At 40.0% G+C, this 143,079-nt stretch overlaps 10 protein-coding genes and 1 long non-coding RNA gene across 17 annotated transcripts; 5 read left to right on the forward strand and 6 right to left on the reverse strand.

The window, feature by feature from the left end:
• Positions 1–18,348: 18,348 nt before the first annotated feature.
• On the reverse strand, positions 18,349–27,587 carry LOC130410171 (uncharacterized). The gene is made up of 3 exons (XR_008904985.1): positions 27,542–27,587; positions 26,243–26,356; positions 18,349–19,323 (listed from the first exon to the last, which is right to left on the reverse strand). It is a non-coding gene; the product is annotated as an uncharacterized LOC130410171 (long non-coding RNA).
• A 38-nt stretch (positions 27,588–27,625) lies between these two features.
• On the forward strand, positions 27,626–29,378 carry tomm20b (translocase of outer mitochondrial membrane 20b). Its single transcript, XM_056734691.1, has 5 exons — positions 27,626–27,864; positions 28,173–28,219; positions 28,410–28,491; positions 28,565–28,707; positions 28,786–29,378. Exons 1-5 carry the CDS (start codon positions 27,741–27,743, stop codon positions 28,828–28,830), a joined length of 441 nt encoding a protein of 146 aa, XP_056590669.1. The 5' UTR covers positions 27,626–27,740; the 3' UTR covers positions 28,831–29,378.
• Positions 29,379–29,574: 196 nt separating this feature from the next.
• On the reverse strand, positions 29,575–33,415 carry rbm34 (RNA binding motif protein 34). The gene is made up of 11 exons (XM_056734690.1): positions 33,240–33,415; positions 32,688–32,850; positions 32,310–32,428; positions 31,848–32,037; positions 31,699–31,758; positions 31,577–31,620; positions 31,419–31,502; positions 31,274–31,337; positions 30,317–30,359; positions 30,097–30,215; positions 29,575–30,003 (listed from the first exon to the last, which is right to left on the reverse strand). The coding sequence occupies exons 1-11, from the start codon at positions 33,248–33,250 to the stop codon at positions 29,650–29,652; spliced, it is 1,251 nt and encodes a 416-aa protein (XP_056590668.1). The 5' UTR covers positions 33,251–33,415; the 3' UTR covers positions 29,575–29,649.
• Positions 33,416–33,612: 197 nt separating this feature from the next.
• tbce (tubulin folding cofactor E) lies at positions 33,613–37,841 on the forward strand. 2 transcript variants are annotated; one of them, XM_056734688.1, is made up of 17 exons: positions 33,613–33,674; positions 34,193–34,317; positions 34,430–34,514; positions 34,610–34,786; positions 34,859–34,944; positions 35,060–35,159; positions 35,422–35,524; positions 35,618–35,694; positions 35,778–35,870; positions 35,953–36,017; positions 36,096–36,160; positions 36,273–36,425; positions 36,844–36,997; positions 37,074–37,142; positions 37,232–37,291; positions 37,369–37,460; positions 37,553–37,841. In XM_056734688.1, the coding sequence occupies exons 2-17, from the start codon at positions 34,218–34,220 to the stop codon at positions 37,646–37,648; spliced, it is 1,575 nt and encodes a 524-aa protein (XP_056590666.1). In that variant the 5' UTR covers positions 33,613–33,674; positions 34,193–34,217; the 3' UTR covers positions 37,649–37,841. The 2 variants fall into 2 exon arrangements, with proteins under 2 accessions (XP_056590666.1, XP_056590667.1); XM_056734689.1 differs by lacking the exon at positions 33,613–33,674 and adding an exon at positions 33,750–33,865.
• A 378-nt stretch (positions 37,842–38,219) lies between these two features.
• LOC130409926 (nidogen-1-like) lies at positions 38,220–57,407 on the reverse strand. 5 transcript variants are annotated; one of them, XM_056734144.1, is made up of 20 exons: positions 57,167–57,407; positions 56,908–56,997; positions 46,987–47,289; positions 46,669–46,901; positions 46,209–46,552; positions 45,895–46,035; positions 45,567–45,818; positions 44,335–44,535; positions 44,027–44,260; positions 43,758–43,895; positions 43,303–43,431; positions 42,234–42,377; positions 41,337–41,462; positions 40,868–41,107; positions 40,616–40,788; positions 40,210–40,508; positions 39,978–40,135; positions 39,776–39,899; positions 39,586–39,698; positions 38,220–39,510 (listed from the first exon to the last, which is right to left on the reverse strand). In XM_056734144.1, the coding sequence occupies exons 3-20, from the start codon at positions 47,224–47,226 to the stop codon at positions 39,383–39,385; spliced, it is 3,417 nt and encodes a 1,138-aa protein (XP_056590122.1). In that variant the 5' UTR covers positions 47,227–47,289; positions 56,908–56,997; positions 57,167–57,407; the 3' UTR covers positions 38,220–39,382. The 5 variants fall into 5 exon arrangements, with proteins under 5 accessions (XP_056590122.1, XP_056590120.1, XP_056590121.1 ...); XM_056734142.1 differs by lacking the exon at positions 57,167–57,407 and adding an exon at positions 51,549–51,853 and having other exon boundaries at positions 56,908–56,953; XM_056734143.1 differs by lacking the exons at positions 56,908–56,997; positions 57,167–57,407 and adding exons at positions 51,549–51,853; positions 53,394–53,475.
• A 272-nt stretch (positions 57,408–57,679) lies between these two features.
• gpr137bb (G protein-coupled receptor 137Bb) lies at positions 57,680–63,597 on the forward strand. Its single transcript, XM_056735617.1, has 7 exons — positions 57,680–58,390; positions 59,344–59,393; positions 59,467–59,689; positions 61,533–61,682; positions 61,916–62,044; positions 62,125–62,246; positions 62,381–63,597. Exons 1-7 carry the CDS (start codon positions 58,016–58,018, stop codon positions 62,487–62,489), a joined length of 1,158 nt encoding a protein of 385 aa, XP_056591595.1. The 5' UTR covers positions 57,680–58,015; the 3' UTR covers positions 62,490–63,597.
• Positions 63,598–63,743: 146 nt separating this feature from the next.
• ero1b (endoplasmic reticulum oxidoreductase 1 beta) lies at positions 63,744–74,498 on the reverse strand. Of its 2 annotated transcripts, none has more exons than XM_056735615.1 (15): positions 74,079–74,498; positions 72,664–72,783; positions 71,982–72,065; positions 71,737–71,778; positions 70,552–70,634; positions 70,393–70,466; positions 70,183–70,303; positions 69,499–69,560; positions 69,376–69,402; positions 69,076–69,168; positions 68,728–68,974; positions 68,190–68,259; positions 67,462–67,548; positions 65,963–66,096; positions 63,744–65,436 (listed from the first exon to the last, which is right to left on the reverse strand). In XM_056735615.1, the coding sequence occupies exons 1-15, from the start codon at positions 74,244–74,246 to the stop codon at positions 65,376–65,378; spliced, it is 1,473 nt and encodes a 490-aa protein (XP_056591593.1). In that variant the 5' UTR covers positions 74,247–74,498; the 3' UTR covers positions 63,744–65,375. The 2 variants fall into 2 exon arrangements, with proteins under 2 accessions (XP_056591593.1, XP_056591594.1); XM_056735616.1 differs by lacking the exon at positions 74,079–74,498 and adding an exon at positions 73,032–73,244.
• Positions 74,499–78,659: 4,161 nt separating this feature from the next.
• mfn1b (mitofusin 1b) lies at positions 78,660–86,005 on the forward strand. Its single transcript, XM_056735614.1, has 19 exons — positions 78,660–78,861; positions 79,793–79,829; positions 79,910–80,026; positions 80,101–80,236; positions 80,315–80,477; positions 80,641–80,765; positions 80,883–80,991; positions 81,088–81,195; positions 81,277–81,430; positions 81,538–81,605; positions 83,260–83,381; positions 83,540–83,666; positions 83,820–83,924; positions 84,003–84,105; positions 84,239–84,465; positions 84,540–84,707; positions 84,791–84,987; positions 85,133–85,267; positions 85,394–86,005. The coding sequence occupies exons 3-19, from the start codon at positions 79,912–79,914 to the stop codon at positions 85,461–85,463; spliced, it is 2,232 nt and encodes a 743-aa protein (XP_056591592.1). The 5' UTR covers positions 78,660–78,861; positions 79,793–79,829; positions 79,910–79,911; the 3' UTR covers positions 85,464–86,005.
• Positions 86,006–87,990: 1,985 nt separating this feature from the next.
• Positions 87,991–97,565, reverse strand: gnb4b (guanine nucleotide binding protein (G protein), beta polypeptide 4b). The gene is made up of 10 exons (XM_056734697.1): positions 97,391–97,565; positions 96,417–96,515; positions 95,274–95,312; positions 94,966–95,072; positions 93,360–93,423; positions 93,123–93,285; positions 92,943–93,009; positions 92,447–92,648; positions 91,886–92,102; positions 87,991–90,054 (listed from the first exon to the last, which is right to left on the reverse strand). The coding sequence occupies exons 2-10, from the start codon at positions 96,471–96,473 to the stop codon at positions 89,948–89,950; spliced, it is 1,023 nt and encodes a 340-aa protein (XP_056590675.1). The 5' UTR covers positions 96,474–96,515; positions 97,391–97,565; the 3' UTR covers positions 87,991–89,947.
• Positions 97,566–111,255: 13,690 nt separating this feature from the next.
• On the reverse strand, positions 111,256–114,440 carry ralbb (v-ral simian leukemia viral oncogene homolog Bb (ras related)). Its single transcript, XM_056735394.1, has 5 exons — positions 114,304–114,440; positions 113,232–113,374; positions 112,892–113,100; positions 112,396–112,573; positions 111,256–112,130 (listed from the first exon to the last, which is right to left on the reverse strand). The coding sequence occupies exons 2-5, from the start codon at positions 113,343–113,345 to the stop codon at positions 112,011–112,013; spliced, it is 621 nt and encodes a 206-aa protein (XP_056591372.1). The 5' UTR covers positions 113,346–113,374; positions 114,304–114,440; the 3' UTR covers positions 111,256–112,010.
• Positions 114,441–118,650: 4,210 nt separating this feature from the next.
• On the forward strand, positions 118,651–127,988 carry LOC130410266 (inhibin beta B chain). The gene is made up of 2 exons (XM_056734853.1): positions 118,651–119,769; positions 126,014–127,988. The coding sequence occupies exons 1-2, from the start codon at positions 119,385–119,387 to the stop codon at positions 126,787–126,789; spliced, it is 1,161 nt and encodes a 386-aa protein (XP_056590831.1). The 5' UTR covers positions 118,651–119,384; the 3' UTR covers positions 126,790–127,988.
• The last annotated feature ends 15,091 nt before the right edge of the window (positions 127,989–143,079 follow it).

The following is a 143,079-nucleotide window of genomic DNA, read 5'->3' on the forward strand; positions in this document are numbered from 1 at the left end:
TGATTTCATGTGATTGAAAACCATGCGCTGGAGCTCAGCACGCATGCTGAGAGCGCAGGCCGTAAATCACAGCGTCACCTTGATGAAACGCCGGCTAAAGGGCAGGAGAGAAGGCAGATTTCTCTTATAGTGATTGGCACCTTAACAGTGTAGAAAAGATATAGAACCACCATCACATCAAAGAGACTGACGATGACATCAATGCAAGAGATGAAGGCGGAGAAACCTTCTCTCAAAGTTATCAAGCAAAAGTTCTCGGAGTAACGTTATAAGATCATTTTATCCTAGACAATCAAAAACACTGCTATTAAAACATGAACCTGACATTGTTGGTGGAACACTTAAAACTAGGGCTGTCATACGATTAATCGCGATTAATCGCATTCAGAATAAAAGTTTTTGTTTATGTAATATAGTTCTGTTTAGTGTGGATATTCATTTCGTATTTATAAACACATACACACAGATGTATAAATGTTTTTGTATCAAATTATGCATTTAAATATATTTACCAATAATTTTAATTATTTATAAATGTTCATTTTAACATTTTTCTTTTTCAATATGCATGTATTTGAATGTGCTCATAAACACAAAATTATTATGAACAGTACAAATATTATGTAAACACAAACTTTTATTTTCGATGCGATTAATGGTGATTAATCGTTTGACAGGCCTACTTAAAACATTCAAAAAATATTGTTTCCTTGCGTTGCTAGAAGATTTTAGTTAGCTGATGTTTTAGTAAAAACCCATAAAGGAACGTGCTAAAGTCATCGAGTTAATAAAGAAAATGGAAAAAGTACAGGAGCATTCTGGGGCTCGGCCAGCGTACTGAGGTGCATTTTGGGGAAGGGGTTTTGGATGACTGAGCCATGTTTTTTCTCACTCTGTTTTTCTCTCGAACCATAATCCTCTTTGCAGGACTGGAAACTAGAATGGCGTGCTTCCAAGGCAAAGGTTGATGGGAAAGCGTTGACGCTGCCAAGCGCGCCCTGGTTGCCTGCGTTAGAAGCGCACACATCTTTGTTCTCGGAGACCTGGTGTCCTGCCAAGAGTCGCATTTCTGTCTCTGCATTATGGCTGGCCTGGATGAGCGCCAAACTACTGCGAGCGCTCGGCCTCTCCCTCTTCGTGGCTGCGCACACACGCGCTGTTTTTCCATTCGGGGTTTGGCCGGCTGCTCTCTGAGGCCGCATTCATTGCGTCTCTCTGCGGCCCGCTGCCAAACATTCTGCAGTCGCCATGGCAGCGGGAGGAGGAACCTTGGAAGCGTGCAGCCAATGAGTCACGCGAGGCTCCAGCTGTGGAGCATCTGCTGGAAAACAACAACAGCCATGGATAAAACATGTCAAAAATAACTTTCATTTAAAATCACCCAAAGCACTTTCTGTAAACACACTCCTCCTCTCACTGTGCATGATTCATCTCATCACGCATGAGATCTCCTCACGATTATTTCTCCTAGATATGATCAATGAACGTGTTTACGTGCACAAAATAAATCTTATAAAAGAAACCTGTTTTCACGTGTTTACATGCATAGTAATGAACCGGCTACGCAGTAAACCGCATTTACAAGGGAGTTTAAGACTTGTTAGATTTCTAACGTGCAGTGACGTCACCGTCGATAGTCTGTTTAGTCATTAACAACGCAGCGGGGAAACGGTCAGAAGTTGTATTTTTATATCCATCTTCTTGTCAGCTGAACCATAATATGCAACAATAGTTTTTCGTTTTGACGTTTCTACAACAGCATGATTGGAGAGTGGACTTTTATGAGTTACTTTACTATTACTTCCTTTTTGGACTTTTACTACTGCGCCGTCAGACATGCGCACATAAACAAAACTGAGATAAACCTGGTTAAGGTGTTTACAGGCATCGCGAAATAAGAGTAATGGGCAAAAAACTACCTCTGCCGATCGGTTTTTGTTTAAACCGTTTATGAGCCTTCAAGGATAAAAAAAACATTTTATGCGTTTACTTGACCTTACAATATATCAGCTTATTGAACATTACCGGATTGAGACTGTGTAAACGCACTCAATGAGTTTGAATATACTTTACAATATAGAAAAAATATAATCTTCTTCAAAAAAAATTGTTAATATTTCCTAATCTTCTTATTTTCGAACCCCTGAACCACTCAGATCACTTTCTGACATGCGTCGTCCATTTTAATCAATCAATCAGTTCCTTATGAATAAAATCAAGTGGGTCAAAAACTTTCAGGAGACATCATACTGAGAACTGCTTCATGTGGGTTTGGTTTTCTTGATTGTCTTTCCTTTTGGCATAACTATGAAGAGCAGTTAATGATGTCTGGATTTGCTTTCCTAATTCAGGTCCGGATCCAAAAGTAAAACAGGTCGAGCTTATGAGCATGAGAGCTGATGTCATCCATTATCAAAGCCATCTCTCTCTCTCTCTCTCTCTCTCTCTCTCTCTCTCTCTCTCTCTCTCTCTCAGTTTTTCCTGGAGTAAAACTGTAAACTCATCAGCTTCAATGCTCACTTGAACCGTGTTCATATCCCCCAGAGCATATCCCTGCTCTCGAGACTGAAGCAGCCGTTCGTCGTTCAGGTGACTCCCATTAGCACATTTCAAACGGCTTCTAAAAATAACATTAGCAAAGTTCACTGTGATGTAACCGAGTCCCAAAGCGAGAGCCGGCGCTTAACGGCAGCTTATGTAACGTCCAGACAGAACATTGTTACCCTCATGACTGGCACAACTACAACATTTACACAACATTTCTCTAAGGATGAACATCTGAGACACAGATGAGTTTCCATTTTCTCTCTATTTAATCTTCTTGATCTCTGGGAGAAATGACTCATTTGATATTCTTTGAATTAAAACAGGAAGTGTTAAAAGTGTTCGATACAGACTGATAGTTGGTCAAATTTAAGATGTATTATCAAAATGAATAATGTTATTGAGCTCTCTCTCTCTCTCTCTCTCTCTGTATTTCCTGTAGTGTGAAATATTTTGAATGGGCTGCTATCTTTATACCCTCTGGGTTTGTGTTTGTCTTTGCTATGTTCTTATCAGTTCATGAAGCGTATTATGAAACTTAGTGTGCTGAAGTTTATTCATCAACGTGATATTTCACAAAGGCCAGAGTGACATTGTTTATGATGACAAATGAATAATTCCTCTTGTTATCTTTGAAGAGAGATCAGGGTCAGCTCTTCACCAACTAGACACATTTTATTTGTAGATTTTGAAGTTTTCAATTGGCTTCTATTTTTTATTATATTTTTAAGTTAGTTAAGTTTGCAATGGATTTATGTATTTATAAATTGTTTTTTTAGGATTAATTTATTAACTTTTTACGTTTTAGTTGAGTTTTTCCTCCCAATTTTGTTTTATCATGTTACAATGAAAATCTACAGTCACAAAGCAATTCACATTTTGTTACTATTATTCCCAATTGTATTGCTTCAACTTCAATTGGTGTCCCAGGTGTTATGGGTCAAATGAAATTGAGATTTATACGTCATCTGAAAGCTGAATAAAACGCTTTTACATTGCTCTATGGTTTGTTCGGATACAACTATTTAATCCTCTGTAATCTAAGGGTGTAAAAAATCGAAATATTGAGAAAAAAAGTTGTTTATCAGAGGATCTGTTCAGGCCGTTGTTTAAACACTTTCTATGGCTAACCGCTGTAATTATACCAAACTCTGTAATTCCCAAAGATCAGCAGCGAGTGATGTTTGTAGACGTGTTTCCGGCCATTTTTGTTAGTGATTTTGCTGCATCCAGTCACTAAAATACAGTTTTGATATATTTACAGCAGGAAATATCCTCATGGAACATGATCTTTACTTTATATCCTAATGATTTTGGCATAAAATAAAGTAAAAATGTGTTGAGTACTTCTACAAATATTCTTAAATTTACTTAAAAATTCAAATGGTTTTGTGGTCCAGGGTCAAATTTATCAAAGTTTTGCATGGTTTCATTTATGATTTTAGATCATAACAGGCCTACCTACCATGTTTAAATACAGTTCCCTTTCTGTCGGTCTCTCGACGTTGTGTCGAGAACGACAGATGGGGTTCGCCCTTGAGAACCAATCAACTCTGACTACTATAGAAAAGGCCAATGAAATTTGGCGAATGCAATTTGCATGCCGGGCTCCGCCCCCGGAAATCCGGTATAAAAGGAGGCCGGCGTGCAGCATTCACTTACCTTTTGTTCTTCAGAGCCATCGCTCATGAGTACAACTCAGGATTCAATCCTCTACAACTACACGCTGGTGCTACGACGTGTTACAGCGGATCGTCCCTTCCTGCAGCGACCTTCCCCTGGGCGTCTCGGCGGTTCCGGAGGTGTTAGAGATTTTTTCTAAAAGTCCTTTTCAGGACTGACTGAGCATTCTCCAGCGCGGCATGTCCCGCTGTTCTCTTGGGTGCGGCACCCTCATCGAGGAGGGGGATGGACACGATCGCTGCATTAGGTGTCTGGGCGTCCAGCACACTGAAGCAGCGTTCGTTGACACATCTGCCTGCACTGCGGGCAGATTGTCATTCAGAAGTTGCGGTCACGGGTGGCTGTCTTCCTACGGGAACCAGCCACCATTTCGTCTGCTACCCGGGCTGTGACATCTGTGGCTACGGCCCCGATGACCACCCACGTTAGCAGCGTTAGTGATACGGGGAACTCTGCGAACGTAAACCCGCCAGCCAAGTGCTCACGGGCCGATCGCACCCCGATTCGCTCTTCTGAACGTTCCCCAACCGGCGGTGGCATACCGTCCGGATCCTCACGCACACACTCGGAAACGATGTGTGACGTAGATGAGATGTCGCTCGCAGCATCGGAGGGAGACTGGCATCCGACTCTGCCGAATCCAAACTCCACCCCCAGCGGTCGAGTTCAGGAGGAAGCAGAAGTGATGTCATCCGTGCTAACCCGGGGATACGTGGTTCCCGAGGTCGGTGCGCGGTGCAAACCGCGCCCACCCCGGGTGCCATGTTTTTCCCGGAGGTGCATGAGGAGCTGTGTAAAACTTGGAACGCTCCACTCACGGACCGTTCCAGTGAAACCAGCTCCGGCTCCCTTACTTCCCTCGATGGTGAGGCAGCCAAGGACTGCGTCGAGATCCCCCGGGTGGAACGTCCGCCTGCGGTGCACCTGTGCCGCGGACGGCTACCACCTGGGGGGGGATCGACCACTCCTACCGTCCAAAGCACGTAAGACTTCGGCATCACTGGTGTCGAAAGCTTGCGATGTTGCGGGCCAGGCTGCCTCCTCTCTCTATGCCTTGGCCATCCTGCAGGTCCGCCAGGCCAGGGCGTTGAGAGGGCTCCACGAGGGTAAGGCCGACCCGGGTATAATGCAGGATCTCCGTGCCACCGCTGACAGCGCTCTACGGGCGACTAAGGCGGCGGCACGGGCCCTGGGTCGGACGATGTCCACGGTAGTGGTCCAGGAGAGACACCCCCGGCTATACCTTGTGCAGAAGAGTGACAGCAAGGAAGTCCGCTTTCTTGATGCACTCATCTCGCAGGGTGGGTTGTTGGTAACACCGTCGAGGACTGCGCTCAGCAGTTTTTTGACGGCGAAGCAGACAGTGGCAATTAACCACATTTTTTTCACGCCGCGACTCGGCCGCCTACAGGCCTCCGAGATCTCACGTGACGTCTGCTTCCCTGCAACCCAGGACCCTTTCGGCATCGGCTCCGGTTCCTGTGCCCCCACAGGCGGCACCCCGGAAGCAGAGGTCGAGGGGGAAACCTCCACCCCGTCAGCAACCTCCTCGCGAGAAGGGACACTGACGGGAAGACCCCAGGGAGAACAACATCGGGCCCGAACCTTCACAGCCACGGCTCTGATCGGTCGGTACGGGACGACTCCTGCCTCGTCACCAAAGCCGGGCCCTTGTTAGGGCTTGGCGCCCACTTACTCACTGAGTTTTCTGTTCTCCCCGGGTTTACTTGCAGCCGATCGCACACTCCACTGGACTGTGCTCGGCGAACCGACCTCACACCCTGGCGAGGCGTGAGGTCGTACACATACGACAGCCGTCACCACTCTCAAACCGACAGTGCGTGCCGTTGTCCCGCCAGGCAGGTAAGCAGGCGGAGCAAAAACCTTCCCTCCGGGGACTCCCCGCGACATGGTTAGCTCCGCCAGCCGACGAACCACCCCCCGTGGGAATGATGAAGCAGACCGTCCCCTTGGTCACCCTGTCACAGTCCCTGGGAGCTCGAGAGCTGCCCACACTGTCTCGCTGGCTAATGAGGGCGGTCCGTCTTGGTTACTCGATCCAGTTCGCCAGAGACTCACCCAAGTTTCGGGGCATCATCTCTCCCTCTGTCAGAGGCAGGGACGCCTCCGTACTTCGGGTAGAGGTCACCACCCTTCTGGCAAAACAGGCATCGAGTTCGTCCCTCAAAACCAAGATGTTCAGTGGGTCACCACCCGCACTTCATCGTTCCCAAGAAAGACGGCGGGTTGCCCCCAAAGGCTGCGTACCCTGAACAGAGCACCTTCACAAGCTGCCATTCAGGGTGCTCACACAGAGGCGCGTCCTGACATCTATGAGGTGTCAGGATTGGTTCGTGGCAATCGACCTGAAGGACGCTTACTTTCATGTCTCGATCCTCCTCGACACCGGCCGTTCCCACGGTTCGCGTGCGAGAGGCGGGCATATCAGTACAGAGTCCTCCCTTTCGGTCTGTCCCTGACCGCCCTTTCTCCCTGAGAGGAGGAAGGCGAGCGGGTACTAAACTATCTCAGCGACTGGCCTATCTTGGCACACTCGCGAGATCTGTTATGTACACAAAGGGACCTGGTGCTCCGGCACCTAGGTCGATTGGGACTCCAGGTCAACCAAGAGAGGGGCAAGCTCTCCCCAGTGCAGAGCATCCTCTTTCTCGGTATGGAACTCAACTCTGTCACCATGTCGGCACACCTGTCCGCAGTTGTGCCCAACCAGTGTTGAACTGTCTGAAATGAACATTTTAGGCAGACAGCGGTCCCCCTGAAACAATTCAGAGGCTCCTGGGACACATGGCGTCCTCGCGGGCTAATACCCCTCGAGTTGATGCACATGACACCGCTCCAACACTGGTTTCAGAGTCGAGTTCCGAGGAGAGCGTGGCACACCGGCAGCAGGCGCATGGTGATGCCGCCCTGCTGCCGACGCACCATAACCCCTAGTCTTTATGACTTTTTCGACGGACTCAGGTCCCTCTGAGCAGGTTATGAGGCAGGTCGTGGTGACGACTGAAGTCTCCCTGCAGGGGTGCGGTGTAGTGTGCAACGGGCACGCAGGTGGGGTGTTGGACGAACCCCCGCCTGCGCTGGCATATCAATTGCCAAGAGTTGTGGGCTATGCTACTTGCACTGAGCAGGCTACGGCCTCTCGTGCGAGACATACACGTGCTGTTCCGAGGACAGCACTATAGCTGTAGCGAATACAGATCGTCAGGGTGGCGTTCGCACACAGCAGCTAAACACAACTTGCTCGACGCCTCCTCCGGTGGAGTCAACAGGTGACTCGTTCCCTGCAGGCCACACACCCCGGGCAAACTGAACTAGACAGCCGACGTGCTTTCTCGCCAGTTTATGCCTCGTGGAGAGTGGCGACTCCACCCCCGTGCAGTCCAGCTCATTTGGAGGCTGTTCGGGTAGGCCCAGGTAAAACCTGTTCACCTCCCGTAACACCACCATTTGCCCGCTTGATAGTCCCTGCCCTCGGCACGGATATCCTTGCGCACAGCTGGCCGCGGGATGGGCAGAAGCACACCTTCCCCCCCCAGGAGCCTTCTTGTACAGACTCTGTGCAAGGTCAGGGAGCAGGAGCACCAAGTGTTATTGGTTACACCACACCGGTCTAACCGCACTTGGCCTCAGAGCCGATGCTCTGGATAGCGACTCCCCCTGAACCATTCCCCTGACAGAGGACCTGCTCTCTCAGGGGAAGGACACGTTCTGGCATCCCAGATCAGACCTCTGGAACACCCATGTCTGGTCTCTAGACGGGACGAGAAGATCCTAAGATGGCTACTCCCCCTATACGGCTGAGACCATCACCCAGGCTAGGGCCCCATCTACTAGGCGGTTACACGCCTCTAGACGGTGCCTCTTCTCGTCCTGGTGTCTTTCTCAACGAGAAAGACCCACTGAGGTGCTTGATCAGGATTGTGTTCCCCTCCTCACGAGACTGGAGACTAACATCTCCCTTCCACACTGAAAGTGTATGTAGTCGCTATTGCCACTCATCACGACTCAGTCGGTGGAAAGTTTCTAGGGCAACACGACCTGGTCACCAGGTTCCTAAGCAGCGAGAGGGCGGAATCCGCCTCATCTCCGCTCCATACCCTCTTGGGACCCTAAGTGGTCCTGGGGAGCCTCAGGGCCCCCCAAAGAGCCCCTCGGAGGTTCCGATCTTCCTCATAGAGTAAGACGGCCCTCCTGACGGCGCTCACTTCCTTCAAGAGGGTAGGGGACCACCGAGCATCCTCCGTGTCCCTGGATTGCCTTAAACTCGGCCCTGGAAACTCTCACGTTATCTTGAGACCCAGGCCCGGATGCGTGCCCAAGAAGTTCCCACTACTCCCTCCGGGGCCAAGTGGTGAACTTGCAGGCGCTCCCCATAGGGGAGGAAGACCCAACCCGATTAGTGTTGTGTCCAGTACGTACTGGACCGCACGCAGAGCTCTGAAGCTCTGACCAGCTCCGTGTCTGTTGGAGGACAGCAGAAGGGGAAGGCTGTCTCCAAACAGAGGCTGGCGCACTGGGTCGTGGACGCCGTTACGACGGCATTCCGATCTCAGAATCTCCCATGCCCATTGGCAGTGAGGGCTCACTCCACACGGAGTTTAGCCACCTCCTGGACACTGGCAGAAGCGCCTCTCTAGCAGACATCTGTAGAGCTGCGGGTTGGGCTATGCCCAAACACCTTCGCAAGGGTTAACAACCTTCGCGTAAACCCGGTGTCAGCCCACGTCCTGCGTGGCGACATGTAGGACTGGCATCCGGGGGGGCGTATGCCTGCGAAAGCACCTTTCCACCCTCTAACAGGTTGGGTCAGTGTGCTATTTACCTTTTCTTCTTACCCGAACACATCGCTAAGAAACTGGTACCTCACCAGCCTCCCTTCTTACCCAGACACTGGTTAAGAATAGGCATTCCATCCATCACCAAACAAGCACCCCCTGGGGGCTGGCTGGGCAGAGCAGCCTTCCCCCTTAGGCCGGGATACCATGTGAGCTATCACAGATAGCTCTAACCGGACCTAGTGCTACCGGACGTCTGTAACACCCCCTCCGTGGGCTGTTCCGTCTGATGTATCCTCATGAGAATGGTTCCCACTCCTGGTAACCCATGAGCTTCCCCAGGTGGGCCTCCACCTCGCGGTTAACTACTCAGTCCGCACGTTCCATGCGTTCTCCTCCAAGGACGAGACCATACCTATATCCACCATATTCCTCCCCACGGGTAGGAGGTGGCCTCTGTAGCGCTTCTCTGATTAAGAGTCGCGCTTACCCGGTGTAAACTGATCTGGACGGCCTCTCGCCTATAGAGAGCTAAGGCCCCGTCCGTGAAAGTTACCGGTCAGGGCTGTACCCATCTTTCTCCAAGAAAGCTCTGGAACCCCCCGACCACCACACTGGAAGGTTACAGTCTCACGAAAGCTTCGAGATGACACGCCCAGGCTTGTTACCGTCGCTTCGCTAGAGATTGTGACGCGATACAGCGTTGTGGCGTTTTCCATAGGCAACCCCATCTGTCGTTCTCGACACAACGTCGAGAGACCGACAGAAAGGGAACGTCTTGGTTACGTATGTAACCTCAGTTCCCTGATGGAGGGAACGAGACGTTGTGTCCCTTATGCCACGAACACGTATCGTATTCTGCTGCAGTTTGAGAGGTCTCAGGCTCTTCAGAACAAAGGTAAGTGAATGCTGCACGCCGGCCTCCTTTTATACCGGATTTCCGGGGGCGGAGCCCGGCATGCAAATTGCATTCGCCAAATTTCATTGGCCTTTTCTATAGTAGTCAGAGTTGATTGGTTCTCAAGGGCGAACCCCATCTGTCGTTCTCGACACAACGTCTCGTTCCCTCCATCAGGGAACTGAGGTTACATACGTAACCAAGACGTTTTATTTAACAAGAATAAGCCTGGCTAAAACTGAACCCATCCAGAACAGATTTACTGTGGTTGGATGTGTTGAGTTTGGTGTCGGTCCCGTCAGTAATCTTTGTGTTTATCAGTCGGACACACAGAGCACATGTCCTGAAGGTGAGATCAGAGTACAGCAGGTGCCCTCGCTCACACAGTTAAGGTGAATAATGTCATTACACATTCACTATTGTGCAACCCATGACTCAACCTGAACAGGTCAGTGTGTTTGTGTGTGTGTGTTCTGGCGTGTGTGTTTTACTGTGAACTGCGCTTAATTCACTGGAAACCTCATACACACAAACAGAGAGAGTTTCACAACCATACAAAGCATTTACAGTAAACACAAATGAGGAAATAAAAGCACTCTCTCATGCTGCGTAAGCACGTGGAGAATATTTACAAACATCAGCGTTTACTAAACAGACGAATTATTGATGGCAAACAGATGCAGCTTTTGTCTTTATTACATGAAGGCTGTGAAGACGAAGTGTGTCGTCGAAGTGTTTGTATGTCACAACACCAGAGTTTATGATCCCAAAATGGTCATTTCTCTTTGAGTTCATATTGAGATTTCCGACTTACAATTATTTTGCTGTCAAGATTTTCTTTTTGTGCATCACATGGAGAACACATTTTTTACTTAAGATTCAGATCTACACATATATCTTTAAAACATTAGAAGACATCTCAAAAATGTCTCAAACGAGGCTTCTCAAGTCAACATGACTGAATGTGTGCTCCAACATTTCTCATCAAATGAATTGAAAACCAGACGATTGTTTTTATTTAACAGCTCCGTAATCAAAATGTCTCTAAACAATTGTCTCTCCAAAGCAATTTAGAAACAATGATCTTCAAACTTCTAAAGAGCCGTTTTGAGTCATTCACCGCACTGACCTCTGATCATACCATAGTAAAACATTAAACTCTGCAGGACTCTTATCTGTTTGTGTGTAACTCGGACCGACTTCTGCGTCAAACATTTATCAACATGACACTTTTAATGAATTCCAGGGAACTCATTGATTTTACTTCATACAGGCTGGGCATTTTCCAACCAACACAGAGAGCGAGAGAGAAACACAGACGGGGGTCAAGGACATCAGCTCAGCCGATGGGACGGACGGGGTCACATGACGATAACGTGTCAACAATGAGGAGGACCGCTCATCCAAAATGTCTGTGGTAATTTATTCATCCACTGCTTTTAGCTGTACACCTGTATGCGAGTCTTTCTTCAGTGGAACCCAAAAGAAGATATTTTGAGAAATGTGGAGTTTAGTCAATGGTGTTAATCTTGTTTGATTATGAACATTCTTCTAATTATCTTCTTGTGTGTTCTGAAGAAGCCAGAGAGGGATATAAAGTTTGGAATGACGAGAGAATCAAATAACATTTTTATTTGGTGTGAACCGTCCCTTTAAAAAACCTCTACAATCAAAAAGAGTTTTATGTGTTCAGCGGAGGTTTTGGCTTCAGGATTTGTTGATTTATTATTGCAGCTGCAAAACACAGAAAACATTTATTGAAAACCTTTTTGGGGGTCGTGCTGACTGAGCAGGTTTCATACTGTGAAGAAGAATCAGAGCAAAGCCAGACAGACTGAGACTGAACAAACTCAAATCCTCCATCATAAAGACCTCCGCAAAACATACACACACACACACTGCACTCGCATGCATGCACACATTCATCCACATTCTTCTCACTAAACAAAAAACACTTTCTGCAAACTCAGTTAATCATATTTATTTATTTATGAGTTTTCACCTGGTTAAATACCCACATGGAAAGAACCTATATGAGGATATATGCACATATATGAAACCTATATGCAGTATATATGCACATATATGCTCATATATATGCTGCATATATGAGTATATATGCGTATATTTGCTGCATATATGTGCATATATGTACATATAATATAGGAAAACGGCCAATTTTATATATGTCACATATATTAAATACCTATATCAAAACCTATATTAAAACATATAGATTTATATAGGTTTTTTCCGTGTGGGTAAAAATAATTTATTTTAATTTAACAAATAAAAGTGAATTTAGTTCAAACTTATTTTTGAGTCTGAGCACAGATTTTTCATTAAAAATGGAAAAGGTTTCTCTGGAAACATGTGAAGCCTGGACACACATACACACGTCTGGTTTATAATCTCCGTGAGGACAGTCCATAGGTGTAATGTGTTTTATACTGTATAAACTGTATATTTTATCCCCTAAACCTCAAGATCATAGAAAACTTTTGCATTTTTAGATTTTCAAAAAATATAGCGTGGGGACCTCAGTTATCCCCCACCGGGATTTAAACACAAGGACACACACAGTAAAGGCAGAGGGGGGCAGGGCCAGTAAATGGTGACACACAATTAAACAAATGAGCAGAGTGGTCAGATCACAGAGGGGGCGGAGTCACACACAGACATGACCCACGTCAGCACCCAGTGTTCTGACTGACTCAGCGTTTCAGACGGCCTTTATTTCAACACACACACACACACACACACAGACTCCCGAAGGTGTGTCACCGCACTGCAAAAAGGCCTGACATGCTAAAAAGTCGGAACAAGAACAGCCTCATAGAGATTCATGTGAGACTCAGTATAATGTCAGAGCACACTTCTGAATGGAAAAGACACGTGAACTGCCCAGTGCTCCATAGAACTTAACAACACAGATGTGACTAAATGACAGACTTTGACTTTTTGTGAATTGTTCCTTTGACACGACTGTAAAACATGTGGAAGCAGAACTTCTTTACTCTCCAGATTGATGTTCTCTCTTTTGAAGTTTTCACAGCAGGAGTGACCCACATTCACAGAGGAGAGATGTGACCCTTCTGTTCCTGCGGGATCACTTCTGTTCTCTACGCTCATCTGTATTTTACTTTACTTTTACAGTGTTTACACCACAATGTGAACATCAGCTGTGATGATATGACTGATGTATTCAGTGTTTGCGTTTTATTTATAGTCTGATTCCTCCAGCAGACACAATATTCACAGACGGAGCGTCACAGAGTCTGCAGATATTCCCACAGTATCACTTCACCTAGAACAAACATCCGGTGGAGCTTCATTACTGATTTTCTATAAAACTCGGCTATCTGGATTCAGGTCAGGGGTGTATATCCAAAGCATTCTCTGTTACCAACGTATCCCACAATGCAATGCTCTTAACTTCAACACTTCCAATGAAGCAGAAATGTCAACTCTGTCTTTGTGAGTTTATTGGTCTGTTAAGACTTTAATGATTTGGAAATAGACGATGGAATTGGAAAAATAAAACCTCAAGAGTTTCAGTTAATTTATGAGCAGGTTTTTAAACACCAAACGAAAGCATAAAATCACTGTTTCACTTGAATTATTCGATGACCTCAAGAGTTCATGAACATAATTGTGACCACTTAAATCAACTCGTATTTATAAACACTGGATTCATGCCGCTGCAGGAATAATACAAATTACATGTGTCATCTCTTTTGTTTAGTGAAATTGCTTGTTTCTCTTTTAGTGTCTGATTGTTATTGATTTTACTGTATGTTGATTTTTTGTCCCTCTATTTTTACTGATATAAAGCACTTTGTGATGCTACTTTTAAAGGCGCTATATAAAATAAAGTTATTATTATTCTTTCAATGTAAACTATATGAATATATATCTCTATATATCTCTTTGGGAACGAGTGTTTTCAGGAAGGTCATGAGTCGGTCAGTTGTCTGTGACAGAGAATTTCACACCTGTCAGTCAGACTGTGAATCAACAGCTAAACGCTGGAAATGCATCTACACACACACACACACACACACACAAACACACAAATAATGTGGAGTGTGTGTACACAGGCCGTGGTGTGTATCATTGGTTTGGACTCATGTTCAGTAAAGAGTCCGAGTGTAAGACTTCAGTAAAGTGTTTAAATGAGCCGTCTGTACATTACGGGTAAATAACTGAACACTCAGTGTCTTATTAAAGAGCAGACACACACACCACACACACACACACACGCAGGCACACACAACACACACCACACACACACACACACACACACACACGCAGGACTCCACCAGGTCATAATGTTGAATTCATGCTGACAATCCAATCTGCTGATATCCCGTCGAGCCTGCGGCATTTTCCATTTAACCTGCTGAGCTGAGCACAACCCCAACAAAAACACATCCAGCCGTCAAAACGATCATTTTTATACATTTTACAATAATAAAACATTCATCAAAACTATAAATGACACAAACGTAACTTTGAGAATTGTATGTTCCAAAGAATGCTTCTCTATTTAATCTCATCGCTGTCTAAAGAAACGCTGTGTCTTTAAGAGACGTCACAGCGAATTGGAATACAAACACACTTTCTGAATAACATAAACATCTGCTAAATCACACACACACAAACACACATCTTGATCATAGTCTCATTATCACACGTGTGTTCTCAGACATCCTGACACAGACACTAAACTCATGGAAAACTCCTGTCTGTGTCTGACCGACCGATGATGCAATCACACACACACACATACAGATACACACACACAGGCACACAGACACACACACACACACACACACAGACAGATACACACACACACACACCTACACACACGCGCACAGACAGACACACACACGCACACACAGGCACACAGACACACACACACAGATACACACACACACAGATACACACACACAGGCACACAGACACACACACACAAAGACAGATACACATACACACACACACACACACACGCACACAGACACACAGACAGATACACACACACACATTCTGCTCACTACAGAACAAAAGAATAAGAGTACTGATGTTTATCTGATGACGTCACACATCTGTCTGTGAAAGATTATTTTCTCAGTACCAGCAATACAGAAACCTGGAGTTTGATCATAAGATTCTTTTGGGAACAAATGGTTCTCCTGAATCACTCCTGAAAAGAATAAGTAGCTTTTTCTCTTAATGTGATTTACTAAGATCCATTTCAGACATCCCAACCTCATTCAGGTCTCAGCCAACCACTGAAATGAAGCCCCGTCGGGACGCCCTGAGGGTTCAGGCTGTGATTCACTCCCGTTCACTCCCATCGCCAGTGTATTTTTAGAAATGGATAGCCAGACACACCCATCAGCCCAACCGGATCTGCGGTCAGGTGGTGAAGCACGCCCATACGACTGCGGGACTGGAAATGAGACGGAGGTCGTTCTCGGTGCGTTCCCACCGGAGTTCCGCCTCAGTGTGATTCATTGCAGAAATCTTCAGAGACAAAGCGAAGCGTCTATTCTCAGTGTGTATCAACTGCACACGGACACACTATGACTGACGCATAAGAAGGGGTTTTAAAATGTGTTTACATGAGCACGAGGGTGAAGATGCACCAACCTCACAACCGTCTGGACTGCGTCTGTACAACTGTGTTCAGACGTCTGGACTGTTAATGTGACTCAACTTGTGTTTATAATTACACACTTTAATAAAGTTAGACATTCTTTAGGACGACTTTATCAAAAAGTATCCGGGTTATACCCAGAGGAGAATGTTATTGCTCAGAGGTTTCTCTTTCAGAGCTCAGGACTTCTTCATATCAGTTTCAACTAACCCACAATCATCTGGATTTGAGTAAATGTGATGAGAGTTTATATTGAGATCTTCACTAATATTGACTTTTGATTGCAGACGAGACAAATCTGAGCTCACTGTTGACATCTCTTCTCAAACTCTCATGACACATACATTTGTCACATTTCTGACTCTTTTTTCTCAGGAGAAATACACACATGAGATGGTATCATTTGCCCTCCATTAAATTGTATTGATGTCTAAGAGAAATGAAAGCTATCAAAAAGATCATGTGAGTGATTTTTAAGAACACAGACACAGTCCAGCGGTCGAGCGCTGTGGATGTTTTTAGTAAAAATATTAAGGATATGTGCAGGATTTGACAGAAGACTCTGAGGTTACAGGAACATCTGCTACTTCAGAGATTCTGTGAACTGTGAGCCGGATACAAACACATCCAGAATGAACAGTCGTGAGACAAACACACTCCTTTTAATGGCCTCGTCTTCACCCCTCGACACACACAGACTCTCTCTCTCTCTCTCTGAACTGTAATGGAAAGACATGCAATGCAAGACGAGAGGAGAGAATCAGTTCATCCGGTGGGAACACATGTGAGCTATCATCTCAGCAGGACGGCCCCTTCCCCTCTCGCCTGGAATAAATCCTTTAATGGATCCAGCACTCCACATGTGTGTGTGTGTGTCCGTGTGTGTGTGTAATGGTGGGTGGGTCGGCTACTGGGTTACTGGAATTGTGCAGGCGTTCCCCAGGGGCCGTGTGTTAGACGGAGGCAAAATGAGCTTCATGTAGAGAGCAGCATACCAACACAAGTGTCTCAGCTGCAAGGACACCACTTCTTCAGCGAGGCGTCACATTGAGGAGTGCCAGATGAGAAAATGAGAAGGAATCGAAGTTCCATCTGTACGGAAGGAAAAGCAGCTAATGGAAACTCCATGTGGCGCTCAAACAAGCCGTTTGCTTTAGCAACCGACCAGCTCGAGCTGACGACATGAAGTATTGACCACACACTCATTACAAATGAAACAAAAGAGGATACTACAGTTGAACCACAAATGAACCAACACACTTTATAATCTGTATAGTATCTGTAGTAAAAGTACTCATCCCCATGAGTTCAATAAAATAAAAATATATTTTAAAGAAAGCGATCATCAAACAACACTGAACTTCACTAGCTTCTATTGTGTGAAAATAAAACCGATGAGACGTTTCTCAAAATACCTTCTCTTGTGTTCCACTGAAGACTCACAAACATGAGAGTAAATAAATGATGACAGAATTGGGATATTTAAATTGTTCCTCACATGTATGATGTCTTAAAATGCAGTCAGTGTTGTCTAGGTTTTAGAGTAGAGCTTCTGTCCTGCACGCTTGGACTGGAAAGTGTTTTAAGAATGTTTTTATGCTGTGAACGGATGTATCTGGAAAAGCTTTGTGTCCCGCTCAGAAGGAAACGGTTTGATTGATCTGTTCTATGTTGTCAATTATTTCTTTGAACGTGCACGAGCTGTATTATTGTATATGCATGCGGAGAGAAGGCCAAACAAACAAACAAACAACTGCTAGATTGGAAACAACTGGCTTCACGTAAGAATGAGAGAAATGCTCACAAAAGTATTTTATTGTTTGGAAAAGGAATGTTTTTTCTTCGTGTCCTCTGAGTGCTTGTTTTAACAGCGAGGAGGGAGACATGTCAGGGTATTCCAGCCAGAACATGGACACATTCAAGACAAGCGAATGTCCTTTATGTGGCCGACATCAATCTTCACGTCCTCCACAGACAGACGGCACACGCTGTAGGTGTATTCAAGGTCACGTCTCACGTCATTCTCTCAAAAGAACACAATGATCATACGGTTAACCCTCTGTTTACATGTTCTGCATCTCTTTATGTGTGTCATGGTTTATGCTCGTGTGTGTCTGACTTTCAATCTTTAAGTCCCAGTGAAATTTAAAATTGTTGCTGCGTTTATTGTAAATAGTTTCTCAATGTGGGTCATTCTCTTTTTAATCTTTTGTTAAAATCTGAAAATGGACTTCCTATCATCTTAAGTGATGTATGTTAGACGACTTGGGCGGCGCATCCGTTAACTCCTCCCCTTCAGCTGTCTGTCTACTGCCAGATCTGTTTCAAAATGCAACGGCTGTTTTATACATCCATTCAAATCACAGAGAAAGATGAAATCCACGCCCACTATTTTTCTCATTAAAAATTCTATTTCACTCGGATGTGCATAAAAATACAGAAGTGAAAACGATAGCAAATTCTGGTTCACAGGGACTTTAAAGCTGCATTCTGTACCTGAAACAGAATCTGTGTTTGAAGAGTGATGTCACGAGACAGTTTGACATCATTTGACATTTGACCAAATAAAGATAAATATGTGAAATAACATGCTATTTTATGTTTTAAACAGAGATGGTAATAGAAAGACAAAAGTTATGAAATTGATGAGCCTTTATTCAAAATAAAACCAAGCATTATAAAATATAATTAAAATATCATCATTAAATTTGTAAAACTATGACAATTGAAACAAATACACATGGCATTTAAATATTCAATTATGAGACAAAATCCTACACAATTCGCCTTCAAAATGGAAAGAGTCCTGACCATTCATTCCAAAAGTGTTGGGAATGTCATTTCAAACCCAGCGCCAGGGTCAGAGGTTTGGATTACCAGGAAACCGTTGAAGGTTAAAGAGCGAACGCGCTGTCAGTGCAGTACAGCGAGAGGAGAGACGGATCTGGTTCTGACAGGTTTGTGACCTGAGAGCTGTTATGTAGCTATGTGGAAAACCGCCTGGAACTCAAATCTGAGACTTGAAGGACTTTTGCTGAGGACTGACTCTGAAGGTTAAGGGTCACGCTGATAAATTTGGAAAGAGATACTCTGGTTTCCCAAAAGTGCCTGTCGGTGTTGGAGCGGAGATGAGATGAGTCGGCCTCACAGATTTATGGATGGAGAACAAGTTTCTCTCGTTTTAAATCAACCGGCTACTTCAAGGCCGAAGACTGGATTCAGTCCACATGACACATGTGTGAACAAAACAACCATTAGATCTCAAAACAACACGTTCTTCAGGTCACATTTCATCTTCTCTGAGAGTTACAATAGACTTCCTAGATATGAGTCATTAAAATATTAACCTTGTCCAAGACAGTTATTTTAGAATAGACACAGATTAGTTGATCACTAGTTGATATCATTAGTTGTTTAGGAAAGGAAGCAGAAAACCGATTTGATGTAAAATCATTGCTATCTGACACACAAGAGAGAAGAGGTTTGTGGTTCCTCTGGTGTCACGACAGATGTGATCTATCAGTCTCTTTGGTGAATGATACGACAGGAAAGTTTCCTCTTTGCATGTAATCTCTGATCCACATCACATTGTCTCGTTCTGGATCTGCTCTCTTCCAAACGCTGGAAGCCGGAAGTTGTAAAATATCCATAAAGGAAGCATTAGACGGACGATTGAGTGATTATTACCGTGACCTGATCTGAGTCACAAATGTGCTTCCCGTGAGCCACGGACACACAACCTGAGAAACACACACAATAAAAATGATGAAATGTTTGTATAGGAACAGGTTTCAGTAGTTCCCTAAGCAGTTATGTCACTTAGAAAGTGTCACATGTTAGAAAAGAGTTTCGGCGGAGGCCAGCGGTTAACCTTTGTGACATGATGTTATCTCGATGAGTGACAGCGCATTGAAGATAACATTGTGTCATCTGTTAAGAGTTACAAGTCAAAAGGTTTTTGTCATCCATCTGGAGAATCTCAAGACAACACTCAATTCATGACATCTCTGATCGGACATTAAAGGTGAAGTGTGCCATTCTTCATCATTTCACAGTTTATTGTGCAATACATTTATTGGAAACACGTGCCCTGAATTCATTTATATCAACATTTGATTCTATATTCACTGTATTAAATTATAATAAAACTACTCATTGGATACGAGTAGTGTTGGGTGTAACAAGGTTATAAGTAACTAGTTACTGTAATTTAATTACTTTTCCTTAGAAAAAGTGAAGTAAGGGATTACTCTTATTTTTTCTACTATAGTAAACATAGTTTAACTGTGATATTAGTAGTAAAATCCAAGTTATATGTGTTAATCAATCTGCTTAAAAACATAATTACAAAACTTTGACTTCAATAAAACTATGTTACATTTGTGTCAAAGGGTTTAAAATGATAAGGGTCACTCACAACTCACAACAAATGTAAACCGATTTAAATGTCAGCTTCTGCATCTCAGATTAAAGGCAGAAAGTGAAACCGACATCACAAACACACAAGAGTCTCACTGCTACACAAACACGAAGTGAAAATAGAGTCAGGAAAAAACCTTGAGAGTGTTTTTAACACACTGACTTTCCTCACAGACACAGATATCCACTGACCTTCACACACATGCGCTCAACGTGCCGTTACCTGGCAACCCTGCAGCGAGGCGTTGCCATGTCTACACAATGCACACATGTGGATGCAAATCTTTTTTCTATGATAATTGTTTGATTAAACTGATGGTAAATTTCATTTGACACATGCGATGAAGCATCTTTCCTCATTCTCTTCTCTTCAGAAAACTTGTTTTAAATCAGACATAATGTTGTAGATTCATAATATTACTCAAATGCTTCAAAGCGCTGTGTACTTCAGATTATAACATCAAAGACTCTTTCATGCAAATGGCTGTAATCGTGGCTCAGTATAAATAAATAAAAAACAAAAGGGCAGAAGCAAAAAACATCACGATTATTCCTGACCACAACGGAGTTTGGGTTCGACGTGAAGGGATGACCTGTGTGTGAATCTCGCTTCAGTGGAAGACAACAGAAGATATTTTGAGGAATGTCTCAGTGGTTTTATGGAATGGAAGTCAATGGAGTTCAGTGTGCTTGATATTAAACATTCTTCAAAATATCTTCTTTTGTGTTCTGCAGAAGAATGAAACTCACACATGACGCGAGGATGAATAAATGATGATGAATGAAGATTTGAACTGTCTCTTTAAGAAGGTTCGACTGAGCGAGTGGGTTTAGGGGGCAGTTGTATGTTCAGATGTAGACTGACGGCCGTGACATCTGTCCGTGTCAAATGACAGGGTGCTGGACACATGGACAGCCCGTCCTGCTGGATCTCGTGTCTCATTTCATCCGTCCTCTCCCCCGTCCTGAACGCTCAGGGAGCTGTTAGGTGATATTTTAAGACGAATGTATAGTGTTTTAAGGACCGCTGTACAGCACAGTGTTCATCACATTTACATTAGGTACGCTAAAACCAGACCAAACCAAACAAAACGCCAGCTTGCTGTAAGAGGACAGCTTGTGCGGACAAACAGAGAAAGACACAAACTCCACCCCTGACCCTCGCTTGGCCGTCTTCTCTCAGATTAGAGTTTATTTTTAGAGTCAGCGTGGTCAAGCACAGCTCTCATGTCAGTTTATGTCAGGACTGAAGTGTAATGATATCACCGCACCATCTGTGTGTGTGATAAACAAAACAGACGTCAGGTTATTTTCATCAAAGATGTGAAGATCCTGATTTACTGCCATCACTTATAACCCAACAAATCCTCAAAGACGTGTCGCTCTGAACACTGATCAAATCTTCCGTCTTATGAAAAACAACACCTATTTCAGGACCAGCAAGGTTGTGTCATTATTTACATGACAGATACTATAAGCTTTAAATACAAAAATACACACATGTAGTGCGAACATTGATTAAACAAATGAAACCTAATACTTAAAGACCCTCATGAACCTCATGTTAAAGACTAATGTAAAAAAATAATATTATTTTCATTACTGTTACACAGTATATTATAAAAATCCAAGTATTTGATGTTAAAATCGTTTTGATGTATTTATTTGTGTATATACACTTTATATAAAAAATACTTTTTTGCTGTTATTAATGTATTCTATGCTCTTTTATGCGCATAAAAGTATTTTATAAATATCTAAAAACTATACAGTAATGACAATTTACATGAGAACTGCACATGCAAAACATCTCAAAGTAGGTTTGATTTTCTCCAGGCTAAAAATAACCAGCAATCTCATCAGAGCATCAGTGAAGATTTACATGTCTTTAGCTGAAGAAAAAACACAACATCTATTCTACTGGTTTCCATCTCAGAATGGACTTGTGTGTCAAAGGTCACTCAACAACAGCCAATCAAAACACTCGAAAATAAGTGATGCATTGTATTTCCTGTCAAATTCACAGTAGCTTGTGCAACTTTAAGCCGAGAAGAGAGAGAGGGAGAGAGAGAGAGAGAGATTGCATCATCAGAGGCTCGTCTCTTTCTCCGGGAGTCATTCTGCCCTCAGGCATGTAAACAGGAAGCGTGAAGAGGCTCATGATGAATGTGGAGAGAGAGAGAGAGAGAGAGAGCGCAGGGGTCTTTCATCATTTCAGTATTTCCTGAGGCGAGCTGGGGGGAAGAGTCTAGAGAAGAGTTAAGAGAGAGAGAGAGAGTTGGGCAAAACGCAGTTAAACTGGCAATGTTTTCCAAGCCTTTCATTCCAAAGCTCCTCAGAAAACACAGCCTCCGGCACTACCCGAAATATTCATGTGCCTGAAACAAAGACTTCAAAGTTACGCTCAGACCCAAAGCCGTCAGCAAAAATCACGTCCAGCAGACTTCAGCGTCTCACACAGAGAAACACAGTTATTTTGCTCTGAATAATTCAAAGTGCTCGCCGGCTTATTCTCGTGCATTTTCAACCAGGTTTCTGCTAAGTGTAAACAGAATCATTTGGATTACCAGCCAGCAGAATGATGAATTTAGCAGAAGATATCACTTCCCAAACATGCCAGACGACACGCTTCAGTTCTCTCGGTCTTATAAAGGAGGAAAAATGAGCTGTGATGTGTACCTTTGGTCTCTCTATCACCTTCTCTATTTAAAAATTAAACTTGCAGAGTATTTTCTGCACTTATAATAATGTGCACTTTCTTTAGAATTTTACTCTTATTTTGTTTATAAGAGAATTTGATAAAACGTGACATATTTTTGAAAAACGGTAAAACTTTAAAGTGACAGATTTACAAGAAAACAGTAAAACATGATTCTTTTATGGGAAAAACCTTTCTTTTATGCCCCAGCTGTCATATATTATATGTTAAATACATTTCAAATATATTTTTAACATCAATAATAAACTATGAAAATGAAATAATGAATGTAATGAATGTAATATTTATTTTTTTACTGGATTTTTAACAGTCATATGACAAAAAAATGATACAACTTAACTTAGAAATCATTATTGTATGGTTACAGTCGGGAATTGCGGTACTGTTCTCAACGTTGTTTTTTTTGTGTACTTGCTCGATAGATTTTTGTTTTGTTATTTTTAACCTAAGAAAGTTAGAGATTGCAGTTTTATGTCTCGTAACTGAGCATTAAACCTGTGGCGTGTGGAGAAGAGGAATCTTTATTGTTCTCGGGGGTAAAGCCTCAAAATGGAGGCCGGCGAAGGAGTTGTTTACATGTTTGTAAAAACCGAGAGGGATCTTCCCATGTGCATCAACACCCCCAGACCTTTGTCCTCAGCTCTGTCATGACTTTAGAGTATCTGTACCATCCCATAATCCCCCCGCACACACACACAGGCGTGTCACAGCGGGGACGTGATGAAGTGTAAAACTAATATCTCTGACACGCTCTCACAGCCCTTCGTTTCCGGCTCTCCGGATGCTCCACCGCAGGGGCCACGATACACCAAAACATACTTATTATGCGGCTCCGGACCCCCACGACAACACAAAACAATGTTTTTTCCCCAGTGAGGTCTATTCATGGATGTGTAATTATTGGATGGTGATATAATTTGTGGGGAGATGAAAGGGTTTAATTGGTATGCTCGCATGCGGCTCAACGTGATCAATGTCTGTCTCTTCTCCAAAGCTTTAATCACATCCATCGCAGGAGGAGACGGCGTGCCGAGCATCAATCCCGAGCCATCTGCAGCCTGAGAGCGCTCTGCCAAGCGTCTCTGGTGGATGTGCCCGGCTGGCCGAGGCCGATGGCACACACAGGAACTGAAGAGAGTCTGTGAACAGGTGCAGATTAACAAGCCACACACACCCAGACGCTTCACTTCAAAGCCGTTCTCCTGACAACCTTACACTGATGTCCTGTCTTGTGCTAGTATAATGTTCATTTCTGTTAACTTTGGTCAACTAAGGTTGTTCTAAATGTGCTTTACAAATCTAATAGACTTGAACTTGAGAAAATGAATGTCCATGTTTGAAAATACAGAACTAGAGAGAGAGAGATAACAGTTTAAACTGTCGAGTGTATGTTATAATGCATGTGTAAACTGTTCTTTCACACAGCTGATAAGAATGGTGTCATTTCTATCAATGTAAGTGTTAAATGAATGTGTGTGTGTGTGTGTGTGTGTGTGTTCGTGCGTGCGTGTGCGCGTCTGGTGTGATGCAGCAGCTACCCCTACTGAACACACATCGTCTCACACTTTCATTTTCATTCCTGCACTACAATGTGTTAAGAAAACACACACTCAAAACACACAAAACACACAAAACACAACCCTTTCACATTCAGTTTTTTCAGTTTCTCAATCCTCAATGATTAGGGTTTAGGGCTAACCCATCTCTCTCTCTCTCTCTCTCTCTCTCTCTATCTATCAATCTGTCTCTCTCTCTCTTTCACTCTCTCTCTCTCTCTATCTCTCTATCTCTATAAAATAGAATAAAAATAAAGTCTATAAGTAAATATATATATAAATATACACATCTCAATATAAACAGAAAGAGTTCTCAATGAGGGTGATAGTGTCAGTTTGTGTGTGTTGTCCTGTCAGTGTTGTTTTGTGTTGTGCTGGTCTCTCTCTCTCTCTCTCTGGTCTCACTCTGTCTGTGGTCTCACTCTGTCTGTCTCTCTCTCTCTCTCTCTCTCTCTCTCTGGTCTCACTCTGTCTCTGGTCTCACTCTGTCTGTCTGTCTCTCTCTCTCTCTGGTCTCACTCTGTCTCTGGTCTCACTCTGTCTCTGGTCTCACTCTGTCTGTCTCTCTCTCTCTCTCTCTCTCTCTGGTCTCACTCTGTCTGTGGTCTCACTCTGTCTGTCTCTCTCTCTCTCTCTCTCTCTCTGGTCTCACTCTGTCTGTGGTCTCACTCTGTCTGTCTCTCTCTCTCTCTCTGGTCTCACTCTGTCTGTGGTCTCACTCTGTCTGTCTCTCTCTCTCTCTCTCTCTCTCTCTCTGGTCTCACTCTGTCTCTGGTCTCACTCTGTCTGTCTGTCTCTCTCTCTCTCTGGTCTCACTCTGTCTCTGGTCTCACTCTGTCTCTGGTCTCACTCTGTCTGTCTCTCTCTCTCTCTCTCTCTCTCTGGTCTCACTCTGTCTGTGGTCTCACTCTGTCTGTCTCTCTCTCTCTCTCTGGTCTCACTCTGTCTCTGGTCTCACTCTGTCTGTCTGTCTCTCTCTCTCTCTGGCACTCTTTGTCTCTGGCTTCTACATTAGACCCCACCCTACAGAGATGAAAACCCTCCGTGGGTTTGGACACGGCCTACATCTCATCATTCCAGGTTCCACTACGTGTTTTTTCTTGAAAACTCATTGCATGACATCAGACGGATCTGGGTTCATGGAAAATACACGAAGGCTTTTGGTGGAAGTTCCTGGGCAACGGCTCAAACCTCTAGTATGTTTTTCCAGCGGTAATAAGGGATTTTTTGAGTTACTGTCTGGTGGCCGGACTCCACGCTTCTCTGCTCTAGCCAAAGTTTTCAAAAAAACAGCTGGAGTTTTGAGTAAAAATAATTACACTTCTGTCTGTAAAGAATGAGAGCGGGTGGGACGTCTGGAGACCTCGGCACCCGCAGCAACCACAACACCAAACATCAGCCAAAGTGCCACATTCACTGTCAACTCCTCCTGAATGTCACCCAGTTCTCTAAGAGTATATTCAGCTTTAATATGGACTAACTATTATTTTAATCACATGTTTCCTTTGAATCTAAATTCAATATGTTCATGGTTTACTTTTATTTTTACTGTTTTAAAAATGAACTGAGACTATATCATAAACTGGTCTTAATGGAATTCTAAACAGGGAGAGTAAATTAAGACGTAATGTTTATTTTGGGTTGAACTGTTTGTTTAAATATAATACTGAAAGCGAATATTAAACCTCTCGAACGCAGCAGAGATGAGGAAGCTAAAAATAATAGTTTCTGTTTAGGTCACAGATTCAGCTAAACACACACACTCAGCATTTAGTCATAATAAACCTCTCGTTCTGCTCCTCCTGCAGTCAGCAAAAACAAACCCCCACAATGCAATGTCATGATCACACGAGTTGAGGATCATCTCTAAAAATGACTGCATAACAGTGGGTTAAGCTGCAGGGCACTCTGGGTAATGACTGAACTGTCACTTGGGATAAAAACATCCTTTAAATCAACACTTACTTGATTCATTTGAAATGCATCACTTTTGATCATGTGGATCATCAGGTCTTGGTGTTCTCTGCAGGACGTCAGGTGGTCTGGACTGAATTGTGAATGGTAAAAACAGGAACAGTCCTGAAACATAAATACACTTCACTTCATTTGCACTGCGACATTTCTATGACATTAGTACTTTTGAACTATGACATCATTTTCAATTAAAGGGACAGTTCACCCAAAAATGAAAATTCTGTCATCATTTACACACCCTCGTTGTATTTCATACCTGATTGAACACAAAGAAAGACATTTGGAAGATTGTTTGTCATTTTCAATTCCGGGACATCATTGACTGCCATAGTAGGAAGAATTAAATAGTAGTCAAAGGTGCTCCCGAACTGTTTGCTTTTCTTCCAAATATCTTATTTTGTGTTCAACAGGACAAAGAAATGTATACAGGTTTGAAACAACCTGAGAGAAAATGATGAAAGAATTTTTATTTTTGTGTGTACTGTCCCTTTAAGCACATTCCTAACAAACAGATTTTGATTATATATTATTGATATTATATTTATATACTAATATTTGACCATAAATGTGCTAAGTTGCCATTAAAAACTATGTTAAATTGTTGCAATTGGTTTATTAAAAAAATACCTGTGTCATTTTTGGGATTTCTTGGTTTCTACATAAACTCATAGGCTTACAAGAACATTTAGTGAAAGTAAAACCTCGATATCTTTAAAAATTACTATGTAAGGCCATGTAAAAAATGAAATCATAATGACATTAAAGGTTCAAATCAACTTTGATGCTCATTCTTTCAAAATTACATTTTAAAACGTTAGCATGGTTTTCACAGATTGGTCAACAGCCTATATTTATAAGTTAATTTCTTATGATGCTAAATTTTCGCATTTGACAGACGCTTTTATCCAAAGTGACTTATATTGCATCATACAAAACATAAGAGTTTGTGTGTGTACACCTGGCATCGAACCCATGACCTTAGCGGTGATAGCGTCACGCTCTAACACTGAGACACAGGAAACATTACGGCACCTAGTCATGGCACTTTTTGATAAACACAATAGACATGTTAAGAAAACATATCTAAATTAGGTTTGAATATACCGTGTGTTGCCATACGAGGTTTCAAACCTTCTTGAGAACTGAATGTGTTTCTGTTGTTGAGCGTTACCGCCATCTGCTGTTTTTTATTAAAATGCATTACGGTGTCTGCTAAATAAAATGCTTACTTGAAATATATTTTTTTTATAACCATATTGTTACAATAGTATTACTTTGTCTGTATCATACCTTTGATTAATTCATGTGCAGCTCTTGAGGCAGAGGTTTTACTTTTGATCAGGCGGAATTGACGGTTGTCACAGGCCATGACGTCACGGGGGTCCTTGCTAGTGTGTAATGAGGGTCATGCAGTTAAGCTGATCTGTGTCGTTATTAATACCGTGACATTTCTTTCGTGTGATCTCGTGTCGTGTTGTTTTATATCGTCATGATGGGCGGCAGGAGCAGCGCGATCGCGGCGGGCGTCGGCGCGGCGCTGTTCGTCGGTTACTGTATTTATTTCGACAAGAAACGACGGAGCGACCCGAACTACAAGAACCAACTGAGAGAACGTGAGAACATACCTGTGTGTCTGTCTGCCTGCCTGCCTGCCTGCCTGTCTGTGTGTCTGTGTTTAATGTTCGGATGGAAATGTGCAGGATTTGCGTGTGTTGTGGTGCAGTAGTAAAGGACCAACGTTGCTAACTGAAGGTTGTAGGTTTAAACTCCATGTAGGGCTCGATCACCCTTGTGTTCTTCATCAAGACTGTTGAGCTAAACCTGACATGTTCGATCTGACAGATATAATAGTGATTATGTTTATTTATTGATTACGATTGTCTGTGATGATTTTAAATGTGATTATTTGTTTTTCTTATAGGAAGGAAAAAGCAGAAAGTTGCACAAGAGAAAGCTGGCCTGTCGAGGGTAATCTCACAAACAAATGTTTGTTTTATGTATGCTTCATGAAATGAATAATAGTTACAGGCAAGAGATGTGAAACAGAATATTTTAAATAAATTATTTATATTACCATAATTATTTGATGAAAATGTTGTGATAGTAATGTTGGAATTCTGTAGATGTATTTTGTCAGAGAATGATTTTGTGTTTGTAGTTGCCAGATCTGAAAGATGCTGAAGCAGTTCAGAAGTTTTTCCTTGAAGAGATTCAGCTCGGAGAAGAGCTCCTGGCACAGGGTGAGATCTCGTTTCGCTCTCACACACACACACATTCAGCAGTGATAACACTCATGTTGTGTGTCTCTCTCAGGAGACTATGAGAAAGGTGTGGATCACCTGACGAATGCCATCGCTGTCTGTGGTCAGCCGCAGCAACTCCTGCAGGTCCTGCAGCAAACTCTTCCTCCTCCCGTCTTCCAGATGCTCCTCACCAAACTGCCCACCATCAGCCAGGTGATGACCTCACTTCCTGTTTTTCCCATTCACGTCACTGAACAGCAGAGCTGATGATTTCTCTTTTCTCTCACGCAGCGTATCGTCAGTGCTCAGAGCATCAGTGACGACGACGTCGAGTAGAAGAACCTACAATGCTGCCATGACATCACTTCCTGTCTGCTTTAAATCCGCAGTCAATCATTCTGCCACACCCCTTTTTTAAACACTGAAAACAGTGATACCGTTTTATTGAAAATGTTATTGAAATCTAAAATGATCATCTAACGGTAGCTGATGGATTGGTCCTGTAGATGGTTACGAGTGTCTCCGTGAATATGGATGATAGAAAACAAGCATGACCTGCAAATGTCTATATTTTGTTGTTCTTCGTTTTACTAACAAACTATTTCATTTGAGTTTGAATAAAAGAGGAAATATGCAACAAGTAAATGAAATGTTGTAAACATGCGCTTTGTATAAATCAGCCGGATCAGCAGAACATCTCACGAGAGAGAGAGCAGCTGTTTTCATTTATCTGTGTTCGTGTATTTAAGTTATTTTTACTGACTGTATAACATCTGTGATATTGTGGGATATGTGTCACGTTTAAAGGTGCTCTGGCTGTTTCATGTAGAGGAGAGACTCTTCTTTTATAACTTAAAATAAAAACAGATCAATCTGTCAAGTCAGTAAGTGTCAAAATCCTTTTTGTCCTTAACCTACATAATGCCATTCTTTCATTTTTATGACATGACTTAGTAAAATAGTCGAGACATTTTTGGGACTTGCTCATGCTATTTTATATTTAAATATGTGATGTATAACATGGATAATAAAAAAGGGAACAGCGTCATCTTGGACGTTGAAGACCGAAACATCAACATGTTCGTTTATTCACAAACTTGTTTATTGGTAGTTTTGTGACATAAGAATGTAAAACCTGTAAGCAAACAAAGCACATTAAATGTATGAGGTATTTTTCTTCTTATTTGATTTAAATTTCTTTTTCTGTCCTTTGTTCTTTTTGGCAGTAGGATCTGTCATCTCTCCTTTGAATGAAGCTTTTGTTTGTACGTTTCTCCCTCCTGGATGATCTTGTCCCTTCTGCTTGAAGCCTTTAAATCCACCTGCGCTGGGTCTATTTCCTCTTCCTGTCGCTTTTTTGTCACTTCCTGTCGCAGGCTTTCTTCCTGAAGGTCGTCCTGGAGCAACTTTCTGCACTTTTTCCTTCTTTACAGACCGCTTGACCCGTATCTTTCGATCCAGTAATGTGGAGCCGTCGAGTTTGAGCGCTAACATCACAGAATCTGGACTCTGGGAAAGAAGACGCATTTCACTCAGAATGAAACCTGACACAAAGCATTAAGAACACAATGAAACAGGATCATGATGTAAGATCACTTGTACCTCAAACAGAATGTAGCCGAAGCCCTTCCCGATGCCAGAGTCTTTGTCCCGCACCAAACGCACGGCCTGCACTTCACCACACTCCTCAAAGTACTCTCGTAACGGAAGCTCCATTACATCTGTAATCACATCCACATCAAGCTTTAGAGAAACTACAGACTGTTCATCAGTAATATTTCATTCTTCAAAAAGCAGGAGTGGCAAGAGATGGTGTGCTCACCGTATGGTAAATTGCCCACAAATATGGACCGTTTGTGATCATGCTGTAAAGAAAATGAGGAAATGTTGAACACATGCAGCTGACAGCAAACCAAATGTGATAGAAAATTGCCACTTCACCCCCTCCAAAAAAATATACAGGTATGGCATCAGTATCGGCCAGTACCAAAAAAAAGTATTGGTACTTGTAATCTTTGTTTTAAAAAATGGAATCTGTGTATTCCTACTTTGGACTATATTGAAATATAAAATTGAAAATGTTATAAGTAACATACATGTTTAAGTATTATTTCTGATGGCGAATCATCTTCCACACATGTCTCTCTCAACCACCTTAAACTTTCTCTAAACATCAATCAATGAACTCTTTCTTTTAAAGCACAAAACTTTAATGGTCCATGGTTTTATGGTTATTTTAAACATTAAATATTTCAAAAGAATGTGGGTAAATTAAATAAATTCTTACAAAAAGCTTAGAGAATTGCATTATTAGCCGTCGAAAAAATTAAGAGACCATTTGTAATTTTCATTTCAAATCATCAGTTCTTGATGTGTTGCTTGTTTTAGTTTAAATCTAAACTTGTTTTCTTTGCAGTATTTGAGGTTTGAAAAAATAAACATCATCTTTTCTGTTCTTTTCACCCGTTTCTCCAGTCTTCATTTTCTTAAATGCGTATAGGAAACAAGATTTGTATTTGAAATTTGGTAGAAATATTGTCAGTAGTTGACAGAATGAAACAAGAATGATCATTTTATCTAAACATAGCAAATTCAGGAAAAACTGAAATAGTGCTTTGAAATGGTCCCTTCATTTTTTCCATGGCTGTTTCAGAACAATAATTGTCCTAGAAGAAATGGTCATGAGTACAAGTTGTGAATTCTTCTACTCTTCATATAAATAAATGTTGAATCAAACTGATCAAAAGGTTATTTTGTGATTATCATTCATCATACTCACAGCTTGACGTTGAGAGACACGATCGACTCGAATATGAAAACCCTTCTGAATTTGCCATCCGTTCCTGTCAAATTTCAAAGGCGTGTCAGTAAAACGTATATAACCCACAGATGTAATCTGATATGATACTGATGTTTATTTTCACCATTTGAGAGCGCGGGCCACTGCCTCTTCCTCTCTGAACACCACATAAGCATTGATGTTCTGTTTCTTAGGATGAACTTTCCTCCTGCAAGCACACAGAATGAGGATTTTATTAGCATTCAATTACTGTACGTCAAATGCTAAAACACAAATACTCACTGGATGGCCGCCAATTTGCGAGACATTGTGGGGTCCTCCCGAAACTGTAAAAGAAACCCAATTAAAGCTCAAAGGCTAGTTCTGACAAGAGGAGTTTAAAAGTGAAACAGCAGAAAACAGACCACTGAACGGAAGCGGACGGTTTCCACTGCTCCCGCATCAATGAACACACACATAAGATCCTGAAAATCAAAGCGGAATGTTTGTGTAAGTGCTGGATTTCAGGATAAGGGTATGAGAGGATATACTGTGGTGAAGATAACCGTCTGACCTTCTTCGAGCAGCAGGGAGGCAGATTCCCCACAAACACAGTCCTTTTCAGTTTAATTCTCTCTTCTGCCATATTCTTCTTTTTGCGTTTAATCGGTCGTTCTGTCTCCTCTTCATCTGCCTCCACACGCTTGCGCTTCACCTTCTTAATCTTCTGACCATCATCATCTGCGTTCTGTAGAGCACATTCTCTGTGGATTCACACACACACGTGTTGGAAACATTTACATTTAGTCATTTGGCAGACGCTTTTATCCAAAGCGACTTACAGTGCACTTATTACAGGGACAATCCCCCTGGAGCAACATGGAGTAAAGTGTCTTGCTCAAGGACACACTGGTGGTGGATGCTGGGATCGAACCAGCAACCTTTTGATTTACCAGTTCAGTGGTTTAACCCACTAGACCACCATCTCTACACAGAGCCGATAAATGTTTCAGAAGTCTAGAATTGTGTCACTAACCTGTGCTGTAGCTTCTTTTCTCCTGCCGATATCAGCTTTGAAAGCTTTTTCTTTTGGGATATCTGATGCTCAGATTTGACTGGGGTTCCAGATGTTGCCGGTGCGGCTTGAGTGTCCGTCTTTGGAAAGAAAACACAGGTGACGATCCATCAGAATCAAAACAATTTTAGACAATCTGTAGCTGAATAAATAACTTAATGACTATAAGAGCTGTAGTGAAAATGAGAGCTCGATTTTCTTTTCTTTTTTAATTATGGCAAACACTTTTTTTGTCTGAATTACTTTTTGTGGTAGTCAACAGCTTGTGTCCTGTACCTATAGAGTTTCATTAGTACTGTTCATTACTGCCATGTATGATGAGAGACACTTATTACATACTTTGGGTGCAGGAACGAAGATTAAAGTACTGGCGGCTGATGATGATGATGATGTGGCGAATAAAGACGATAAAGCTCCAGTTTGGGGTTTCTCTGAGGAGAGAGTGCCAGACACCTGACCGACTGTATAATCTCCAGCCTGCCCAGCACCTCTGCTCTTATTACTGCAACATAAACAGTATAACACAATAAATATTTATAACGGTAACACCACGGTATTCCTCAAGGTACACTGAGGACTTTCTATCATGAGCTAAATTAAAGTATTATTCCTTTCATCTTCTGACAGCATCACTGGATCATCATACAGTCTTTAAAATCGTGATTTAATTATTTGATTATGTTAAATACAACAAATTAATCATCAAGTCTTATTTGATTTGGCACTTCATAATACACACTTGTTAGGTTTCAACGCAACTTTACAGAATATCTTCCATAAAAATGTATTCAAAGTGACACGCATGAAAAGGAACCTTTAATAATGTATGTTTTTAATGTCTTTATCGAAATTGCAGCAATGCAAGTTTGTTTTATTCAGTAAGACACTGACCTCTTCTGCATGACGTCACGCTGTCGTTAACTCACTTCCTGTCTGTGTTTCACTCAGCGAGCATGTCTGTGTGAAATATTAATATATAACGTTACATGTGCTTAATCTTCATAAATGATCATGAAATGTTTCTCAAACACGTTGATCACGCACATACGCACTCAAGTGCACCATGAATTGTCTTCCTCATGGAAACAACGAACAGTTATTATGCGTTCCCAGTTTCACGACAAATTACCTCTCACCTGTGTATTATCACAATAAATCAACTTTATTAATAAAAACACGAAACATTAGATACACATACATGTTTCTGTTCGCAATTTCATCTGTTTTATTAAATCACATGAACACGTACGCACGCTGACTCTGTCGGAGCTCATTCAGTGCTGCACCTGATGACGCAGACTGACTTCCGCTTTGATGTTTCTGTAGGTAAGAGGGATGCTGACACACTTTCATTCTATCATTCTTTATAATAATTGATTTAAGTTGTGACTTATTATCATTTTTTGTGCGGTTTAGTTTTTATGTATATGTAGTTTAAACGCACACGTGTCGCTGTGATTTTAAACGTCACTCTCTATCACTGTCTAAATAATCATCTACATGATATCATTATAAAGGTACTTAATGTTAAAGTTGTTTTATTTTAATACTTTACAGTTTTACGTTCAATGACAATGTCAATTGAAACAGTATTGTAACAAATAAGACTGCATGTAGCTTTTAACAACAGACAGAAGTTTAGATCAAAGTGTTTCATATCTAAAGATGATGTAATGTGTCTATACAAACACAGTATCACTGCACAGATAAAACCCTATTCACAATCTTTCAGTATGTGATGTACTAAAATGTATTTTGATGTATGTTGCATAAAGTGAGCATAATCGTTTTTAGAAGTTTTATTTCTCTGATTTGACACAATTGTGTTTTGTGTGTGACTTCAGTCCAGTGATTGACAGCTGATGCGTCATGACTCAAGAGGTGTCAGAGGATGCTGTGGGCAGACGGGTGTGTTGTGATGGAGAGAGAGGAACCGTGCGTTATGTGGGAACAGTGCCTCCCACCGCAGGTACGTCTCATTCGTGTCTTATTTTAGTAATTATTACTGTAACTCTATCTGTGTACAATAAACTACAGTTTGAGATCTCCTCACAAAGGTTTCTGTGTCTTTATAAGTGCAGGTTTGTGGTTAGGAGTGGAGTGGGATAATGCAGACAGAGGCAAACATGATGGAAGCCATGATGGAGCGAGATACTTTACCTGCAGGTGCTCATGGTCGTCACATCACTCCACACAGTCATCACTTCAGCTTTGCTCTCTTATGATGCTGTACGGTCGGATCTTTTACTCTTTCTCATCAGACACCCGACGGGAGGCTCGTTCGTGCGTCCCAAAAAGGCCAGTTTCGGGGTGGATTATCTGACGGCTCTGAAACAGCGTTATGAGGTGGAACTACAGGAGGTCATCGGAGAGGAGGTGAAGATCTCCACCAGAACTGTGATGATGGTTGGATTTGAGGGCGTGAAACAGAAGCAGAGGTAGAGAACGGTTCACTGGGTGTTTTGACAGGCAGCAGATTTTGGGTTGATTCCGTGTTTGCTTTGTGACAGGTTGGAAAATCTGACAGAAATCGGCCTCAGGAGGTGTGAGGTGTCCGGTCCAGGCCCAGAGAATGAGATCAGAAACACCACACCGCGTATCCTTCACTCAGAGCATCAGTGACGCATCACGTCGTCATGTTCTCACACGGGTTCTAGACTCGAGATCAATCGTGTTCTCTCCGTCTGACTCCTTGACAGTCTCTCTCTCAGTGGCTCAGTCTCTGGATCTTTCTGGAAATCTGCTGAGCTCGTGGGAGGTGGTGGCAGCTATCGCAGAACAGCTGAGCTCTCTGGAGATTCTCCAGCTCAGGTCAGGACTCGTATGTTCATAAAGCACATCACAAACACATCCTTCACGTCTCATCTCTTTCGTGCTAATCGCTGGGTTTGACATATTTTATGGGTCTTACTTTAGGGCAGAATGTTAAACTATCATCGTTTTTTCTTTCAGTCTGGGTCAAAGGGTTATTGATGTCTGGATTATTTTGAGTCTAGTTGTGGCTGTGCCAAATAAGGTTATGTGAAATCAAAGGTACCCGTCATCAATAATCTCTTATAAATTCTCTTTGTAGTCATAACAGATTGAGTATCTCCAGTAAACCCAGTAGTTTAAGTCCCGTCTTCTCGTGTCTGAGGGTGCTGTCACTCAACAGCTGTGCGCTCACCTGGTCTCAGGTATTGTACACTCACATATATTTGTACATATTTAGATGCTTTGAGTTGCACGCTTTAATGCCAATATATTTATTTATTTCAAATCATTTGTAGGTTCTTCATTGCGCCCCCATGTGGCAAAAGTTAGAGGAGCTTTATCTCGCTGACAATGACATCACAGAATTACTCCAGTATGTTGGATCTGTTGCATTATTGTAGTTTGTTGAAAAAATTCAATATAAAAGGATTTAAAGGTTTATTCTTCTTTCTCCAGACCTGTTCATGTTCTACAGACTTTGAAAGTTTTGGATCTGAGCAAGAATCAGATCTTTCAAGAGACACTGTTAGAGATCTCACATTTACCGCGGTAAATACAGTCTCTGTATATTCTCTACGATGGAGGCAAGAAATCCTGCAGATATCTAAAGGTGTTGTGTTTTAAACTTCAGACTGGAGAAGCTCAATCTGTCGTGTACGGGTCTGTCTGTCATTCACTTCTCTGATGTCTCAGCAGGTAATGACAAACTAATAATAATCATTCATGCTTTGTGTATAATAATATTATATAAATGACAATGTTCATGCTGTGAAGGCAACAAGACATCCTCGTTTCCTGCACTGAAGGCTCTTTTTCTAGATGACAACAACATTTCAGAGGTAAAAATAATCGCTGATACATTCACACTATAGCACAAGCGGGATTCTCTGAAAGTTCTAGAACTTCTATAAAAATTATTTTGGAATATAATTTGATCTTTGATGTGTGCAGTGGATTGTAGTGAATGAACTGGAGAAACTTCAGTGTCTGGTTCAGCTGTCGTGCAGGAGGAATCCAATAATACAGAAAGAGAAGAATCCAGAAACATCTCGACAGATCTTCATCGCTCGTCTGGGTCAGCTCGACCTGCTCGACATGAGACAGGTGTGTGTGCTCGTAGACATGCTTTATGAGGAAACAAATCTGTGTTATTAAACATGTACAACAGCGTAAACATGGTTTACAGGGACACTTCCTGTGTCCTCATAAACTAAATCGCTTGAAAAACAAACTAAACCAAGATTCTTTTTTAAAGAAACAAATGCCAAAAGTTGTCTGTGATGTTTGGTTTAGAGGGATGGGTTACGAAATAGAATATACAGTTTTTACATCGTAAACCATATACACAAGTATGTGTGTGTGCGTTTTTTAAAACAACATAAAGCAACATTCACAACATCATTAAAACAAGACAGAACAGATGTCCAATTTGATTGTATTGTGATCACACTTTTGATCTAAAATGAAGGCAAAGGTTAGTTTAAGCATGATGTTGACACAAGAAAGTGTTTGGTGTGATCAGATTCATGCAGACGAGCGGAGAGGCGCAGAGATCGATTACTGTAAGATGTTTGCATCTGCGTGGCTTCAGGCCGGAGGTCACGGTGAACCCGAGAAAAACCAGCTGAGCTCTGAGTTCATCACACAACACCCTCGATACCTTCAGCTCATCCACAGTGAGTCACTGCACTTTCGTTCACAACAAGACACCCACCTGTTACACGTGATAATGGTTTGTTTGGTTTTGTTTAGAGTACGGCGTTCCAAACAAGGACGATGTGAGGGAAGAGAAGCCCTTCGCCTTAAAGAATGAGTTATTAAGTACGAGTCTTCTGTCATCTCACACAACAGCGACTCAAAACAAACACATCAGTCAGAAATACCTCTGAATGTTTCTCGTTTCTCTTCAGCCGTGACGTTTGTTTGTCCAGAGGATGCCGACAGAAAGCCCATCGAGAAGAAGCTTCCAGGTGAAGTGAACAGCACGCGTGACTCACTGCGCTTGTGTCGTGATGGACGTTCATCAGATGTTCTTCTTCTGTTTCAGCTTCAATGATTGTTCAGAAGGTGAAGGGTCTGTTACACCGTCTGCTGAAGTTACCCAGAGCCCAGTTCAGACTCGCATACACCTGCTCCAAGGTAACTCTTCATGAGTACTGTGAGCTTACATCACGCCGGACTCTACTTTCATTTACCTTCACTTCATGAGGAAAATATTGTTCTTTTTATAGATGGCTGGCAGAGAGATCGAGATTGACAACGATCTAAAGCCACTGGACTTTTATTCTGTAGAAGACGGAGACAACATTCTGGTGCGCTGGTCCTGATGAGACTCCTGTAACACCTGAACATCATACTGATCTTACTGACCACACGGCCGTCTGTGTTTAGAATTCAGCTCAATAACTTATCTTCAGAAAACAATGTTACTGCTCTCATCACTGTACAGAATTCCACACGATTACATGTGACACGTCAACTGATTACGATCAGTTATAATAAAACAACACTGAATAAATATTTCTTGTAAATTTGTTCTTCTTATAAATTAATGTTCCTCATTTAGATGAGCATTGCACTCACAACGCCTAAGGTCAATCTTTTCCCAGGAATTTCAAGGATTTATAAAACCGTAGACCTTTTAAAACTACATAGCATTGTTAGAGATATTTTTAAAGATGATATATAATAAACATGAATGAACTGTAGGCCGTCTGTTAAAATCTGGGATTAAAAAATCCTCAAGTTATAGTACTACTTGTTATTTATAAGTGACATCATATCCAGTCCTGTTTGATCAAACACAGATCTGACTGGATCAACACAAGTGCGTTTTTCAAAATCACACGTGAGGTGCTTGTAAAGTATTCGAAATCAAAAACAAATGACACCATGATGTCAAAAAGTCATGTTTTAATGAAAACATCTGTACAGAAGACAGTCTCTCTCACGTCCCGTCTCTCTTATAAAAAATGTAAACAATGAGTGTAAATTCACACGTGTGGCGGTGAAGTCACAGCGGTCAGTGTCATGTGCAGATGAACCATTGACTTCCCACACAACATGAAGAGAGCGCCATAGAGAAAATACTCCAGAGGTTTCACTGGCTAGAGGTTATTTGACTGTAGAGTTTATTTACAAGAAACAGCGAGAGAATCAAATGAAACGGTCAGTAATACTTGTATAAAAGTATATTCACACACACTACCAAAAATTACTTCCTTACTATTTTTGTCTTGTCCAGTAGAAATGTCAAAAAATTGTTGATTTAAGATGCGATTTTTATGAGCAACATGACTTAAATCCGTCTTGATTTTAGACCAAAACTATGAAATTTGGAATTTGTACTTAATACAGCAAAAGTATCAGTCAATAGGGTAAGAAAAATAAGGTTGAATTAAGTGACAATCTTACCCCATTGTCAAATTTGTTTTGCTTGATTTAAGCACAAATAACAGAAATTTCATAGTTTTGCTCATAAAAAATGCATCTTGATTCAACAATTTTTATACATTTGTACTGGAAAACAAGACAAAAATTGTAAGGAAGTCATTTTTTGAGGTGAATAAATGATTTTCAAGTGACGGTTTTGCTTGAAATTCACCAGAACAGACTCTTTGTCTGCGGATCACTTGCTTTCACATTTGTTTTTAAGAGTAAATACTGTGTAAATTAGAGAGGTCACTCGTTTTGTGTGTACAGTGTTTGATAAGCACGTATCAATATATCAGCATTATAATTGAGCAAGACAACGTTTCCCTCCGGGTGTCAAATCTACAATTTTACAAGATTAATATAAAACCAGGCATCAGCACTTATCCTGTACAGCAGGGAAGATGAATGACCTTAATACTTCGTATAATAATAACAAAAGTCCTGATACAACCACCTGTAATATTGTCTTAATCAGAACGGTACTGACACTGAGTAAAATATTAAATGATGAATGTGATCACAGATATCTGATGTACATCACACGGATTGCATTCATCACCATTGACTCTCTCTCCTCGGGTGAGGGACACATGTCATAAGAATACAAATCATCTTCTCTTTGAGTCTCAGAAGTTCTCATCCTGTTCCACACAAGGAGAGTCTCGGGCGTCGGGACACCTGCAGGTGAATCCACCCGGGCGAGGCAGACACAGATGTGAACAACCTCCGTTATCACGAGAGCAGAAGTTCTGACCTGCCGGACAACACTCAACGTTACAATCTGCTCAAACGTGAGACAAATATGAAGCTGTCGCCATGTGATTCTGACCTTGAGGGCATTGTGGGTAAGTGACAGCAATGCCGTATGTACGGGAGCGTCTCTGAGGAAGAAACTCTTCCACCTCCGTGCCGTCCTGACGGCCCACGGCAATCACCGCTTCCCTAGCAACAACAGAAAGAGCGCGGGAGTTAACAGAGAGAAGAGAGACTCGTACAGTTGAACTCGAGCGCTTCTGTACCTCCTCCAGTCCGTGTAGAAGAAGTTTCCACCGTAAGTCACCATGGCGAACGGGTATTGAATCCCTTCGGTCACTTTCCTCCGGAGAAGAGAGAACGGGTCCATACACTCCAGCTTACGACTTCCTGAAACAACAACGGTTGCTCTTTTGTTCCAAACGCAGAGAGAAAGGGTCTTACAAAGGATCAGTCACAAAGTCTGACCTGCGTCCGCCCAGCAGAGCTCACGGGTCATGGGATTATAGGTCAAGGCGTTGGGCAGCGTCAGGTCGTCGTTCACCAGAACTGTCCTGTCGGTGCCGTCCATGTTGGAGCGCTCGATCTTCGGCCCGTCTCTGTTCCAGTCGGCCCAGTACAGATGTCTGTGAAAAAGCGGTTAATCTTGTTTTTTGATTTAAAGAATGATTTTTGTTTAATACGCTCAGCTGGGTTGTACCCGTATGTGGGGTCGGCAATGATTGGTCGTGGATTGATGAGGTCATTGTCGAACAGCACGCGTCTGTGACTTCCGTCTAAGCGTGACACCTCGATACGGTCCAGTATGGAGTCGGTCCAGTACATGTTTCTGGAGAGATGATCGATGGCGATTCCCTCCGGACTGCCCAGATCGGTGCTGATGAGAGCGCTGACTGTGCCACCCTGCATGTCGGCTCTGCTGATGGACGGCTGTGTGATGTCAGACCAGTAGATCATCTTTTCCACACAGTCATATGCCACAGCGATCACCACCTTATCCTGGGAGAGAACAGAAACACGTGATCTCATCCAATACCTTTACAAGCTATCCTCACCGGTGAACCGCTCTACCGTATATGATTTCTCAGGGTCAAAGGTCAACTCACTGGTACGTGCAGCACTGTCGTGGCTCCGTCTTTGTTCATCCGGTCGCCCTCCAGCGGAATGCTGTCGAGCTTGCCGCTCTGAGCGAATAAGAGATGCGCTCCTGGTGCCAAAGGGCTGACGTCGGGCCTCGGGGTGGGGCCGATGAGGGGCGGAGCCACGTTATGATCGATACCTATAAAGGGAGGAGTTTGTAGTCATGACAGGCGGTGATGCTGAATGAAGGTCAGGTTGGGTTCGGTCTGTGCACTTACACATGGGTCTGCCGCCCGGTGCTGTCCTCGAGCCTGGAATCTCCGCACCGGAATCGTCCACGCACCAACACTGACCCACGCCGGCGTGACACTGAGTGGGTTCATAAGCACCGTAGCTGTCACAGGTGGGCACATACTGACCAACGGCCGGACGCGGCCTGAAGAAATTAAATACACCTGATGAAGAAGAGACGGCCAGGGCGGATTCTCTGTGTCGCTCACATGCCGTCTTCTCTCCATCTGAAACAAAATCACACAGCAGATTAACACAACACATCACAAACACTCTCTGAGTGCACAAACACACACAGTCATGAGAAACCAGACGTATGAAAGATGATTTTTGTGTGCTCATCAGAGTTTATTTTTAATCACCTGTTTAAAAACTCCTGAAAACTCTTTTCTTTCTGATTAATTTCTCTTTAAAAGATGATTCATGTCAGTCTCATAGAAACACTCACACGCGTACCTGAGCCGGGTGAGCAGCTGAAGCCGTCGCCATAGAAACCCGGCCGACACTGACAGGTGAAGGAGCCCTGGGTGTTGTAGCAGACGGCATCACTGTGACAGTGACCAGACCGACATTCATCAATATCTGAAGAAATAAAGACATAACATCATCACACGGAATTAAAGAGCAACATCCTGTCATCAGTTACTCTCCTCATGTGGTTGTAAATCTGTATGTGAGTCTAGCTTCAGTGGAACACGAAAGAAGATATTTTGAGAAATGTCTCAGGGTGATTTGTGTTCATGGAAGTCATGAATGCGGTTCAATGTTTTTCTTCAAACCCTTGTGTTTTGTGTTCTGCAGAAGAAAGAAACTCCCACAGGTGTGAAATGACACAAGAGTGAATGAATGATGAGGAGAACTATCCCTTTAAGACAGTTTGGTTTTTCTCCAAGCAGGAATGCACATCTGCTGAGGTTTGATAATGCAGCATGGCCTGCGCCGCTCTCCCGTGGCCTCACAAACATGCATGTGAAGACCAGCTGGATCATCTCAGCATGAATGTCTACACACATGAGGAACCTCAGGGCGTGAGCTGAGATCTGTCCACAATCACTCATTATAAACTGCCAGAGAGGAAGGAAGTCATAAAGAATGACTAGCACAGCTGTGATACACCAGCTCCGGCGTTTCCCGTCTGGATTACAGCACTTCCTCTCGTTTGGGGCCCTGCTGTCTGGAGAGAACATAGCAAAGACCTTCAAGAAGACTCTTTATTACTCAAAACCAGAGAGAATCCGTTGATGGAGTTCCAAATTGGTTTTTGTGTAGATTGTGAAGGTCAAATAATCTGGATTTGAGTAAATCTGATGAGAAATGTTTGAGTTTATAATGAGATCCCGTGAAGAACGTTACCCTGACAGGTACGTCCATCTCCAGAATATCCCGACAGACATGAGCAGATGTAGGTGGATCCCCCCGTGTAGCTGCATCTGGCTCGGTCTGGACTGTCACAGTCATGTGTTCCTCTCTGACAGTGATCCACCGGCCGGTTTATTTCTGCAGAGATGAGAACAGGAGAGAAGAATTGAAGAGAAGAAGTGTTGAAGAGAAGATGTGAAGAGAAGAGCGTCACTACACAACTGATGTAGAAATTACTGTATTGCTTATGACGTCATTCCACTGATGCTACACTGCAAAATATGACTTTCTTACTTAGCATTTCTGCCTTGTTTTTAAGTTCAAATGGCAAAACATTCTTGAATCTAGATGTATTTTCTTGATGAGCAAAAAGCTAATTTCTGTGAATTTGTGATTAAAACAATCAAAATAATCTTGAATTATATATTTTTCTTACCCCTTTGGCAGATTGTTTTGCCTGTTCTTGAATCAAGAAAATTCATCTTGATTCAAGAATTTTTGCCATTTGTACTGGAAAACAAGACAAAATACTAAATAAGAAAGAAATGTTTTGCATGTTGGTTTTAAATGAATAGTGAGTAATCACATATGAATGATAAATCAGTACCTTGCCCGACCACGTTTTGATATCTAAAGTCTCACAGTACATTCTTACAGCGCAAATGAAGCAGCATGTAAATGATTTATAAATACTGTATATGTGCATCAAGTCATGAAGCTTTATTTCTAAACATTTACACAGTGTGCAACTCAACAAGATATATTGATTTCCATGCGTCACAATTCTGCCCAAAATAATCATCAACATTGAAAAAACACCAGACGTAACATTTCATTTAAACACACATGTGAACTAAAAACGTATTGTGTGCCTAATAAGCTGAAAAAGGGTTGTTTCAGAAGGTCATTTTGAATGTAAATCAATGGCAATCTCTGTCAGTTGGGCAAACCAAGATGGCGGCACGATCGCTTCCGGTGGGATCACCTCCTGCCGTTGGTTGAGCGTTCTAGTCATTTATATACTGTAGATCAGTGCTACACATTAACACACCAGTGCTCTTACCAACACATGTCCGTCCATCAGCTGCAAACTGAAAACCATCCAGACATTCACACCGAAAGCTTCCAGGCTGGTTGATGCACATCGCATAAGGTCCACAAATCTGAGGGGTTTCTGAACACTCATCAACATCTGAGAACAAGAGAGAGAGAATATCAAAGTTCATGACGGGAGTGGTTCTGATGAAAGCCCGGGAGGCTTGAATTCTTCACAGAGGCCCAATGTCATGAATTGAAACCCTGTGTACACAAGAGCGCTGTGTGTTTGGACTGAAACCAGCAGATTCTTTGATGTCCTCACAGCGTCATTTCAACAAGCAGACTGCGATCAATCTCAACATAAGCTTCCAGATAATTCGATACAGATGTCTGAAGTCAATGTGCTGAGAATGTTTTTATGTTCACCATGAAAATACACACTGAACATTAGAGACGAAGGCCGGGAACCCATCACCATACCGTAACAAACACGTCCATCCCCGCTGAAACCAGCGGCACACAGGCAGGTGAAATCTTTCCCTTGCCCTGGACGACAGACGGCGTTGGTGTCACATCCATGTCTGCCTGTGAAACACGGATTCTGCTCTGGAGTTCCACCTGAAATGAGAACATTTAGACTGTGACATTCCTGTTAGACACAAGTGTCTCAGACGTGTTCAAAACAAAACTTCATTCCTTGTTTATTCGCTTAAAAACCTTTGCGATGTCTGAAACTGGCATTTGCTCACTGTGAATGGGGCCGATTTTGTTGCTCATGGCGAATCGGATTAGTTGGTTTCCAGCGTCATACATGACGAAGATTTGATCGACACTGAGCTGTTGGCTGGGCGGTGCGGAGCTCATGACCTCCTGGTGTGGACAGCTCTGAAATCGGATGGTCTGCGTCCACAGGTAGCTCCGCGTGTTCCCGCTCCCGTCAGGCATGTTAACAGTGTAGTCCCGTCGCGAGGACGAGGTTATCACTGAGAAACAGACTTTACATTAGAACGTGATCTTTCTACACTAGAACTGCTCTGGTGTACATTGAGACACGTACAGTTGCTGGAATACTGATAGATCTCGTTGTAGGGCTCGACCTGAACCGTGGCTCCTCGAGGGATCTCCGGGATCCTGCCGTCCAGCTCTGTGCTGATCAACAGGTGATCGTGTTCATCGATGCCTTTAAACTGCTGTATAATGATCAGCTTCTCATTACCGGGATGGAAGGTCACCTCGGCCTGTCGGGTGAACACCCCACCTGTGGATAAAAGAACAACGGTGAGCTCCAGAGAAATCCAGACATCACAGAACTCCAGGCCGAGCATGTGTTTCCACTCGCCAACAACTCGGCTTGAAGATGAAGGAATGATCTGATGAATTTCATATGTGTGGCACGAGAGGAATGAGAAACATCAACTCTTGGACTTTTTAGCATAGCGTGGAGCGTTGATATCTCTCGTGGAGCGGAGAGCGCCTTTCGGAAAAGTACGCTCTATCCGCTCAGAGTTGCTGTAATTTCACAGAACATTGGATTGAAACAATCAGAGACATTCATTCAAGAAGTTTATTATAAACTGAAAACAATTAAGCTTACTAGACACATTTTATGTCGGAGCGGAATCTGAGCGGGATTTGGTTACCCGTGAGCGTAACGTGAGGGGAGCGTTTGCTTGCTCACATGCTCTGCTAAGTAATTAGTTACTGTAATATAATTACTTTTCCCTCGAAAAGTAAAGTAAGGGATTACTCTTATTTTTTCTGTAATTTAATTATAGTTACTTCTGATGTAATTAAACCTATTAATATAGTTAAATAAAGTGAAAATAACATCAAAATTATATGTCTAACTTTAAAATGTATGCTTTAATATCCTTCTCACATTTGTATACTTTGGTCAGTTAATAAGAATAATTTATGTAGTTATTTATTATTTACTAGAAAGAATAAAAGAAGTCGTTTCATGTCTGTCCTTGAATCAGTTCTAATCAAGGTTGACGTAAGATATAGAAAGTAATTAGTAATAAGTCATTAAATACTTTTTGGAGACAGTAATTTGTACAGTAATCTAATTGCACTATTGAATATGTTATTAGTAACTAGTAATGAATTACTTTTTCGAAGTAGGCTACACTACATAACTTTAGTGTCACATGATTCTTAAAGAGTTACCTTTTGGTGAAGAATCAATCTTTGGTGTACAGGCGTGTGACTTGTTCAGATGCGAGTTAAGATTTAGGCGGGTTTTTTTTGCCTAACATAACGTAAAATGATAAGAAAACAGTGTGTTACCGATGATGCTGAAGCCGTTCTGATAGTTGGGTTGCTCTAGGGCAAACGCCCAGCCGATGCTTCCTCCCAGAGCGAGAAGGGGTTGAAGAGACGGACCGATGCTGGACGGGATGCTGCTAACAGCGATGTACGCTCGACCGTCATTGGTCACCACATACGAGTGAAGGTCATTGTTGGAGAACTCAACAGGAGATGGAGAATTCCCAACATACACTCTGCCGTTCACCTTCCCGTTCATTCTCTGAGGTTTACCTGGACATTTAGAAAAGAAGCATTCATGCAGAAACATCCTATCGCAAAGTTATCATCGTTTCATCAGCGTTCATACCTTCAGCGACGCACTCTTTGCCGTTGCCATAGTAACCAGGTTTACAATGACAGCAGTATCCGCTGGAATAATCTTTGCAGTCTGCAAATACTGAACACGTGTGTGTGCCACTGGAGCACGTCTCGTGCTTGTATGCAAACACTGCGTCAAACAAAAACATGTGATAGGACCGATCATTAAAGTAGAATATGTTTATTAATATAAAAGTTAATCCCTAAACATTTTCATTTGTTTTTAATATTACTGTGTACATTTATAACTACTGTCAACATAAAAGTAGTTAAAAAACACAGAATGAACAAATTCCCTCTCACCATTGACTTTCAGATCCTCTTCATCTACGTCCACAATCTCAGGGTTCTGTGGTTGTCGTGGTCGTAGATAATGAGACTCAGACTGATCTTCGGTGGATGAAACCGGCTCTTCTGTGACTGAGCTTGTAAACGGGATCTGCTCGGGAGTCTGAGATTCATCATAAAAAACTAACGGGGTGAAGGTTTGAGGTGCAGACGTCTCGGTGACAGGGGCGGCCGTCTCTGTGTCCGTCATCTCTTCTGATGTCACCTCTGATGTCATCACCCCGGGTGTGATGGAGCTGAATAATGGAGACGTGCCAATCTCATAGACCCAAACACCACGTGTGCCCGAGTTGGTTTTTCTGAAGGGTTGAAAACGAGAGAGAACATGTTCACATTTCAAAAGGAGACTGAGATTCTGATGTGGTCATTCTTAAAAAGAAAAGAAAATTGAATGCAGATGTTTTTGAGCACTTACTGTGTGAGCGCTCTGACAGACTCCTCGCTCTCGCCTGTGATCTGATAGTATGAACCCTGAGTATTAGACCACCCTAACCAGCTTGAGATCAACCCTTCATTGAACCCAACTTGAGCGAGACGATGTTCATCATCTACGGGTGTAGAGACAAACTGCAAACCCTCTTCAGGGTACAGAAGGATGGCATAAGATGCCGACTCCATATTCGCCACGACAAGCTGGAACGTATTTCTCTGCAAAAGTTGGATTTATGGAGAAGTTGATTTACTGTGTTTTAGTCTTGAAAGCAGTAAATCTAAGATTCTGAAGACCTCATACCATGTTTTGAATCTCGTCTCCTCTGCCTGTTGCACCTTGAGGCATCACGTGTTCCCAGGTGACGATGAGGAGGTGAAGGGGTTCGATCTCATCATCAGAGGGAAACGCACGGGAAATTTGACCAGCAGCTCGCCGCAGGACTTCTGGACTTCTGTCCTGCCGGAAATAGACTTTACCCAATCCATCGCTGGTGTCCAGATGGCACATGAACGCTGCGATCATACCGAACTCCGCTGGCATTTTCCTCAGATACTCAGATTCAGCCGTGGGTTCAGCCAGTGATATGAAGCCATTGGTACTGACCTGAGAAAAACACAACAACATCATCATCGATTCAATGAAGGTGTGACACAAAATAATGATGCATGTGAACAGACAAACATCATTCACCTGACGCCTCATAAACACAAACAGTGTGCCGTCTCTCTGTGATCTTACTGTCATAATGATGATGTGTGGTGTGTGTGTGTGTGTGTGTGTAAAAGTGTTTACAGTAAAACTGCAGGGAGCTTTTAAAGCATCACTTTAACTGGAATGCAACCTCATGACAAGCAGTAAAAGTTTATAATGACACGAGTTGACAACACAGGCTCAAAACTAACAAAAGAATCCAAATCTACATTGATTTCACACGTCCATACTCTTTAAACTCTTGTTTGATTCTCTTTTATTTCTCCTATAATCAGTTTCAGGAGAAAGATGAGACTGAGTTTATCAAATAAATCATTACTGAGAACCTGATTTAATATTTCCTCTCTGAGACAAACCTGGTGACATGTATTGATAGTGTTTCATTAATATAATCTGGACAGAACAGTATCAATAAAGACAATTCAATCCATCTGTACAACAGATTTCACAACACACTATAAAGATAATACCGTCACCATACAGCAAAACACAACCATGAGTGATGTCACCTCCAGCAAACCTCCATAATTATATGTTTAACATGACATGTATGAACCTGAACACACACCTGAGAACTATGTGGAAACATATTCTATAAGTGCAGGTGCATCTCATGTCTGTTAAAATATACAGCCGGGGAAATAATTAAGAAAGCACTTATAAAGCACCATTACAGTTTTTCCTCAATTTGCTTTTCTAGGTATGCGTTTAGGTAAAATGATCATTTTTGTTTTAGTCTGTGGACAACTAACAAGATTTCTACCAAATTTCTAATCACAATCTTGCTTTATGCCACTGGACACTGGACTGGAATGGAATGTCCACACATCTGGAAATGCTGATTTGAAATGGATATTTGGTGTGGTCTAGTTTTCTTTTCACAGCTGTATATTTGTTCTATATTATCGTTATTATAAAGAATCTGTACTGAATTTGCAAACAAAAAACAATCTTTTCTCAATCACACCACTACATGTGAAAAAAGACCTCTGACCTGTTCAAAAGAAGTCCTCATTTCATGACCTTTAAACTAAACTAACTAAAGTGCACAGAGGAAATCTCTCTCATCTGGCGTGTCTTTTTAAGACGGGAAGTCCTGAAGAGACGCATGAGGGATCAAAGCTCTGATGGATTGATCCTCAAACAGCAGGAAGACACCTCAGATACTCCGACGGAACCTGACAGAACTCTTCTCATTCTCATGGGTCATCTGCAGTCGTGTCAACACCGGCTCACATTACACAACATCTATTCTTCAATGTTAAGACAAACCCATACCAAAAGTTTTCAACAAGCACTAAAGCTCAGAGTCTAACTCATTTTGCTCTGTTGTGATGCAGACATGAAACAGCCGAGGTGGAGGAATTTGATTTTGGACACTGAAGTTTAAATTGACAGTGCCGTCATATTGGAAAGGGCAAGACTGTCCATCAACACATGGAACCACATATGGGAAAACAGTGTTTCTTTTTCACATTCAAAGCGCTCAATGTCCTGCAGAGTTGATCAAACACACCTGCCTGTTGATATCAAGTGATCTTGAAGACATGTGTGAGTTGATTCAGGTGCGTTTGAGTGGAACTCTGCAGGACAGCGGTCCGTCAGCGACAGAATGATGTTCCTCTTCACACTGACCCAGAGCCAGTTCTACACATGTGGAATGTATGTTTGGATATAAAATGAGAGATTTGAGCCGTGACCCTCAGTAATCCCCCCGTCACCCTCTGCAGCTGTTTCACACGGGGGAGGTGGAGCGCGGCCTCAGGGGAGGGCAGGACATATCAAAGCCACCTGGAGGAACTCAACACACGCTCACTAAAGAAGCACAAACTCGACCTGCACCACCAACATCTCAAAGCATCTCGTCGCTTAAAGAGAGGAATTCACAGCAATGAGTAATTATGGGAAACACAAAGATAAGGAAAGCGTTGTTCTTCATAGAGCTGTGAGAGTCTAAAGATCCAAAACATTTATATATGTATTTATATGAGATGAGAGGAGAATGTTTCAATTTCAGTTTCATTTTTTTAAATGTTGCATTTACACTCTTAAAAATAAAGGTCACACAGTGATGCCAAAGAAGAACCATTTTTGGTTACACAAAAAACCATTTGTGAAACCGAAAGGTTCTTTAAGGTTCTTGTTGTTGATGTTTAAGGTTCTTTATTGAACTATTTAGACAAAAGAGGTTCTTCTATGGTATTGTGAAGCATCCTTATTTTTAAAAGTATACACAGTTTTGTTACATAATTTAGTTGATGGTAACGTTAATACATGTTGTGTCCTCTGCTGTGTGCTAAACATCAGACTGAAGGGATAATCCTCATCTGAAATTAACCTCGGAAGGACGCGTTCAACCCAGGTAACATGACAACTTTTGTTTAAGACATTCGGTCAGGAACTTAAACGCTCGATTACTCATGAATGAATGAGACTCAGCAGGAAATGCTTATCAACTTGAGGGCTGGAGACAGGAAGTCAGCACAGATCTGCTCTGATGACGCTCACAAGCCTCAGGCCAAACGTCAAGCATGCATAAAGACGGCTACTAATGAGAATGCCCACAAAGACATCTGACAATAGCACTTCTGTTTGAAGGATTGTCTTATAAACTCTGTTTCTGAGAGCAGCTGTTATCTGAAACCCTCATTGAGTCGTTAATTATCATTTTATATGTTCGTTTGTGACAAAAGACACAAGATATGTGTTCTGTGGAACATCCAACTTGAAGCATACGGGAGGATACGTCCACTATCAGTGAAGAGGCTGTATGGAAAATGTCAGACTGTGTCAACAAATGGAGGAATTCTGCCAAACCGAACATGGGCGATAAAGAATCCTGCGATGGGGAAATGATGTGTGTAAATCTGTGCTTATTCAGTGTTGGTCTGGTCATATATTTAAACAATAACTCACACCTGCACAACAGACAGAAAACTAAACAGGATGAACATTTTCTGAGCGGCAGGTGATCAATAGAAGACTGATTAAAGTCGGCATGAATCGGAAGTCCAGATCGTCTTTTATCCCTTATCGTGACGTATATTTGAGTAAAATAACTTCAGAAATTACAAAAAAATGAAGGGCGGGACTTGATTTTATCCACAGACAACTGATTGGATCGTTAAAAGGTGGAAGATTTGAACGCCCGTTTGTAATATGTCAGTCATTGCAGCCCCGCCCTCGCACCATTCCTCATTGAGAGAAAGAGTTCTGCCAACGGAAGACCCAAAACTGAGGAACGTCATATGATTCATGGAGCCTTTAGATAGTTCCAGAAAGTTATGCTTTCTCTTTTAATGCTTTATTTATTTTTATTTTTTATTCATTAAATATTATTAATTTTTGTATTCACTTTTGTCTATAAATTAGTTAGAAGTTTACCTCAGTCGGTCGGTTTAGTCACAGCTACATGCGTTTCTAGTAATTTCCGGGAACTATAAAAAAAATATATATATATATTCCATTGGAGTCAACGGAGTTGACGCGACTCTCTCAATGGCTCTGATCGTGGCCAGAAGTGAAGAGAGCTCGTTTCCAGAGTGGGAGGAGCTTAACGTTTTTCATTTAAGATAACAAGTGCAATTAATAAAAAAAACCTGATGTTCACGGATAAATAATTTATAGTAAATACTTCAACACCGTGTCAAACAATTAGAATTATCATTTTTTATTTCACGACGACTTTAAGTACAAACACATAGGAGACGGTTGATACTGAGTTAAAGCCTAAGAGTAAACTCTTCAACAAACCCCCAACTCATCTACACATCTATAGGACAATCACATCAAGACAGACACCTAATGTAAATATTTACGTCTCTCCACTGTTTTCTTTCCACGTGGGGGTTTTAAAGAGAGAGAGAGAGAGAGAGAGAGAGATAGAGAGAGAGAGAGAGAGAGAGAGAGAGAGAGAGAGAGAGGTTTTATGATCTGACACCAGTGATGTAATGTCCACTCATGTAAAAAAAAAAAAAAATTCTGCTCATTCATTTGTCCTAAACCATTATTCTGCCGGTCTTATTTCGAAACGAATAGTTATAGTTCAATAAAATAATCTATTTGTTTCAATTAAACTCGAATCGCAAAAATATCTCAAAGTGTTTAAGGAAGATGAAACATGAAATAATTTGATGGACGAGGTAACTCACGTAAACTGTGTCGAACTTTCCTTTGAAGAAGAAGAGAGCGTGATCCAGCTCGAGCTCGAGCACTGAATCAGATCCCAGATCCAGAATCTGATCGCCAAACTGGACCCCATAATCAAACATCTGATCTCTGGTCAGACACTCGACTGAAACCAGCAGAGCCACAAACCCGACAGTGTGGAAAAAAGCCATCGATAAAGTCTATCAACTCGACATGTATGAGTTCTCAATGTCCATCTGACGAGAGTGAGGAGTGAGGAGTGAGGAGGACTCTTCTGGAGATGTTCAAGAACTTCACGAGGGAGGAGCTGACGGGTGGAGGAGGTGAAGGACACTGTGAATTACTGCTGCTATTGTTCATTAAACACCTCAGAACTCTTTAAAACAAAAGCTGGGGGATTCAGGAACATCACTTATTCAAACATCACGAGGTTATCATAGTGACGGTGCAGTTGCTATTTTTAAACATCATTACGTTTTTCTACAAATTTTAATGCTTCAACTATGGATAGCCTACTGTAAAATAACATCGCTGCTTTTGAATTCTATAGGCTATCAGAAATTATTCATACGTCGCAAAATAACAACACCTACGACTTTATCTTTATTCGAGGCACTGCGAATTTTACATTTACGATTGATTTTGGTTCCAAAAAGAGATAACTCCATCTTAAAAAGAATCTAAAATCATGTTTTTTATATAGTTATTATGGTTTATTATGCTTTAAGTCAAAACAAACCAACTAGAGTTTGATTGATTAATTGGAATGCACAATGAAAAATATGAATTCTCGATTGTCTCATTTTGGAACCAAACTACTCTTAATTTAGTCACTAGCAGACGCGTTTATCCAAAGCGACAAATGAGGTAAACAATGGAAGCAATTGGAACAACATATGGACCACAAAAAGCATAACTGCTGGATAATAGCCCACCACAGTAAACACTGTATACGTTTTTCTAGAGACATTTTTTTTCGAGTATTCGATCATCGTCAGACTAGAATGAAATCGCTCTTTTAAGTGCACTGTTTAAGGAAACAGACATTTTAGCGGTGTTCGATACTGTAGTGTACACTATCAAGCGCAATCATTCAATCCCATGATGCACCGCATTAGCAAAGGTTCAGCCAATGCACGCTCGTTCGCCGCTAGAAAACGCACAGTTTTAAAATAATTAATACCTGTTTTATTTTTTTCTCACTGTGTGCTTACTTTATTTTAATATTATCGCATAAAAGCCGTTAATCATCACATATTCTCTCTTTTCCTGCTGCCTGTCAGACAAAGGTCTGAGTGTGAAATAGTATTTTTACGTGCATAAGGTCGCTAGATTTGTCACAAAGAACATTTTTATATAGAGGAAATGTGGCCAGTTCGGCAAAACGGACTGCAATGTGAGGCACGTGCTGAATGAATTTCATCGTCTAGGCACAAGATGGCGCCCGCAACACTTCCGGCGCGGTCAGTGTCCGCCGAATCCGATAGAAGAAAATTAAAAGACGCACAGCACAATGAAAACGATCATAAAGTCACTGTTCTCTGAGATCGCGGCAAATAGAATATGCGATGCGGTAACTGTAAGTAAAATATAAAGATGCAAATGTTTCTAAGTGCCATTTGAGGGTTTCTTCTATTAGCGTTTTTAACAGACTCTGTGTTAAGGTTCAGTGATTTCCCTTTGATGGCAATGAACACGCCCCTTTAAAGTGAAAATACTTTTAATATAAACATTGGAGCCTGATAAAAATAATAATATTAGAATAAAGATGTTATGTCACGTAGATGGGTCCCCTCTTCATATTAATTTGCACAGTTTATTTACTCACACAAATAATGATTACATACGTTAATAAAACAGATTGACTGTACATGAGACCCTTCGGTGAAATGGGGGTCCATCAGGCTGGTTTAAAATCCTGTATATCAGTATCATGCAGGGGGGGGTGTGAGGAATGTCCGTACAGCGACACGTGACAGTCACTTATTTGGTAAAACAGTATTATATGGGATCAGAATTGTTTCATTATTCTGTATAAATAAACTACGATTCGCAAATAAATATAGACAATTTCACAAACATTTTTTAAATCCACATATGCGCAAAAAGCGAACCATAAATACATGTTAGACGTTCCACAAAAATAAATGGAATTCACAAATAAATACAATGAGATTTGCAAATAAAAAATATTTACAAATGTATTTTAATTATATTTATTTGTAGATCGCCTTCTTCACATTTGTGGATCGCTTTCTGCACATTTGTGAATCGCTTTCTGTGCATTTGTGAATCGCTGCACGCATTTGTGGATCAGTGCACGCATTTGTGAATCGCTCTCTGTGCATTTGTGGATTTTGAAACATTTCTAACGTCAAATCGTGCGCCCAATCCACAAATAGGTGGACTCCGCCCACTATCTACGCAAGCCAATCGGTTAACTTCCGCTTTTGTTGTCCAATAGGCCACGTTCTAACTTCACCCAATCACGTTTCGCAATGCACTAAGATTCAGGGAGCTAACATGTCGACTAGTGGCGGTCTAAAATCTGTGTTATACTAAGAAATGATAATGGCCTCTTCTTTATACGATGTAATGATCACTTGTGTTCATATACATTGTCCGTATTGTTACATATATGCTGTATTTAAACGTGTATGACTTGATAACAGCGTGCACGGACTGGAGTGGAAAATCCCGGTGACTAGGGAGTCGGGACTGATTTGGTCATCCAGTCAGCCTTTTTATTGTGTTTATGTACCAAAGGGCTAAATTCCGATTTTTTTGCAACTGTCGGTGTACTACCATTATAACGATGGCAGAATTAACGTAAGGGGAATCATCAGCATTGTGAATTTCAATGTCATTCATATTTCAAAATAAAACGTAATTTCTACAGTCATCTCGATTTATCCCATTCCTGAATGATCTCTGCTGCTATCGCTACACTGTTCTGTTTACTATCTAACTCTTTGACATGCCATAACTATATGATACCTGTTATATACATTAACAATAGCAAGCGTAGTCTTTAGTGGCAGCAGCGTAAATAGACTATATTGCAAGATTATCATGTGGGACAAGTCTGTCCACAATTCCCCACATAGAAATACTGTAGTATTATAATACATTTACTAAACAGCTTACATAAAGTGACAAGACACAGGTAACAAAATAATAAAAAATGAATATGTAATAGACAATACACATATGAAAAAAATCCAATACATGTCAAAAGAGAACCGGATGCTATATTTTATGCATGTGCCATATATACAAGTTCTTAGGTGCTATACAAATTGTGTAAGGTAATGGGATAGCTATATTATATAATAAATCAGTAACATTCCATTCCATTTTCTACCGCTTATCCGAACTACCTCGGGTCACGGGGAGCCTGCGCCTATCTCAGGAGTCATCGGGCATCAAGGCAGGATACACCCTGGATGGAGTGCCAACCCATCGCGGCACACACACTCACTCATTCACTCACGCACTCACACCCTACGGACAATTTTTCCAGAATCAGTAACGTATGTATGATAATAAATATAAGTGTGAGTGATTAGTTTAGTATTGCACATATTTATTGCACAGTGGGTTTTATTTGGCAGTTTCATATTTTGCTTCATATTTTTTTCATCGAAGAAAAAGTTGTGTTGCCTCCCTTGCTTTCTCAATGCTCCCGTTGTTTTTTTATTTGCCATTAAATAATGGAAATAAACAGTATTTTAAAGCTGTCCTATCTGTCATTTAAAAGGCAGCAATATATACATAATTATAACCCAACAATAATTATTTATTTAGCACAAGGTAAAATGGAGACGTGTATCGTATAACACGCTATCTGAGAGCACGTCCATTATTATTAACTACAGTAAATTGATTATCTGCAGTTGTAGCCTATACCAATATTTACTATGGTAAGGTTCGAAAACACAAATTGTATAGGCTTACATCGTTTACTTTTGGGGTTGAATTTAAGAATATATTGTGTGCACAAGATCATAAAAGAATCGACATCCTTTGTCATGGGAAAGAGTTAGACAATAAACAGAACAGTGTAGCGATAGCAGCAGAGATCATTCAGGAATGGGATAAACCGAAATGACTGTATAAATTACGTTTTATTTTGAATTATGAATGACATAGAAATTCAAAATGCTGATGATTTCCCCCACATTAATTCTGCAATCGTTATACTGGTAGTACACCGACAGCTGCAGTGCGCATTGCAAACTCTGCGAAACTTGACAGGAGGCACGCGACGAGTGTTTGGTCGAATAGCTGTTTAACCATGCGGTAACAGATTACATGTGATCGAATGCCAAAATCGGAATTTAGCCCTTTGGTACATAAACACAATAAAAAGGCTGACTGGATGACCAAATCTGTCCCGACTCCCTAGTCACCGGGATTTTCCACTCCAGTCCGTGCACGCTGTTATCAAGTCATACACGTTTAAATACAGCATATATGTAACAATACGGACAATGTATATGAACACAAGCGATCATTACATCGTATAAAGAAGAGGCCATTATCATTTCTTAGTATAACACAGATTTTAGACCGCCACTAGTCGCCATGTTAGCTCCCTGAATCTTAGTGCATTGCGAAACGTGATTGGGTGAAGTTAGAACGTGGCCTATTGGACAACAAAAGCGGAAGTTAACCGATTGGCTTGCGTAGATAGTGGGCGGAGTCCACCTATTTGTGGATTGGGCGCACGATTTGACGTTAGAAATGTTTCAAAATCCACAAATGCACAGAGAGCGATTCACAAATGCGTGCACTGATCCACAAATGCGTGCAGCGATTCACAAATGCACAGAAAGCGATTCACAAATGTGCAGAAAGCGATCCACAAATGTGAAGAAGGCGATCTACAAATAAATATAATTAAAATACATTTGTAAATATTTTTTATTTGCAAATCTCATTGTATTTATTTGTGAATTCCATTTATTTTTGTGGAACGTCTAACATGTATTTATGGTTCGCTTTTTGCGCATATGTGGATTTAAAAAATGTTTGTGAAATTGTCTATATTTATTTGCGAATCGTAGTTTATTTATACAGAATAATGAAACAATTCTGATCCCATAGTATTACGACTGCCTCTGCAAATGTGTAAATATGTAAATAACTTTGTAAATGTTCAGTCCTTCATTTTCGTTATTAATTTAGCAGACGCCATTATCCGTTATAATGATTGTATAGTTTACCAGGCTATGTTTACAAGTAGGAAAACATACAAATCCTTGTTTATGCTACGATCAAATCAAAACACAATGCATGATAAACATATATTGATATTCATACATGAAAGTGAAATGTCAGTTGGTTTTCAATACTAACACTTGTTTGCCATCTTCAGCAGTGTTTTCATCTCCCTCTAGTGGCGGTAAGATAACCACATAAGAAGCTGAAGGATGAATCTTTTACGACCTGTGAAGAACATGCGCGAGTCACAATTCACAGCAAAATCTAAATGAGACTAAACAATATTTTCATAATAAAGTGTATTTCAACTGTGAAATTATTTTAATGGGAATTGAACACATAACTTGCATTTTGGGTTGAAATTTCATCTGTACGTTAGATTAGGGCAGGTTACCATGGTAAAAACGTCACAATCCAATAAAAAGGCTTATTTTTTTAAAGTCCCCGTGAACCGGAAGTTGCGATCGTTTTTACTTCCGTATTTGACGCATTTCCGAGTGAAAAATAGTGGGCGTTGCTTTCGTCTTTCCCTGGGATTTGATTGGAAGTATAAAAACAGCAGTTGCATTTTGAAATGGAACTGACAGTTGAGGGGGAGGAGTTAACGAACGCTCCGCCCAAGCCGTCGACCACACGTCTTTTAAGATGGATAGTCATTACAGGAAGAAAGTGCATTTCCAGATTTAAATTGAAGATTATGAGGTCACACAATTTTTTAAAGAATATGACCAGCAATTGATAATTTATTTACAATAAACGCAGCAATATTTCCATGAGAAAAATTCATTGTCATTTTTTATGTCACTGGGACTTTAACAAAATATGATTCTTTTGTGTGATTTGAGACGTGACAGATTTGTGACATTTACCCAAAAATGTAGTTATTTAATAGATGTATTATTTCAGCCCAATAGATTAATTGACTGTAATTGCTTTAGACAAAACCATGGAATCACCCCCCCCACACACACACGCACACAAACGCATGCACTCTCCTCACAATACACCAGCCAATCATCTCTTCATAATGTGATCGTGTGACGCATCTGTTCTGCTCTCTCTCATCTCGTATTCTCTCTGCGTCCCTCCCTCTGTTCCTCCTCTCCTCCTCACGACTCTGATGAGGACAGACTGTGAATCTGAGCATCTGTGAGGATCTTCATGGATGACAGGCTGATAAACCGGCATCAGCATCACTGACACACAGAGAGAGAGAGAGAGAGAGAGAGAGAGAAGCTTCATCATGGCTCATGAATCCAGAGCGGCCGGACAGGGAAACGCTTCCCTCTCTCCTTCGACTCTCAGCCCGGCCATCCCTCCGTACGTGAAGCTGGGTCTGACGGTGGCCTACACCGTCTTCTACTCCATCCTCTTTGCCTTCATCTACGCTCAGCTGTGGCTGGTGCTGCGCTACCGTCACAAGCGCTTCAGTTATCAGACGGCGTTCCTCTTTCTGTGTCTGCTGTGGGCGGCGCTGCGTGCGCTCCTCTTCTCCTTCTATTTCAGAGACTGCGTGACGGCCAACGCGCTGGGACCTTTCTCCTTCTGGCTGCTCTACTGCTTCCCCGTGTGTCTGCAGTTCTTCACGCTCAGTCTGATGAACCTGTACTGCGCTCAGGTCAGACGTTCTTTATGTTATGAATGAATGTATGTGAACCTGAAGCAGGGGAATGTTCTAGAAGATCACACAGAATAAAGACCTGCAGAATGTAGCTTCCCTTCCAATCTTATGATAGGATAAAATGTCCTTGTAAGAATTCAAACCATTTCAGATTTACAATTGTTTCACAATTTATACGCCGACTTCATGATCTGCATGACAATATGTATAAAACCAGTCTTAAGTAGCACGGGAACATTTTTAGTTAAAGACAAAATACATTGTATGGGTCAAAATTATCCATTTTCTTTATGCCCAAAATCATTAGAATATTAAAAGATCATGTTCCATGAAGATATTTTGTATAGGGTTTATATCAGCCAGAAATTGTCCTATTCTATGAACTCATGAATACATCAATAGAAATCTTATTTATTCAGATTATGTAAAAATCTCAATTTCGTATAATTGACTGTAAAAATAACGTTTGTTCTCCAGGGTCACATATTACAACACAAAGACGTCAAATAAATGAGGAATTTGTTTCCAAAATTCCAAAACTTCGTATTTAAAATATTTCAAAAATCAATTTTTTTATGATGTAATCATGTTTTTATTGTGTTAGTTTGCTGTACTTCTTTTTAGTTAATATGACTTAAATCAAAACAAACCAACTGCATTGATATTAATTGGAATGCACAATAAAAAACATGATTTTTGAACAGATTCTCATTTGGGAAATAAACTCTTCTTTGTAAAAGGATCAGAACCTGTGTTTCTTATCTCAGAATGAAGAGAGTTTTAAAGTTGTTGATAGAATAGTTAAAAGAGCAACTTTAGTGTAACATCTTGTGAAAGAACTAGTGAGCACACCTAACAACCAGTCAAGCACCCTAGCAACCGCATCACAAGCCGTCATCTCTTACATTCATCTCAGATCTCAGCTTATAAATGTTGTTTTATCTTCACAGGTCTTCTTCAAAGCAAAGTCCAAATATTCTCCACACCTGCTGAAATATAAGTGAGTTACAAAACATTCCCTCTCTCACCCGTTTATCATCATCTGATCTGTGATTTTCTTCGCTCATCCGCAGGTTTCCTCTCTATCTGCTGTTTGTTGGAGTGAGTTTGTTGTTTCTTCTGGTGAATCTGACATGTGCTCTGCTGGTGAAGATGACGGACGCGCAGGTGAAGAACATCGTCCTGGTGCGCGTCACCATCAATGACTCGCTCTTCGTCCTCTGCGCCGTCTCTCTGGCCGTCTGCCTCTATAAAGTGGCCAAAATGTCTCTGGCCAGCATCTACTTGGAGTCAAAGGTAAAAACTCCATAGAGTTTAGATAGAGAGTTATATAGGACAGTGTCATGGAAACACAGAATGATGTCGTGTCATTTGAAACATCAGACATCACTTTAAAGTCAGTCATTCTATAATTAGGGGTACATGTCATGTCCATGGACTCTATTATCAATTTTATTTTACTAATTTTTCATTAACTTTATACTGTGATCACTTTTATATCCGGGGAGATTTCCAATTCATTCCAAAACTTATTTTTGTTGCTACATGACCTGCTTTTATCTAGCTAGCTTAGTAAAATAATTACTGAATTATGATTTACATCCAACAATAATAACATCTCTGCTGTCTCCGGGACGGGTTATCATGTCTCGTAGACACAGATTCAGCGGCTGCTGCACACCCACGTCCCCCACCCCCCGTCCCCGTCTCAGCCGAACAAGGTGAGCCTGAGCGCGAAACTTCGCGAAGATTGAAGCCTCTAAACACGTCTTATCTACTGTGTTCGCCACATGATGATAACTTCGCAAAACAAAAAGTAATCTACACGCTTCAAAAATTACAAAATTAGTTTGCCGTGTCGTGTGTTCTGTGAAGTGACAGTGCGGCTGCTAAGATCGATACTGTCAAACTTGACGTTCTTAATATGAATAAAATGCCCCAGAAAAATATAATATAAAATTGAATAAAACGTGTCTCTACTGTAGCTGATGTTTCCTGAATGAGCAGTTTGACCCAGCATGTAATACAAAAATCCAACAAATACCCATCTTTTATCTGGTTTGTTATAAAGTCACGTGTCCAGCATCAATGGATGTCATTTCATAACTCTTCAATATTTGATCCGTATTATTGTCTGCACATCGAGAAGATTAATTGACCGTCAACTGTGTTCTGAACACATTCTGTTGAACTTGCGTCACATGTTAAATTAATAAATATGTAGAAAAAGAATATAAACACATAAGTTGATCAAGGTCACTTTCTTACCAGTCCAAGGTCAGCAATTTGCACAAGGCCCAAAAATGGCCAAGATGTCAACCGTGTTACCATCAACAGCAATTCAGTGTAAATGTATTATATAAACAGTCATTCGAGCTTAAGCCTTCCAAATATTTCATTTAGGACATTAAGGCCATATATTATTCAACTACCTGGTTTATCAAAGAACACTGATTTCCTGACTTTCTTGCTGACCTGAAATGTCCCCCGAAATATAGAACGACTCCTGTATGAAATCGAGATTAACAGAAGAATATAATGACTAGACATAGCAAAATAAAAACTAGAAAATGACTCATTTTGACCCGTGTACAATATTCAAAGTCTTATCCCAACATTCTTTGTGATCTCAAAGGACGGTGTAATAATTGTAATAATGAAGATAAAATCCTACATTTTTATTCTGTAGATAGTTTTAGGATGTACATTACATTTTACATTTACATTTAGGCGTTCGGCAGACGCTTTTATCCAACGCGACTTACATGGCTTTATCCTATACATTTTACATAGGCATTTGCAATCCCCTGGGATCGAACCCACAACCTTGCGTTGTTAACGCAATGCTCTTACCACAGAGCTACAGGAAAGCTGTACAGATTGAAACACATTACGGAAGAAAAACGGGGAATAGGAATAAATGCACTAATGCACCTGTGTATTCTGTAAGAAAATGCCCCTTTATAATTTTCTTTTTATTCCTATTCCCCGTTTTTCTTCCGTAATGTGTTTCAATCTGTACAGCTGCGTCGAAACATTGCAAAATCGTGAAGATCGCTTTACAAACAAACCAAATAATGAAATGATGAGATTTCAGGGGACGATTACTGACTGATTCTTGACTTTTGTTCTGTCTCAGGGAACATCTGTGTGTCAGGTGACCCTGATCGGACTCACGGTTGTATTGCTGTACGCATCACGGGCTTGTTATAATTTAGTGGTCTTGGCTCTGACAGACATAGAGACCTTAAACTCGTTTGATTACGACTGGTACAACGTGTCTGATCAGGTGAGCATCTCTCTCTCTCTCTCTCTCTCTCTCTCTCTCTTGCTCTCTTTTTCTCCGTCACTCTCTCTCCATCACTCTCTCTCTCTGTCTGTTTCTCTCTCTCTCTCTCTCTCTCTCTCTCTCTCTCTCTCTCTCTCTCTCTCTCTCTCTCTCTCTCTCTCTCTCTGTATGACACACACCAACATGCCTGTAAAAATCTTGAAGTGAATTCCATGATGTCTCTGCTCCCGCAGGCGGATCTCAGGTCCAGTCTGGGTGATGCCGGTTATGTGGTGTTTGGAGTCATTCTCTTCGTGTGGGAACTGCTGCCCACGTCCCTGGTGGTCTTTTTCTTCAGGGTCCGCAAACCCGCACAAGACAAGGTGAGTTAAACCCTGTGTGTTGAAGTTGAATGTGCATGATGTTCAAATCTCATACGGATGTGTGTTCTGGACCATTGTAGAGCGGTTCTGCCATCCCCAGTCACGTGTTCACAAACAGACCCTATTTCTTCGACAACCCCAGACGTTACGACAGCGACGATGATCTGGCCTGGGTCTCCCACCCTACAGCCACATCCACCAGGTGAACCCGTCCAGACAACAAACACTTCTGTACAATCACATATTCTGGTTAGAACAGCTGTAGGAACTATGGGAGTCTGTCATTGTTACTATGGTAACCATTGGTCATTGTACCACTCATTTCTTTCTGTGTAGTTTATGTTCTGACGGTTATGACTGGAGCAGCCGCAGCAGCAGTTTTCTGGTCCATCTGGGAGGAGACGATCAGCGGTCGTCCACGGCAACAGTGGGACTCCACCGTTAGGGATAGGTCGCCCAGAAATTATAATTCTGTCATCATCCCTGTGTGTTAGTAAACCTGTATGTGACTCTTTTCCTCAGTGGAAAATATTATGAAATGATTTTCTGTTCAATGTTGTTCTTCAAAATATCTTCTTCAGTCATACGGGTTTAGAATGACACGAGGGTTAGAAAATGTTGACAGAATTCTCGTTTTTGGGTGAACTGTGCCTCTAGTCTAAATTCTGTACTCCAGTTATGTGTGAATCTGAGATGCACCGCACTTTAAACACCCACATACACACGTGTCAAAATGAGAGACAACCGTAGGCCTGGTTGCCTTGGAAACTGAATCAAGAGTGATGCACATTGTCATGGTTACCGTCCTCAGAATGACGATCCAGCAGCTCAGAGAGGCCGTGTTTGGATTGGAATACTGACAGACTGCATACTTTTACATACTAGTAAAGTATGCAGTATGCAACAATAAACACTTTCATACAGCAGTGCACTTCGCTGCTGTCATGTTACCATAATACGCTGCATGCTTTAAAAACAATCTTGACGATATATCATTTTTATTTTGTTTTATTAATATGATGAATTTGACTTATTTTATATTTTTAGTTTCAGTGTTTCCTTAAATTGTGTATTTTGTCATGTGCTATTGTCATTTAATATTTATTTATTTACTTTTTTCAAAAAAATTTAATCATTGCCTCATTTTAATCAAATCATTGTTATATTTTAAATGTTTTAATAGTTTTAGTTCACAATAGTAGCCATGATACGGTAATGAGTCAAGCAATGAATTTTAAAAATCGTGTCTTGATATTCTACGACACTTTGATATTTGTGTAAATATTTATCTGGAAATTAAGTTCAGTGCATTGCTCTGGTATCTCATTCAGTAAAAACATATATTCTATATAAATATATATACACAACACACTGTACAAACGTACATAGAGAATATTTGCATATTACACAAAACATGCACACTGCAATAAAAGTAAGAGTAGTATGAGATTATGGATCATATCTCACTTAAACACGATCTGTGATTAATCTGTTTCTGTGTATAACACTATCAGTAGGAATATGAAATAATTGAATGTATGTTACTGAGGTATAAATTATATTTATGATAAACACTTTATTTTATGTGGTGAATGTGATTTGTTATGAAGATGTTTTCTCACCTTTAATCATAAATGATAAACCGTTAAAAAGGCTAATATGATGTGAGAAAAGTATAAACACAGAAATTACAAAAATCTGAAGGAAAACCAGATCAATTTATTCCTGTTTAAATAAATATTTAAACACACAATACAGAAGCATCTTTGTCTTATTTAAATCTTGGCTTGAAAAGATGTTCTTTGAAAGTGACCTAAGACAGGCACAGAACTGAGGTTGTAATGGGCAGATGAATGTTTCAGATGTTGTTTAAACACTGTTGTTACCCTTCCAAAAAAATGCACATGGCCATTGACAGGTCTGAATTTCTTTGATTGACTTCATCTTCATAACACATCTGAAGGATGCACATTATTCTGACATTGTATTTCTGTTACAGTCATTCAGAAACATGTTTTTGCTCCTCTGACAGAGCGCCAATGAACCCCTTAAATACACATGAATGTCAAATCTCATCTGTCCTTACCACCGTCTGACAGACATGAGCAGGGTTACAGTATTTCTCTCCACGTCCAGTTTATTAAGGCAGACACTGCTTACACAAACACACACACACTTATTTTTAAAGAATTATTAAACTCAAAACAAAGAGAAAAAAAAGATTGTGTTATATATCAGACATTTCAGACAACAGTGACTCACACACACACATCACAGATGAAAAGTCGGCACATGTTCAGATGATGTCTTGAGGTCAGAAGCACAGGTTGAAACAGAAACATGAAGAGGACGTATGCAGAAAACTTCTAAACTCTGAGAACTTGAACAGGTCACATTTGAAGAATCCTTACAGCAGCTCGACTATAAATATAAACTTAGAACTTTCAAACTAGAACTTTACATCCTTTAAAAATCTTCTTCTGTTCTTTTTTTGGCGTCGCGTGATCGGTCAGTAAATATTATTGCTTGTCATCTGTTGCCTAAACATGTAAAACTTCAAAGCTACATCCACTTCTTCAAGTCTCTTATACATTTAAAGGAAATGTTCATCCAAACCATTCTGTCATCATTTACTCAACCATGTCTGACTTTCTTCCATTAAACAAAAATGAAAAACATGTTGAAGAATGTTATAAATAAATTTCGGGTCACATGACTCCTTCCCACTTTCCATTACAGTGTATCTGAATATAAAGACAGAACAGTTTTTTCTCCAAGAACTCTTTCCTTTATTCTATGGTCCCACAGACAGAAAGTCTTCCTTATGAATGTCTATATACACACACACACGCACGCAAGCACACGCAGGCACACACATGCTGGCACACAAACACTTGCAAGCGTGCACACACACGCAGGCACACACACACACACACACACACACACAAGCGCACACGCACACAGCGAACATGAACATATTTCACTCAACTCTTTCATTACAAACCACTCTCCTCCTGAATCACAAAAAGACTGAAAGTACAGTTGAGACTGGCAGGAACACACAATGTTGTGATTTGTAGGCAAAGTGAGTATGAAAAGTCAAACATCGGATTTTTGGAATTTTCAAGAGCCGGAAGCAGAGATCTCGTGTCTCTTAAGCCTGTTTTTTGTTTTGTTTTTACCGTTGAAGCATAAAAAGCAGAGCAGAAGGATGTGAGATGTGATCTAGTGGAACGGGTTCTGCCGGACGTCAGCAGTACCTGAGACGAGTCTTATTCTGGGGAGGATAAGACTATTGCAGAGTCCAACGGGCCGGTGCCCTAGAGGTGTGTTACCTGTTGTCCTTCAGAAGAGTGCGGAAGTTCTGCAGATCTTTTATACTGGTGGAGAGTCTGAAGCCAAAGAGAGAGGGAGAGCGAAGGAGAGAGAGAGAGAGATAGAGGGAGAGAGAGAGAGAGAGCGAGAGAGAGAGCGAAGGAGAGAGAGAGAGAGATAGAGGGAGAGAGAGAGAGAGAGCGAGAGAGAGAGCGAAGGAGAGAGAGAGATAGAGAGCGAGACAGAGAGATAGATAGAGAGAGGGAGAGTGAGAGCGAAGGAGAGAGAGAGAGAGAGATAGAGAGAGGGAGAGTAAGAGTAAGAGAGAGAGAGAGAGAGCGAGACAGAGAGATAGATAGAGAGAGGGAGAGTGAGAGCGAAGGAGAGAGAGATAGAGAGAGGGAGAGTAAGAGAGAGATAGAGACAGGGAGAGTGAGAGCGAAGGAGAGAGAGAGAGAGATAGAGAGAGGGAGAGTAAGAGAGAGATAGAGACAGGGAGCGAGAGTAAGAGAGAGAGCGAGAGTAAGAGTAAGAGAGAGAGAGTCAACACATCACAATCATTCAAATATGAGCTGATGAAGTCAGATGTAAATGATGGTTCACCTGGCGAATCCATTGAACAGAGCCACAATCTCCTGTCGTGTGAGCTGGAAGCCTTTGGACGGGCTGTTTTCTGGAAGGTTATTGATCTCTTTCTCAGAAAACAGAATCTTCAGAGCCGTTCCCAGGCCCTGTGTCTGATGGGACATCAGCTTTCAGTTGCTTACATGACTCATAACAATTTAATTTCAATTCAATTTTATTTATATAGCACTTTTCACAATGTGCATTGTTCCAAAGCAGCTTTACAGGAGACAATAAGAAAAATAGAAAAAAACAAAAAAGGTCAAACACAGCACAGTGCATGGTGTTTACAGACCAAGCAAGATCATTCTAGTCAATAATATCTAATAAACGCAGTCTCCCGGTGGTTTATTTAGCATGTTATGCATTAGTGAAAGCTTGGCTGAAAAGATGTGTGTTTAATCTAGATTTAAATTGTGAGCGTTTGTCTGACCCTGGAATACTATAATGAAGGCTATTCCAGAGGTGAGGTGCTGTGTGAGAAAGCTCGACCCCTTTTGGATGATTGAGTTATTCTAAGTGTTATCAGAAGTCCATAGTTTTTAGATCTTAGAGAGCGTGATGTGACAGAAGCTCTGTTATGTAGGTAGGGGCTAAACCCTTAAAGGCTTTATAAATCATTAAAAGAACTTTAAAGTCAATACGATACTTAATGCAGGGACAATTGATGACAATGATGGGAGACCCCCCAACGCTATATATTATAAAAAGTCATAGTTTATATGTATTTATATAATTATTACAATTTGTATTTCATATTATTCAGTGCACATAATCAGAATAGTCCACGGTCTGCTAAAAGTGTCTAGAATAGACAAACACATGAAGAGTTTATTTGCTAAACCAGACAACTCTGTTTTTGTTCATTTCATAAATCATGTTTATTGTGTTTTTACTGTGTTACTTATCTGTATTATTGTTTTGTTAATATTACTTAATCAAAACAATCCAACTGTTTAAATGGTCTTACTTAGAATGTACAGTAAAAAATGAAACATGAAAATGAACAGAGCTCTGTTTTTGCAAATGAACTCTTCACATTTACTTCATGGTGCTCTGTTCACACAACAGCTTACAGTCACAGCTCTGCTCTAAACATGAATGAACTGTTAAACTCGTAACGTTATACTATTTGCACAACATGCCTGCAACCATTAGTGACAGATTTAAATTAGATTTTTACACAAGGTTGCATCGTAACAACAACGTTAGGTGTGATACTATCAGCAATGTTGTACTAGTTTGTTTATTGATGATACAGGACAACCACTGAGTAGAGCATTACAATAGTCAAGTCTTGAGGTCACAAATGCACGAATAAGCTTTTCTGCATCAGCAACACATAAAATATTTCCTAATTTGGCATCATCTCTAAGGTAGAAGAAGAATGCTTTTGTGAAATTTGAAATTTGACAGGTCGCTGTCTGATAATAAGATCATAAGATACAGTGATGTGAGAGGAAGACGTCAGTGTTTACCTGCAGTTTTCCCCATAGTCGACATTTACTGCATCCCACACAGTCCATGATACGAGAGATGTTCTTAAAATGAAGACGAAACTCTTCCTGAAGCACAAAACCAATGACAGACGTTACGTGAGGAATAACATACAGGCAGCCGGTTGTTACGGCAGAAATAATTCCCAACAGTGTGATCAGGACGTGAAGCGAGGGTCTTGTATCACACTGAAGGGGTTTATTACACGGCTATTTGCCACATGAGAAAAAAACTGGACAAGAAATGTGAATTTGAAATATTTTATTAGCACGTCTTAGCACGTGCCATTCATGAGTCTATATCATGTGTCATTTCTCTAAATGATTTCCACCGGATCCTTTTCTTCTGACACATCTGTTCTGACTATCTGATCAACTCTCCTCCTCCAACACTACCACAAATAATCATCAGACAGATTAAACCTGTTTAGTCATACTGAAACCAAATGAAAGTTCCCGTGTGGCTCACAACCGGTTTCTGTTCTGCAAAGAGGGTGAGAGTGTGAAAAATGCTGAGAGAGAGAGATAGACGACATTATTTGTGTAATGTTTTGGCAACATTATGAGTATATATAAGTATTAAACTGAAAATAAAAGTTGAGGGCGAGTGAGGGTGACAGAAGATAACGCAAACTGAGTAACAGTGGGAAGAGATAAAGAGAGACAGGGTCAAGAGATGATGATGATGATGATGAAAGAATGATGTTCACCTTCAATATCTTCGCCTCAATTTTGTGGCCAGCAAACATAGAGCTCTCATCAAAGTGCATGGGGAACGCTCTGCAGACACACACGCTTCATACATGATCAACAGCTTTTGACACTTTAAACACATCAATGATGAAATGATACCATGCTGTACTCTAAAGCACTTGTGTAAATACTACGCTATACCAGGAGTAAAAATCCACTTTGATTAAATCGAGTAAAAATGTGTTTTCTTTACAAAAAAAGTGGCACGATGAAAACCACTATTATCTGTTTCAAAGTTTCACACAGCATCTTAAGCTTCTAGTAACAGAAAAAATTCTAATCCAGATTTTGATTTGAGAAAACATGACAGAATAACACGGCGGATATCGCATTTAGCCTAACATTTTTAATTGACATTTCAATACAGACCTGATACGATACCGATTTTTGCGGAAACTCTTTTCTTAAAAATGGCGTTTATCACGTTTTGGAACCAAACTCTTCATTTGAAAGTGTGGTATTATTGTATGAAACATATGATCATGCGTGTCTCACCTGGTCTCGTTGAGAATATCCAGCAGCAGGTCTTTGGTGCTCGAGTCCTCTTGTGTGTTTCCAGTGTACAGATTAATGAAGGAGCGCTCGAAGTACGGAGTCACTTTAGAGAGCGCTCTCAGCTCGATCAGGTACAGGAAGTACAGGTTCTTCAGTCTGCGTGTGCCCTCGCCCTTCGTCTCCGCCGGGTCGAAGCGTTGCCGGAACTCGTGCACGTTGGGACCCCAGACTGACTTCCCCCAACCCTCTGTGAGAAAACAGAGACAGGAACAGATCTCAGAGATGATTGGACACAAAAGCACTGGGACGTTGTGTTGTGTTTTAAGGACGCGAGGACGAGCTGTTTACCGTCCAGCAGGTGTTGTGCACACAGATGGATGTTGATGCTGCTGTGAAGGCCGGATATGAGCCGGTAGAACACTCTCTTCTCCAAACAAAGACCTGCGTTCACAATACAATCAGACTCACATCCACATCTACCTCGGTATTAAATGACCCGTGTGTATTTGTGTGCTGTGTTGTGGGCTTATAAAGCAGTGTGTCATGTGTTTGTGTATGAGCGTGTTGATTCAGTAAAATATCAGAGCACAGAACAACACAATGTGCTGAATGTTTCAGAGCCTGTTTAACTGCATGAAGTTAAATTACCTTCCAGCCATGTGTAGAAGCCTTCACCTGTGACGACACCACAAACACCACCAGTCAACACTCACAATCAACACTTCACACTGATCTGAGAGCATCAAGACTGAACACAACCAATCAACTCACCATCATCATCACCACCACAACTGGGAGCTAAAGGATTGAGAGGACGATACACTGACCTCGGCCTGAAAATACAAGAAACACACATCACCTCCAAAACACAACACAACAGTGTGTGTGTGTGTGTGCTACAGCAGACTGAATGGGTGTGGTAGAATATGTCTGTGTGTGTTTGTGTGACAGTAAAATGTGTGTGTGTGTGTATGACAGTTATTTGAGTTGAATATGTGTAATCAAGAAGAACATGTGTGTGTGTGCTGGAGTAGTTTGTGTGTATTTGTGAGTATAACAGTAGAATGGCTGTGTATAAAAATAGTGTATGTGTGTGTGTGTGTATGTTTGAAAGTAAAATGTCTACGTGTTTGTATGATATTTGTGTGTATTTGAGTTAATTATGTGTATTCAAGTAGTGTGTGTCTGTCTGTCTATAATCACACAGACACATTAATGTGTGTGTGTATTGGAGTAGCTTGTGTGTATTTGAGTACAATTTCTGCTTATAAAAGTGTGTGTGTGTGTGTGTATGACAGTTGTGTGTATATGAGTTGAATGTGTGTATACAAGTAGTGTGTGTTTGTGTGTAATCAAGAAGAACATGTGTGTGTGCTGGAGTAGTTTGTGAGTATTTGTATTTGTCTGTGTTTAAAAGCGTGTGTGTGTCTGTGTGTATTTGTGTGTGTGTCTCACTTGAAGCAGTTCTCCTCATAAATGCTGTTCCACACTCTCCAGGCTGAAGGGCCCTTGTATCCGGTGTATCGCTCTGGGTTGAACAGTAGATCCACATACTCTGCCTCTGGAGACATTTCATCTACACACAGACACACACACACTTGTGAGTCTTCTGTCTGCAGTACATCAGTCTGACCCATCAGAGTAAATGTAGAGAATGATTCTCACCATCAAGAGCACAGAAATGATCCTGAGCATCATCGTGGTGAGCCCAGGCCACAAACGCCTCTTTACTCTGATTACTGAACAACAACAACACAAACATGTGTGTATACAGTATGTGCGTTTAAAGACAGTTGTGAACTGTGACGTGTGTGTGTGTTTTACCTGAGCGTGCTGTTGATGGCACCCAGCTCATGTGCCTGTTCACACTCTCTCACGTCATTGATGTTGTTAGCAGCTTGAGAGTACTAACAGAGACAAGAAATAAACACACAACATAACAACATACAGGATGCTGATATTGTACTGTCATAGATATTAATCCACAAATGTAAATACAAGTAATATTTAATAAATCATGTATTCTGTTAGTTAGTAAACAAACACAGGACCCCAAAACTAATTATTATTAAACTATTATAAACATTTATTTTGAAGTAGCACAAGGGATGCGTTTCAATAGTATGTATAACGTTACATATGTAAACATAAAACACAGAAAAGAAAAAAACTGAAATCATAAATTTCAATGAAGAAATTATGATAATGAAAATAATGAAAAAGGAGTTTCTTTTTTGTTTTTGAGCAGAATAAGGGGGTAGAAAAGAATCAATTAAACAATCTAACGATCATATTTAATATCTTGTGTGTTCTACAACAGGTGGATGTTACGACAGGGAGCTTCTCGTTCATTCATTGCTTCATTCTCATTTTATTAAAGGTAGGGTGTCCAATTTCTCAGAGCCGTTGTTGATGTTCAAACACCATTACCACCATCTTTCACTTTTGTCAGTGCTCGGCTCGACTAATGTCAACCTCACTGCTGATTGGCTACAAGGGTGTTTTGGTACTCGGCCCGACTAAACAAGCGTAATCCGGAAATCGGACACCCCGCCTTTAAATCTATAATCATTGACTCGAATCAAGAGCTTGTGAATCGGAATCGAATCGGAGCATCCAGTTTGGTGTCACTGTTTTAAAAAACAGCCTTAAGGTAACATATGTTACACAAACTTTACACACGGGCGACAGTGAGTTCGCTCAGGCGATAAAGGGTTTATTGGTTTCTGCACAGATGTTCTTGAGGTCTGTTTTTCTCTCATGCGTGAACGCTCTAAGTTCACGACAAATATAACTACACGTATAACACACTCTTCTGGTCCATTACACAAAACCTCCAGACCTTTAGTAAACTAAACACACATAATGTGACCGACCTGTTCAGCCAGCCGTACCACTTAAACACAGTCACAAACAACACCTGACAACACCAAAGTCTGAATGCACAGGACACTTAAATACACAAGATTTACACCAAAAGCAGAAGATACTGAACTCAATGTCTCTCACCTTGTTATGGTTGCCAGATTTAATCCCTACAGGAACTTTACTCTGAAAGAAAAAAGTAAATACATATACAGCAAAATAACTGAACTACTTCAAATATCTCTACAATAGACTACATTTCCTAATTAAACTGCATTCAACCTCATAACAACTCAGATTTTTCTAGATCGTTCTATTAAAGCAGTAGCACCGAGTGTTTTACTGTTTGATGTTGTGTGTTTTTGGACAGGTCGATGTTGAACTCTGACCTCTGGACACGGCTCTACGTGACAGTCTTTAATTGCGCAGTGGCTGTCGTCTGGCCAGAATGGACACGGACGCTTCAGATTCACCTGTGAATACACACCACTGTCACTTTATGTTGTGTTTAAAACTACACACAAAAAAGCAACAACACACGGATTGTTTTCTGAACATGACAACAACACTCTTTTAAAACAAAATTGAAAACATGAAAAGCAAGAACAGATAATACAATTGCAGAAGTAAGTTTGTGTCATTTCTGGTGTACTAAAAAGCTAAAAGTGTGATTTGTGTGAACAGCTGGATGAATGCTTAGAGTCACGTCAGCAAACATCTCTGACATCATGCTAACGCTGTTGGACACATGTATCACACACGTCACTGTAATTCATCAACTGCTTCATATACATGATCATCTTAAGACTGAAATCTGTCTGCTTTCTCTCATCTATTTCTTTTATGCCAAACAATACAGCATACTGTACATTCAACACAGCTTATACATAAACGTTTGATTATTGCTTTCGATCCAGATGGTGACCTGCGTCGGCTGATCACAAATATTTGATGAATAATACAAAACACAATACTTATAAAAATTAATCGGTCTGGCTGAAATGAGAAATTCTGTTGAACGATCTAGATAATAGTTGGTCTCTCAAATAAATGGAAAAATATATATTTTACCTTGTAGTATCGAAAGAAATCTCTTTCTGTGAGTTTTCTAATGTGGGGATATATTTTGAAGTTGTTGAAGACGTCGATGCTCTCAATGTCACAGAAACAGTCGTCCAAAACACCTGTCAACTGAGAGAAGACACATCTGTAATAAAACCACACATCTGGTGAAAAGTGGAAAACTATTAATACTGACACTGTGACCATAACACCTGTTTAATCATGTCTATGTGTTGCTTTGAACACTTCTTTATAAATCAAAATAACTGTGTTATTCAAATTGAGAAATACATTTAAACAAACCAATGCTCTATTAAAATAGATAAACAGAAGACGTTCAGACTGGAGAAATGTAAACATAATGAACTTTATCTGACCTGCTCTGAATCTAAAAGTCCGAACAATCCAAAAAGAGCAAACAGACATATTTCCAAAAAACTGCTTCTGTTTCCAGCCATTCCTATAGAAACTTTGTGTTGTGTGTTGGGCGCGCGCTGCAGTCTTAGTGCAGTTTGCAGCAGCTGGTTCAGGTCACGCAGCGCATCAGTGAGTTTATTCTCATTAGAGATCGTCACTGATAGACATGAGCTGTCAAACTCAACCAAATACCGCGTGCAAATCCAGACTCGTGGCCCCGCCTCCAAACACAGTGACGTTCCCACCAGACCCTGCCCCCCTGCGTCGCGCTGTAGTTTTATGCGAACGAGCTCAACGCTGCGGTGTATGGAAAAGGATGTTGCGAAAAACTACAAATCCCGCTCGTGTGAGCTTCGTTCGTGAACCAATGAGGCGACACCACGCTGAATAACGGGAGGCTTGCCTGCGCTATATATATTGTGTTTTGATGCAGACGTTACATACACAACACTCGGAAACGTTTCTATGTAATCGCGATCTGACGCCGTAATTTCAGTGTTAAATAAAATTGTATATGATAGTGAACGATAACCGCCGCTGTCAACCAAATAGACGATTTAAAAAACCATATTGAAATATGTAAGACATTAACAATGATGTATTTAAATAGCATCCGTTACTTAAACAAACATCCTAACTATGCAGTTTTTGTACAATTTACAAAAGCGTACAAAAAATACACAACTCATTGAACAATCGAGTACAAAAGTTGTATAAACGTACACAAGAAAAATAAAATAATATTTACAGTATAACTTGGGGTATAAATTGAAAAAAAGTACATTTTATGTCAAGGGTAAAAACAATAAGTACATCAATTAAAATTACATAGTACTATGCAGCAAACTGCGGACGTGTTGACGTCATATCCACGCGACAGTAGAACATGCCAGAAATACCGTGAACTACATCGAAAATGTGAAATATTACCGATAACAACAGCCCGGATTTGTATTACTAGCGTTTATGTGAACCTGTCGCTTATTTAGAATGTAAAATAAACTTACATGACACAGGCAGCTCTGGTCCTGGCTGTCGGAAGTGCTTGTGTGCGCGGGTTCGTGCTGTTGACTTTTGGTTTTCGCGTTGTTTTGAAACCATCCCCAGCCGAAATGACAGAAGCACAAACCCAATAAAATCAAGAGTCCGGGCGTTTGCATCGTATGTTTTACCATGTCAGATGCAATTCCGTTTTTAGGAATCCAAACATAAACAGATGATGATCAAATTCGAACTTCCTGCTGCGCTCAAAGGAAACGCGACATTTACGGATACATATGTTTCACTTAAGTTAAACAACAGTCACGCGCTACACGGCCATGAGAGACAAACTATATCCGACAAAACATGTTACCCAAACTATTGTGAAAATTGCAGCATCGATACAAGAAGGAAGGAAGAAAACCCTACAGAGAGTGGGGGCGTGTCTAGACGCAGGGGATGTTTTTAGTGGGCGGGGTAAGAGCGTGACTGACAGATGTGTTCTAGTTGTAGCATAAAGACTGTTGAGTCCATCAATTAGCATTACTTAATTTAATTCATTGACTGACCTTTTTATAAGGAAAAAATGCCCGTAGGTCATTTTAACATTATAATGTAGAAACGTAGTAAGCAGTGTGAAAAATGATTAACCACAGTAAAATTCTGATTTCACTACAGGTGATTTTCTGTAAGTTTAGAATACAATAGCGTACTGGGTGTTGGCGATACAATGGAAAAATTGAAACATGAAATGAACATTTTAACAAGTATAACCTGATAATCTGGTTTCAAACGCAGAAAAAAATGCTTTCATGCCTCATGTCTTGATGGATAAACACATAGGCTACATGTATTGAGACAGGTTGGGACGTACCTGCATTCCTCCTGCCCGTCAGAGTAATACATTTGTACTTGTTTGATTTTTGTTTGTAGTTTTTAATAGACTTTGTTTGGATTACATAAAATTAGAAAATGGACGATGAAGTTTACAAGCAATCTGGTAAGATGTGATCGTGTTTAAAATGTTGTTAAATGTGTATGTGAAATATAATTCAAATATCAATTTAGTCTCGGATGTTTAGTCTCGGATGGAAATAAAGCGTGACAAATCTGAGCTCAGTTAACAGATCTCTTCTGAAAATGGAAACGTTTGTGAAATTTCTTTTTTTTCTCATGACAAATATCTGAGACTCAGATGAGAATTTCCATTTGCTCTCCATTTAGTCTCACTGAGATATTAAAGAGATATCATTACATCTGTAACCAAAATGTTTGTTTCTTTCAGTGATAAGAGCTGTTGTTTTGGGATCCGACAAATCTCTCAAAGAGTCAGTCATAAACACTATTTTAGGAAAGAATGTTGAATTCGACAGGTTCTTTGTGGATTCTGTGAGCAGACAGGGAGACGTGAATGGCAGAAAGATCATTTTGATCAACACTCCATCATGGTGGCAGGTGTTTGGTTTGCAAGATTCACCAGAAGTTCTTAAACATGAACTGGTTTGCAGCGTCTTCTTGTGTCCACCAGGACCTCAGGTGTTTCTCCCGGTCATCGATCTCACTTCATCTTTCAGTGATGAGGACAGAATCAGCTTTGAAGATCACATGAGTCTGTTTGGTGAGAGAATCTGGAGTCACACCCTGTTGATCTTCACACAAACATCTTCTTAGAAACACAAGTGTGTCGAGGAGCAAGGAGATGATGTGCAGCAGATCCTACAGAAATGCGCTGGCAGATATCATGTGCTTGATATGGAAAATACAGAAAATGGAGTTCAAGAGCTGCTCATGAAGATGGATGGTGTGGTCGCAGCAAACAACAACATGTACTTTGATCCCTGTCAGGACCGGCTGATTGAGATTCTGAGAAAGAGAGATAAAAACAAAACAAAATCAGAAGTCAGAAAACGAATGATGGAAGATAAAAGAAAACTGTCCTGAAAAACACGTAAGCACAAAGACATGATTTGTTTTAGTTTCTTTTTTGGATTGTTGTTATATTCATATTTCAATTCATAATCTGTTTTTTTGTTTTATAAATTTAATTTATTTTCAGGCAACATTTCTCATTGTTATTGAGTTTAAGAATTAGGTCTATCATTTATTTGACTTTAACTAACAGAAATGTTGCAATAGTTTAATAATTTAATAATGGTGGTCTTAAAATCTCTAATGTTTTTTTTGTATTTCACAAGGTGGCACAACAAATTGTTTAAAACTATACAATTTACAGTAAAAAACAATGAAAAATTTCATTTTCTTTAAAAAAAACTTGAGAGTTATTTCTTAACGTTCCTAGATGTTCCACTGAAACTTAACCCAAGGAAAAATGTTAATGTTGCTTCAAAAAGTTAGTTAAAAGCAGTAAAATTATAAGTATAATCTTATAGCAGCATAACAAATCCACAAAACATCGTAAATGACAAAAGCGTTTACCAAATTTGCTAAAAATTTAACTAAAATTAACACAACAACAAAAAATCTAAAAATAAAAGCCAATTGAAAATATTAATAAAACTAAAATCAAAACTATAATTTTTCTACGCAACATTTTAAGAATGACATAGCAATCACATATAACTCCTAAAATGCTCTTTCGACATTACTGCAAGAACTTTATTTTATTTAGATAATTTACGCAATTAGCTGGTGGCATCGCAAAAGTGCAGATGTGAATAGTTTTTTTCTTCCGATTTTCTCATGTTTCTTCTAATACACCAGGATCGTCAGAAGAGAGAGTCGTGGTTCTGCTGGGCTGGATAGTTTCAGGGAAGACTTCTGTGGGAAACATGATCTTCAACGATGACATATTTAAGATGGGAAAAACCACAACATGCACAAGTCATTCAGGTGTTGTAGACGACAGAAAGATCACTGTGATTGATACGCCGGGCTGCTGGAAGTATGTCTCTTACAAATTCAACCCAGGGTTTGTGCGCACCGCTATTCTGGAGTGCATAAAACAATCAGAGTGTTCAGGATATCCTCACGCCATGGTCCTGGTGATCCCCGCAGACACGGCGTTTAAAGAAGAACAAAAGAGGGTCATTGAAGAGTACATGGACATTTTCAGCCAGGACGTGTGGAGACACACCATAGTTCTGTTCACGTGGGGCGACAGATTTCCAGACATAGAGCTGCACATCGAGAGTGAAGGTGAAGCCCTGCAGTGGCTCATCGATAAATGTGGGAACAGATATCACGTCTTTGACAACTCGAACAGAGAGAATGGGCATCAGGTCACACAACTGCTGCAGAAGATTGATGAGATGGTGGAGGAAAACTGCTCCTTTCGTCTTGATGCACACAGGGCTTCGGAAACACATTTTTACAATGATCACGTGTTGAAGTTACTACGAGAAGAGTTTAAGGGAAGATTTACCAGAATGAAAAGGAAAATGGGAAAAACAGAGCCTGAAGCTTTGGATGCCGAAAGTGATAATAGCATGAATAAACCGCTAACGTGTAAGTTGACACTGGAAGATCTCAGACGTGCTTCACTTAAATGTCAGTTAAAAATGATCCTAAACTTACTTGGGAGAAATAAAAGAGACTCAAACGAGCGTGTAATTGTTAAAGGTGTAAATGAATGTACTATGTAGAACCCATGACCTTGACGTTGCTAGTGCCACGTTTAAAGAGGGCATCTTTCATTTTTTCACATGTTTGCTTTATATTTGTCCTTTCGACTTCAGTTCCAGATGATGAAAATCTTACTGAGCTGATAAAGCTGATAAAGAGAGAGGTCGGCAGATGGGAACTGATTGAAATGGATGAGTTTTTAAACATGTCGCAGAATTCTGACACATTGTGTGGTGAGTTATTCAGCTGACGTCTTATAACTCAATTTTCAGTTTTTATATCCATTTCATATTCCATTTTCATTACAGCATATTATAGTTTATCTCTCTGGTCACTCATGTGTAGTTTTTGTACTTCTTCAGATGATAAGGTGTTAGGATGGCTTCAGAGATGTGAAGTATACAGCTCTGGATATGATACAAGCTCATGATTTCACTAAACAGCCGCAGGATACACGGCTGGAAGATTCACATCAATTCATTAACATTTATTGATAACTGAGTCATGCACAAAAGCGTACAACTCACATTTGTTTTAAAATGTATTGCACGTTAAAGATATATCAAATACTAACAATATGCTTTATACTTGCAAATAATTCTGATAAACGTGTTTGTTATTTTCCTAGTTAATTTATTACATAGACTTTTATTTTTGTAGAGTTCATTAATTTGTTTAAGCATTTAATAAAATACTGTAACTGGATTTGCTCTTGATTGTATAGGATTAATAAATGCTTGTATTAATTAAGCTTCATCTTTGCAAACAATTGAATGTGGCAGTGGCAACTTACTCTGTACAATATTTACTCTACAGTGAACACATATTCATGTCTTTATTGACTTCCGTTTTAATAATTCAGGTTCATTTATTTTCTGCTTTCTGTTAGTAATCTTCTGCTGTCTCAATACATGTTTGCGTTTAAACATCAAACTAAAATTATATGTATATTGAATTAAAATTAAGAAAACAATGAATTCACAATTTGATTTCACATTTTTATTGATTGATTTTCACCTGATTTATTTCACATAGTATGTATCCTGATATATGATATGTTCTTATTCAAGTTCAGAAGCAGGCCTCAAACTTTTGTTTTGAAATGCGGCTGTGACTCCACAGGGGCTTTTATTTTGAAGTTCTTGTTCAGTGTCGGTGTGACAGCCGGTCTGACAGACTGCAGTGTGTTTATCATGACAGAAGGGGATTTAACACCTCAGTAGTCTGGTGAGATGTGATTTATGTTTAAACGCGTTTATAATACGGTCATCCGATGGTTTCTTGTATAAAAGTGTGAAAGTGAAAGTTTAAACACGATATTTATGCTTAGATAAGTGTCTGATGTGTGTGTGTGTTGCTACAGCTAGCAGCTCGTGTCACCTTTACAGATATCTGACCGAAAAAAATAAACGTAATAAACTCACACAGAGCGAATTTGTCTTCAAACTCCACAGATTACACTATACAAACACTTTACATTGTATGTTATAATTTTAGAAAAAACACTTTATACACACATTCTTAAAATGTTGAGTTTAGTGATATTAAACACGCATTTCACGTGTGTAAAACATTTATTTGACACTTGAGTGTTCAGTGTTGTTGTTAAAACATTGTCAGGTGATTTATTAGCGGATACAAAGTTTTGCGCGTGTATATTACATAAATGTTTAAGTTACTTTCACTTTTTGTTACTGTAAGAGAATCTTTATCATTGCACTGAATAATTACTGTATTCTACACTGTTTTCACCTGAAGTTATTTATTTATTTGTTGTAGTTCATATTTTAAATTAACTTTTTATATTTTTAGTTTTATGTTAATTTTGTAGAATATTGTTTTGCAATTGTCTTATGTGCTGTTCTCATTTTATTTGGATCCATGATTTAATTTTATAAATTACTTTATACATTTCAACTTTTCATTTCAGTTATAGTTTATTTGTATTTTTCTCTAGTTAACGATTTCGGTTTCATTTCAGCTTTTAGCAAATGCAACCATCAAATTTCCTTAAATTTTGTTAAACCTTTTCAAGTAATATTTGACTTTGAAAAGTATACCATTCCAGAAATGCTTTAATAGTTTTAGTTAACTTTAAGCAAAACAAATAATAGTACTATGAGATAACATTCATAAACTACATATTTTCTCCTCACAGGTTTGGCAGCTCTGATGTGACACCCTTTAGTGTGAAAGTAAGTAAATGTTAACATTTGATACTATAAACTATATAATGGTATAAACTATATAATATTATATTTGTGAAACGGAAAAGAAATGGAGCAGACGGATCGTTCTCCGTTAAAGCGCTTTGTGCTGGCCAAAAAGAAGATCGGCGAAGTTTTCGAGCACCTTTTGGTTTACGTGCAGGAGGGCTTCGAGTTTGTAAAAGGTATGAAATCACAGAATGACATACAAAGAAAACGTGTATTTGCATTGGACTCATTCATGTGTCTGCATGGACAGAGACGAGCTCTAATGAATCGCTGGAGAATATTGCGAACAGGAGGCAGCTGGATGAAATCGAGGCGTTCACGAGCAAACTGTCCACAATCAAAGAGGTGTTAGCCCGCAGACATATGAAGGTGGCCTTCTTCGGCAGGTGAGTTTGGAGTGATTCATCAGCGGTTGAGTGGCGTTAAGTGTCAGGATAAACGTCCTCGTGTCGATCTTTAAATAGAACAAGCAATGGTAAGAGCACCGTCGTCAATGCCATGCTGCATGACCGCGTGCTGCCCAGCGGCATCGGACACACCACCAACTGCTTTCTAAGTGTGGAGGGGACGGATGGTGACAAGGCTTATCTGAAGACGGACAGCTCTGAGGAGGAGAAGAGCATCAAGGTATAGATGACGTTACAGTTGGGTGTTTGACACACAGGACTAAATCCACTCCAAATGTTTATGCAAGCATTCCAAATCTACACACTATACAGTCGTGGTGAATACAAAGTTCTAACAAAAGCATCTAAAGCAGTTTGAAAACGTTGTGTTTTTTTCTCTGCAGACAGTAAATCAGCTGGCTCACGCACTGCACATGGATGAGAGTTTGGACGCCGGCTGTCTGGTGAAAGTTTTCTGGCCAAAGACCAAGTGTGCCCTGCTCCGAGATGACCTGGTTCTGATGGACAGGTACAAATCCATGAGCTATGACATGTGATGCTGCTGCTGCTTAATCTGGATTCTTGTTATAAGAGAAGATGGTTTGAATTTGTGTTCTGAATTGAATTGCTCTGCTTTTTCTCTCAGTCCTGGAACGGACGTCACCACACAGCTGGACACCTGGATTGATAAATTCTGTCTGGACGCTGATGTGTTCGTGCTGGTGGCAAATTCTGAATCCACTCTGATGAACACGGTGAGTTGTTTGTATGTACACAGCCAGCATGCGTGTGTTTGCATCTGCATCAAACTATCTCCAATGACCTCTTCAACCTCTCTGTTCTTCTTAAAGGAGAAGCATTTCTTTCACAAGGTGAACGAGCGCCTGTCCAAGCCCAACATCTTCATCCTGAACAATCGCTGGGACGCGTCCGCTGCGGAACCCGAGTACATGGAGGACGTGAGTGTGTCTGCCGCTCCTCATGGTTCATGCATGTTGAAGTGACGTGTTGTTCATCTCACGCTGTTTATGGTGTCTCAGGTGCGGAAGCAGCACACGGACCGCTGCGTGAACTTTCTGGTGGAGGAACTGAAGGTTGTGGACCGTCATCAGGCGCCCAATCGCATTTTCTTTGTGTCCGCGAAGGAAGTGCTGAACTCACGCATGCAGCGGGCGCAGGGAATGCCAGAGGCGGGTAAGAGCGGGTCGTGCCTTCTGCCAGCACCCCAGATCTAGTGCGCGTGTGCGATAATCAAGACGTGCTGCAGGTGTTTTTAGCTCAAGTCGTGTTTGTGTTTGCAGGCGGAGCTCTTGCCGAAGGATTTGAAGAGCGCTTGAAGGAGTTCCAGAACTTTGAAAGAAGGTTTGAGGCAAGTCAGAGACGCGGATGAGACTGAGAGATGCTGTTGGCTTTTTTAGAATATCTTCCTGTAATTCACATGTCTTACCCTGTTTAAAGTTGATATCTAGACAGAGAGCTCAGTCATGTTTCGTGAAGTCTGTCAGTATCGTACAGTAAACAGGAAGAGATGTGGATGACTGACTGTGTTTACAGTAAGCGGTGGGCTTCAAAGTTCTTCAGCAGGGTCTTTAAAAGTATTTTCAAGAGTATTTGTCCGAAGAGGTCATATGCTAAAGTTAGCCTGAATTCAATCATTGCGTATGCACATAGTGGGCGGTCCATTTACACCCAGTTGCTTAACAACACGGTTGACTAATGGGGAAATTCAAGTTTTCATGCAAATGATTGGAGGATTAAGAGTTGGGATCAAGGCTGAGGGCCGTCTCTGGGAATAAGCGTGAGGCGAACTGCTTTGTTTGTCGGAAGGCGATTAGCATAGCTTCATTTCTCATTCTAATAAACCTTGCCTTGGGTTTAGTCACTCAATGAATTCTCTTCGTTCCCACCCTTCTGAATTATGTCGCAATAATAAGGAGTTATCACAAACTAAGGACCAGTTTCACAGACAGGGTTTAGCTAAATCCAGGACTATGACTTAGTTTCATTAGGATATTTGAGTCACTTTAATAAAAATGCTTTAAACATAAACATTGCCTATGTGCATCTTTAGACAAAACAATTGCACATACACAATTTACAATATGTAAGGGCAAGTTACTTTCAGTTTAGACTGTTCAAACATTCATTTAAGTCTGGGACTAGCCTTTAGCCTCGTCTGTGAAACTGGGTCTGAGACTGTTTAGTTGCGCTGTCTTAGAATCATCTAGTTAACGTAAATTAAAGTGTCGCCAGTGTAACCGGTTAAGACTTGAAGTGGCGGTGAGGCCTTCAAATGTATGAAAAGAGTGATAAAAAAGGTCTTGATAAGTATAACATTGAGCTCTATGAGTTGAATTCCTGCATTTACCCTCAGGAGCGAGGTGAGGGGTGGTCTTGAGACGTCTTGTGTATTGATATGATGGAGTTTATGTACAGCCGTGTTTGTTTCTCCTAAAGTTTATTCAGCGGCCCCTCTGAACGCTTTTATTCTTCAATCTGTGTCTTCATTGCTGAAGTCTAGATTTGCTGAGGCGAGGACACGTTACAGTTCAGTTTTACCCTCGTCTTTCTGTTTCTTTAGTATGGATGAGTCAGACCACACCATTTCTGTTCCTTTGTGTTTATTTGACATTGTGTCATTTAAGTTGTGGAAGGTATTTTTTCACGGCTTGTTTTAAATTCCTCCCCATTTGTGTGGATGTCATTGTGTTTTATTTCTCATGTTACTGTGAGCTGGTTTTGAGGAGATTCAGAAACGCTGCAGTTTTTACTCTTTATTTCAGTATTTTTATTTTCCAGCTGCAGCATGTCTGAATCTTGAACTGTCAGGTCTGCGTCACACACGTCTGTAGAGCGCAGGGGCCGCATGTGAACTAGTACGCATGCGTATTTGCCGCAGGCTGCACGTCACAAGCTCCAGTGTTCATGCGCTGCAGACGGTGGATGTGTGAAACAGAACTGCGGTCAGTCGTAACGGCTCCGGTCACAGTAGCGTATGTGTGTGTGTGTGTGTGGCCTCGCAGGAGTGTATCTCGCATTCAGCAGTGAAAACAAAGTTTGAACAGCACACGAAAACAGCCACGGATATCACAAATACTGTCAAAGACATCATGGATGAAATCAACATCGCCTCCGCTGAGAAGAGGTGCGTACACGTCTCTTTTTACTCTGATGCGGAACTCTTCATCACGTCATGAGCCGATCATTCTGGAGTGACAAATGTCATCACATATAGAATTAAGTGCAATGTGGACGTGTCCAGATGCTTTTCCCTGTCGTCACGTGTGTTATCTCGGATCTCAGGGTGGCGTCTCTGGAGGAGAGAGAGTATCTGATCGACCGACTGGATTTCGTCCGCAATCAACTCAACCTGCTCATCCAGGACGTCAAGAAGCAAATCAAACTCATTACACAGGAGGTGGAGAACAAGGTAAAGCCGACAAAATTCACTCTCTTAGACACAAAACGTCTGCAGGTACAACAAGTATAAATTATGCCTTGACCAATTATCTGAAGGTACAGACGTGTCATCTTCAGACCGCTGTGTGTGTGTGCATATTAACATCTTCCGTGTGTGTCTCAGGTGTCACAGGCGATGGAGGAGGAGATCTGCCGTCTCTCTGTCCTCATAGATGAGTATCGTTCAGATTTCCACCCGTCACCTCATATGCTCAAGATGTACAAATCTGTGAGTGGAGAAGTCAAAAGTCTAGTGACGTTGTTGTAACATCAGACCGAGACCTGACTGATCTTTCTCTTCGTGAAGGATCTTCTCGCTCACATTGAGCAGGGCATGGGCAAGAATCTGGCCTTCCGCTGTTCGGATGCAGTCAACGCGTCTGTTCAGTCCTCTCAGAAAGACATGATCGGTATGCGCACCACATTCAACACACCGACTGCAGCGTGTCGCCCTGCTATTAACAGATAGCAAAAAGTCTGATCATGGGCGAGCGTGTCGGGTGATTTGACAGTTTGAAATCTTCTTTCCCGTCTTTGTTTCAGAGTGTCTGAAGTCTCTGCTGCCCTCTGGTATTCAGACTCACATCCACACGCTGGTCCCCAGCAGAAAGTTTGAGCTCAGCTATGATCTGAACTGCGCCACGCTCTGCTCTGACTTCCAGGAGAACATCGAGTTTCAGTTCTCCTTGGGCTGGACCACTCTGGTGCATCGTTTCCTCGGGCCCGTGAACGCCAAACGTGCCTTGATGCTGGTGGATCAGAACTTACAGGTACATGCACGAGATTTCCACCCGGCGTCGACCGCACTTTATATACAGTAAATAATGAGTGTTTTGTTCTTCAGCTGACTGGAGCGAGCACTCCTTCAGCCCCAGCGGTGGTCCAGTCTCAGACATCCAGAGCACAGAATCAAGCGGCGGTGACACAGGAAGAGCTCATGATGTCTATGGTGACCAACCTGGCGTCTGTCACCTCTCGCGCGTCCATGAGCATCATCATAGTTGGAGGAGTGGTGAGAAGACAGTCTCAAGAGTTTCTTTTGCTGTGACACGCCGTCTGACGCACTATGTCATCACAATGTATATCTATAAACAGGTGTGGCGGACGGTGGGCTGGCGCGCGATCGCTCTCTCCACGAGTCTCTATGGAATGCTGTACCTGTTTGAAAGACTCACCTGGACCACCAAAGCTAAAGAGCGAGCTTTGAAGAGACAGTTTGTGGATTATGCCACCGACAAGCTGAAAATGATCATCAGTTTCACCAGCTCAAACTGCAGTCATCAGGTTCAGCAGTAAGTCCACTGACCGCTCGCCTGGTGTGTTGTTGTTTGAGCGTGGATGTGCGCCTCGATTCGTGTGACATTCAAAACGGTCACGCTGGATGAGGACGCTAAAATTATGTAGTTGTCATCGTGTTTTTGTGTGTGTCTGATACAGAGAGATTGGCAGCACATTCGCCAGACTCTGTCAGCAGGTTGACATCACTCAGAAGGACCTGGAGAACGATATTCAGCGCCTCACTAGCAAGATCCAACACATGGAAACTGTACAGAACCGCTCCAAAGTGCTCAGGTCAGTCTGATCTCACAGGTATTTGTAGGAGTTTCTTTTCCGGGCTAAATAGATTTTATCTGTTGTTGTTGCGCGTGCCTATTAGTGATAATAAGTTTTGTAATATGTGATGTCTTTATTTTACAGGCATAAAGCCACAAGTCTGGAGAAACAGCTGGAGGACTTCAGGTCACAGTATCTGCTGCCTCAGCTCTGATTTGACGTCCAGAGGATGATGTCACTTATAAATACTGTCAAAACACCTGAGGTTCAGAGAGATCTCTTCTCAACAGATGTCTTGAGGCAAAAAGCAACCAACCGCATGTTGTTACTCGTAGTGAAATGTAAAACTTGCGTTGTTGGACTGAAGATGTTGGTTTAGGCATAAACGTGTTTTCTGTATGAAGTTGCAGTGGGACTTTTTACAAACATGTATGACGTGTGAAACTGCCAGATTGAAGCTTTTTTTCTGCTGGACAAAAAATAGATTAGTTGTTCAGCTTCAGAATAATGATGATGAAGAAATACTTCCATTATATAAAACTACTTTCATTTAAGAGCGTTTTGCACAGATATGTTCTCTTCAGAAAGAGATGACGTTCATGTTACGGATTTTGTAGATTTGCCTTTTGATCACAAAGCCTATTTCTGTATTTTTATGATTCAGTAAATCTAAGCTCTGTTGTAGCACGTAACAGTGATATGCAGTAAACACATTTCCCTCGAACGAACAATAAAAACTTCATTAGTAAACATTTATACTACAGTTTGTGTTCTTGTCAAAGTTTCAATACCGTTGATGCGAGTTAAATTTGGTTGAATATTGCCATAATATATGGTAAAAATATGTTTTGGGGAAGAAACAAGATTTGTGAACGACTTAATCATTATTAATTTTAATGGTAAAATAGGGACCGGGGACAAATGACAATGATTAACATAATTCTTATGGTAAATAAAACCATTAATCATTTCCCAAAGGTGTATTATTGCCAAGTATCTCTATCTGGGTAATTTTTTGTCTTATTGGTCGTAAAAACGTTAAAGTTAGATCAAAGATTTGAACCTAATAGGGCTATCATAATCATTAAGAGTCGCGCGCGCCCGAATAAAAAAACAGGCTGTGTCCGAAATAGCCTCTATATTCTAATATATCCTAATATAGTGCACTATCTGAGGGGACATACATTTTCAGCGGTGTCCAAATTCGTAGTAGACATTATTTAGTGGACTCATTCAATCCCAGGATGCATCATAAATAAAGTGCTGAATGAATTCCCGCGGTTCTGCAGAAGATGGCGCCCGCGGCGTTTCCAGTGCAGTGCACCGAGTGTCCGAATTTTTACAAGATTCAAAGAAGCTTTATTGTCATGATAAAACCAAGTTTACATTGCCAAAGAAATATAAACAATCTGCACAAATACAGATAAAAATAGAATAAATATAATTAAAAAAAAAAAATTAAGAGAAGAACATTCTCTTTATTCTGTAGTTCAAAGTGGGACGAATTTACTGCATAAAGAAAGACTGAATACCTATGGCTATTTATAACTATTTAAAGTTTTCATAGATTTACCCAAATTTATCTCCACTGTTGTGATCCACGCATTGTGTTTTGATAGTATATATTACGGTGGCCGCTAGGTGTCACTGCGCTGCAACAGAAGAAAACACATGCAAACACAAAAAACACAAGCAAATTCAGAAATCATCTCCATTAGTTTGGCGACACATGCCCTGCAAAAACTCGCAACACAAACAAACACAGAAACGCGCTCCAAACTGCACGGACGACAACGGAAGTGTTTCCGGGGGACCCCAAAAACTGATGCACCGGATTGGGTCTGCGCTTCGTTTTGACTGTTCAAATTCGTTAGTGGAGTTGTCAGCCACACTGACTATGTCGATTAGAATAAGTTTTAATCATTTTTTAAACCTTTAAACTTTTTTATAGTGACACTTGTTTAAGTAAGTCGAACAGTTACTACGTCTCATCGTTTTTGTTAAACTGTTTAAATCGACAGGCTAATAATATCCTACGGACGTACGTTAAGAAAGTTAAATTAAAGTTATAAAGCAACTACCTTCAATGTGGCTGACAACTCCACTAACGAATTTGAACAGTCAAAGTGAAGCGCGTCCCAATCAGGTGCATCAGTTTTTGCGGTCCCCCGGAAACACTTCCGTTGTCGTCTGTGCAGTTTGCAGCGCGTTTCTGTGTTTGTTTGTGTTGCGAGTATATGCAGGGCATGTGTCGCCAAACTGATGAAGATGTTTTCTGAATTTGCTTGTGTTTTTTGTGTTTGCATGTGTTTTCTTCTGTTGCAGCGCAGTGACACCTAGCGGCCACCGTAATATATAGACATACAACATACATAAGTGTGAACATTCTCATGCAATTTAAAAAAAATAGTTGCATCAATCTTCACATGAAGGCATATGAATTTGTTTTGCTGTTTCACTATAAACTTCTTCATGAGGTGTAACTGGTGCACTGGATCTGTAGACTCACCAGACACACATTTTGTTCACAATGAGTTTCAGTGAATCCGCTTGTTAACACTCCAAAGGAAAAATTAAAGTCCTGCGCCTGAGCGATGCCATTGCCCCTTTACATACAGTTGGTTTAAGGTTTACAGATATATTGGTATGTGTCGAACCTCACTTTTGTGTGACAGTGACACCGTCATGCATTTACATAAGAAATGACCATGACTGCACAAAGTTAAAAGGAGACATCAGTCTTTACATTTGGCTGAATCTTTATTTCATTGGTTATACATCAGCATACTTTATGAAAACATAACCATGTTACTTTACAAATACCAAAAAGTCCAGAAACAAAATGTTGTTGAATTGATAACTTCAAAGCAGGGCACTGTGAAAATACACAAGGCACCAAACTGTTGGTTTTAAAAAATCATGCATAAATGAGCTCAAATATATACTGATCAATACTTGTGTTGGGAACAAATGTTTTGAGTGGTTTGACCGGTTACATTGAAATGAAAGACTTTAAATTGATATTGTTAAAGTTCTAAAACATTTTGATGTTGACCAGAGATAAAGAGAAAATGTTTATTTCAACTGAATGAGAACCAACTACTCAAAACTCTACTAAAAAAACAAGAATCACTGGCAGGAAACTTCGACAGCATCAGATAAATCTTCCAAGAAATAAAAACCAATACCAGTAGTCCAAATTCAGACACTGTTGCTAAAAACTTCTCTTTTAACAATTTCTAACCATTTCAAAACTCTTGAGACGTTTAACTCAAAATTATTTCATTACATTGTGCCTTACGTTGTAAAAACTTCACTAATGAAAAAGTGTGCTGATACTTTTTAGGGTAAAAGAAATACACTATTAATACCTATAAAAAATGAACAAATTTATGAGAAAAAAATCCATAAACGCAATTCACAGATTAACAAAGGATTAAAGAGATTTAAAAAAACGGCAGGTGTATATTTTGTAAAACAGGCATTTCAGAATGTCGAGGTGGTTTACTGACAAACATTAGTGGAGGCAGAAATGTCAAAACATCCTCAATCTGTAGTGCACAAGACAAACACAGACATGTGTTCATGACTTCACATTACACACAGGCCAGATCTCAGTCATCCTGAGCAGGTAGTGTTCTTCATTTAAACCAACCTGCACACATTTATGTGCTGAAACTGTGTTTAAAAATTACTTTGTTTATTCAAGGGTCAAACATGACAGGTTTTGGGAACCATTTGTATGCCGAGGCTTATTTCTAACAAAGAAAATCAGAAATTATATTGTGCTTAATGGTCCTGAAAATAGGCTTTAGTTTCTCGAAATCTTTTTTGCATTGCCAGTTTTTTATTCAATTGTCAAGAATAAACCAGAATCAGTCACAGCAACACTTTATCCATTCCCTTCATGCAAAATATAATTTCTTTATTTTATGTACGGCACTGAATATATTCCAGCCTCATTACATTGTAACACGTTCAGAAGAGGCGTGTTTGTGGCCATTTCTACACACAAAAAAGAATAATACAAAGAGTGTTCTCAATTGATTTAAAACACGTGTGTTACCAGCACAAAATGTATGTAATAGAAATAGTTTGTTCTCTGTTGTTTAAGGCGAAAATTGAGGTGCAGAAAGTTTGTGTTTGTGTTCACTTTCATCATACGTTCATCATTCAAGAGCACAATGTGTAAGGGTTAAATGATCATGATGTTTTAAATATCTCAAGGAAATGGAAAAAAATCTGTTCTTTCCAAACACCTTTGAGCACCAATGCAGTGTAAATTATGAGCATAAAAATCAAGTCTTACACCTGGGTTCTGTAACACATGGATAACCTATTTCGATTTTTGTAATACAGACTTCTGATGCCCCCTTATGTAAGGCCGTTTTCTATTTACATAAAACAAATAAAAATAAACAAAATATTAAAGATCACAAAAATTCATGGGCCAATGATCAGCTATAAAAATATATACATGAACACTATGTGTATATACTATCTGGTACATACGTATAATACTGTACATATATACCATATCTATATTCATATACATGTATATTTACATATTACACAATATGATGATTGGCTTTTGCACGGGATTGCACTACATACTGAAAATCATGTGTAATATCTGGAATAAACTGCTGTGGAAAGACGGGAAACAGAACCTGAAGATTTTAAGAGTGCTTTCACAGATCAGTTCCAGATTCGAAGGAAACTGTCCCATGAACCTGTGGCCGCAGCCATCCCATCATCATTCACTCCTAAACAGCTCACCCTGTTATCATGACCGGTCAGAACGCCTGCAAAGAAAGAGAGAGAGAGAGAGAGAGAGAGGAAGTGATCACGGAAAGATAATACAAATGTAAATCTATAGTATATTCCAACAGCCCAAAAGGGCTCACGTGACTCCCCTTTTCATCTCTCTTCACTGGCTACCGGTTGCAGCCCGTATCAGATTCAAGTCACTAATGCTTGCCTACAGGACTATCACTGGATCTGCACCGGCTTACTTCCACACTCTCCTGCACTCCTACACCCCATCAAGATCCCTGCGTTCAGCAAACCAGCGGCGGCTTGTATTGCCTTCTCATAAGGGCAGTAAATCGCTCTCCCGCTCTTTCTCATTCACAACTCCTTCCTGGTGGAACATTCTTCCTATCTCTGTCCGTTCGACCACATCTCTCACAACATTTAAAACACTACTTAAAACCATCTCTTCTGTGAATACTTGACAAACAAATGAAAAAAATAAAAAATAAACAAAAAAAATACACTAACCCTTTCTCTACTCTAATAATCTCAAAACACATATTTCTGAAAACCTTAAACTTGAACTGGACCGTTTGTGCATTAGATTAAACTAAACAAGACAACAAAAAGCAAGTTTATCGTTTAAGGCAAGTTAATGACAAGCTATTACAGGAACACTTTCTCATTGAGCAGATGCTGTTTTATAAGTGACTTAAGAATCAAAGAGCATCTACAATGTTTTCTAAATAGTCTGTTGGAAGCAAAGATTAAAAGCTACTTTAATTAATACTTTAATAAAACAAGTTTTAGATGTAATGTGTGAACATTATTTAAGGTTTAAAAACCTTGTATTTCCACACACTGTACATGTTTGTGTCTCCTCTTTGCTCCGCCTCTCTGAAACGCGCCGATTTTTCACAAAGCTCATGGCTCTGAAAGCGAGGTGTGCTCTGATTGGCTAGTTAACCAGTGTGTAGTTATTGGTGGAATACTGCAAGCGTGTGAGGGAAATGTGACGCCTCTGACCATATTTGGAACATCAGGTTCCTCTTCAATTGTACTGACAGGTACACCACCTTACTTGCGTATAGATTTGGGCGGTCTAAGTCACATCAGACCACCAACTGATGTAGATTTGTGGGGGTTTGGTTACACGATTTGCTTTGACATAGAATACATCTTTTGTTCCCACACTTTCATTTCTGCAATTTTATGTGTCTAATACATGCATGAGCAACTTATAACACACCAAAGACACAGAACAACACGTGTTCGCACTGTATGACCCCTTTAACGCGAAACTGTAATGTTTATCACCATATCATCTTACTATAAAATGACAGGTTACTTTATGTTCTTATCTTTACGTGAGTAAAATGACATCTGCAAAATCATACACAACATCTTGCTTACCATTATAAATCAGAAATTATTTACAAAAAATGGATTGCAGTAACAGGGGGCTGCTTTAGAGTTAGAATTATAAAGTTTTACATAATTAATATTGCAAATAGGAATTTTCCGTCTGTTTAATATTTGACCTGTGTTTCTCTCTCCTTTATCTTTAATGTTTGCTTTTACTGTGAATGCACGTCCGTGTGTCTATGTGTCCGTGTGTTCATGTCTATGTTTATGTTTATGTGTTAGTACGTGTGCATATTGTGTGTGTGGAGTGTTTCCTGTTTTCACCTTTTACTTGTTTTTACAGGTATATAACTTAAATAATTTTGCTTATATTCAATATGTCTCATGTACAGCTTCTTTGTAACAATGAAAATTGTAAAAAGCACTATATAAATAAAGTTGAGAAGAACTGTAGAACAGATAATATAATTAAAATAATAATGAAAGGGCATTGAAAAACAGAAAGATGTTTCTCACCTGCACGCTCGCCTTTTAAAGTGTCCCAGACATTGCAGTTGAAATCGTCGTATCCGGCCAATAGGAGACGTCCGCTCTTGGAGAAGGCCACGGAGGTGATTCCACAGATGATGTTGTCATGCGAGTACAGCATCAACTCCTGATCCGCACGCAGATCAAACAGCCTACAAGTGGCGTCGTCTGAGCCCGTGGTGAAGGCATTCCCATTTGGAAAGAACTGCAAGAGCACACATCAAAACGCGTCTATAACAACTGTACATTTTGTATGAACGTTAAAATCATGGGAACCCAATGTATCGACACAATGAAAAAAAAACGGCAACGTGCATATCACAATTGTTTGATGATAACTGACTGTAATACCTTTGAAGTTCCATCATGTTATGTTAGTTTTTAATTATATTACAATACAGTTCAGGCTGAAAAACATTATTACAACGCATACCGTACATCACATGGTTTAGTGATCTATTCCTTAACTTCTGTGTAGACCAAACTCAAACCGAGAGCAAACGTGAGGATATGTAACTATTAGCAACAGTCAAGAATAGAAGTACTGACGCAGACGGCATTGATGTCAGAGACGTGGCCGGTGAATGACTGCCTGCACATGCCATCTCTGATGTCCCATAATTTGGCCAAAGCGTCGCAGGCTCCCGACACGAACGCCTTCGAGTCTGGACTGACGGTCAAGCTCATGACGTCTCCCGTGTGTCCTGTAAAACTGGTGGTCTGCTGGCCCGTCTCGATGTCCCACAATGCACTGCAGCAGAAGAGGCACATGAGTACAGAGATAATATTAAAAGAGATTTAAGAGGGACAATTTTTTTTAAGTAATGCAGGGCAAGTTGTTCATGTTTCAGCATTGGACTGTCGAAAGTAGCCTTTAAGTTTTTATATATGTGAATATTTAGGTCACCATGGCATAACAGTAAAGGACGACTAATTTGATATTTTTGAACAGAACACATTTCATGTAAACATGCTGTATCTCCTTAAGGACCGTGTGAACCTAAACCCAACGATAAATAAACTTGACAATAAATGAATTTCTCACCATGTGGTGTCACCAGAGCTGGTGAGGATCTGACCGTCATCAAGAAAACGACAGCAGGACAAATAACCTACACAGTAGTGTTCAGAAGCAGTACAAATCAACAGCTATTCAAACAAACACAGAAAGTATCGACATAGAGGAAGATTAAAGTCTGTTTATGATGACAAAAGTGTCCTGTACCCGTGTGTCCAGCCAATTCTCTGTTGACCTTAACGTTTCCCTCGCGGGTTTTAAGACTGTAGGTGGAGCAGATGTTGTCCAGGCCGCCGCAAGCTACGTAGTTTCCCGACGGAGCGTAGGCACAGGTCATGACCCAGGAGGAGCGCAGGGGGATGGCATGCATCTGTGTAAACACACAACATCACTGCCTGTCTTACTGAGGATAACGCTAAAGACAACTTAAGAACGTCTCATTACCTTGTTGGTCGTATAACTGTCCCATATGATCAGTTTTCCATCCTGAGAGGCACTCACAAGTAACCTGAAAAAACAATCAATAGTCTTGTGTGTTGAGACTTGATTATATTCTGGAAAATAATCAACTTTGACGGCAAGAGACCATCTGACATGTAAAATGCCGATATCTATTATCTGCTTTGTTACAATTTAAAAACATCAGCTTATTGACTATAGCGTAAAAACAGCCAATATATAAATGTGAATCATTTGAATGCTTGATTCTGATTGGCCATTCGCGACATTCCAAGGGTTGATATTTTCAAATAACAAGCGCTCCAAACTAATAACACCCCGTAACACAAAAATCATTTGAGAGTTTAATATTACACAAACATGAATTATAAATATGTCTTTTAATAACATATATGACATTATATTTACAAATGATTAGACCAATTTGCATGTTTGTGACATTTGAACGTCGTTTCTTAGTATAAAACTGAAACTAAACAGCTTTTCCTCACGGAGGGTCTGCATTCAGTAAAAATATTTTAAATTCACATTTATGTCCAGTTTTTTTCTCATGTGGCAAATAGCCGTGTAATAAGCGGGATAATGTTTGTGGTTTACAGTGTTCTTTGCTAAAAACAGAAGAAAAATCATCCCTATTACTCACTACGAACTGTTCTTGAACAGATTCGGCGGTGCAGGCAACACAAACAACTCTGTGACAAGTGATGGAACCATCCTAACGTTTGTCATCCAGACTAGATCTTGGTGTTTTGAGAAATCTCATTCTTGCGTCAAATGGATGCTGAGACTGTATGCATACTGACCTTTATGATGTGCACAAACAATTGCAATAATAAATTAAAACGGGTCCCAGATGGGATTTTGGGAACACGGTGGGAAAGCAGCAGGAGGCATACTGGTATTCCGGCATCTTTGATGCACATTATTTCATGAAATATTAATCAGACGGTTTTCGTTAAGAGTTCATACGTGTATTTGGTTGTTTAGGCGGACGTCTCGCACCAAGTGGACGGAATGGCAAAAAATCTATTTCACGGAACAAGTCATTTTATTACAAGCTAACGATATATTTCAGGGTAACTATCTCCCATTAAAATTGTATATCTTTAACCTCATTTTCCTCAGATTGCTTTATTTATTTACATCAGTTCATTTAAATGCTCACCATAGTTCAAACGTAGGCAAGTTATGAAAATGCACTGAAGATATCACATAAGTTTTCGGGTCCACACGCTCAATAAGATGCTATAGACAAACAACAAAAAATGCTAATATACGCTCATGGCGAGCTGTAAAACTGCCATCCTAACCTTCATCTTCGTAACGAAATCCCACATGGCCAGTCAGTGTTTCATTTTTCATAATTTATTCAAATATTGATGACAGAGATCCCCTAAGCCTAGGTAGTAGTGTATACTGAAAGTAAATAAATGCTCCGCTTAAATATGCGATGCGAGGACACAGCTGTTTAAGCTGTAGACTTGCTTGAAATGAATAGATGCTTGGACCCAGAAACGGTATTCCTCACGTCACCACTTCATAACCCGATTGAAGAAATGGTGATGGTTAGGGAGAGCCTCAGAACACACACCTGGAGTCAGTGCCCCAGTGCATGGCGTAGATTTTGGCAAGGTGACCTCGGAGTGTGCGTCTTGTTCTCATCTGTATCCGTCCCACCGAGTCCAAACCTGCTGTCATCTTTCATTATGGCCCAAGATCCAAGATAACACAGTGTTATTAAAGATGGTTCACATGAAACTAAAAAGCTTACAGATTTTTTTTTGCCATGACATAGTAGACTAATGTGTGTGTGTGTCATTGTCATTCTGAGGGGTCAAAGACCGCTGATGAATGACTTTAGGTTTTTATTACGTTTAGAACATAAATGATTTGTTGTACCTGTGACAGTGTGGAGTCACTGCAGGCTTTTCTAGCATCCTGAAACGAGCCACATGAACACAAAAACAGTTTTATACAAATCAAAACAAGTATGTGCAACAATAAAAAATAGGTCTTCTCATAATGCTGTCACACAAACAGTGGGTCTCATTCACTAATAATTGCGAAGATATTTCGTATTTTAAATTTGTTCTTAACCTCGGCCTAATGTTTGTGAATGACCGGCTGCCAGCACGAGTTTATTCATGTGCATAAAACACACCCAGTGCATCTCCATTATATCACCACCTGTCGTCACTTAAAGCGGGCGTAACATACAGGGTTTCTGCCAATCTCATATTAATCTTGAGTAGTATTGCATATGTCGTATCTTTGAAGAGTATTTAGTTTGATCACATTTATAAAAGATAGATACAGCGGTTCGATTACTTCCGAAATCATACAGCGCGTGTGGGGGGGGAGGGGTAGACTGAACCAAAGCACATTGTCAACAAAACACAGACATCAGTTTCACTCACCGCATGCGGTTCATGTCCGGCATCTTTTAGCGCTGGGACGGCTCCATATAGTCTCAAACCATCTCCAAATCCAGTGTTATATCCACCGTTTATATAACATTCATCACCCAAATGCAGTGAACAAACAAACACCTGAACATCACCAACATATGCGCTCTCTCCTGAACACAAGTGAAAGTGACGTCTGCGCATGCTCCTTCTCCTGCTCTCCTTGCTTCCGTGTGGCCGTGCCGCATGCTTTATTGGCTGGTTGGTTCTTGTCACATGACCTGCAGTGCACGTGCGGCTTTCTGAAAAGTTGTGATGTTTTTATCACAATGTGCCGCCGACGCGCCTGAAAATAAATAATTTCCGGAAAATATGCAAAATGTGAATCGGGCCTTACAGAGTACTGGTTAGCCGGTTGTAAAGGCGGTGTTCTGCAGAGAAACCTTGCAGCTCGAGCTATAGTCTAACGCAGCTTTTCTTATTCTAAATTATATGAGTTTTTGTATATCATGATTTGTTTGTGAAAGCATTCGTACGCAGGTTTCACGCACAGATCTGTGCGTACGCACGCTTAGTGAAGGAAACCCATTGTGCTTTGCAGCGAGTTGCTCCAAACACAAACAGCAGTTCCACTCACCCGGATCTGATGACGAAGCTGTTCGGCCTCTTGTCGTAACTGTTCCAACTCACTCATACTTCCTGTTTGACCTGCACCTGAGACGACAGTGTGCTGCACCTGCAACACATGCATGCATTTGACTGAAGACTTCACATCTTAAAACACACCATGTCCTACAGCGATGTGTCATGTCCCGTCTAAAATCTGACCTATGGATTCACTTCACACATTACTTGGAAAATGAACCAGAGAACCATATAAGAATCATAAAATGCTTCATTTAAATGTTGATTTATAAAAGTTGGGAAGAGTTTTGTGAAGATGCTTTAATGCACCTGTTTATGACATTATTAAATGTCTTAACTAACAATGAACAATTTCGTTTTTCAGCATTTATTAATCCTTGTTATTGTTTGTTCATATCGATCCAGTTGTTCATGTTAATTCATGGTGCATTAACTCAGTTAACAGTAATAATGTATTAATAAATGCTGATATTATTAACATGACCTGACATGCTGTATTAGTATTCTTCATTGTTAGTTCATTTTAGCTAATGGATCTACTACTTGTTACCGTTTACTTTAAATAGTAATGTGATAAATGTCATGATGGAGAAAACAACTGTTCTTCATACATCAATTCACCTGCAGTCAACAACTTAATTTGAACTATTTCAGATGGATAATATCAGGAAAACACCTGCATGCCTCAGTTCTGATGGACACTCTCTCTCTCTCTCTCACTCTCTCTCGCTCTCTCTCTCTATGTCGCTCTCTCTCTGTCGCTCTCTCTCTCAGGCCTCCTGTTGCTGCTTCACGTTTATCATCAGATTGTGTTTTCATGAATAAACTGCCAGACAATATTTCATCCATCATTATCCTCCAAAGCACAGCAAAACCCCGCATCAGTCTCTAACGTTGTTCGTGCATCAAACGTCACATTTCACGAGCAGGAAACGGAAAGGAAAAGAGACTCACAACATTCCTCACCTGATTCACAGCCGATTCACAGTTCAACCGCTTTTACACGCCTCGCATGTTGACAACGGCGCAAATAAATGGACGTAAACGTAATTTTAAAACATCTGAGGAGCTCAACACACCTCTTCGCTCGAGCTTTAGTCAGTTTACGCCAGCGATATATTCGTCACCACACCCATAAAGAAACCGGGAACATGGCAACAGACGCTGCGGAGGGGTGAACCTCACCACACCTGTCCGTCAAAGCCTAACAACATCATTATAAAGCACAAGTCTACTTATATGACAAACAAAACTAAATTAAACCACATTATACATGTGAATGGTCATTTTTGGAGTATAAACGTAGTTAAAGTGAGGTTGTTTGTCGGGTGGCGTCCCCCCGCAGATGAATGGTGCGCTCCGTCAGCTGCTCAACAAAGCGCCTGCAGGAGAAACAGGAAACATATCCGCTCGCGCACGCGCACGCGCAGAAAACTCTCACGTTGATTGAAAGGTTACATTTATAAGCGTTATTCTGCAACTTTATTATGAAAAGTTACAGTTGCGTCTCTCAGATGATCGAATATTTATCTCATCGGCTTTGCTGTGTGACTTAAACGGGGCTAATTAATCGAAATGTACTTTAAATGCACAATGTGAAGCATAGATGGATAAACAAAAAGAATCAAACACAACTCACATTGAATAACAGCTTTGTATGTCACGTGAAGAGCAATACAAAACATATTTATGATATACTTCGATGAAACTGAAGTGTATAAATGATGTGTAAATGTTTTAATATCCTGAGGTTTGAAGTCAACACAGATAGAGTCACATCTGGCCATGTTGAATATTTAATGACATCAATGAGAGTAAACAGCGGGTGAAGAATCAATGATGTGCAGTTGAAAGATGTTAAAAGATCACATGAGCTCTTTCAGGAAATTCAGCCACAACCTCTCGGACCACATCGGATATTGATGTTAAGAAAATCAACATCACTTTAACCAGTTTGCTGGAATATACATTTACTACATATTTTTATTTTAAGTTATAGTAACTGCACACATGAAGTTAATCATTTATTTTATGTTTAAGTCAACAAAAAAACGGAAATATTGCATTCAATTGATTTGATTTGTTACATGATACGAAGTAATGCCATAATTGAAAATCACAATTGACATCTTTCTTGAAAGAGCCGTATTTATCATGCATTATAACAACAGAAAAATTCCTGACAAGACATAACAGTGAGCAACAGTCACAATGACTGGAGCCTGAAGAGAAGATGATGTCCAGACCCCTGCATGGAAGCAGAGGAACATCAATAGCTTGTGTTCTAAAAACAGACACAGCAGCAACTATAAATAGATGTGTTTCATAAAGAGTGAAAACACGTTTAAACCCGGCTTTCTGTATTGTCTCAAACACTAGCACATAACCATCTTTGAATTTCAGCAAAATAATAATAATAAGGAATAATATACAATAATATATTTTATAATTATATTAAAATATTGTTGGATTATATCAAAATATATTGTTAATACAAACCATACTCAAACAGTTGATTCAGGGTAAAAGATTTGAAAATAGTAGTTTAAATATTGAAATTAATGGTTGATGTATCGTAATGTGTTTTTATTTGTTTATTTATGCTTACATTTATAGCAAACATAGACAAAACATGCAAAATACTTTTAAAGAAAATGACACAGGACTGAATTCATGAAAGAAAAGCCATAAGGAGATACAAATCCATGCAGTGTTAAAGCAAACTCAGAGCTACATTTATGCTTGGATGTATCTCTTGGGGAGGCAAGTGGTTGTTATGGTAACTGTCACAAATGGTGACTTCATGAGGGAGAAACAGTGTAGTAGCCCATCATTCACATAAACTTATTCAACCAGAGCATTTCAACAGAGAAACAACCCAAACTAAACCTGAACGATCAGTCTTCTACTAAACTGTGTTATTTAGGACACCTTCGTCTTTGGATAAAAGCGTCTGCCAAATGCATAAATGTAAATGTTTCCTCATGGGGACCCAAAAATGTAAACATTTTGTTAACCTACTCTCGCACACACGCACGCACACACACACACACACACACACACACACACACACACACACACACACACACACACACACACACACACAGACACATGTTTTATTAACTTCGTGTGGACAGTCCATAGGCGTAATGAGTTGTATACTGTACAAACTATATATTTTATCCCCTAAACCTAAAGATCGTAGAAAAAAATGTACATTTAGATTTTTAGAAAAAATCGTTCTGTACAATTGAGAAGCTTTTACTGCACGTGTGGACCTCAATTTTAGTGCCTAGAGTGACAAGACTCTCTGTTTTGGTGTGCATTCAGGTTTAGGTCCCCACTGGGCATGTCCACCAATCACACACACACATTCATTTTTTACAATTACTATCACCAGTAAAAACTGCTAGTAGGTCTGATGACTAAATCTGTTCAACTCATTAAATTGCAGATTATATATTACCGTGTGTTTATGAAGAGTAATACGGCTGTTATTCAGTCGATGACATCACTGTACTCTGAGACTTTGATAGTAGCGTACAGGACATCATCCGTACATGATGGACGATGATCAGTTTTATTGAAATGAACAGTAGAGTACTGAACATCAGACTCTTCTCTCTTCTGCAGATTACTGGTCTCTGCCGGTGCTCCAACATTTCCATCATCTGAACGAGACACATCATACACATTTTGTATATTCCATTTCACTCAGTATGTTTCATAGATTCAATATGATTTCAAACAGATGTGTCAAATATCCTGCTGCTCATTTGAAAGTTACGATTAGAAACGATGGAAAGAGTTTTGTATGATGATCCAGAGACGTGTGGACTCATCTAAGCTCTTCATCATGTGTGGCTTTATTTCTATGTAGAAACAGAAAAACACTTAGACAAACAGATCCTGTGGTTAAAGCTAATAGATGAAAATAATAAGAACAATAATGAAGAAGCACTGAAGAAACATGAGAGGAAATGAACAACCTCAGAAAGCATTGTTTGAGTTTCACACTGTTAATAGAGGAGATGCTTTATAGTTAAAACACTCAGTGATGATGTGTGTGTGTGTGTGTGTGTGTGTGTGTCTGTGTGTGTGTGTCTGTGTGTGTGTGTGTCTGTGTCTGTGTGTGTGTGTGTGTGTGTGTGTGTTTAATGCACTTCTGAGGTTTAACATCAAGTGACAGAATCTCTCAGACTATAAAAGACCCAACAGCCCATAAACATCATCATCATCTGATGAACAACATCTGAGCAACTATCTGACTCCAGCTCACATCATCATCACTTCTATCAGGTACATCATCATCATCACATCTATCTATCTATCTATCTATCTATCTATCTATCTATCTATCTATCTATCTATCTATCTATCTATCTATCTATCTATCTATCTATCTATCTATCTATCTATCTATCTATCTATCTATCTATCTATCTATCTATCTATCTATCTATCAGGTCTCATCACCATCATCATCTTCATCATCACATCTATCAGTTCTCATCATCATCATCACATCTATCAGGTCTCATCATCTTCATCATCACATCTATCAGTTCTCATCATCATCATCTTCATCACTTCTATCAGGTATCATCACCATCATCACATCTATCAGGTCTCATCACCATCATCACATCTATCAGGTCTCATCATCATCATCTTCATCACTTCTATCAGGTCTCATCACCATCATCACATCTATCAGGTCTCATCATCATCATCACATCTATCAGGTCTCATCATCATCATCACATCTATCAGGTCTCATCACCATCATCACATCTATCGGGTCTCATCATCATCATCTTCATCACTTCTATCAGGTCTCATCACCATCATCACATCTATCAGGTCTCATCATCATCATCACATCTATCAGGTCTCATCATCATCTTCACATCTATCAGGTCTCATCATCATCATCATCATCATCACATCTATCAGGTCTCATCACCATCATCATCACATCTATCAGGTCTCATCATCTTCATCACATCTATCAGGTCTCATCATCATCTTCACATCTATGAGGTCCCATCATCATCATCATCATCACATCTATTAGGTCTCATCACCATCATCATCACATCTATCAGGTCTCATCATCATCATCATCACATCTATCAGGTCTCATCATCATCATCTTCATCACATCTATCAGGTCTCATCATCATCATCATCATCACATCTATCAGGTCTCATCATCATCATCATCATCATCACATCTATCAGGTCTCATCATCATCATCATCATCACATCTATCAGGTCTCATCATCATCATCATCATCACATATATCAGGTCTCATCATCATCATCTTCATCACATATATCAGGTCTCATCATCATCATCATCATCACATATATCAGGTCTCATCATCATCATCATCATCATCACATCTATCAGGTCTCATCATCATCATCTTCATCACATATATCAGGTCTCATCATCATCATCATCATCATCACATCTATCAGGTCTCATCATCATCATCATCATCATCACATCTATCAGGTCTCATCATCATCCCATCTGTCAGGTCTCATCATCATCATCATCACATCTATCAGGTCTCATCATCATCATCACATCTACCCCTCTGATTTGTAGATTGAATATAAGCGCTTCATTCATCTCTATTTCTATTGTGTGCTTGTGTGTTTTATTTCAGCCCCCCATCTGACAGAACGACTCTTCATCTGAAGTCTTCATTCATTAATAAACATCATCATCATCTGAACAACATCTGAGCAACAACTGACTCCAGGTAACATCATCATCATCATCATCATCATCACATCTATCTGTCTTCTTCTTTTCTTAACTGAAAATGTAAAGTGAAGATCTGATGAGCAGCAGTTCAGATGATGAGAAACTAAAGATTGTGTTTTCTGTGTTTATAAATGAGATGACTGGTGATATTAATAATCTGATGAAATGTTCAGATGATATGACATTGGTGAGAGATGTGTGAAGGATGTTCAATCACTTGACAATCCTTTGAATTTTCTATCATCTTGACAAAAGGAAAGTTTCCTGAAAACTTTGTTGCTTTAAAACACCAGTTTGAGCTGTTGAGATCTCTTCAATATTTTGACGTTAACTCTTAATTCAACTTTGATAAATATTCAGACAGTAGGGTAAAATGGAGATAAGAAGCACACAGAGAATCATTCACATTTAGGCATTTGGCAGACGCTTTTATCCAAAGCGACTTACACTGCTTTATCCTTTTTACATAGGTATTTGCAATCCAATGGGATTCAAACCCACAACCTTGCAATGTTTACACAATGCTCTTACCACTGAGCTACAGGAAAGCTAATCATTGAACATCATTACTCTCACAGATAACATCACTCAACATTAATTCATGCAAACACAATTTAAAAATAATTTCATGAAGGTTGATTCAAATTAAAGGTGGATCTTCTCATCCCATTGTATCCTACTGTAAGAAAATCTTTGTCTTGTGGAAATTGAAGAGTTTTGATGTCTTAGCCCATATTTATTTCAATCACTTAAAACACAGAATAGATGTTTGTGAAACATGTTTCTTTACTCACGACAGGTTTGTTATTATTTCAGTGTCGAGTCTCAACAGATTCCCATCATGACAGAACACAACATCACCAACAACCAATCAGATTACATCATGACAGAATATAACAACACCAACAACCAATCAGATTACATCATGACAGAATACTACATCACCAACAACCAATCAGATCTGTTCTATGAGAGCGATGATGAGTGGGAATCAAATAAGAGATTTCTGGACAAACTGTCATTTGCTCGTTCAGTGTTTGTCTGGATTCTTTCAGTTGTTGAGATTCCGATCATGCTCTTAACTCTGTATGCGTTGTGTTGTCTCATCAAGTCTCATCGAACTGCTTCAGTTTTTGTGATTCATTTGATTCTTTCAGATCTCATACAGTTGATTTGTCTCATATTAATGACATGGGACCGGACGTTTATGTTGTTGTCAGCATATGAATATTCTCTGATTGTAGGTGTGTATTTTATGGCATGTAAAGATATCTTTTGGTGTCTCATCCTATCTGGCACAAAACTCACCAGACACTGAAATCCTCCTGTTTGATTTCTCTCATCATCTGGTTTGTGCCTCTGATCTTTGCAGATATATACCCACATTATCTGTATTTTGATCTTCTCTGGCGGTCTGTAGCGTTGTTGATCCCCTATCCAGTGATCATTGTGTGTTTTGTTGGTACATGGAGGGGTCTTTCTCACTCAATATCACTGACGTCTCAGAAACGCAGAATGATTTTGGGCACTTTGTTCCTCGTGCTGCTGAGTTACACGTTTATCATCCTCCCGTACCCAATTGTGTGTTTGTTTAATCATATCACTAATCTTGAGTTTCATTATTCTTTGTCATTTCATAAAGTCTATAGATTTGTTGAATGTCTGCTGTGTCTGAATCCTCTCACTGACTGTTTGTTGTATTTGTTCATGAGGACTGATGCTGCTGATTTATTGCCGTCTCTTCACTGCTGTCGTAGATCAGACACACATCAGATTTCTGTACGATACACAACCAGAACAACACAACCGTCATCATAATGTACAGTAGACTCACAGTTGTGTGATTCTCTTACACTTGTGTGTATCTTCATGTCTATTGAACTGTGTCCAGTTGTGTATCTATAGTAGTAAGTGTGTTTGTAATATTTCAATGAAAATTACATTTGTGATTTTAGAGGCATGATTCAAATACTGTATTAAGCATCTCTATAAAACATTTGATAGTCTAGAATGTACACACAGTTGTGTTATTTATCAGGTGAACACTAAAATATTCATATATGAGTAAATCTTGTCTGTAATCTCTTCACATGTACAATAAAACACATTACTCTTCATCATGTCATCTGTCATGTACAGTATGTTCTAGCTCTCAATGTCAATGTTGACACTTTCAGTCTGTGTGTTTATTTATGATCACATTTCGTTTTGCTTGTTTACTAACACCTCAGTAAAATAAACACAGTAAAAACCTTCACTGTTTTGACAGTAAAGTGGCTATTGAAAGAGTTCTTTATTATTCAATAAAATTACAATTGTATTATTGTTAATATGTAGTATGTTAATATGTAGTATGTAACATCATTCACCTCTGGAATTTCACAAGAGAAGATTTGGAATCTTACTCAAATTTATTTTCTTGAAATTCTGAAAAGCTTTATAAAAACTGGTTTGGTTTATCTCATTCATTATTCACCTTCACTGTGTCAAATAGACAAGTTGTGAAAGTTTTTATGTGTAAATCTGTGTTCAGTGGTGTGTTTACTCACAGGACACATTGAGGAATCTCTCAGCAGATGAGAATGATTTATAGTGTTTGAGAGCACAGGAATATCTGCCTGTATGTTCACGACTGACCGGATCAAAACACAGTTGATTTCTGAAGTGTTGAAGATCCAAACGTTGTGTTCTTCAACCAGAGGAAGGATTGTGTGTTTGGAGGACAGCTGGTGTGACAGGTGAGCGTGACCTTCTGACCTTCAGTCACCCTGTCAACATCTCCTTTCACCTGAAGATCAACGACAGATCAAAACAGTCACAGTATCTCATTCCTTCTCATCAGATGTGTGGAGTGAAAATGAATGAAATCACTAAATAATAAAGATCTGTGACATAAAGAGTCAAATGTTTACAACACTTTCAGGTCTCTGAGTCGAGTCATATGAACACAAGCCATCATCTCTCTTCTCTAGATTCATGATTGTTTGAGAACAGATGTGCTCGGTGTCATTTCTTCTGTATTTGTGCTGTGAGCTCGTGTCAATATGTTTGCGCTCATGATCAGATTTCTGTCTTCATGAGTCTGGATGTGATGGAGATCTGAGGGGTCGACTGCTTCTGAAGCTGAGCGTCACATCTGATCCCACAGGAGCACAGATCACATCAGTCACTGAAACACCTGAACACACATCAGTCATGATCATCACTCAATAACTCATCAGTCATTCATCTGAAACTCTACAAAACTATCACACGCACACAAATATAAAGAATAAAAGAATCAATCTGACATTTCAGACACAGAAGAGAAATCAATATGAGAGATGATGTTGTTTTTATAGGACACATGTCAGGTTCTGCTCGGACTAACTTCAGCATCTGAAGAACATCTCACCACACACGCTTGTGAAACACTCTACTGTTTGATAATAATCACTATATGTGTAAGTCACAGAAATACTCATGAGATTAAACTGAATGAGGAAGAGTGAAACTTTGTTTTAAAAGGGAAACCAATGTTCTCACACCCACAAATTCACTATAACATCATCCTTATGAGCATCAGCACACTCTTTATTTCCATTTCAGTTTTCCCATCATATGACATTGAAGCCTGATCACATGAGATATCACAGCGCCACCTTCAGGTCATTCTCTGACCACACACAGTGACCCTTCCTATAACAACCAGAGTTAAGTTTTTATAATCTAATTTTGAGCTCACCGTTTGATTTCAACCATTTATTTCAATATGATTTCATTCTTTTACATTGTATTACTTCGTCAGTTTTAAAGATCTCAAAGTATTTTAACAGAAAGTTGTGTGGGAATATTTATTGCGATTTTAAAAATGACAAATGATGACTAGTAAACGTGCCGTGAGAATCCTCTTTTCTTGATCCTCTGATCATAACTGTTTCTGAGTAGTATGAGATGGTCAAATGACCTAAAAATCCCTTTTATAAAGAACATCATTGCACCGGATGGACCTTGACAAAGATAACATCTATTATTTGTTCTGTATATGTTCAGCCCAGAAGACCCATTTCATACAGTCATGTGACCAACAGAATACTGAGACTAGCTATTGTGATAACATGAGATTGATCATATTGTTACATCCCTAAACGAGAATGACACGTCTGATTGTGAACTGTGCCAAAGTGATAATCAGATAATCATCAGATAAAACAGTATTTTATTCATGCATATTCATTAAAACATTCCACAGATGTCACAGATAAATATACAAAAGTGAGATAAATCTACAGATGAAAGAATGAGCTGGTGTGCACACCGACATAAGTGTAAGAGAATCACACAACTGTGAGTCTACTGTACATTATGATGACGGTTGTGTTGTTCTGGTTGTGTATCGTACAGAAATCTGATGTGTGTCTGATCTACAACAGCAGTGAAGAGACAACAATAAATCAGCAGCATCAGTCCTCATGAACAAATACAACAAACAGTCAGTGAGAGGATTCAGACACAGCAGACATTCAACAAAACTTAAGACTTTTAAATATGACAAAGAATAATGATCATTGAAATGGCAATAAAGATGATAAACTGATGATAAACGTGTAACTCAGCATCACAAGGAACAAAGTGCCCAAAATCATTCTGCGTTTCTGAGACGTCAGTGATATTGTGTGAGAAAGACCCCTCCATGTACCAACAAAACACACAATGATCACTGGACAGGGGATCAACAACGCTACAGACCGCCAGAGAAACTCAAAATACATAAAATCTGGTTCTATTGATGCAAAGATCAGAGGCACAAACCAGATGATGAGAGAAATCAAACAGGAGGATTTCAGTGTCTGGTGAGTTTTGTGCCAGATAGGATGAGACACCAAAAGATATCTTTCAAACGCCACACATGCCATAAAATACACAACAACAATACATATATATACTGGTTGTGAGCATTCTTGCAAATAACTTTCTCTGTGTTCATCAGAACAAAGACATTTATACAGATTTGGAACAACTGAAGGTGCGGAAATGATGATTTATGGGTGAAATATCTCTTTAAGTGTTTTTACTCCACACACATCAACTATAAAGCATCTCCTCTATTAACAGTGTGAAACTCAAACAATGCTTTCTGTGGTTGTTCATTTCCTCTCATTGATCATCAAAGGATTGTGGGTGCTATGACATCATCACTTTTAATCCATTAGTTTAGTTTTTAACCACAGGATCAATCATTCATCCGTCTTTAAATGTGTTTTCTTGTTTTTGAAAGTTGTGGTCAAGTTGAATGAAGTTTTCTTCTCTGGTCAAACATGATGTGAAACTGTAGGGTCAGCACGACCTCTTTCTATTAGACTGTGTTTGTTCTAATAATATGAAGTAATAATCATTAGAGCTCATATCATCTTTAACACAATAATACACAATGTGTGTGAAACTGACTCTAGGTGGAGAATCACTGCCATATAACTGATCCAACTGAACATATCAAAAGTGCTCTCAGAGTTCTATAGACAGAGACAGACCATCATTCACATTTATATTCACAATCCATCATTTCAAAACTTGAGATGTTTAGACTTTCATTTCAAAGCTTCACAGAACGTCTCAATGTAACTAAACAATCCTGGATGATCATGAGATGATATCAGAGAATACCGTAGTACAGGTGAAGATGCATTTTAAAGTGATGATGATGTGATGAGAAAAGATGGAAAGAGTTTTGTATGATGATCCAGAGACGTGTGGACTCATCTGAGCTCTTCATCATGTGTGGCTTTATTTCTATGTAGAAACAGAAAAACACTTAGACAAACAGATCCTGTGGTTAAAGCTAATAGATGAAAATAATAAGAACAATAATGAAGAAACACTGAAGAAACATGAGAGGAAATGAACAACCACAGAAAGCATTGTTTGAGTTTCCCACTGTTAATAGAGGAGATGCTTTATAGATAAAACACTCAGTGATGATGTGTGCGTGCGTGTGTGTGTGTGTGTGTGTGTGTGTGTTTAATGCACTTTTGAGGTTTAACATCATTAAGTGACAGAATCTCTCAGACTATAAAAGACCCGACAGCCCATAAACATCATCATCATCTGATGAACAACATCTGAGCAACTATCTGACTCCAGCTCACATCAGCCTCATATCTATCAGGTCTCATCATCATCATCATCATCACATCTATCAGGTCTCATCATCATCATCATCATCACATCTATCAGGTCTCATCATCATCATCATCATCACATCTATCAGGTCTCACCATCATCATCATCTTCATCACATCTATCAGGTCTCATCATCATCATCATCATCATCATCACTTCTATCAGGTCTCACCATCATCATCATCTTCATCACATCTATTAGGTCTCATCATCATCATCATCACATCTATCAGGTCTCATCATCATCATCATCATCATCATCACATCTATCAGGTCTCACCATCATCATCATCTTCATCATCACATCTATCAGGTCTCAGCATCATCATCATCATCATCACATCTATCAGGTCTCATCATCATCATCATCACATCTATCAGGTCTCATCATCATCATCATCATCACATCTATCAGGTCTCATCATCATCATCATCATCATCATCATCACATCTATCAGGTCTCATCATCATCATCATCATCACATCTATCAGGTCTCATCATCATCATCATCATCACATCTATCAGGTCTCATCATCATCATCATCACATCTATCAGGTCTCATCATCATCATCACATCTATCAGGTCTCATCATCATCACATCTATCAGGTCTCATCATCATCACATCTATCAGGTCTCATCATCATCATCATCATCACATCTATCAGTTCTCATCATCATCATCACATCTATCAGGTCTCATCATCATCATCACATCTATCAGGTCTCATCATCATCATCACATCTATCAGGTCTCATCATCATCATCATCACATCTATCAGGTCTCATCATCATCATCATCATCATCATCACATCTATCAGTTCTCATCATCATCATCACATCTATCAGGTCTCATCATCATCATCACATCTATCAGGTCTCATCATCATCATCATCACATCTATCAGGTCTCATCATCATCACATCTATCAGGTCTCATCATCATCATCATCATCACATCTATCCCTCTGATTTGTAGATTGAATATAAGCGCTTCATTCATCTCTATTTCTATTGTGTGCTTGTGTGTTTTATTTCAGCTCCTCATCTGACAGAACGACTCTTCATCTGAAGTCTTCATTCATTTATAAACATCATCATCATCATCTGAACAACATCTGAGCAACAATCTGACTCCAGGTAACATCATCATCTTCATCACATCTATCAGGTCTCATCATCATCATCTATCAGGTAACATCATCATCATCATCATCACATCTATCTGTCTTCTTCTTCTTTTCTTAACTGAAAATGTAAAGTGAAGATCTGATGAGCAGCAGTTCAGATGATGAGAAACTAAAGATTGTGTTTTCTGTGTTTATAAATGAGATGACTGGTGATATTAATAATCTGATGAAATGTGCAGATATGACATGACATTGGTGAGATGTGTGAAGGATGTTCAATCACTAGACAATCCTTTGAGTTTTCTCTTTTTCTCTCATCTGGACAAAAGGAAAGTTTCCTGAAAACTTTGTTGTTTTAAAACACCAGTTTGAGCTGTTGAGATCTCTTCAATCACCTTTGATAAATATTCAGAACATCATTACTCTCACAAATAACATTAATCAACATTAATTCATGCAAACACAATTTAAAAATAATTTCATGAAGGTTGATTCAAATTAAAGGTGGATCTTCTCATCCCATTGTATCCTACTGTAAGAAAATCTTTGTCTTGTGGAAATTGAAGAGTTTTGATGTCTTAGCCCATATTTATTTCAATCACTCAAAACACAGAATAGATGTTTGTGAAACATGTTTCTTTACTCACGACAGGTTCAGATCATGACAGAAGACAACATCACCAACAACCAATCAGATTACATCATGACAGAACACGACATCACCAACAACCAATCAGATCTGTTCAATGAACTGGAATCATATTTGAGTTTTCTGGAGAAACAGTCATTTGCTCGTTCAGTGTTCATCTGGACTCTTTCAGTTGTTGAGATTCCGATCATGCTCTTAACTCTGTATGCGTTGTGTTGTCTCCTCAAGTCTCATCGAACTGCTTCAGTTTTTGTGATTCATTTGATTCTTTCAGATCTCATACAGTTGATTTGTCTCATATTAATGACATGGAAAGAGAAAGGGATGTTGTGGGCTGCACATGAATATTCTCTGATTGTAGGTGTGTATTTTATGGCATGTGTGGCGTTTGAAAGATATCTTTTGGTGTCTCATCCTATCTGGCACAAAACTCACCAGACACTGAAATCCTCCTGTTTGATTTCTCTCATCATCTGGTTTGTGCCTCTGATCTTTGCATCAATAGAACCACCTTATCTGTATTTTGAGTTTCTCTGGCGGTCTGTAGCGTTGTTGATCCCCTATCCAGTGATCATTGTGTGTTTTGTTGGTACATGGAGGGGTCTTTCTCACGCAATATCACTGACGTCTCAGAAACGCAGAATGATTTTGGGCACTTTGTTCCTCGTGCTGCTGAGTTACACGTTTATCATCCTCCCGTTCTCAGTGGTTAGTCTTTATTGGCATTTCAATCCTCATTATTCTATTTCATTACAAAAAGTCTATAGATTTGTTGAATGTCTGCTGTGTCTGAATCCTCTCACTGACTGTTTGTTGTATTTGTTCATGAGGACTGATGCTGCTGATTTATTGCCGTCTCTGTGTTCCTTTTACAACTTTTTAAAAAGAATTTTTTCTCCTGATGTTTGTATGCGTGTGTTAAAAAAAGTCAAAGAGAAGTTTGTGTTTCTAAAGCGGGGTGTTAAATAGTGAATAGATGATTTCTCACATTCAAAGTCAGGGTGACCCGTTAACCCCCCGCTACATTTAGTCCTCCCATAAAGAGCTACGGTCTCGTTGCTGCTCATTGTCAGAACTCCGGAAGTCATCAAGAAATGCTTTTCCACTTTCAGACATAAGAGATTTTTAACAAAATTCAGAGAAGGTTTATTTGGTAGAAAAATCAGTGAAGCAGACACACAGAAAAGTGATCTGATTACAAAAATATGATCATCTGAACTTTGTTTTTGAATAATAGTGAAATAACATTGTTTTTAAACACGAATGTGTTTCTTTCAGTGATCCAGCTTCTGTCAAATCTTACCTCTCAATACACAACAATGCATTATTGCTTTGTAAATAATACACAATAATGCACACACTCGATATTGCTTCATAAAGATTAAACAGAGTATGTGAAATAAAAGCGAATATGCTCATTTCAAGGTACAAAAGGAATAGATTTATGAAACACAAGCAGAGCAATGTTTCTCTCTAACAATGTGTGTTATTTCCATCAGAACAAATTGAATCATTCAGTTTGTGTTTCACAGGCTAGTAAAAAGAAGAAGAAATGTTCCTTGTGTTCGTGGGCTTGTACCAACAGCCTCCATTTCATTAACTGACATTCGAAATGTGAAGAATCTAAACAATCCTGAATATTCCAGAATGATTAGTGATTGACACACTGGAAGCCCCGAGGAACATTTCAAATGTGTTGAGGAGTTCTGCGGGGAGATTATGGCACCAGCAGCGCATCACATCTTCTCCTTTGATTGTATTTGGCAACAAGAATGACGGAGGAGACAGAAGCGGTCTCCTCATGGTCCATACCATTGGCTCAGTTTAGAATACCTGAAGTGAGAATCAAGAGTCTGAGAGTCTCAGAGGAGCACACATCTCTCCTTCAGACTCTTCTTCTTCTTGCCACTTTTCTTTCCATTCTTCTCTTTAGTCTCGGACATCTTTTTAGCCCTCACCTCCCGCATCAGATCAAAGAACACCTTAAAAACAACAACATGATATTTAAATTCCTTAAGCATCAGACATTCAGTTTGTTGTTCTCATTCAGTGCTAAAAGCAAAACATTCTTCACAGAATACAAATTAATGACAGAACTTTCTTTCTTGCTTCTTTTGAAAAATGCACAATGCCAGTTGAAAGCATGCTGAAGGAAAAAATGCTTAGGAAAACATAAAACAATGCAACTCAGATCATGTATTCTGTATCTATACACTCCATTCAGATAGGATGTGGAATGTACGGAACCTTATCAACATTTGCTCGAGTCTTGGCTGATGTTTCCACATACTGGACCGACCACTCGTCAGCTTTTGCTCGAGCTTCGTCTGCAGACACCTGCCGTCTGTCCTCAAGATCTGACTTATTTCCCACCACTAACAGAGGCACTTTATCTTCTTCCGCTTTCACTCTCAGGATCTGCTCTCTGTGAATAACACATCACATTTACATCACGCATGTTTGCTGGACGTCCCTTTAATGGGGCATTACAATAAAACATTTTGGTTACAATTCCGATGGACCGGATCTTATTTTCTCATAATAAACACACGTAACAAGTAACTGCTGTTGCAAATGAAAGAAAGCTTTACAGTTTCACTTGCGTGGGCCGCTGCGAGCAGGATGACACAGAAATGACACGATTTTCTCCTTTCTGAGAACTGAGATTCTGATCGGCCTAGAATGACCCTGAAGCGCCTGTGCAAACAGAAAAACAGCACGAAAATGAAGAACGAAATCCCACCTGAAGTCTGAAGTAGCGCTGAAGGATTCAGACTCGGTGATGGAGAACACCAGAAGAAACCCTTCTCCGCTGCGGAAGTAGTTATCTCTGATAGCGGCGTAATCCTCCTGCCCTGCCGTATCTAGAATATCAATCTGTACCTCCTCTCCGTCCAGGACCACCTTCTTTCTGTAACTGTCAGCCTTGGTGGGTTCATAGTCCTCCACAAACTAAGGGAAAAAGAAAATTTGAGAAATAAATCAACATTAAGACGTTCATGTAAGTTGAGATTTGATTAAAGGTCTGAATGTCATTGCTCTAGAAAAGAAAGTTTAGTCTGTGCGTCTATGCGATGCGTCACCTCATCATACATGAACTGCAGTGTGAGGGCAGATTTTCCAACACCGCCGCTGCCCACCATGATGACCTTGTGCAACACAAGGGAGCTTTGATTCTTATTCTTATTCGCTGCCATGACTTTAGTGTTTCCAGGAAAGTAGACGACTGCAAGGGTACAAAGAAACAAACAAACAAACAAACAAACGCATATATTAAACACAACAGAGATGCCACAACAATCTGTGAAGTCATCTCAGTGATTCTCTGTCTGTCTCTGCACTCAATGCTAAACTCAGGAGCTATAAAAATACCATCATTCATTTTAGATTGAGTCCGGTTTAACTATTGACAGACCCTGTTATAAACTCTTATGATTCCCAGCCTCAAACTGTCAGAGTCGACATCTGTGTTTGTCATACACCTCCTTTACCAAAGAAGCCAATGGATTTTTGAACATATTATTTGGCATATTAACGGTATACCGTCATAATATCATCATCATCATACATTTAAAGCAGTACTTTCAGTTTACTGTACAATGATACTGCCATCGACTAATGTTATTTTTAAACATCATACATTAATCATCACAAAGTATTATATATAAACTAGTTTGAAGTGCGCATGCAAAGTCTATGAATATGATAACTATAAAGTACCGCCTGACACCGCCTGTAGCCTACAATGGAAGTACTTTATAGTTCGGAAACAGAATAACGGGTTGTAATTTTCATTAAACTACACGAAGCAAGAACATGTGCTTTTATTAAATAAAAACCGCTGAAGGTTTAAATCGGCTGTTAAAAGTGTTTTTCACTGTTTTATCTCTAAGCGGGACACCACCCCTTCCTCGTTGTTATACATGTGATCCCGCCTCCTCTGGCTCTTGATTGGCCAATCGTACCCCCAGAGGGCCGGGTCCAGGTCTACTCTACTTCTTATTGGACCTCTGAACTATCGATCACAATAGTTTTCCACAAAGAGAAAGAGGGACACTTCATCCGAGGAAATTCTTAAGAACTAACGTACACATTTGTCGCCGCTGAAACAGTTTAAAACATCTTAAAAAATGCAAAGCATTGCGCGTTACTCACCGCAAGTTCGGTCTCCGAAGAACCTTGTACTTGACTCACGCGTATAATCATATAAATCATATAATGTATTATAATCTTTCACCCGGGATCAATTCCTCTACTCCTGTGAGTTGCAGCTGCACGGCCCCACCTACCGGATATTCAATGAGGAAAATGACACGGATGTGATGTCACGACACCATATATGGATATTTCGATTATCTTTTGCAAGTTCAGAGTTTTTAATGATAATGAATTGACTGTCATGTTTACCATTTTTAGAGTAAATTATATATTGATAATATAATAAACTGATTATTTTGTATTTTTATTAGTAATTTATTTGTTTAGTCACATCTATCTAACAGAGACAAACACTGCCGTTTTCTGGATAATAACACAACATTGTTTTCATTTCTTAACTAATTTCAATATTTTTTTATTTACGTGGAGCACTTTTTGGCTCCAGTTAAAGATGGTTATAGACTTGAACATTTATTTATTATCATACGGTGACATGATTATGGTAAAACTCAGGCTTGTCAAGCTATCATTTAGGCTAAACATTGTGTACACATCGCCTGACATATGTGAAATAATTTAAGGTAGATAGATGCACATGATCAGAATCTTGGATTAATGAAAGAACATCGTTTGTCTTTGTAAATGTGTAAATTTACAACAGAAAAGCCATTTCCATAGTGAAAAACATACGTTTTTATTTAATACGTAAATTAAACTATATATTACCTTGGATAATGACTTGATTCAAATAAATCTCAGAAACGATCTCTACATGTCGTGTTTATTCTCGACTTCTAGAACGTGGTTCTTCATTCTGTTGCCCGTGTTGTCTTTAACATGTCACCGAACATGATGCCATCGGGCACAGATAATGGGTTTCACATTTCATTATGACAACCATTAACTGTAAAGTAGGCTTTAACTATCGAGTTGTGATGCAACTTAAGTTGGACTCTTCGTACATCGTAAACCATTGAAACAAGTTAAGAAATATAAACGTGATTGTGCTTTTAATTCCGAAAACGCGCATCTCTCCTATCGGGTTCAATGGGCTTTTAGTGCGCTGTTGCCCTCACTAATATGGCGGCGCCGTTGACGGCAAAGCGGCAAACGCGTCGTCTCGGTATTTATTATGTCTATGCCACAACCACCACGAGGCTCGTAAACGCGGGAATTCCCATCCGTGGGGTGAGTGTTGAACTTGCAGAAGCATGGCTGCAAATAAACACAAGTGGGAATTAAATAAGAGTAGCAATAACTAACACTTTTTAAAAATAATGAACTTTATATGTATCTGATTTCTAAACTTTTCTAACAGGAACGCTGTGAAAACTAATTATTTTCAAAAGGATCATTATTTGCTTGCTCTCATGTAAAGCCCTACATTTTGATGTCGTTCTGTGTTTAGTATTACGTGAAGTCATGAACGCGCATCGCAGAACAGAGCAAGGCGAGCATTTGTGTTTATAAAGCATATACATTTTTTTTAATGACCGATCATTTCGCTATCAGGCTATAAGAACTTTATTCATGGTCTGGTGTGGTTTAAAGTCCTTTGAAGCTGCACTGAAACTGTCATTTTGACCTTCAAGCGTGTGGAGTCCATTGAAGTCACTATATGGAGAAAAATCCTGGAATGTTTTCATCAAAAACCTTCATTTCTTTACCACTAAAGAAACAAACACATAAAGATCTTGGATGACATGAGGGTGAGGAAATTAGGGCTGCAACTAACGATTATTTTAATAATCGATTAATCTGTAAATATTTTTTTCGATTAATTGATGAATCGGATAAAAACAAAAACCAAGAAAAGCATTCATTTCCAACCCTTTATTCAAAAACAGAACTAAAATCTTTAGAAAGTGCACAAGCATGTTGCTCCTTGAACATCCCTGAGCTGTTATAAAAATCAAATAAAAATGGACTAACACAAAAAACATACACATGTATGCTTTACATCTGCAAAATATATAGACTTTTTTTAAATAAAAGTGCCACCTGAGCTGCCAGAACAATAAATAGTTTATAAAAACTAAAGAACAATACAAATCAGAAAACTTAACAGGATTTGTTTGAATGTAAGAACTTGTTCTCTACACTACACTGCAGACAGACACTCGCAGATGCACACACTCGCAGACGCACATACTTTTGCAGACGCACACACTGACAAACACTGACACACACACACACACTCTCTCTCAAATTCACTTGAAGCTTATTCATTCAATTACTACAATCATTGTAGTAAGTGCAAGCTTCATTTATACACCACATTTTAACAAAGCTTAAGACGACCAAGAGCTATAAAAGAACTTTAAAATTATATTAAAAAGTACAACACAGACAAATATATTTGTCAATAATAACCTATATGGGAGAAAGCACAGAATATACACTGCAAAAATTGCTTTTCTAACTTAGTTGTTTTGTCCTGTTGTCAGTCCAAATTAAAAAAAAAATCTTATATCAAGAAACATGTACTAGACACATGAAAAAGCATAAGAAATTATGTCTTTTGTTTTCTGAAAAAAAAACACCTCAAAATTAAGTGATTGTTTGCTTAAAGCAAGAAAAATTATCTGCCAATGGGGTACAAAAATAATCTTAATGAGATATAATTTCAAACAGAAGTTTTAAGCATCAATTAATTTTCTTGTCTAGTAATCTTGATTTAAGATTTTTTAGATATTTGGACTGGAAATTAGACAAAATTACTAAGGAAGTTTTGCAGTGTAGCTATACATGACAACAGATTGATAAATGAATAGTCCAAAAAAGGCGAGTGAATAAAAACGTGTCTTTAGTCTTACAATGCAAAGCGCAAAGTAACTACACCACCCCTGATTATACTGTTATTAACGAGCTAATGCTAACTTGTGATGCTTGTCAAGCTGGATAACGAGTAAACACCAGCACCAGGGACATTACGTTCTTCACTTCAAAACGGAACAAAAGTAGGATTCTGTAGTGACTTAACCTGCTGTTGAACTCCCTTCCTCCTCATCACAGACTCAAACATGTTTGAGTTTCAGGTGTTGGATCATTGCCGCGTTGCTCCCGCCATGTCGCGTTTGCATATTTTGTAGTTAACACAGTTTTTCTGTTAATTTAGTGTGAAATGCTCCCGCACCTATGATGACTTGGGTCGCGCTGATTTCTCTGCCTCCGTCATGTATCTTTCCTCCGCTCGTTTTTTAATTTTTGCTCCGCCCTGTCTATGAGGCGCCGAACTCTGCTAGCATCAGTGCGCGAGAGAGACCGAGTGTGTTTACTCCGCTCCGCGCTCAAATAAAGTTTTTTTTTTTTGATAACCAAACGTCTCCGCGTCGCGCGACACAACGAATCGATAATGAAATTCGTTGACAACTTTTTTACTAATCGATTTTTATCGATTTTATCGATTCGTTGTTGCAGCCCTAGAGGAAATGATAATTTATTTTAAAAGTGGACTCCTCCTTTAACAGATCGTATGTACACTTGTGCAAATGGATAATGTAGTAAGAAGAGGTGGTGTTATATACAAGTATAAATAAAATGCACGTATAATAAGGCACTATAATGCACACTACAGGAGTGAAAGTGGAATATTGCTCAGTTATCTGTTTAGGAGTGAGATTGCCTGGGGGAAGAAGCTGCTTCTTATTTACTTATTGATGTCATTGTGCTGTTTTCTGTATTCTGTGGATCACATTTGCTCTCTTTACATGTTATGCTGTGTTGTAAATGTATTTTTTTGCAACTAAAAATGCATGAACGGCGTGTTCTTTGTAAATCCTAGTTTTTCCAGATGGGGGCAGTGTTTTACAACTCTTTCAGACATGACAGTTCCATTCCGAAAAAAATCTAAGATCTTTTCGTGAAGTAAGTTTGTAAAACCGCTTTTATAAACAAATTGCTTCGTTTTATAACAAGTATCGTGACATATAGGTTAAGAAAGTAATTGACTACCTCAGATAGTGTTTCGTTGTGAGAGTTTGATATAAAGTGTCATTCTTTGGCTCCTGCTTATCAATAAATCGTTTACTGTAATAATTTATTTACGTATTGATCTACAGAGATTAATTCAGTTTCTCCTCATGCTTTTCTACATTGGCTCTGGTGCTGTATTGCATTTCAAAAACACGCTTCAGTGTTAATTTCCTTTTCACTCAAGTAATCATATAGAGAACATTCACAGAAATGTATGAGTTCAGGTTCATCAGTGCCGCACATTTTCCCTGCAAATCATACTGAGGTTTCTCAGCCTTTATAATCCACCGGAGCCACGTGGTTCTCTCCTCCTGTATAAACACTTTCCAGAGACCCTGAGCGACACAATGTGTGTGTGCGCAAGGGATAAAAGCCCAACTCCCTAAAGACCATCTCGCGCTCCAAGAACTATGAAAAAGAAGGATGTGAAGAACGTACTCTGGAAGTCAAAATGTTCAACGACGGAGGACGGGACCTTCAATTAAAGTGCGAATATAAAGAAAACGGCGCATGACCATTTGGAAACATTGTCTCAATATTAGACGTCTTCGCCGGTTTGTATTCAATCGCTTCCGTTCACCATGGATCATTTTGACAAAGGAGCGTAAAGAAATAAGGACAGACCACAGCAGGTTTCCTTTTTAGTCCGTAGGGGTTTTAAATGCGTTAATGTGGAGGTTTTTAGTCATGTCATGACGCACGGGGCTTATGCGCATTCGCGGCGGTAAATGTGGACACATCAGAGGGTCCTCCGCTTACTTTCTTAATATTTTGTTTTTATAAATCAACTTTGTGACATTTGGATGATATAACGGGAAGCTCTTACTGCGATATCGCCCACATTTGTACCGAGCGCACCACGGAGTGACCAAAGACACGGTTCAACTCAGAAACCTTTCCGAGCCATTTCAAGGATTTATTGCTTTTGATTTGAGTTTAATTCGTAATATACGGACCAAACCTAACGCTTTATGAGTGGATGTTACAGCTTGACCATTTTTAACTCTTTCATTCACTTTTGATCGGAAAGCGGATACGGACTTCGTCGCTTCCACCCCACACACGCGTACTAAGTCACTTTGCTTCGGGAAATTGCGTTAAAAATGAAAAGGTTGCCGTTTCAAGTGCTTTATTTCGTGTGCCTCATCCTCGCGATCCGCTGCACACCGGCACCGGACACCGAAACCCCGAGCATCACCACGACCTGCGCGTCCTGCGGGCTCAGCCAGACGGACGGAACCCCACGGGTGGATGTGGGCTTCTTGGAGGCGGTGAAAAGACACATTCTGAGTCGGTTACAGATGAGGAACAGACCCAACATCACGCACCCCATCCCGAAGGCGGCCATGGTGACTGCGCTCAAGAAGCTCCACGCCGGGAAAGTGCGCGCGGACGGGAGAGTGGAGATTCCGAACGTGGACGGGCACGGCGCGTCCTCGAACGAAGTGGAGGAAGAAACTTCAGAAATCATCAGTTTCGCCGAGACAGGTGTGTGTGTGTGTCTCTCCAAGCTTCAGTTGAATTGCTGGGCGGTATAATGAAATAAATGTAGACATTATGCTCGGTTGATGTTGGGGAGACTGTCAAGAGGGTGCTTGTGGGAACAATCCCCTGTACTCTGTTCTCCAAAGAAAGTTTTGCGTTCTGATCCAAGGTTATAAGCCAAATTCACAGTTAAAGAATAAAGATTCAATGCTCCTCAAAACCTGTTCATGTTTCACTATAAACAAGGGTTTTACACATCTGTACACAAATTCATTCTTTAAAAGAATAAAACTAAAGTCAACAGATGAGATCAGAAATCTAGTCTTGGATTATTGTTATAAATGTGTCCTACAGCAGTGAGACTCAGTGTTTCTCAGTTTTGCTAGCGCACAGTGAAATATCACATCACCTTTAGTTCACTGTGATTCATGTGAGATCACGAGCTGAGGAGCTGTGTCAGATTTCTGAGACGAATGAGATCTGAGAAGCACCGAGTGTTTCACAAGAGCTTTATTTGACACGTTTGGTTAACTCTATTTGCATTCGGAAACAAACGTGTCCATTCTGGTCAAACAATTCTCATGAAAGACATCCGAGGACCGCTACTGTTTTCCGTCCGAATATTTTCTTTCACTCTGAAATACAAGTGAATACTGTTGAATGGTGCAAAATTTTGTTTTATGTTGATTTTAACGTTAAAAAAACTGTTATGGAGCCTTTCAGCTTAAGCTTTAAATAAACAGTATTTAGTGTATTTCAGTGTACACGTAACATCTGATAACAGCGTTTAAAGCGTCACACAGACTTTAGGGCGCTATGTGGTAGTCTAGCAAAAGTGTGTATTGCGGGCACAAAAAGGGCGTTTGGCAGCACCTTCCTGAATCAAATGAAGAGCAGGACACCCAAGAGTCGTGGTGGAATGAAGGCTACAAGACAGCAGGTCCACACGAAGTGCAGCGTTTGGATCACGGTCACTGAAAGCGAGTGCACACGGAGAAGCCAGCGGGTTTCCCTGCAGACCTGAGCCTCTGACCCTTTGTGCTGTGTTTTTCTGTGGCCCCGTTGAGCCGGTGGCTCTCTCTGCTCGCTCAAAAGAAACATCTGAGCTGGTGACTGCCAAACTGAGACTGGCACCCAGACAAGACCAGGAACAATTTAGCAAAATGATGGAGACTTGAAATGACCAACGGCGCCACACATGAAGCTGCCAGATGGTTCAATCGCTGCCTGGTGGAAGGATGGGGCGGACCGTGTCGTTCTGACCGTGCCAGCGGTTGATATATTTTTGATAGGGGTTGTTCAAAGGTTTAACAAAACACAGAACGAAATCGACTTTCTCAAACCATTTTCTTCTGTAATGTGATGCGTTTCCGTGCGAAGCAGGACGTTTAAGAAGATTGAATAATGAGCGTCTGTCTTTCTGGAAACTTTTTTCAATTATTTCCATAGCATGCTATTCATTTGCTATATCACTCATTCACAATAAGACCAGAAACATGTAAACGTTTTTACTTCAAGAACCAAACACAATATGTTTCAGTACACTTAGCCCGCAACGAAAACACTGAAATTAAATTCATAAGATCCTCGTTCTGTGCCTCGCAATCCCAGCGCTTTAATAAAGACGTCGAGTCTGGAACGCGAAGCGTGGTTTGGTGGAGGGCGAGCTCTGAACCCGCTGGCACGTCGCAGATTCTGGCCCGTCTCTGTGTCTCATTAGAATGCAGGGTGACCTCAGGACATGAAGTGCTGGACGACTTCCAGAATCTTCTCAAGGATCTCGTTTTCTTTAAGAATGATTCTGCCCCGCGCTGGCAGAGGCCAATTGAGTCCCTTTAGCCTTCACTGACATCTTAATGGTGTGTGGAGACTCAGGTGAGGAGCGGAGCCAAGAGGGATAATTCGCTCGCTCTGGCTATTAGAAGCCAATGATGAATGTACCGAGTGCTCCGCGAAGGTCTGAACCCAGACGCCATTCCCTCCGTCCTGTGATGAAGCGCTCCTCTCCGCCTCATATTCTGTTAGGAAAATGTCATAGTTCAGAGGTTCTCTTTCACAGCTGTGAATGAGACACAATGGTGTCTCAACTTACTCTTAGCACTCCATAAATGACTTTCTTACTTAGTATATCGGTCTTGTTGCCAAAAAATTCTTGAATGAAGATCCATTTTCTTGATGAGCAAAATGAACTGTCTGGTTTTAAGACAAAAATAATAATAATCTGCCAATGGGGTAAAAAAAGTCTTGAATTAAGGTCGACATTTTTCTTAATGTCACTAAATTTAAGATTATTTTCCTTAAGCTATTGACAGATTTTTATTGCTTGTTTTATGTGCAAATTCACTGAAATGTCATATTTTTGATCTGATTTTCTCAGGTCATTTTGCTCATCAAGAAAATGCATCTTGATTCAAGAACTTTTAGACATTTGTACTGGAAAACAAGACAAAAACACTAAATAAGAAAGTTGTTTGTTGCGGTGAGAATGTAATTGTTGAGACAATTTGGATGTCTGGATTTGAGTCAATTTGATGAGAAATGTTTAATTCATATTGAGACCTTCAATAATATTGAGGTTTGATAGCAGACGTGACAAATCTGAGCTTGGGTTAGGGTTAGAACCTCATTTGTGAGACTCTTATCTCAGGAGAAATAACAGAGATGTTTTCATTTGCTCTCCGTTGAATCTCATTGACGTCTATGAGAACTAACTGAGATATAAAGGAGATCTCAACTGTAACTGATCTTATATTTTGTCTTATCCGCTGTTATATTCTGCAGTCTCTGGTATTGTCAGTGGTTATATAGTGGCGTGTAATTGGCGTTTTGAGTTATGGGACTACAATAGGACCCGGCGTGTATGAAATAAGCAGCTATACGAGGGTGTTGTTTACCTCTCAGGATCTCCAGCTGTGTGCTGATGGCTGTGTTAACCCCTGTGACGTGAGATTACCTCGGCTGTGCAGGTGGGGACATGCTGGGCAGGTTGTTTTGTAGCGTCAGAGAGGCCCACCCAGATATTGTCTTGCTCCACTAGTGGCAGGTATCTTAACTCTCAAGAGTTTAGTCTTTCAACACTTCCTGACATTTTCTCTCCCACTGTTGTGGTCCAATGGCTCGCCAGAGAAGTGTCAGGAGTTAAGAGGATGGAATGGTTTATGCAGAACTTTGTGACGTTTATGCAAGCGTAGCCATGTCTGATTCACAATCACACCTGCTTATTGTGCTCTCTGTCGAAGGGCGTTCTTGTGTGTGCACAATTGATTTATAATATTTCTACACTTCAATGGAAATATTTGGTATGAACACTCACTTTTAGATATTTCATAAAAAGAAGCTGAAACATCTCATGTTTTAGAAGACTTCTTACTTAGTCTTTCTTCCTTGTTTTCCAGTACAAATGTCCAAACATTTTTGAATCAAGAAGCATTTTCTTGATGAGCAAAATGACCTAAGAAAATAAGTCTTGCTTTTAGTAAAAAATATGTAATTTCAGTGAATTCTGCCAATCTGCCAACGGGGTAATGAAAATAGTCTTGAATTTATTTAGTGACTAAGAAAAAGATCAACAATAATTATTATGATACATAGATTAATTTTCTTACCCCATTGAATTCACAGAGATTTCATATTTTTTTCTAAAAACAAGACTTATTTTTTCAGATCGTTTTGCTCATCAAGAAACGTAGACAATTTTCCTTGAAAACAAGAAAAAAGATTAAGTAAGAAAGTCATCTTCTGAAGTGCACAAATCCAGATTATTTTACCTCTGGAATCTACATTCCTTCTGTTGTTGTATATAAGGGTGTTGTGTTTTTTTGGGTGACTGTCCTTTTGAACTAATATGCTTGATAGATAAGTGTCCGGTAATGTTTGATTTTTTAAAGTGAACAAACGATGCCTCGCATTCAGCATTTTAAAAGATCACTGCAGGTTACCCACGATGTTACCGGCAGACATGCATTTCACTCTCTCTCACCGCTTCCAACACCTCATTTCATTCATGTCACACAATGTAAACATAACTCAACATAAAGAATGTTTTTTCAGGATTTATTTTAAAAACAATTCTGTTTGAATGAGTGTGTTTTGCAGATGCTTCGTCCACATTCCTGAAGCGTGAGATATATTTATCCTCTAGATTTCACATTGCTACACTGGAGAGTCGCGTAAACATCATATTTCTTCTTTATGTGGAGGCCGGCGGTCCTTTATCTGCCTGACGTTATTTTGGAGGCATTCTAGAAAGCTTAATAAAACGTTTCATATTTATTTTGCAATGGGAAATATTTGCTGCTTGTTGAGAGATGTGCTGTTAGTTTTCTAAGTGCTACGTATTAAATTGACTTAATGTGATACTTCACCCAAAAATGAAAATTCTCTCATCATTTACTCACCTATCAGTTGTTTCAAATGTTAAAACATTTATTTGTTCTGTTGAACACAGAGAAAGATATTTTGAAGAATTGCTTATAACCAAACAGTTCTCAACACTCATTGACTCCCATTTTTTTGGTTCTGTTAAACACAAAGAAGACATTGTGAAGAATAGACAGCAAACAGTTCTGAGGCACTTTTGACTCTCATTGTTTTTTTTCTACTATGGGAGTCAATGGGTCTTGAGATCTGTCTGGGGATGAGCATTCTTGCAAATATCCTTATCTCATTTGTACAGATCTGAAACAACTGGAAGGTGAGTAAATGATGACAGAATTTTCATTTTTGGGTGAAATATCTCTTCGATAGCGATCTTTTCAGTTTTTATGTAGCTTTGTTAATATTTACTTAAGCTTTTATTATTTTTAGATTTCATGTACTTGTTTAAATGTTAAATACTTTGTTTTGTGCATTTGTGCTTGTAAGAGCATTGCGTTAAGAACGCAAGGTTGTGGGTTCGATCCCAGGGGGTTGCAAATACCTTTATAAAATGTATAGGATAAAGCAATGTAAGTCACTTTGGATAAAAGCGTCAAAATGCCAAATGCCTAAATGTAAATGCATTTGTCTTTTTTTATTAATTTGTTTTGTATTTAAATTTGCTATTTAGATTAGCTTTATTTTGATTTTAGTTTTAGTGAGATTTGCATTGATTTATTTCAGATTATTGTTTTTTAAGGCGAGGTTTCAAATTAAAGGTTTCATTTTTAAAATAATATTTAGGCCTATGATTACATGATTTCAACTACGATAATAACCCTGGACTACAGAGATTCACACGCGTCTTTCTCTGGATGCAGCGCGTCGTTAGAACAAAGCCGTGTGTCTTGTTGCATCGCGACCGGTGTAGACACGATGTAAAAAATGCATGTAGATTTTTACAGATGTGGATATGATATATATACAGAATGAGAATTTTTTTGTTTGTTTCTTTCTCTCTCTCTCTCTATCTCTCTCTCTCTCTATGTCTCTCTCTCTCGCTCCCCCTCCTCTCTCTCTCTCTCTCTCTCTATGTCTCTCTCTCTCTCTCTCTCTCTCTATCTCTCTCTCTCTCTCTTTATGTCTCTCTCTCTCGCTCCCCCTCCTCTCTCTCTCTCTCTCTCTCTCTCTCTATGTCTCTCTCTCTCGCTCCCCCTCCTCTCTCTCTGTCTCTCTCTGTCTCTCTCTCTCTTTCTCTCTCTCTCTCTCTCTCTCTCTCTCTCTCTGTCTCTCTCTGTCATTCACTCTTTCTCATTCCCTTAATTTCCGTGTGCACGACACGCTCTCACTGTATCAGTGTATGTTGAATGTGCTGGTGATGTCATGCACTTCCTGTTCCTTCCATCTCAGCTTTTGCTGGGAGTCTTTGAAGCGTTGTGTTGTGCTCTCAGAAGCTCTCCTCCTCATCTCCGTTTGGACTCGTGGCCAACTGGACCTGACCCCAGATCAGCCCTGTCATAGCCGACACTGTCATGAGAAATCTCCCAGGGTTGCTCGGGGGTCCGTTTCTAACTATGAACACGGTGCCTGGTGGTGTGAATCTCACCAAAATCACAAGAACGAAATGAGACCATTAGGAGTGCTTCGATTGGTCGTGACAACATTTGTTTGCGATGTGATGCAAACATGTCATGGCCCTTAAAGCGGCTTTGTGTTTTTGTTCCGCAAGGTTTTACTTTGTTTTAAATAACATACAAAAGAGAAGATGTGACGTAATGTTCTTTAGATCCCAGTGGTCCCAGCTTCAGTCACGGCACCATTGGAGTGTCTGCATGATCAGGTCTGTAACAGCTTATGAAATACAATAATTGTTTTTTTTCCCTCTTCTCAGATGAGTTACTGACCTCCAAAACCAGCTTGTTTTTCGTCATCTCCAATGAGGGAAACCAGAACCTGTATGTGACGCAGGCCAACCTGTGGCTGTACTTCAAAGTGATGCCTAATGTTCTAGAGAAGGGCTCTCGGCGGAAGGTGACGGTGAAGGTGTATTCTCAGGAGCCGGGTTTTGGGAGCAAATGGAACCTGGTGGAGAAACGGGTGGAGCTGAAACGCAGCGGCTGGCACACCTTCCCTCTGACGGACACCGTGCAGCTGGTCTTCTCCAAGGGCGATCGACGGCAGAACCTGGACGTGAGGTGCGAGGGCTGCGATAGCGTTGGGGTCCAGCCCGTGCTGGTGAACGCGGCCGACGAGTCCCATCGTCCCTTCCTGGTGGTTCAGGCGAGAGCGGCGGACAACAAACATCGCATCCGTAAGCGAGGCCTGGAATGTGACGGCAGCAACAGTCTTTGTTGCCGCCAGCAGTTCTACATCGACTTCCGGCTCATCGGGTGGAACGACTGGATCATCGCCCCGTCGGGATACTTTGGGAATTTTTGCGAGGGGAACTGTCCCGCGTACATGGCCGGGGTGCCGGGCTCGGCTTCGTCGTTCCACACCGCCGTGGTGAATCAGTACCGCATGCGGGGCATGAGCCCGGGTTCCATGAACTCTTGTTGTATCCCGACCAAACTCAGCACCATGTCCATGCTGTACTTCGACGACGAATACAACATCGTGAAGCGTGACGTGCCCAATATGATCGTAGAGGAGTGCGGATGTGCTTGAGTACTCGCTAAAGAGAACACTAAAATATTCTAGTCCAAGTCATATTTATAAACGTCATCTGCGCTCACACACCGAGCTCCACCACGCGTGCACAAATCTTTGTACATATATTTATGTTCTTTAATGTCGCCCGAGAGACGCATTCGTCTTGATTTGTATGACACTTTGGGCAGAATGCGTTTTTGTCTTCTACTTCTCTGCTTTTCAATTGTTCAAAGTGAATGCGAAAAAGCGCAGGCATTAAAACACAAGAACGCATTCTATGTGAACAGCCCGTAAGCTCCGTATCAAAGGGACTTTATCATGTTTTAGCTGTTTGCTTCTGAAAAGGAGACCAACCGGCAGACGGATGAGAGCTGAAGTGTAAGAACTGTTTGGGATTCTTTTTATACGTATAACACCAGCTCAGAACTGAATCGCAAAGCACTGACCATCTCATCAAAACAACACCAGCACTTCCAACATCAACACCGGATCAATGTCTCACGCTCTTCACGATGGGATCTAAACAGGTTGAAAATAAACTCTACTAAAACAAGCGAGTTTGCCGTACAGCGTTCAGTCGTTGTGCATTACAGCACTAGTAAACGCACAATTAATAGCACTTGCAGACGAAAAGGCCTCAATGAAGGTTCTGGTACAGGTTCCCGCTCTCAGTTCTTCTTAAATAAGTGCCACACAAGCTATGCAATGTACAGTAGCGACACACTTTCACCGCTCCAACTCTTCTCAATACTTGAAACTTTGGCTTTCTTCTCTGAGCGGATTGTTCTAACCATGTTTGCACTGACGTTGCATTATTCACAAGGAAGAAAAGCTGCCATTGGACAAAATTTAAAAAACAAAGTTATTTTTATAAAAAAGCAATTGAAGTGTATTATGACCGAATCATGGAACCAAAGAGGCCAAGATTTTAGCTGTTGTGAGACGGATTCTTTCGTCAAATGCTTTTTATAAATGCGCGAGAGGCCTAAACTACGTATCAGGGTACAGTAGAATGGATTCCATTTACCGTTGTTGTCACAAGTAGATTTCATATTTTTCCATCGACATCATATTTTCTATTTAATATTTCTAGCGTCTATCCCGGGATCATTTTGAATCAAAAACATGCCATCTCTGTACAGCTTATGTAAGATAAAGAATGCTGAAATATTTTGTTCTTTGTAACTGTTATTAAATAAATTTCTTATTCTGCATTGAGCGCTGCTGTGTCATCTTACTCCTCAAAACGATGTCAAAGAATAATGACGTGATCTCATGTGAAACCTGATGAATCACCTAGTGAAAAATAAATATACTAAAATATATTTGAAATATATTTATTTCATGCTAACTATACTGCCAATCTATTTACATCTTATGTACTTAATGAAAACACACTGTGATTGTACTTGTGGTATACTAATTGGTATACTTACATTTACATTTAGTCATTTGGCAGACTTACAGTGCACTTATTACAGGGACAATCCCCCTGGAGCAACATGGAGTAAAGTGTCTTGCTCAAGGACACACTGGTGGTGGCTGCTGGGATCGAACCAGCAACCTTTGATTTATCAGTTCAGTGGTTTAACCCACTAGACCACCATCTCCAACTACTTAAAACCTGCTAAATTGGAACAACTAATATTGTACTTAATATACTTTAATTGTGCAAAAATAGTGCTGATGTCCAACTAAAGATACATTGAAGTGTATTTGATTCTGCTAAAGCGGAACTATTGCAAGTAAACTTCAGGTTCACTTGCATTGAAAGACTGATTTTATTATAAAATCAGAAAATCCTTTTCAAAAGTGACAGTAGAACACATTTTTATTAAAACAAAGGCTTGATGTATAGAAATGTGCATTGTGTATAAATAGTTCGCCAAATAACGTTTAATTTTAATTTTATATCGGTAAGTCATGTCAGTAAATGTGTTAATACATTCAAACTATACTTAGCATGAAATATTTTGAAAAGCATTTTAAATTAATGTTTTTTTTTATTTTTACTAGGGTCTGTACGATGTGAATTGCGAAATCGTACAATTATTAGAAAGATTAGAAAGCCATCGGAAGATCTCTTAACTCCACCATCACTGGAGGTGAAAGCAAAAAAGAATCCTGCAAAGTCGTAAATATGCCACGCTTACAAAAAATAAATACAGGCCTGCTTCAGGGGTATTTTATTTTATTTATTTCTTTTCTGAAAATTTCTTAACAAAGTCCTAGAACTAGTGGTGTTGCACATTGCAAGGCTTCTTGGAATAAACTGACTCGCCTTTTATTTATAAATGTGGACTTGTTAGTATACTTCATACTTTAGTATTGTTCACTTTTTCTAAGTATACTAATATCCCGCTTGTTTTATGAACTTTTTTTAGTAGTCTTGATTAAATTAATTTGTGTTTTACCTACATTAGATAAAATGATATGTTCAATATTTTTGATATCATGAATGTTTAACATTAATTATACATTATTCCATTAAACATTGATAAGCAGATATTGAGTCAATAGAACTCAACAGAAATGCAAATAAATATCCCGATAAAACGTTTTTTCAAGACAACTGAGAAATGTGCTGTTCATGTTTCTACCTTTCTCCTGCTAGAAAACCTTAGCAACCACAGTACAACACGCTAAAAACTACACAACTAACCCAATCATAGTACAACACGCTAAAACAACACAACTAACCCATTCACAGTACAACACGCTAAAACTACACAAACCTTAGCAACCACAGTACAACACGCTAAAACAACACATACCTTAGCAACTACAGTACAACATGCTAAAACTACACAAACCTTAGCAACCACAGTACAACACGCTAAAACAACACATACCTTAGCAACTACAGTACAACATGCTAAAACTACACAAACCTTAGCAACCACAGTACAACACGCTAAAACAACACATACCTTAGCAACTACAGTACAACACGCTAAAACTACACAAACCTTAGCAACCACAGTACAACACGCTAAAACAACACATACCTTAGCAACTACAGTACAACATGCTAAAACTACACAACTAAACCTAACCCAACTACAGTACAACATGCTAAAACTACACAACTAAACCTAACCCAACCACAGTACAACACGCTAAAAACTACACAAACCTTAGTAACCAAATAGCAACCCGCTAGCATAGCGACAATGCACTAATATATATATAAACATTTTGATCCTGGACAACAAAACCAGTATTATGGGTCAATTTTTCGAAACTGAGATTTTTTACATCACATGAAAGCTGAATAATTAAGATTTCTATTGCTGTATGGGTTGTTAGGACAATACAATATCTGGTGTAGCGTGTTAATAATAAAAAATCGATCAATTTGACCCATACACAGTATTTTTGTCTTTTACTAAAAATGTTCCTGTGCCACTTAAGACTGGTTTTGTGATCCAGGGTCCCATTTGCAAACTGTACGAAGAACGAATTTCTTTATTCTGATGTGTCAGCAATGCAGTTACGGCACACATGCACAATAACACGTCTGGGTTTCTAAATGACATGTTTGGAAAGACACAGTCATGGGTTTCTTTAAGTGAGGTGACATGAGAAAAAACGAAGAGCAACAGAGAGAAACACTGAAGACATTCAAGTCAAACAGATGAAAGATAACAGAGATTATCGAGTCAATCTCACAGACACGACTGAAGGTACAACACATGTTCATGTAACTGAATCGCAACTTTTTATTTGGTCAAACCAGCACAACGCTTTCCAAATGCAATAATAGTGAATCGATGGCATTCCTGTAGCCGAGCACTTACACAAAGTGACTCTCATATTTAGACTTTAATGTAATATTAAACAACATGTTTAAAACACCAAATGCAGGAGCTATAGTTCATCTTTATTGAACGGCGTTATGGCTTGAGTTGAAAGCTCGCTTCTGTGAGTAATAATCAACTCTTGGCTCAAAAGAAAAAACAAACTCCGAACACAACATCAAATATGGTTGGTGGATCTTAAACACATCATACACACAGGAAAATACATACATTTATGCTAATGGACGCAGTTTTGAAACAGAACTCCTGCGGCAGTTCTTTCGTCTCTTTAGAGTTCATGATCATCATGGGATGTGACCGCACGCCGTTAAACGCTCAAGGATCTTTCATCCTGTGCACTTGTGAGTTTGCGGAAGAGAATTTCTGGAATGTTCCACTTCAGTAATCAAAATATGTTGATCAGAGATATTTTTACTGTGAGCATCCAGAAGACTCGAATGCTAAAAAAGGCTTTGCTGAACTCTTGACCAGTTAAGGAATCCTTCACCAAGGGTTATGATTTAAGACCTGGGCAATTCTAGCGATATGGACGTGACATTTTTCGATATGGACGTGACATAAAAATACTCAGAGAATGAATTTATTGAGATATTGAACCATCTGTTTATATTCCACTGAACCCTGGTTGATAGAGTCTAAACATCAAAAAATGTCAGTCTATGAAAAAGAATTCTATTTCAAAAAAGAGAAATAAACATGTGTTATGGACGTGACAAAAAAGAAGCAGTTTTTGGGAGACGATAAACTTTCTGTGAAATAAAATGCACAATCCTGAAGCAATAATACCCAATGAATGGAGAAGTGATGCCTCTTTATAGAACATCAAATAGTGACTTTATATTCATTTTCATGTGTCCATTTATGAGGAATATGTAACGTTATGGATGTGACAATCCTGAAAATGGCTCTTACCTGACCATGAAAAATCATGAACTAAAACTTGAACTTGGCATTTTCATGGAATTGCCCACCTCCAAAGCCTCATGTGATATCACACATGCAAACAGTGTTTTGGACTCCTGTCATGATTGTGTTTTGATGTAAATATCAGGGTCAAAACACCACGGTGGTATGGTAAATAAGGACAGAATTTTGTGAGAAACAAGTGCACTACTTATGACATTATAAATGATCTCCATCACAGAGGGAATCCATCTTTTCCCAGACGCAGCGGAGGATGGATGGTCATTTTGACGGCGTTGCACTCTCGGGCCCCTGGAGAAAAGCATTCATCACTTAACATGTGGAAAGATGAAGCCATTTGGACAGTCCACCCCATAAACACACAATTTCCCACTTCCATCTTTTCTCATAGCGAGACCTACACGAACCTCTGAGAACAATATCGCACACAAAATCATTTCACAAGATGTTAAGCTCTCACGTGAAAACGACACATTGTCTTTCGGGTCAAGCAGAAACCGTCGTCTCTGCCCACTATTAACAAATATTGCGTAACAAAGACCAGCTCTTTGTGTCATTGTGTCAATATCAGGTGCGTTTCAGAGAGCCCTGCCAGGCCTGGAGCTGGCCGCATTATCTCCAGACAGAGAATAAAGAGGGACTTCTTTCAGAATGACAGCGGTTTTATGAAGGAACACAAAAGATGGACTTGCCATATCATTCCATTTAATCCCATAGAAGAGGGATTGAAAATCTATTCATGTCTTGTCACTTTGGTGTTGGGACACTATCAAACCGAACAGGTGGATATCCTATAGAAGAGAAAGAAGGGCCCCTCATTGTCATAACTGCTGGTGTATAGAACAAATCCGTATGTCAAGTCTCCGTGTTCCTACACTCAAAAAAAAGATTTTTGCTGCTTGTTCAATTTACTAAGCTTACTTAAGTTAAATCAACACAACTTTTGGACAATTTGGTCACAACATGACTGTCATATAACTGAATCCATTCATGTTGGGACAAGTTCTGTTGTCTAAACATGAAATAGTTATAATTGGGCAAAGGACTTACATTTCCCAGCATGCTTTGCGTATAACTGCATTTTGAGAGTTATTTTCTTTAAGTGTTATTTTTTGCATTTTTCACTTGTTAGTGTTTTATCTTTTAGGTTTTGAAGATGTTGCTATTTTTTATATTTTTGTGGTTACCATTGTTGAGAAAAGCGTTGCCTTTGGTTAGGTGGTGGGCAGTTACACTCCTTTATCTGCATTTTTCTGTTGAGTTCTATTTACTTAATATGTGCTTATCAAAGGTACATGGAATAATGTCTAATTAATGATAAAATGTATGATGTAAAAAATTTTTGAACATATAATTTTATTTTAGTGTAAGTAAGACACAAATTAATTTAATCAAGACTGCTAAAAAAATCAAGTTCATAAAACATGATCATAATGAATGGTTTCAATCCAATTTGATTTTGTTGGAGAAAAGTAATTCAATTACGTGGAAAGGTTTTCCTTAATTTAATTAAGTTCTTTCAACAACTTTTTTGAGTGTATAACATACACGTTACTCTTTCAAAGCTCTCAGATGTTTTCCTAAAAGTGCAGAGAGAAAAAAACGCAGAAACAAATGAATAGCACTGTGAATGAATGTGAGCCATCTTCAGATGTTTATACATGATGGAAGTGAGTAAGTTAAATGTAAAGGAGGTGTTTTTCTGCCAGAGAAAACGACAGTTTATGTGAGAGTTCTCAGAACAGTTCTTCACGTCAGACTTCAGGAACGCTGAACACTCGTGAGCGGAGCATCAGGCGTTCTGTCACAGCCGTCTGGACAGGAACACGACTCAAGAGGCAGACGATGAGTCACCAGACGGCGTGTCTGCGGCCCCTGAAAATAACCTGCGGGGAACACAGACGGGACGTGATGTAAACATACAGTATCAGCTGAGGAAAAACTCAAGTCTGTGCAAAAGAAATATGAGGAATATTAGGCGCTGACATTGTGTGGATACAGAGTACAAATGTCATTATAGTAAATGATTTCAAACAGTTTCCAATGCTTAGATATGAATGGTTTGGTTCCAAAATGAGATAATTACATTTTTTCCCAAACTTTCTTTATTATGTTATCATGTTTTTATTATGTTTTCTTGTGTTAGTTAGCTGTATTTTTTGTGTTATTATAGCTTAAATCATAACAGACTAACTGCAGTTTGATTGATATTAATTGGATTTCACAATCAAAAATCATTTTAAAATTAATATTATATCTGAGTATAATAAATTAAAATTTTAAAAGCGGGGTTATCTTTTTCTGGAACTCTTCATATATTTACCATAATTTAGACAAATAAATCAAATGTGTGCACCTCGTCTTTGGTTTAAAGTAAGTATTGCTAAATCATTTTATGATAAAGAATTGTATTCAAATCAGTTTTATTGCTCAGATGTCGCTCTTTACTCGAGAGATCAATTGGCGTTCTGTATAATCTTGGTCTCAGGTGATTCTCCTAAAAAAGGCAACACAACTGAGACAATCATTTGAGCAAGATCGACTTTTGATTGTAGACGAGACAAATCTGAGCTCAGTTTGACACATCATTGACATCTCTTCTGAAACTCTAATGAAAAACACATTTGTCTGACTCTTTTTCTCAAAAATATCTGACATGCAGATGAGATTTAAGTTTCCATTTGCTCTTGATTGATAACTATGAGAAATAATTGAGATATAAACAAGATCTCATGCTTGGGTTTTCTTTCTTAGGGGTAGACACACAATATTGAGTTGTCATCATTTTATATAAAATGTGAAATGATAACAAACAGTTAAAGCGGCCCTAACACACAAGGTTTCTGCCAATCTCATATTAATCTTGACTACCTATAGAGTAGTATTGCATACTTTGTATCTTCGAAGAGTATTTAGTTTGATCACATTTATAAAAGATAGATACAGTTTTACGATTGTTTTCCGAAAACATACGGTGCGTGCGGGGGAGGGGTAGACTGAACTAGACTCACCGCATGCGGTTCATGTCCTGCATCTTTTAGCGCTGGGACGGCTCCATATATCAGTTTCAAACCATCTCCAAATCCAGCGTTATATCCACCGTTTATGTAACATACATATAAAGAAGAGAGACTCTTTCCATACATTTTCTAAACTAATGTCTGGAGGGGCTAAAGTAAAACCGGATGAGATGTGAATGAGCAAGGATTGAGCCCTAGTGACATGAGACATCAAGATTTTGATCAAGCTTTGCGTTTCTCGCATTATTTTGCACTGAAGTACAGCAGAATCACGCATGTTCACCAGCTACTTGTGGCATCTCGTAAAAGTCTCTCGCTTTTAAAACCATCAGTGTGTTGTATTGTCGTCCAGATGGTTTGGTGGTCTTCCTGAGAGTCCAGGCCCGTTTTATAGTCCGGGTTCCCGTCCCCTCATGTATATTCATGCGGCTTGATAAGAGTGAGGAGCGCCTCCCCTCATTTGAATATTCAGAATCGGCCCAGCGCTGGTGACGTCTGTGCACGTCTCATGAATATTCATAGAGAACTGCCCAAAGGTTAAGGACGGGGAGTTTTGTGCAAACAAATTTCACGCTACATCTGCAGGGGCCACACCTCCTCCAGAACAGATAATGAGGAGGATTGAGAGTGATCCTCCAGCAGATGCCCGTCTATTGTGACCTCCATCAAGAGGATTATGACCAGTCAAAATAAAACACTTATTAGGAATTTATACAACAACAGCAATTTCTGAAGGTCCAATTCAAGCACGGCGGAATGCGCTTACGAGAGAAGGAACGTTGGACGCCCCGTTATTTTACTGCCAATTAAACATTGATAAAGAGATACGTTCATACGAATTCTTTTTGGAAGGCTTGTAAATGTGGCAGGCTATTTTAGGTGAATGATATGCAATAAATGGCACAGATCAGTATGTTGACGGTGATTCTGTGCAATGGAAAGCTGGTAAAACACAAATGCAGTACAGTAGATCAAGTGTCAGACGAGGCTGGGGAAAATTAGGGCCTGGAAAATTGGGTCAAAAAAACAAAGGATTATTCCAAAATTACTCCAAAATCCCCCAGAGCCTTCCTGGTATATGCCTCTGATCTCACATTTGCGTTTGCTGAAATTATCATATTCGGCATAGCATACATATCCAAGTTTCATATCAGGGACACACGGAAACAAACTGCAACACAAAACAGATTTGAAGTGACTAAAAATGGCACGATGTTATTTTGAAGACAGACTGTATTCTCCAAACGCCTGAAGACTTTCAGTGAAACCGTTGAGATGTGATGATTTGATCCAGCTCTGGTCTTCTCTAGTTCTTCTTTAACTCTAAATGAATCAAAATCAAACCATTAGTCAGAACATCAGCACCTAACCATCACAGACTGTTCTCCGCTGTACAGAGTTTTCAGTTATATTTCATTGCAGCATTAACTTTGTGTCAGACGCTTCTCCTAAGACATAAAAATATAAAATCAATCATTAACGCAGTACATTGCCATACACTATCAGATGGTTTGATATTCGAAGATCTTGATGCGAACACGATGAGTGCTTTTGAGTTTCAGATTGTCTTGGGATAGTATTGTTGAGATCCCTTCTGAAACTTTACGGGGGTCTTCTTATATACAATTCTCAATGTTCTCTGTTTAATCTTGCTGTTTTACAAGAGACACAATGGAAAAATAAAGAAAATCTTGCCATGGGGTAGTCACTGAACTTCTGAACATTTAATGCTCGTGAATGTCATGCCATTGTCCAGCTCCGTCTCATGCACGTCACATATTCTGTTCACGGGTCATTCTGAACAGCCGGGGTGAAATCCTCTGGGGTCATGACCTCAGCCCCTCGTAACCCACCTGTGTGTGTGAGCAGTCAGCGCTGTAAACCGTGTCAAACATATATCATTATGAGGCTTAAATCTGGGGCAGGAATATGAAAGACTCTCAGCTCTCAGTCTCTTGAAGGGATTTGTAAATAACTGGATAAACGTTTGCTTTTCAAGAAGGCACGCTCCAAAGGCCAAATGCACGTTCTTATAAGAGATCAGCACTGGCTTTCATTATCAGACATAATAACAGAAACCCATCACTAAGAAGAACATCAGGTTTTAATTTACACATACAATGCTTTCTGAGAAAGAAGAAAACAACTTCTTTAAATGACAGACTTGTTTTTTTAAAGGGGTCATATAGTGCGTACACGTGTTTTTCTGTGTCTTTGGTGTGTTATAAGTTGCTCATGCATGTATTAGACACATAAATTTGCAGAAATGAAAGTGTGGGAACAAAAGATGCATTCTATCTAAAAGCGTATGCTCACCCAGACTTGCCTGAATCGCCTCTTGTAACCAAACCCCGACGAATGTACGTCACTTCATAGGAGATACATTTTATTTACAACACTGTTCCAGAACAGTACAATCTGAATATTGAACCTGGCAGATCAAGGCCAGCTTTTGTAAAAAAGTTTGGCAATTTCACCCATTACAACTTCGCAAGGACAGTCTGGCGCTTCAGATTCGCAGCCTGTAAGTATATTGTTATTATATATTTTTGAAATGGTAGTACCGTAGTTAATGTTGCATATGCGAATTGATATTCAATTGAACACTTTCATCTGCCCTTCTGCGGTGTTAATCTCCTAAGTGAATGTGTGTTTTGAATGTCTCGGACAAGTTGATGATTCAAATTGCCGTTTGAACGAGTTGGTTAAATGATTCACTAACTCGGTGGAAAATAGATGCTACCTGCTGGCATACGTCTTAGTTCTGCTTTTAAAGAAAGTCTAATATTTCCCTTTGTATATATATATATAAGACTGCTGCATCAATTCATTTTCGTCCAACATTTGAATCCGTTCCCGCATGAAAAATTATGTACTACAGTAAATGTCTAAAACTCATAGATAGTAGTGTTTTTGAGTCTTATCACAGTAAATATTGAAGTACACTACAGTATTTGCTACAATTTATCCAATTGCTAACTGCAAATGCTGACACACACGCAACGTGAAAAATGACAACATAAGTCCTAATAATCAGTGATTATGTTCTATCTAGAGGCAACAAATGTGGTGTTTATAATGGGGTTTATTGTCTTTGCTGTGTCACGACGAGAGAAGGCGTTAGACTGGTTGATCACTGATGGCAAATTTATAAAAGGTAAAACAGTTTGCTATAGTTTTTAACTATTTAACAAACTATTTTTTTAAAAAGCTCACCAATCCTTTACATCCTGCTCAAGTCGTGCTGGGAACTTTGATGTATCGGCTTGATCAAATTTACATAGAAGCTTCATTGGCCACTGTATGTAAATCATTTGGCATATTGGAAAGGTCATTTATAGTTTCCTTTTCCCAACGTTCAATTGTTTTATTTAACAAGACATTGTATTTTTGATTTTTTTTAAAAGAATCAAAAGGATAAACAACGCAGATTTACTTTTACAACATTGTTTGTTCCCATTTAGCAAGGGTGCCAATCGTATTGGAGTTGACTGTAAAAATACAAATCGACACATTCTCACCTGTGAAAAGTTGTTCCATTTTTTGTAATCTAAATGAGAGTTTTTACAACAAGAACCTGTGTACTGTTGTGCGTTTTTGGAAAATCCATGAATTTTTACTGCAAGTGTTGATGACGGTATCTAAAATGTTGACCACTCCAAGATGGCAGATTCATCTGGAACAGTGAAATGTTGCTTCTCTAGATACATATCTATGTGTTTTTTACCGCTCTAAGCTGCTTTCTGTGGTTATTTCTCCAACAAAATTTCTCAAATGAGTCCTCAAAAGTAACCGACCGACTCTTTTCAACATCTCTTCTACAGTATTTGCATAACTAGTCTTTCCCTATAGTAGTTCAGGGGTCATTATACCTCATTGGTGTCAGAGTTCTTGATCTTTCAATGACCCGGTCATTGCAAACGTTCGCCGATTGCGAAATAAAAGCGCTTTTGCACCGTGGCACACATTCAACACGCCGTCTATTAATGAAGCTGTTGTTTGTCATTCAACTCCGGGTTCATTACTGGACAGACTCGGCTTGTGTTTGTGGTAAATTAGCCGACATTCACATCACAGATACTGCAACATAAACAAATATTGGCAAGTGAGCTGTGGGAGCCTGGGGAGGGTGTTTTATTCCGTTTCAAACCACATTCACAGGTAAAACGATCGGCATCAACACCTTCAGATATGACGCTGGTGCCGTCCTTTGGAAATGAGTTCACAGCCAACGTCATGAAAGATTTGAAATGGTGTGTCAGTGTTTTAAGGAAGATACAAAAGCGTAGATTGGGCTTTGACGCTTGTTGATGGACACAATCAAGAGATGCACGTAGGGGCCCTCGGGGGTCTCCCGCTGAGCACAGACAGAGAACACACAGAGCTTCAGTGTCTGTGTTCATCAGAAAGACTTAACAGTGTCCATCAGACCCTAATGTCCAGCGCAGCATGCAGGACGCCAACTGACCAAGCAGTCCATCCGTCTTCAGCCGCGCTGTCTGAAAAACAAACAAACACACACAATGATCCGGGTGGACGACTGCCAAGAGCCGAGAAAATCATCTCATTATTCACAACATCAACAGCATCATTAAAAGCCTCGTTCTGATCTGATAACTGAATTATCAGAGCGTTTCGAGTGAAAAAAAAACAACCTTCAATTTTTTAAGTTATATGGAGGATATATTGCGCAGATCAGTGAGATTAAATGGAAATCTCAGATATTTCTCTTGAGGAAACGAGTCAGAAATGTGACAAATGTGTGTCATTAGAGTTTGAGAAGAGATGTCGACATTGTGTCAAACTGAGCTCAGATTTGTCTCGTCTGCGATCAAAAGTCAATATAAGTGAAGATCTCAATATCAACATAAACATTTCTCATCACATTTACTCTCAACTCTACAACACTCTTCATGGGGTTATACAATCATTTGTTTAGAAACAAACAAACAGAACTGTTTTCATTCCTCCCAAATTGTTTTTTAGGAGAAACATCCGAGACTAAGTTAAGACTCAAATGAAAAATCCATTCAATCTCCTCAGCTATAAAAAAGCAACATCAGAGGTGTAACATTTTCAATGTAATCAAAACCGTTGGTCAAATTGAATGAATCCATGATGTTTATCAGTTTGAACCTCCAGTCCCCACAAAAGGTCTTCCATCATTCTTTTCTAAAATCTAACAGCAAAGCATCAATCATTTCACAAAAAAAAGTGTCATACTACATGCATATGGATGACGCTTTATTTTACCAACGGATCCGAGTAAATATACCGGTGAAAAGCACCACCTGAAGGAGTGACGTCTCAGGAGAATCGGCCAATCACAGCTGGAGCCAGACGGGGAATGAGAGGAGCTCCTCAAACCTGACCACGGGTACAGAAACCAGCTGCCGGTCTCATGTGAAAGAGATTCTGTAAGAGAAAGCAGGTGAGAAACATCCTTCAGCTCTTTCACAATAAACACTGATGACGGAGAACAAAACAAAACATTTTCACTCTTGCTCGTACTAATGTGAACCAATCATTTATGCACGACAAGTTTACATGACAGATCCACAAAAACAAATAAAAACACTGTATTTACAGTCAAGATGGTGAAAGAATCATTTCTATGGTTTTGGTTGTCAAGCATTGGTGCATTCACAAATGCACATTTTTGTACAAATTCAAAACCCATTTTCAAAAGTTTCCATTTTCAGGAAGGTTGTCGTGCAAATGAACAGCTAAAGTGCATCAAAAGTTTTCCGTTTGTAGTTAAAAGCCCTTCGAGGTGTTTACAATCAGATTAAAGCAAGACAGCGAGAAACAGAAGAGAAATGAGACGCGGGCCAGGAGAAAGAGAGAGAATTAGCAAAGACAAGCAGAAAGAAAGAAATTGAGTCGAAACGTTGACTAGCGAGTGAATTGGACTGGCAGCGGGCTGGATTCCTGAAGCACATCTCTCAGGCCAAAGTTTAGTCCCGTCTGTGAGAGGAATACCAAGCGAGCGAAGCCGGGAGTCTTAAACAATGAGGAGAAGGCACATCGCACCAGCTCAAACTTTCAAAGAGCTTCAAAAAAGTGCCCGAAACATCCCCGGAGCACTGCAGAAAGACATTGTGATGGTAATCGTGCCCATCAAATAAACACACGCATATTTTCCCGCAACAAAGATGAACGCGAGCTTGAAATAAAACTGGGAAAACGTGAAAAAGCTCTTGTTCGGAGAGAAAAAAAGGCACAAAGGTGATGAATGACGGGCCTTCCAATGTTTAGCCTTAAATCAACACGATGGCATCTGTGAAAGGAAATATGACAAACAAATGAAAGGTTTAACGTCCGTTTCAAGGCCTAATGATGGCGAACGATCTACAAACAGCTCTGAATTGCTCACATATTTGTTGTCTAAGACATCTGGTGTTGGTTTATAATACTTCACAGGATCCACTTAGACTGACTTAATTAAACAAATGTAAATTCATTCCTTAATCCACCCCATCAAAACATGAAAACACAGTGAAACGCAGAGAACGCCGAGCTCTACCAAATATGGCTGTTGATGGTGTTTATTTAAAGCAGAACGCTCATAGTTGAGAAATATACAGAATATTTCACATACTGCAGATTTCCTCTTGTGTGGGATAAGACCAGGACACCTGTAATGTTCTGTGAAATTATTATTTTATACATTATTAAGTTATATTGAAGTCATCGAAACACAAATGAAACTGATGCATGTTTTTCGGTTGGAAGCGAAATCTGGGCAAAAGTGAAAAGGTAAAAAGTAGTTTGAATTTTACCATTTGCAATTCATCATATCGATCACGATTCTTATCCATTATCAGTTTCTATTCCGAAGAATTTATTACCATTTGTTTTACCATGTTTTAAATAAATGTGTGGTCACTTTTACGATATTATTGTTTAAATGAGAGGGAAAGTTCTGCCATGAAACTCTAGATGGCGCAGTCCTAAAGTCTAAACTCAATTCAATTCAAGTTTATTTATATAGCGCTTTTCACAATGTGTATTGTTTCAAAGCAGCTTTACAGGGGCAAACAGGAAAAACAGAAAAGTTAAAACACAGCACAGTGCATGGTATTTATACAACGAGTAAGTTCATTCTAATAAATAACATCTAATTTCTAAATAAATAAATGAATGAATGCAGTCTCCCGGTGAGCAGGCCAACACTGCCCTGCTGTGGCGAGGAACCCAAACTCCAATGATTGATTAATGGAGAAAAAAACCTCGGGAGAAACCAGGCTCAACCGGGAGGGCCAGATCCCCTCTGACGTGTCATAGCTGCACTCAGACTGGTGACATGTGATTTTAGTTTAGCATTTAATACCAAATATTGTAACTTCAGCATTAATAAGACAAATAGTCCGTCTTTGCTCTTGGTTGGGGATGTAGTGGTCTGAGCTGGGATGGTCCGATGGTCATATTTTTTTCTTGGCAGCTGGTGGAATTGCCTTAGATGGAGCTGGGATGGTCAGTCAGTCTGCAGCTGTATCTGGTGTAATCTCAAATTGGGGATGGGCATCTGTCGGTCGTCTGGACATGGTGGAACTTCTTCCTACCTCGGGATGGGCATCTGTCGGTCGTCTGGACATGGTGGAACTTCTTCCTACCTCGGGATGGGCATCCCGAGGCAGAGGCGGAAAGAGAATAAAGAGAATAATTAGCGTAGCTGCTGTTCATTAACTATGCATTAAGTGAAAGCTTGGCTGAAAAGATGTGTCTTTAATCTAGATTTAAATTGGGAGAGTGTGTCTGACCCTCGAATAGTATCAGGAAGGCTATTCCAGAGTTTAGGTGCTACGTATGAGAAAGCTCGTCCACCTTTGGTGGATTTTGTTATTCTAGGTATTGTCAAAAGTCCTAAGTTTTGAGATCTCAGCGAGCGTGATGGGTTGTAACGTGATAAAAGCTCGGTTAAACCAATCTATAACTTTACTACACAGCACAGCTGATTGGTTCCTTCCGTATCAGCAGCCAATGAGCTTGCTGCTCTACATTTAAAACTCGGCTAGTGATTGTTGTAGCAGTGCAGCACCTTTCAGAAACCCACCTCCTTCCCCAGCTCCACAGTATAGATCTGCTTCAAGGTGATCATGCAAGCCATGGGTTTATTCATATATGTTATATTTCCAAGACCAATACATTTATATTTCATGTAAACTACCATGATAAAACCTCCGAGAGTTGTCGTCACAGAACTTTGGTTACTAAAGTAAAAATATGGTTTATTTTCATAAGGGCTTTTATTGAGATATCAGCATCACAAGCTAACACATGCAATTTTCTGAATTCTGTAATCTATTATTTCGTGTACATCAACGTGTATTTCCTTCTTTTTGCGTCCCAAGAAAGACTTGTTTTCAATACACAGACCGCATGTGTATGTACATATATATATTTCTAACCTGATATCAAAAGAAGTCACAAATACTTAAGTAGTTGGCTAACCGACACCTTACCTGCACTCCAAACCCAAAATCACAGCGCAAAGGCTAATTTAGCTACAATGCTAGTTTTACGAGGTAGCAAAGCGA

This window comes from Triplophysa dalaica, chromosome 21, assembly GCF_015846415.1.
Source record: "Triplophysa dalaica isolate WHDGS20190420 chromosome 21, ASM1584641v1, whole genome shotgun sequence".
NCBI lineage: Eukaryota > Metazoa > Chordata > Actinopteri > Cypriniformes > Nemacheilidae > Triplophysa > Triplophysa dalaica.

What these genes read in the sequence shown, in the direction of transcription:
- mfn1b (XM_056735614.1), top strand. Translation starts at nt 79,912, where the DNA reads ATGGAGCAGACGGATCGTTCTCCGTTAAAGCGCTTTGTGCTGGCCAAA. An exon ending in GGGCTTCGAGTTTGTAAAAG is followed by an intron (nt 80,027 to 80,100) that starts GTATGAAATCAC and finishes CTGCATGGACAG; the next exon opens with AGACGAGCTCTAATGAATCG. An exon ending in GACCTGGTTCTGATGGACAG is followed by an intron (nt 80,766 to 80,882) that starts GTACAAATCCAT and finishes TTTTTCTCTCAG; the next exon opens with TCCTGGAACGGACGTCACCA.
- tbce (XM_056734688.1), top strand. Translation starts at nt 34,218, where the DNA reads ATGACTCAAGAGGTGTCAGAGGATGCTGTGGGCAGACGGGTGTGTTGT. An exon ending in ACCTGCTCGACATGAGACAG is followed by an intron (nt 36,426 to 36,843) that starts GTGTGTGTGCTC and finishes TGGTGTGATCAG; the next exon opens with ATTCATGCAGACGAGCGGAG. An exon ending in CTTAAAGAATGAGTTATTAA is followed by an intron (nt 37,143 to 37,231) that starts GTACGAGTCTTC and finishes GTTTCTCTTCAG; the next exon opens with CCGTGACGTTTGTTTGTCCA.
- LOC130410266 (XM_056734853.1), top strand. Translation starts at nt 119,385, where the DNA reads ATGAAAAGGTTGCCGTTTCAAGTGCTTTATTTCGTGTGCCTCATCCTC. An exon ending in CATCAGTTTCGCCGAGACAG is followed by an intron (nt 119,770 to 126,013) that starts GTGTGTGTGTGT and finishes CCCTCTTCTCAG; the next exon opens with ATGAGTTACTGACCTCCAAA.
- rbm34 (XM_056734690.1), bottom strand. An exon ending in GAAAAGAAGCTACAGCACAG is followed by an intron (nt 32,038 to 32,309) that starts GTTAGTGACACA and finishes GTGAATCCACAG; the next exon opens with AGAATGTGCTCTACAGAACG. An exon ending in CGCAAATTGGCGGCCATCCA is followed by an intron (nt 31,503 to 31,576) that starts GTGAGTATTTGT and finishes GTGTGCTTGCAG; the next exon opens with GAGGAAAGTTCATCCTAAGA.
- tomm20b (XM_056734691.1), top strand. Translation starts at nt 27,741, where the DNA reads ATGATGGGCGGCAGGAGCAGCGCGATCGCGGCGGGCGTCGGCGCGGCG. An exon ending in CAAGAACCAACTGAGAGAAC is followed by an intron (nt 27,865 to 28,172) that starts GTGAGAACATAC and finishes TTTTTCTTATAG; the next exon opens with GAAGGAAAAAGCAGAAAGTT. An exon ending in AGAAAGCTGGCCTGTCGAGG is followed by an intron (nt 28,220 to 28,409) that starts GTAATCTCACAA and finishes TTGTGTTTGTAG; the next exon opens with TTGCCAGATCTGAAAGATGC.
- gnb4b (XM_056734697.1), bottom strand. Translation starts at nt 96,473, where the DNA reads ATGAGTGAGTTGGAACAGTTACGACAAGAGGCCGAACAGCTTCGTCAT. An exon ending in ACAGTTATACGACCAACAAG is followed by an intron (nt 93,286 to 93,359) that starts GTAATGAGACGT and finishes GTGTTTACACAG; the next exon opens with ATGCATGCCATCCCCCTGCG. An exon ending in AGAATTGGCTGGACACACGG is followed by an intron (nt 93,010 to 93,122) that starts GTACAGGACACT and finishes ACTACTGTGTAG; the next exon opens with GTTATTTGTCCTGCTGTCGT.
- ralbb (XM_056735394.1), bottom strand. Translation starts at nt 113,345, where the DNA reads ATGGCAGCGAATAAGAATAAGAATCAAAGCTCCCTTGTGTTGCACAAG. An exon ending in AGCGCTACTTCAGACTTCAG is followed by an intron (nt 112,574 to 112,891) that starts GTGGGATTTCGT and finishes TGTTATTCACAG; the next exon opens with AGAGCAGATCCTGAGAGTGA. An exon ending in CTCGAGCAAATGTTGATAAG is followed by an intron (nt 112,131 to 112,395) that starts GTTCCGTACATT and finishes GTTGTTTTTAAG; the next exon opens with GTGTTCTTTGATCTGATGCG.
- gpr137bb (XM_056735617.1), top strand. Translation starts at nt 58,016, where the DNA reads ATGGCTCATGAATCCAGAGCGGCCGGACAGGGAAACGCTTCCCTCTCT. An exon ending in CCACACCTGCTGAAATATAA is followed by an intron (nt 59,394 to 59,466) that starts GTGAGTTACAAA and finishes GCTCATCCGCAG; the next exon opens with GTTTCCTCTCTATCTGCTGT. An exon ending in GCATCTACTTGGAGTCAAAG is followed by an intron (nt 59,690 to 61,532) that starts GTAAAAACTCCA and finishes GTTCTGTCTCAG; the next exon opens with GGAACATCTGTGTGTCAGGT.
- LOC130409926 (XM_056734142.1), bottom strand. Translation starts at nt 51,737, where the DNA reads ATGGCTTTTTTCCACACTGTCGGGTTTGTGGCTCTGCTGGTTTCAGTC. An exon ending in CAAAGAGTGCGTCGCTGAAG is followed by an intron (nt 45,819 to 45,894) that starts GTATGAACGCTG and finishes CTAAATGTCCAG; the next exon opens with GTAAACCTCAGAGAATGAAC. An exon ending in CAAAATCGGCCCCATTCACA is followed by an intron (nt 43,896 to 44,026) that starts GTGAGCAAATGC and finishes TTCTCATTTCAG; the next exon opens with GTGGAACTCCAGAGCAGAAT.
- ero1b (XM_056735615.1), bottom strand. Translation starts at nt 74,246, where the DNA reads ATGGTAAAACATACGATGCAAACGCCCGGACTCTTGATTTTATTGGGT. An exon ending in GCCATCAACAGCACGCTCAG is followed by an intron (nt 70,467 to 70,551) that starts GTAAAACACACA and finishes GTTGTTGTTCAG; the next exon opens with TAATCAGAGTAAAGAGGCGT. An exon ending in TATGAGGAGAACTGCTTCAA is followed by an intron (nt 69,561 to 70,182) that starts GTGAGACACACA and finishes TTGTATTTTCAG; the next exon opens with GCCGAGGTCAGTGTATCGTC.